This window comes from Typopeltis vanoorti, chromosome 5 (assembly GCF_054136105.1).
Source record: "Typopeltis vanoorti isolate ZY-2024b chromosome 5, IOZ_Tvanoo_1.0, whole genome shotgun sequence".
NCBI classification, from domain to species: domain Eukaryota; kingdom Metazoa; phylum Arthropoda; class Arachnida; order Uropygi; family Thelyphonidae; genus Typopeltis; species Typopeltis vanoorti.
In genome coordinates, this window is record NC_143553.1 from 154538099 (window position 1) to 154677247 (window position 139149).

The window sequence follows — 139149 nt, forward strand, 5'->3', positions numbered from 1 at the left end:
TTCTTTTGATATTCCTGTGCTCTTTCTATTATCCATCTCACATTGGAGATCTGATCTCTTGTTCTCTGCCTTTTCGAAATCCTATCTGTTGATCTAGCATTTCTCTCTTCATGAATGGTTCCGGTCCTTTATGAATGATCTTAAGTAAGACTTTACTTGCATGAGAAATCAGTGCTAGTTCTGTAATTTTCGCACTCTTGTGCATCGCCTTTCTTCAATAAAGGTATATAAACTGATATTTTCCATTCCCTAGGCCAGTGGTGTTCAACCTTTTTTACTACGCGAGCTACTTTTCTATAAAAAGTTATTCGGCGATCTACTCTCTTATATAAATCACGTTCCCCCACCCTGATATCTGATTACGTACAAATAAACAACTAAAAAAAAAAAAATACGCAACTAAAAACTTTATTTGTCTATTTAAAAATTTATTTATCACTTTTAATTATTTTAATACAACAACAACAACAACAAAAAAAAATATTGGAAAAAAATATTTATTTCTCTATTTTGGAAAACCAAAGTTAGAAAAAACAACAGATTGATTACAAACTCAAAAGTTACAGGAAATGCTGGTTGATTAAAAAAAAAAGTTAATGTGAAATTTGGCATTGTTTGGACCTCAGAATATTTTCATAGTTAGGTTGATATGAAGAAGTGGCCAATCGCAGACAATCATCCAAATGATCATTTGTAATTTGCTTTCTTAATTTTTTTTTTATGACGTTCATATTTGAAAAAGCGGATTCTGACAAGTATGTCGATCCGAAACACGACAGAATTTTTCGCGCAATATCAGTTAAGATTGGAAATTTTTCATGTATATACTTCCAAATGACTTCATTGTTTATTGATTTTAAATGTCCACTATTCTGCATGTTTATTATCTCAAGAACTACTTCAGTTTGGTTTATATCCAACAGCCGACTAATTTTATTTGAAATTTCTGTGATGTTCAAGTTTTCTTGAAATGGATTATTGATAAAAGATACAATCATTTCAGTTTTATTAAAATCTTTAAATCTTGAATTTATTTCTTCCTCAACTAATCTATTTCACGAATAAATTCTTTTAACTCACAACGAGGCATTTCTTGATTTTGTTCAAAAAATTTTAATAAATATTGGAGATGTTTAAATTCGCGGTCATTTATATTTTTCTTTAATAAAAGTAAGTATTGTTGGAAACTTTTATTGAACTTAACATGCCAATTAAATTTTTATCTCTATCTTGTAATTCTAAATTTAAATTGTTTAATTTCGTACAGAAATCTACTAAAAATGATAAGTGTAACAACCATCTTTTATCACTCAATTGTGGATAAATATCTCCTTTTTCATCAAGAAAGTTTTTTATATCGTTAATTAATACAAGAAATCTTTCTAAAAATTTGCTTCTGCTGAGTCACCGAACATTATTGTACAACAGAAGTTCCCTATCATCATCTACCTGTAATTTAAATAACCGCCATTGCAGGACTTTCCCTCGAACAGAATTTACAATTTTAAATGTAATATCCAAAACATCTTTTGCGTTTAATATTTTACTACACAGTACTTGTTGGTGGATAATACAATGGTACGTTAAAATAGCTGGATATTTGTCATCGTTTTTACATAATGAAATGAAGCCTTATTTATTACCTATCATTGCAGGAGCACCATCAGTAGTAATAGACACAAGTTTAAAAACCGGAAGTTTGTGTTGTTTCACAAATTCATGAAATGCCGAAAAAATGTCTTCTCCCCTAGTCCTTCCAAATAATGGTATAATTTTCAAAAAGTTCTTCTTTACTTGAATAATCTTGAAATACCATGCGAATAAATGCCATTAACTGAGCAGTATCAGTGAAGTCGTTTGATTCATCAAATTGTAATGAAAACGCAACACACTGGTGAATGTCTGACATTAACTGAGTATTCAGATCGGCACTTAAAATTTCAACTCTTCTCATAACCGTTGTTATGGAAAGTCGTAAATCTTTAATATTCGAAATGATTTCATTTTTATTTTTAAAATCAGAAAATAAAGGTTCTGCTGCTGCAAGAAGCGATTCTTTTATTAACTCACCATCAGTAAAAGGCTTTTTCGCTTTTGCTAATAAATGACATACTTTCAAAGTATGTCATTTATTAGCAATAAATGACAGTAGTAGCTGATATTGGTTTATTTATTACTTTCGAAATCATATTTTGTTGTCCTGCCTTTAAATTTATAATTTTTTATTCACGTATTTCGGAATTTTGGTGAAAATCTTCATCATATTTTGCATGTAGCGATCGAAAATGTCTCTCAATATTACATTTTTTTTTTGAAATTGCTACAGATGAATTACAAATCAAAATTTGTAATTCATCTTTCCATTTACCATTGTAAAGAAAAAATCCGTTTCCCATGCCTTGTGAAAATGATACGTCTTCGATTTCTTTGATACACTCATGATTATCCTCAAATTAAAAAAAAAAACTTTTAAATATTTTATTAAAATAAAAAATGTTTATAACTTATCAATTAGCGAACAAAATAATGGCAAATCCAACCATAAGTTTAGAGCAACTGATACACAACTGAAATTCTAACAGTGGGTAGTCGGAAGTGTGTGATGTAGTTACGAGTAAAAACGATTATAAACGAAATGCATACGATGTGCTTTGCTTATAATCGTATTCACTCGGCTTGCTGTTTGACGTCCACTGATCCAAATTAATTCATTTACCCGGACTTATAAGAAAATTACTGATTTGACAATTTTAACGAAAAATAAATAAACACTAGCAATAAAGAGAATTAAAAAATAATACAAAATAATGATAAATAAAATATTATGTTTTCAGTTAATTAAATTTGAAGTAAGGAGGAATAAACAAGAGATCGACCAAAAATCACTCCGCGATCGACCTGTCGATCACGATCGACGGGTTGAACACCACTGCTATATACTCTCGCTAGTGTGTTTGTATGTTGTACATGTTTATTTTAATTTCTCTATTGATATATTTTAAAAGTTTTTGGATGTAGTTTTAGAATTGTCCTACCAGATTCTATGCTCCGTTCATTCTCCGTAGTTATATGTTGCTATGTGAATCATCCTTTGAATTTCCCACCTACTTTTACTTCTACAATCAACTTCTGCTTCTTTGATATATATATATATATATATAGTTTGTCATTTTGATAGCATTTTTTTTTTTTAAATTTGATATTATGTTTCAAAATTCTACCGTCCTTCTCCTATGATTTTTGACTGTTCTATACGTATATTACCTGTTAGTTCAACTATTAGTTTTGATAGAGCCTATTTAATAATAACTACAGGTGGATACTACAAATACCCTTGATTTTCAATATGAAAAGATAATGAAAGGTAGGACTGAGTCTTTGGAAAGTCTTTAATTCAAGAAAGATAAGATTCAAAATTTTTGGTTAAGCAGTATTTCCGAATTTCTAAGAAAACGAGTATAAAAAAAACCACACAAACCCATTTTAGATAAAAAGTTGAAAGAGATGAATATAAATAAATAAATAAATAAATATATATATATAATTTTATTTTATTTATTTATTATTTTTTCAAATTTTGACTACCGATGTATCAGATTTGTATATTATAATTTCCTCATTTTTGAGCGAGATGAAAAGATATTTGACAATCTCGCAAAAAATCGTTAAGACACATTTTAAAAAGTCCACTCTGTCAACTTTCTTTAAAAAATACTTTCTCTTCTTCAGTTTGTTGGTTTTATTTTTTATGGCGTTGATATAGGTGATTGGTAATACAGGTTCTGTGTATCGGTGGAGACGGAGGATTGTACAGTAGGTGTCCTATCGCGATGAGTCTTCAGACTCCTTGGTGATGACACGAATAATAATAATAATAAGTTTATTGATATACATCTTCGTTTCAAATAGGCAGTAGCCCCTATATTCATAATACTTGCATAATATGCTTTTAATTTCTACCCATAAGGAACTGAATTGTTCACAGATATTCTTCTATTATTTACCTTCCTAGGACTTTTCAAAATTCTTTATTTCTTTTTTCTAATAATTCTTTGTTAATCGGAATTTCATATTCGAAGTCACCTAAGCATCCTTACTCAAGACAAGTTTTCTTGGCAACATTCAGCTGATGTTCTGCATTCTCTGACATTGAAAATGCAAATATAGAATTATTGATTTCTACAGAAATATCGGGATCTGTCGTATGCGATCGTCAACTGAATGCTGTGATCAATAAAAGAACAACGAGAGGATAATACGAACATAATTCATTTTAAGAATAAGAATGGTGATTGCCAACTTTACTCAGCATGTTTAAATGCATATGGGGATCACATTACAGCTTCCCCCCCATCTTTATTGGACACGCTTCATATTTAAGCCGATCATAATGTATAATATGATGTAAAGAAAAAAACCACAAAGTTTTTATTTTCATTATATTTTAATGTGCTATATTTTTTGGCTATCTTTGAAACTTGAAGATTGTAAATTGGGATGACTGAATGACATTACAGTATAAAGCATGATATGATTTTTACCTCTGTTGTATGTAGCAGTAAATGCTGAAATAAAATATAAAGTAATAAGAATACATATCGCGTATTTAGACAGGAATCTTCATAAAATAATTTCCTTTATTATATCAGTTAAAATATTGGCAAACGTCTTTATTGCAAGTCACTATGAGTAATGAGTTAATGCAAGTGATCGTTGACTTTTAGCGTTATCATTTGTAGTATGGATGGCCTTCAAATACCTGCAATATTCTACATTCTCGAGAGGGGAAAATGAATAAAAGAGAAACATATATACATGCATTACTTTTAAGTATGCTATCAAAAAGTAAACTCATCGGTAACTGTTGCTGAATGGAATGATTATGGAGATATTACAACTCAAGAGTTTAGCATTCTCTAATTTTGAATCGGATGAGAGTAGGTGATCATCACCCACTGCAATCAAATAGACTAATCTTTTTAGAAAAGTGAGCTTGCAAGTCACAACTCTTTCCTTTGCTGTGCCAGTCCTTGGTAACAACAGAACAAGGAGGAAGTGGCTTCTTCTTTGAAAGTAAAGGTAAAAATAATATATATATATATTTTAAAATAGTTGACTATATTTAATGTTTTTGTAATATGATGTTAAAGTGCATTCTCGGTATATTTCCCTTTCGTCTTTCACTGTTTAAAAATTAAAGGTTAAAATAAGAATTTTTTTTTTTTTTTTTGTAAAATGATCCATTTATATTGTTATAATTCATATTATTATTAGTCTGTTGAGTCAGAAGACTAATCGCAGGAGACCACACTAACTCTTATTCACCCAATATCTATCATGCCTCTCCACAAACTCATTCTTATTTTATAAAAGTGTTTTTTTAAAATTTCTTACAAAATAAAATATTTACAAATTTTACAAATATATAAATTCCAAATGCATATTTGTTTCTTTAAAAATAAGTCGAAGTGAATTTCACAAGTTAAGAATTGAATATTGCAAAGGGTAAAAAAAAAAAAGAAAAAAAAAAGTAATGATCCCTGGAAGCTCCGTAAGGATCATGTGAATAAGTCAATGTAAAGAGAAGATTTTTTGTTGTTTTTGTTTTGCATGGAAGGTGTTCAATTGAATGGAATGCATTGCCGATGAAGGTGGTAATTGTACTATCGTCAATTGAATTCAAAGCAAGGTATGATTGCTCATTGGGGTTTGTAGAGAGTCTGACTTTACATCATGAATCACATGATTTCATGGAGGCCTGAAAACAATATTAACACATACTACTGTTTCAGAAACAATTCTGTAAATTCTGAACTTCTTAATGTAATAAGACTGAAGCTGATTTAGACTGTATACAAGTCTACTGTTAATAGTGGCGGCTCATGGCTTGAAATCGTGGGGGTGCAACTTTCGAAATATACATACACACTGTAAGTACAGTGTATATGTGTTTGGATAAAATATCAAAATTATGGTAAAAATTTAAAAAAAAATTAAACATAAAAAATATTGTTTGTTATCGATAAAATTATACAGTTTAGTATAATTCAAAATTACTTAAAAATAAAATCCATTATCATAACTCCAATAATGTTCTAAAATAAAAACTATAACAAATGTTATGTCTTTAATTGTAATGTCCAAATATTTAAAGAGCCGGAATAGGACAGTGCCGCATTACGCTAATACTGGCATCTCACTTTGACGTGCATATGCTTGCGCGCGTAGCAATATGGCACTGTGGTAAACACAGGGCTGCTAGCGTCCTTCACCCTCCTAAGCGCTACAAAATGGATTTTTATTATTTTTTATACAAAATAAGAGAATTGTATAGGATTGTTGATGATAAAATTAAATATTACAAGCAAATATAAATAAATATATTTATGTATCGAGAAAAATTGGAGATGCTACAGTTTCGCAGTACCTATACACGAGCGGCCCCTGACTGTTAACCTCCCGAAAGTTCACAAAACTTCTGAGAGAACGAGATTATATTATTCTACGCTTTTCACAATAACAGCGATTATAATGCACATTCGCAGTGTGATTTAATGCTTTTTTTTTTTTTTTTTTAATATTGGGATCATGCATAACCAAATTTCGATGAATTCTGTTTTGTAATTATGATTAGAAATGATCATTATTTTATTAATAATTAACATATTATTATATCGTGGATAGGCTTATGTGTTCGTCAGACATGTTATGATAGGTTTCACGGTATAAAAGAACACAGATGGTTAAGAAAATAACTATTTATTAACTTAAAGGCTAATATTTCGCTGGTCTTATATCCATCATCTTCAGAGCACACAACACAAAGTTTGTTACAAAGGCAAGACAACCACAATTCGGTGTAACAGTGGGGACAGTATAAGTGATTGCAGCGTGCAACACAAGACTAAAGTCCTAATATGGCGCCATCTAGGTTTAAAAAAAAAAAAAAAAATGCATCATCTGTTCTTGCCATCAAGCCTACTACGGACAGACAGGAAGAAATGTGGACATCCGCCTCAGTGAACACAAAAAATATATCCGACACTTTCGCTATGGTAAGTCGGGTCTGGCAGACCATGCTCTGGATACCCCTGCACACAGGATCAATTCGAAAGAAACAAAAGTAATGCACAGAAGCTTCTACAAGTCAGAGAGGTTGTTCCTGGAATCAACAGAAGCCTTGAAACATACCCCAAAACTAAACAAGTATGGCTGTATAAATCTACCAAAGATTTGGGAGACAGTCATCCTAAGACCAAACTAATATTTATTACTTTTATTTATTTTTTATCATTTGGACTACTATTTCAAAACTTTGATTTTTTTTTTATTTTTTATTTTTTAACCTAGATGGCGCCATATTAGGACTAGTCTTGTGTTGCACGCTGCAATCACTTATACTGTCCCCACTGTTACACCGGATTGTGGTTGTCTTGCCTTTGTAACAAACTTTGTGTTGTGTGCTCTGAAGATGCTGGATATAAGACCAGCGAAATATTAGCCTTTAAGTTAATAAATAGTTATTTTCTTAACCATCTGTGTTCTTTTATACCGTGAAACCTATCATAACATATTATTATATCAATTTTCCTGGAATCAAAGACTCATCGAGGGAGTCAAAGAATCCATCAGTGTGTATATACAGTACACATAGGCTTGTCAGACTTCCCGTATTTTACATCCAATTTTGCTGTCCCGTATTGTACTTGTACCGACAGCCTACTGTCTTTTTAATGAAATTTTATTGAAAAGATAAAATTATAAATATCATGTTAAGCAATTATAATTTTCAATATTCTTTTCGAATAAGCCAACATAAATTGATTTGTAAGACATAAAAACTGACAATTGGAGGAAATTAATTGTGTTTACTGTTTATGGCGGCGACGGTCCCTTTCATTGGTCGCTTTTTATTTAGTATAAGCATTTTATTTATAATTCTGTATAGATGTATTGTATTTGCTTATTTCAAACAGTTCTTATTTGGACATTGTGCGGTTCGGTATCGGTACAATACGTGGATGTTATTTCAATAATTATTAAAAAATAATATCTGACCTTTTTCGAATGTGCGATATTTGGTTAATATATAAAATATACAATTAAAGGTAAATTAATTTTTGTTTCTTTCCTTAAGCCCTTAATAATGCCAAAATGAAAGGGCGTTTTTAACGATGATTAGTCCAAAGAATGGAATTTTATTGCAAAGTGTCATAACGACGAAGTTTGGAACAAATTGAGAGTACCTTACGTATTTAAAAACTAAGAACATCGACATCAACGAATTATTTGATCAGGTAATACTTCTCAGTAAAATTTTTGAAGAAGAAAACAAGAATGTGGAGTGGTACAAGAAATCTTGCCATGAACAATGGACGGCTATATTAAAACGAATTAAATTTAAAGATCAATATTCTGAGTTGCTCAAATTTTGCGAATACTTGTTCAGCATTCCTGCTCACAATGCTCATGTTGAAAGAGTTTTATCGCTAATGTCAATTCAATGGACAAATGAGAGAAGTAAGATGGACGTGAAAACAGTGGAAGCAATTTTACAGTGTTTAGTTAACATCAATGTCTCTTGTGAAGATTTATATAAACTTGTAATAGACGATCCAGATTTGTTAATGCTAAAATTTGAGAATGCTAAAAGGTGCTAAATATAAGGCCTTAACTGCACCTCATTATTATAATGTTCCTACATTATGTCATTTAATAAAATTTTAAGGTTCGGAATTTTTTTAATTTTTTTAAACACCCATGTCCATATTTGGTTTTCTGAAATCTGGCAACCCTAATATATATATATATATATATATATATATATATATATATATATACATATACATATATATGGGCTCTTTATGGATAAACGTGATTATCGGTCAAAAGTAGTTTGTGAGTGAAAGATAAATTTACTAAGAGATTGCGGGTTAAGCAACAACGAGATTAAAAGCCATTATCGTCTGTTTATTTAGACCGACGAATACATGTTAGTACTGTATTTAATAAAATTCACTTTCGAAGCTTATTACATGTTCATATTTTCATATTATTACTTGAATTTTATCTGAAGGCCACCAAATCAATAGAATGCAATTTGATTTCAAATTACATTCTATTGGATATCTTTTTCTAGTTATAAGTCATACTGGTAAGCAAAAAAAAAAAAAAAAAAAAAAAAACAACAACAAAAAAAAAAAACGTTAATACAGTTCCCTAACTTTTGTTTATTTCAAATTGAATTACGTTCATAAGATGACGTATCCTTGTTCGTTTCTGGCGAAGTGCCAGCATTATCGGTCATAAACACTAAGCCACCTAACGGTGTCCGTTCGGCAATCATTAGATAATATATTTTGAACTCTTAGTGGGAAGACAGGAAAAAAGCATGAAATAATAGCTCCGTATTTTTTTATATTTTTATTGCAGTATGAATTACTTTCATAGGATTTCAAGTCCATCTTTGTTTTTAGCTAAGAGCTAAAGTTATTACTCTTATTTGTTGTGTTGGTTCCACATGCGTCATGTAAACTGGTCATTGTGTGGATTAACCACAATAATTTATATATATTTTTTTCTTTATAAAGCTAAAGCTTGAATCTATCTTCATTGCGTGAACACAATCACCACCGGGTATTATTTAATTGTTTGTAGCAAGACTTCAGCACATAACAAACAGAGGTAAGACACTTTTATTTAAATTATTGGCGAGATAGTATCGGCAATGATTATTTGAAATCATTTGTATTAGAATATTGCTTCAACTATATTAATTTAGAGATAAAATAGGTTGAAACAAACCATTAGTTTTCTTTAAATCATCTGCAGTATTTCAATGATTTCGATGCATTTTATATTTTTCTGAGTATCAATTGTTAAAAGTGTTATACTGTGTGTGTGTGTGTGTGTGTGTGTTAAGGATTATTTTTACGTTTGCAACTGTAATATTTTTTTCTTCGTTATTACAGTTTCCTTATCCTCTACCCACTTATTTTCAGCCGATTTGAACAGAGAGAATCCCCCCCCCCCGTAATAGAAAATTTACTAAGCACTGTATTTCAATTTATTAGTTTATGTTCCCTGAGGGAGATCAGCACGTGCATCGAAAAGCTTTTGAATTTTATAGTGAAGCCCAAACATGAGATTTTCTCTATAAGCTGCCTATTTGAGCTCGTCATATCAATAACTGAGGATTCATATCGATGCCTAAAATAGCCTGTGCTTTATTGTGTAGTTTTGACAGATAAGTGTGCATAGCAGCAACACTTAGGTCAAAGGTTTTTTTCGGTATCAGAACAGACCTTTGAAATTTATGATAGAGAGAGAAGTAAACAAAACTAAGTTCGGTTCACTTCATTTTATTTCAGAAGGCCTTTTGAAAGGCTGTTGATTGTAAATGTTATTTAATATATTAGTGCAGTCTTTTAACAAAAGTAAAAGAGTCAGAGTTTTAATAAATTACTTAATAAATCTAAAAAAAAAAAGATCAGGGAATGGCTTAGTCTAATAAAATGGGCAAATTATCAAAATGCATGTTTAATGAGAATAGAGTCTTTAACCTTCCACAGATATAAATATAATACGTGGACGATTACATGAGACCAATTTACAGCAAACAGAGAAGTGGAAAGAATGCTCTGTAAGGAGAGACAGACTGGAATTTTATCGGCCGAGTTGTTTAGAGATCGTTTCATATTTCAAAAGTAGAAGCGGCGGTCGTAGACCGGGCGCCATCTCATGGTAAAATGTTTCATAAATCATAACAATGTGTGCAGGTAACTGGTGTAGAAGTAGTTACCGATTGACGAAAGAGAAAAGAAATAAATATGTTACACCAGACTATCGGTGTGTCATTACGATATGTGCTATATTAAAAATGAATGTGCTATATTAAAAATGAATTCGTGTGCAGCCACAATGGCCATTTCATAATCGAATGTACTTACTTTATGAAATGTCCTTTATTCAAGAAACAGTTACTTTTTCTTAAAGAGAATATTTCTGTCAGAGAGTATTTTTTTTTTTTTTTATCTGCCGACAACTGTAGTGGGATCAAGATTAGCAATTTTATTACGTTATCAGCTCTTGGCATAGCCAAAAGTGGATTGTTTTTTGTCTTCTTTTTTTTATCTATAAAGACATTCACTGCTCCTTATTTTAATCTATTCTCAGTGATTCGAAATGAACGAGACACGTGATTCCAGTGACTGATTCCACTATTAAAATGTCTCTATGAGTTTCGATGTCACGCATCATCCGTTCCGAAAAGATTGCAAACAGCAATGGTGATAACACACATCCCTTTCGGAGACAAATCTTTTTGTTTCTATCCATTTCAAAAGCGTACTGTTTATATTTATTACAGATTGTTGATTCTAGTATATGTTTTCTTTATTATCCTGAAATCTTCTGAGTCCAAACCAATGATTACTAATATTCCTATAAGTTTATCATGTGAGATAAACTTCGAATCCTTTTCCAAAATCTATGAAACAAAAGCAGACCTGTTTAATACAGCAATCGATCTTTCGCATATAATCTTGAGATTTGGTATTGTGTCGCTTGTTCTTTTTTCATATCTGAATCCATATTGTTCTTCAGCTATTATTTTATTTATCCTTTTGCCATCTGTCCAATATTATTCTAAAAAAATAATTTCAAGGAATTGCTCATTAAGTTTTCTGAAAATCGGCACATCTCAGTGAATTTGGGGTTTTGTTTTTGGGTGATTACTTAGTTTTCCATAGTTTTATGCACGATACCATAATCATATATTAAGTTACACATTTTTGTTAACTGGATGATATCGTTATATTCTAAATTTTACTATTTCATTGCTTTATTTTTATTTAATTTAAGTGCGTTTCTTACTTCTTTAGTTAGAATTAGAGAGCCATCTATTAAATTCTCATAATTAGATTTTGGATCTTTCTTGTTATCTGAATATAGGTCTTTAATATATTTCTACCCATGTTCTAGATTATCTGATTCTTCGAAAAGTATATCCCCCTTTTTATTTGTTATACATTTGAGTTTGTTCTTTTATCCTGTTGTATTTGGTAAATCATGACAACTGTCTAAGTCTTCAATTTCTTTACTATATTTCCTTTGCCTTCTAATATTTCTGAGTTATTTCTTTATGTAATTTCATAGATATACTTAGATCTTTGCCTTTATCTTTTGTTTTTTAATTCACTCCATAATTTCATCAGTCATCTATTCTTTTCTATCTTTTTATTTCTTCCCTTGTTCTTTACTTTACATTAGGTCTTCTGATGGTTTGGACATTATTTCCTTGAAAAGTTTTAAGGCTTCATCAGTAAACCTACTTCACCGTCCTCATTTTCTAATTACCCACATTCATTATGAAGTAATTCTTTAAACCGATTATCTGTTTCTTGTGCATATTTAACTGACGCCTTTTTAACATTCCAATTTGGTCTTTACTTGCTGCTCTTTGTTAACTTTTTCAGTTTTATTTCTGTGGTTATTAAAAGGTTATGATCAGCACTAACATAAGTTTTAAGTTCTCTTGCTGAGTTTCTAAACCATCTTTTAATTATTAGGAAATCAATGTCACCGCTTGTCAGATTCCCAGGCTCTTCCACGAACAGAGTAATCTTGGATGATTTTTTTATATATTTCTACCCATGGAAAAAATGATAGTAATGAGTAAGTTTTTTCCTTAAAAAAGTCAGTCAGTTTCCACCTCGGTCATTTCTTTCTTCCAGTCAAGATTTTCCCACTATATTTTCATATCTTATATTGCCAACATTGGCAATTCATGCTATCCATCATTATCAAGACCCATCTTTTTACTTGTTTTAAACCTTCCTGTATTTTTTCATACAACCTTTCAATTTCATCATCTCAATGATCTGAAGTAGTACATACATGTTTAATATGCATAAACCGATTGTTATAGCTTTCGGCTTCATCGTAATAATTCTGTTAGAGATGGGCATGAAGCAATTTAAATATTTTGAAGTGTAATTGTCCATTAAAATTCTTGTTCCATTTTCATGATTGCTTCCACCAGAGTAAACAAAATGTAGGTACCTTCTTTACCTCTTCAGATCCTGTCCACCTAACCTAACTCATTCCAAGGATGCTATCTTTCATTTCTTCCATTTCTTGTTTGTTATTTTGGAGTTTGGCTTTTTCAGTTAAGCTTCTTAGATTTCATGTTGCTATACATAATCTAAGTTTCTTCATTTCAAAGTGGCAACATCGGATGTTGAAGGGCTGAAGGATTTGCTCCGATCTCGTCATACTTATGACTTTTACTTCTGGAGGTAATTCCGACCTCTTCCCTATACTATAAAACAGATAAGGTCACAGAGGTTATAACCTGACTTGTATCTCGCTTTTCCCTTTTTTTGGGACCGTATTATAATGTAAATGAAGAGTTTAATAAAATTAAGCAACTATAACCTATTATAACAAGTTTCGTAACTCGTCAGACTTACATAATCAATGGTACTGGTGCAAAAAAGTTTTACACAACAAAAGAGTAGAAATAATTAATTACACATATTAGATGTTATCATAACTTCACAACAGGTACATACAAATAAGTAATCAGAATTAAAACGTTAAATTACTGTATTCGTGTTGGAACACTGCTAGTTGTTGCTGTCACGTTCTGTGACATCACTCGTGTCATATCGTAGGTCCGTGGCAGTTAGATTTTTAATGAAAGAACAAACTTGGTGTAAGATAAAACTTTGATTTTTTACATTGTCTTGGGGATCCTAAGCATTTGCGAGGCTTCCTTGAACTGTCTCGTGAAACAATTATGATCAATCTATGGCATTTTTGTTTGCAGTCCCCCCCCCCCCAGTACTTTGTTATCAATAAAACTGCCTCTTACTGTAAATTATCCTTTTTCAAGGTCTCCCTAGAGGGTAACTTGGGTAGTGTGAAGGTGAGATTTTAGATAAAACGATTTATCTCAATGTTTTTCTGAAATACTGTACCTGAGAGTTGGGCCAAAATCAAGGTTTAGAAAGATATCTAAAGAGAACATCAGTCATAGTCTTTCGTCCGCCATGTGTGATTGGCTAGCTCAAGCAGTCGTCAAAATTTGTTAGAGTCAATAAAATGAATTACTCAATAAATAAAATAAATACATTGACGCCTTTCGAGTAAACCAATAAAATGAGAGGGCAAGAAGGATGTTGGTATGTTTATTAAATAAATTAAAAAAAAAAAAAACGCATAATACGAGTAACGAAGTCACGCTATCTGATAACAACACGGTGTACGATTTCCATAATAGTCGTCAAAATAAAACTCATTATAAGTAAGTGGAGATCAATGAAATAACCCTTATACTTCTACTAAAAACAAAAACTTCTTCCAAACTTATTCTGTCAAAAAGTACTGCGAAAAGGGAACCTCAAAGAAAAAAAAAAGAAATAGAAATGAGTAACTAAAGACAATATTAGCAAAATATAATTTTTAGAATACAGAACATAAAAGAAATATTTGTGACGGTCAAGTGGAAACCGAATTTAAATCGTTTGACAAGCTTCTTAAAAGAAAAAAAAAACGAATACCTTCTTTATAAACAATGGTAACAATATGGAAGGTAATCTGATTGAACGGTTAAAATCGATGTTTCTATCAGAAATTTTGAAATCCAGTGTTCGAAATTCTTCAATACAAATTATTGTGGATTCCTGAAAAAAAAAAAAAAAAAAAGCAGTTTTTACAGGAACAGAATTTTGATTTTGATTCAGAATCAAAACATTCTGATTCTGAATCACAATTTTTTGATTCAGTCAATTCAAATATTTTCTGTGCAACGACAAAATGCCTTCGAGGCATTTTGTCGCCTATGAGGCAGGTCTGTTATGTCTGTAAATCGCAAGTTTTCTCTGCCCTGTTTGTTTGTTTGTTTTCGAAATAAAAAACCTTCCATCTCTGTTTAAAATGAAGATAAGTTTCAAAAGATGTTACAAAAAGTTCTCCGCATCATAGAAGAGGGTCTAATGCAGGCTGATAAAGAAAGGAAAACAAAGGAGGTGGGCTCATATAATAGTCACACTCAAAGTACGTCATGAGCATTTCATTTAAAACCATGATTTGGTTACTTTAATCATCTCCATCGAAGGATGGAGATGATTAAAGTAACAAAAACAAAGTTTTCAAAAATTAAAATACATCAAATTAATATTATATGTCCTCCACAACATTTTCTATCATTGTTCAAGATCTAATGACGAACGGTATATAGGACACGAAGAAATTGATGACTTTTTCAAATGGAAGTAAATTAACTATTTTCATATAGTAGTGGTATGAAATTTCCGTCTGCAACAGTGAAACAGGCCATATAACACCAATTAACAGGCGTTGCAGATTATTTAGGTAGCATTAATCGCCTTCTCAGAACATTACGTTAGAGAACTTAACAAAACGTCAAGTTCTTCAGATTTAGAACAAGTCAAGTTAACAGATTTAGTTAACTGGCCGCGAACAGATCAGATGCTAAAAATTAATGTTAATTTGGTCAAGTTACCGAGAGCTAGACGAAGTTCTAATAACATGGTGTACAAAAAGGGTGATATAGATGTGGGCAGTTTACGATGAACGAAAATACTTCACAACATTTGGTTAGTATTGATTGGAATTACGGAAGAGTTAAATGACTATAATATGCTTTTCAGCTGTTTGTATTCTTCGGACTTTTTTTTTTTTTTTGGTTTATGGGTGTAGAAGAAAACTCATTACCGACTGATTATATTAAGACAGTCCGTATACATCCTTAACTTTTAGACTAGATTGTAATTTACGTATTTTCCACCAAAAAAAGCAATGCCACGTTCTCCTCGAATGTGCTACGGAGATATGTATACCTACAAGGATCCATTAATAATGTTTGAAAAATACTCTCTAAGAAATCAAAATTACTGCTTTCTTTTAAGAACAGGATGCTTTTTAAAAATAGTTCTCCTTGGGTGTTCCCAGATATCTATTTATCTGTTCACACGATATGGAGAAACCTTCCCGGCTTCTGTTGGACATATACAGTAAGTGCCTGCTCATGTAGAAGATCTGATCGGCATTGTAGAGTATTGTGTGTCATCATGTCTTGGCAGGCCTTGTAGACAACCAGATTTGTGGGTAGGTATCTTGTAGAAAGCGGCTATTGCCGGATTACAGGATGGAGCATTGTAGATCATGTAAGAAATGCTGGTTCGAAACCGGTTACACAGCAAGAACTGAAAATATCTGCTAATACTATGAGGACAAATCCATCATCCTTTACAGAAAGGAATCTATCTTGATGGGAAAAATGTTTTGTTACGTGCAGAAAAGGAAGTACAATTCTTATTGTGGTTGCAACTAATGCATGCTTATTGGTTACTGCTACAATAGATGGTTGTCCACCGGTGGGAAAAAAACAGAATTGATGACTTAACTTTATGGGTGTAGAAGAAAACTCATTACCGACTGACTTATATTAAGACATTCCGTATACATCCTTAACTTTTAGACTAGATTGTAATTTACGTATTTTCCACCAAAAAAAGCAATGCCACGTTCTCCTCTTTGGGAGCATCTTCTAATTAGAAGATTCTCCCAGCTGAGCATCTTCTGATTCTGTGAAGACTATGGTTTGTCTCTGAGAGCATTATGCAAACAGCTACAGTTGTGCTCAAGAGAAGGGAGGTGAGAAGCACTTTTATTAGTGAGTTTTGTTTTTGCTTCATCTCCATTTCATACTCTAATTTTCTCAAGAAGTGCTTGTAAAGCATTTAGTCCACCTTTGAACCAGCGTTGTTTCCAAGTGACTTTTTTTTAATGTTTTGTTTCGCAATTTGCTGGGATACACACACACACACACACACACACACACACACACACACACACACACACACACACACACACACACACACACGCACGCACGCACGCACGCACGCACGCACGCACGCACGCACGCACGCACGCACACACACACACACACACACACACACACACACACACACACACACACACACACACACACACACACACACACACACACTCCGAAATATGCTTTAGCGAATTTCAGAGTTATGTTCAGCGAATATAATAATTTTTTTCAGGAATCTATCCTCATTTCCTCCTAATATTTCAGGAGTTGATTTGTTTTGCTTCGTCATGTGACTAGATGCCAAAGCCAATAAATGAACTCTGTCTTGTTACTTCCTCCAAAGGATGCCACCGTCATCTATTTATCGATCTTATTTTAATTTCAGCTTCCCATTTGATCATCTGTCTAACTCCTAAAACCACGCGTCTCCTAGGCCAAATATCCGCGATGAATGACAATCTGGTCACATATGACAGCGCATATGAAGACATCATAACTCCAAAATATGCTTTAAAGGCAGAAAATGAATTAGGAGAAACCCCGCCCAAGAGAGAAGAAGCTCTTGCCGAATTCAGGAAAATGGTGAGAAGTAAGTAGTATATCCACGAAACATTAATGAAAACTTAGAGTATATTATCGCTGTGTAGAGGTGAAGGATTTTTCTTTTATTATTTTTCTATTTTTATTTGTTTTAACGTAATCCAGAAATCTAGAATTCTAAAGAAAAAAAATGGAATTCTTTCAATCCGCTTCAGACCTCCAAATAAGGGGGTTGGTAGTCTCAAATTAGCGATAAAATACTTAATTACCTTTTCATTCCTATTCTATGAATAATTCCGTTCTTTTATTAGGTTGCGAAGAATCTTAATTAGTATTATTGTATACGATGTGCAGTGCGAACATCATCATCATCATATTATATTATCATCATAATATTGTAGTTTAGCCAAATCGCTTTTCGTCATTCCTTGAGAGATTTAGCCAAATTTTCCAAGGTGATTTTTTTAACCGGATTTTTCAAATTCAAGAAGCATACATTCGCTGCTTCCCCGCTTTTCCCACTCTCTGCAACTTTTTGGCCGGCAACATTTGCTGCATCATTTATATTAATAGCCAATACGATGTCAGATTTGACTTTTAGACAAAAGCAACTGCAGAAATCTTATAACATTATTAGATGATGGAAGTGCATTTCGAGCATTTGATAAATATCTATCTGCAAGTCACTGGAGTGATTACCGGTTCAGAATTTACTCGTCATTCCGTCTTGCAATTGTCCCCCCCCCCCCATCTCTCTTTTCATCTTATATGAATGCTCTTTCTTTCTACATTCCTTGATCTTCTTATTTAAGTTGAAATTATGTGATCCTTTTCTAATATCTTCATTTTTATATTTGGTCTAATATTTGTGCATCTATTAATTGTTCTTAAAAACCTCATTTTAGTATTTTACTTTCATCTTCTTTTTTAGAGGTACATATTTCTGAATGATATGGTATACAGGAAATAACCGTTAGTTTATAAAATTGAAGTCTTGTTTCTAATTCAATTGTTCCACACACTTTCCTAAATTTCTTTATTTTTTATATATACTCGTACACCTTTGCCTTTTAAATGAAAACAATCACTTTGGACTCTTAGTGAACAAAGGCTCTCCATTTCACTCGGCCTCTTGTCTTTTCTTTCAGCAATTGTAGGTCGAAGTTGGTAAGTTCCTTTTATGTTGTCCATCCAACTCTTTTGTGGTGTTCCTGTCCTTCTTATGCACTCGGTCTTCTCCCAACGTATCTGTCTTTTCTAATGATTCATCTTCTCGAATAATATGTCCAATGTATATTAACTTCTGCTTGTGATCTGCCTCGAAGGAGCATTCTGACTTTATACTCTCTAAAAAATTCTTATTGGTCATTCTTGCAGTCCATGAGATCCTTAATAGTCTACTCCATTCCTATAGCCCATAATTCAAATGAATTAGTTGGATTTCTGTCTTTCTTCTTAATAATGCAGCTTTCACATCTCTATCGAAATACCATTGTTTTGACAGGTTTAACATTACTTTTTCCCCATGGCTATCTTTCTTTTAATTTCATCTTCACATTTACCATCATTTCCGATTCTGTACCCCAGTAAATCATATCTCCTACTATTTTTAATTTGTTTGAATTGCCAGAACTCATCACTTTTGTTTCGCTGATGTTTAAATTAAGCCCGGATTTGTTAATTCCCCTCTTAATCAATAGAGTCAACCTTCCTTAGTTTCTACCATAATGGTTGTATCATCCGCATATCGTAAATTAATTATTTCTTTGCCAACAATCTTAATTCCATCTGTTTTTTTCTGTAAGTTAGCCATTATCGTGATGTATTCACTATAAATATTAAAAAGATAGGGCGACAGTATATAACCCTGCGAATCACATTTTCCGCTTGAACACTGTTTCTGCAAAATTGTTTCCATTGAAGCTTCTTTACTGGAGGTTATCATACAGCTCTCTTATCAAGAGAATTAGACTCGGATATTCCCATTGATGTCGTTACGATCCACAATCTGTTTGATCCACGCAATCAAAAGCTTTCTTATAATTAATAAAAACAGATGAATACTTCCTTCTGAACTTCTCTTGATCTTTCTCAATCCATCTCATTTTTGCTATTTGGTCTCTAGTTAGAATGCCACAAGAGAATGCCACAAAAACTGCCTGTTCTTGTGGCATTTCTCTATTCACACATGGCTCCACCCTTTGTTGGATCACTTTCAGCATAACTTGATTTGCATGTGAAATTAAAATGATGTTTTTGTAATTCTTACAGTTTCCGGGATTTGATTTTTTAAGAATTGGTATGAATATTGATGTTTTTCAATCTCTAGGCCAGTATATTTTCTTCCAAACCAGTTGACAAATTTCAGTTAATATATTCACTACTTCATCCCTGGCCCCTCTCAATAATTTCACTGACACTCCATCAGCTCCAGGAGTATTTCCTTTTGCAGCTGTTCCATTGCTGATATCAATTCACTTTTCATTATCATGGATTCCTCGACAAATTCTCTCATTTCAAATTCCCTTTCAATATTAATATATTTCTTGCATAAATATCATACATACTCTGCATACTCTTTCCATCTTTTTTTCACTGCGTCTTCTTCCATCAAATTTCCTGAATTACTTTTTTACGACTCGTAAACTAGGTACAAACGTTCCTGCAATTACTTATCTTTCCTGGCCTGTCCCTGGAACTCTGCACTTAGTTGTCTAACCTTTTTTTTTGCTTCTCTGAAGTTTCATTTTGTCTTCTTTCCTCAGCTATTTGAATAGCTTTTTCTGACAGCCATTTACAGTCTTTCTTCTATTATCGTACATTTTGTTCTTCCCACAGTTCTTCTAATTCTCAAACTTTTTAATTTCTTTTCGACTTCTACTTTAAATGCTTTATTTATATACTTCAGCTATTAATATAGCCGCCGTAGCGCAATTTGAAGAATAGCGGAACATTGCGCCCTTCTTTTGGAAAAGATCTGGGTTCGATTCTCGTCGTGACGAGTGGAATCCTTATAGGGTTTTTTCAGTTGAAGGCGAGTTAGCTGATCTCATACGGTGGTAGCAGGGTTTTTTTGATCCGGAAACTCGGGTTTTTCATCCCGCGTACAGACAAATCGATCTTCAGAACACACGCAATTTACAGACAAAAAATACTGTTGTTGGTGATGATGGGCGATAGTGGTAGTAGTGTCGTAGTTGGAGAATTAAGTGGTAGTGGAGAGGATGAGGTGTATTTAGCGAAGTAGAGTAGTGTGACCTCCCAGGACGAGTCTTTCCACTCCCTGGAGGTGTCACGTAGATAATGATAATAATAATAATAATAACAACTCAGATTTGATATTGTCATCATGAAATAATTTATAAATTATAATTATTTACAATTATATATAAATTAGATATTATTATGAAACCAAAATAATTAAACTATGTCACCTGTTATATTATTTAAATCGTCTGTGACTATTTTTGATCTTGATCTTTAAATCCATGATTTTTGTTTTCTTTTGCAAAATTTTGAAGTTGTGTTGTTGGCTTATTTTGTTTAATTCGTAAACTGATTTTTGAAGGTCATCTTCATTGGCTTGTAATATAATCTGATCATCAGTATACAGTATCGTATTGATAACAGTTCTGAATATAATTAGATATCTTGTTTTATAATTAACATTTATCATTAAATATTAATTAAATACAACTTTTTAAAATTATAATTATAACATAACCAGAATAATTAAAATTACATTTATTAAGATAATTATACAACAGATTTTTTTCTTATGGTTTAGGCGAACCAAATCTCCATTCTAGAACGGACGATAGTTTTCTTTTAAGATTTCTTAGAAGTAAGAAATTCAACTGCAAACTAGCCTTCGGCCAGCTGAAGAACTACTACGCTTACCGATCAAAGTATCCTGATATTTATGGTGACCTTTCTCCAAATATTGTAGAAGGCAATTTTAGGGATTCCCACGTGGTCATACTACCATACAGGGAGGCAGATGGAAGAATCATCCTCGTGGCAAGGATAGGTAAGCAGTTTAATTCATACCACGGAGTTTCCGTTGTTTACTGAATCGTTTAAATACTTTTTCGAATGTTTTTCTTTTCTTTGTAAATAGCAGAAATATTTTAAACATTACCTTGCAAAGAAGAATCTAGCTTGATTGCAGGAACGCATACATTAAAAAAAAAGACAAATTCTAAAACTAACAAAGGGGAAGGAATTTTTGTAACTCTGTCGGTTTTGACGGTTCCGAAAAGATCCGGGTTGGATTGTCTCATATAATTCTTCTTTTTCTTCTTCTTCTGCAGCTTCACCCACTTAAGTGGGGTCACTGTTGATGATGAGTCTCCTCCACATCCTCCTGTCTTGGGCTGTCACCACATCCAAGTTCTTCATCCTCAAGTCCTCTTCTATCAGCTCCCTCCATCTCTTCTTTGGCCGCTCATGCTTTCTCCTTCCTTGCAAATCCACCTGCATGACCCTTCTTCCCACATATTCGTTCTCCCTCCTCATTACATGACCAAACCATCTCAACCTTGACTCCTGTATCTTTGCTCCTAAGTTCGTAACTTTCACTGTTCCCCCTTACATAGTCATTTCTCTGACGATCCTTTCTGGTCACACCGCACATCCACCTAAGCATTCTCATCTCTGCTAGTTCCATCCTGCTAATGTTATTTTTCCTCAGGGCCACAGTTTCTTTGATCGGCACCCTCTTATCGCATAACACTCCAGCCATCTCCCTCCAGTTCCTCCAACCCGCATGTATCCTGCATCCCACTTCCTTCTCAGTTCCTCCATCTTCTTCCACTGTCGAACCTAAATGTCTAAAGTCCCTCACCTTCCTGATGACATTTCCTTCCAGCTCCAGATCTGTGTCCTGGCCGCCGCCCACTGTGCAACATATATATTTTGTCTTACTTCTGTTCATTCTCATACCTCTCTCTTCCAGTACTTTTCTCCATCTTTCCAGTTCAGTTCCCGCTTCTTCTCTTGAATCTGCACACAGCAAGATGTCATCTGCATACAATATTGTCCAAGGTGCATCTTCTCTCATCTCTTCCGTCACCACCTCCATCACAATGTTAAACAGAAACGGACTTAATGCTGACTCTTGATGCAAGCCAACTGTTACTTGAAAACTTTTTGTCTGCCCCAGACAGGTCCGAACACTTGTCTTTACATTTCTGTACATCTCCTGCACCAACCTGATATATTTCTCTGGAACCTTCTTCTCCCTCAGACATCTCCAGACTTCTTGCCTTAGCACTCTATCGTATGCTTTCTCCAGATCAATAAATGCCAGATGTAGCTCCTGTTGTTTCTCTCGAAACTTTTCCATCATCTGCCATAACCAAAAGATAGCATCTGTTGTTGATCTACCAGGCATGAAGCCAAATTGTTCCTTTGCAATCTCCACCTCCTTCCTCAATCTTCCATCAAGAATCCTTTCTAGGATGTGTGGGACATCAACTTTATTCCTCTGTAATTTTTACAGTCTTGTGTATCCCCTTTACCCTTGTAGATGGGGAAAAGAGTACTATCCCTCCATTCCTTGGGTATATTTTCCTGTTGGCAAACTTTCATGAACAGGTCCCACAACAGGTCAATTCCCCTTTTCCCCCAGTGCCTTCCATGCCTCCACTAAAATCCTGTTGGAGCCCACTGATTTTCCATTCCTCATCCTCTTCATGGCCTCTGTCACTTCCACTCTACTGATGTTCTGCACCAGCCCCTCAGAAGGCTGCCCATCTTCTCTGTGAGTCCTTGCATTTTCCTCATTCAAAAGTCCCTCAAAGTATATTCTCCATCTGTTTCTTATGTCCAAATCCCTCCATAATACTCTTCCTTCAGCGTCTTTGATCTGCCTCACATGTAAGATGTTTTTTGCTGCTTTATTTCTACATTTTGCTAGTTGGTAAATTTTTCTCTGTCCTTCCTTTGTTTATAATTGATCATACAGATCTTGATATGCCATGGCCTTCGCCTGTGCCACAACTCTCTTGGCTTCTTGCTTTCTCTCTCTGTACACCTCTCTATCCTCTTCCACACTTGACTCATCCCACTTCTGCTTTGTTTTCCTCTTAGCTGTCACTGCCACTTGTACATTATTATTCCACCACCAACTCTCCTTCTGCTCTCTAATCTTTCCAGATGTCTCACCAAGCACCTCGATTGCACAGCTGAGGATTACCGTCAGATTACCAACAGATCAAGATTGGCACAGCAACACAGATGCACAGCAGTCGGTGTTGCTGTGCCACTTGATCTGTTGGAATTACTTTACAATTTGTCACAAATTTAAGATGTTTTCTTCTAGTCAAAAGGTAGACAATTTGTGAACTGTTGTTACCACTCCTAAATGTTATCAAATGTTCTACCCTCTTGTAGAAAAACGAGTTTACAATTGCCAGATCAAAGGCTACTGCAAAGTTCACAACCCTCTCTCCTTCCTGGTTCATCATTCCCACTCTGTGGCCACCATGCACCCTTTCACAGTCTCTATTCTGTCTCCCTATGTGTCCGTTCAAGTCTCCTCTGACAATCACCATCTCATTTTCTTCCAGAACTTCCATCTAACACGATCCAGAACTCATCTTTCTCTTCTGCTGTACAGCCAACTTGCGGGACATATACACATTCTTCTCCAAGACCCAATTTCATTCCCATGATCCTGTCGTTCCTTCTACCCACTTCCAGTACTTCGCCTTTCATTCTGCCGCACACCACAATTCCTACACCATTTCTTCCCTCGTTATTCGCTCCAGAGTAGAACAATTTTTATCCATCTCCCTGTTCCTTTGCCTTTCCCCCATTGTACATCGTCTCCTGCACACATAAAATGTCCAACTTCCCCTTCCTCATCATGTCTGCCACCTCTCTTCCCCTTCCAGTAATGCTTCCAACATTTAGTGTTCCCACTCGCAACATCCTCTCCACCTGCTGGGCTCGCTTCTTTAACCGCATCCGCCCTTGATGCGGTAGTCCTCATCCACTTCTCGCAGCTGTAGAGCGATGTGGCTGCGCGTCGATTAAGGGGTACGCCCTAGCCCTTATATTATTTTCTCTTTGACTCATATGACTCATTTCATCTTTGACTCATAGCTAGAGCTGGCAGTGAAGTTTTACGACCGGATGCCCTTCCTGACATCAACCCTCGCCATTTATCCGGGCTTGGGACCGGCACCTATTGAGGCTAGCTTGCCTCCTTCGGTGGCTGCATAAGACGAAATGACTTAGCAAGATAGGAAAGATTCACCTCTAGCCCTCGAATTCTCTAATAGCATCATGGGGGAGGAGCAAGGAGAGGAGAAAGAAGCAAAGAAAGAAGGGGAGGGACCAGTCTACAGAATAATATAACAGATGTATATTACATGAAGTAAGGCATGGTCCAGCATCAGGTACCTCGGGTTTGCCATGCCGTACTCACTAAAGTGAGCCCTTGAGGTGGATTGTCTCATATAATACAGTATGCAAATAAACTTTGCAAAGGCTTTCAGTTGAAGGTCGGTTAGTCTGCCTCAAAAGGATATGACAAGGTTTTCCCTCCGAGGTTTTCCCGTATGGAATGCAAGAAAAGATGGATTGGATGGAAGCAGCAGGTTCAGTGAGTTAATAATTCAACTGCAATGATGTTGGACAGCTGTTGCTCGTATATTGGGATTCTTGAGTACTGTCTATTCATCATTTAACATAATATAACCTTTTGCCATGGTTTAAAGATGGAACGAGTATTCATTCTGCTTTTGTTTGATCACATGCTCATTTTGATTAGCGAGTTTGCATGCAAAGCTATGGGTTTATATGTCATGTGAGAGTTTAATAAATTGTTGAACTTCATTTTGTTTCATTGCTACATAGTGGTGCTCTGATGTAATAAGAAGTCGCTATTTCTCTATAGAGAAATAGTAGCATTATAGATGTCAGTTCTGCTGAACAGGGCCCATGGAAATACCTGAAAACTATGAGGAAATTGAACATTTGTGAGAAAGGGACTGTGAATAATTTTAAATGTCATCCTCTGGACAGCATCGAAGTTTTTGAGGGGTTTTAGCTGCACCACCGAAAATGTGAGAGCAGCATTTCAAAGTCGAACGGAGTTGGAATTTTTATGGTTAGTAACTGAACACATGAAGAATAACGTGTTCAGTGAAAAAGGATGCAAAATGCTTTGGAAAATGAGCATATACTATAGAAGTGATATGTTTATGTCAGAAAAGGACAGTGTTGTCCATCTGAAAGAGAGATCTGGTCTCAGCTATTGAGCTGAACATTGATAAAGATAAGGGGATAAGTAATTTCTTTTTGCGAGAAAAAACAACCGAAAACAGTGTTTTGCGAGCATCGACCATGACTAGGCTTTAATTGCACCATTACAGGATGATGTGGAGATCTCTGTTTAGGGCACGTATTATACGGTATCTTGAAGCTTGAGATGTTAGAGCACTACGAATTTTGTTCAATGAATAGGATGAGTGCAGTGCTGAGGCCTGAGGAAACACATGTATTAGTAGGTCAGGAAAACCCAAAGACAGAATAACTTCAAAATATCAATCGTTACATGCGGAGAAACGGCTGAGAGAAAACCAATCACAAAGGGTAGAAGGCAGATCATAAAATGCCAATTTGCCGAGAAGCTTTCGATGCCTACCCTATCCAATGCATTTGAAGTGTTCAATGCAGTAGCTCATGTTCCTCCAAGTCTTTTCGTGGCACATATCCAGAGCTGGGCCATATAGGCGATGGAGATCTGCTGGGAATCTTGGCTGGTGGAATCTTTATTTGTGGGAGTGGTCATTGATTAATTGACAGTTTTTCAGATGTTGAAGAAATTGGCTGTTGATGACTTTCGTCATTGCTCCAAATGGAACTAAGGTGATCGCAATAAGTCGATTGGTTGAGACAGACTTTGAAATCGGTTGAATATGGACTTTGTTTCATGCTGTTAGATGTAGAGATGAAAAACGACAGGTGTTAGGTTAGGAATACATCTGTGGAGCAGAACTGGTGGGATATCAAATCTTTTATTTATTGCTATCTAATTAATGACTTCCTCTAGTGCCTAATTTGTGGAAGTATGATCAGCTATTGCTACACTCCATTCTCAATGGAAAGGCCGCATAATTCATTCCCATTTCCATGACACTTGAGTTTCTAAGAGGTTCAAAAACATGTACTTTTTTGAAGCGAAAAGAACCTAATTTTACCCTTTCAAACAAATTCACAATGCAGAAATTTATGAATGTTAAGAAAAAAAAAATCAATCGCGTTCACTTTTGAAGTTGGAAAGTTTAATCCAGGACCAAACATGTAAAAGGGGGGGGGGTCTAATACAGAGCAATGAAAATCGTTTACCATCTGAAGAGGGGGGAATTCAAATCCATAACTCGGTAACAGGGAAAGACCTCTTGACCTGGACAATTAAATCAGCAGAAATGGTCTAAGAAGCATGTCATATACTGCTCGTATATATATATATATATATATGTATATATATATATACATATATAATGGGATTTTTTTTGGCGGGGAGAAAAAATGACCTTTAAATTTTCAACAATAGAGGACGCTGTACCAATTGCATCATTTGCGAATATGTGCAAATGAGAGTTCTATAAAAAGCAGGGTGTACTGCTGACAGCTCGTAATGAATGCATGCAAATTCCCAGTCACTGGGAGTGAAGAGAATTATTTTTATGAAAAGAAAAATGTATTGTTGTGATGCTTGCTTTGGTGGATAAGACATTGTTAGCGAAGTTGTTTTACGTAAGTGGGAATCGGTAGCGGAAGTTTTACGAAAGTTTCGAACGCAGAAAAGAATGAAGAAAAGTCGAGGTCCTATCACTCCTGCCAGAATACAGTCTCTAATACGACGTTTCCAGAAAACTGGAAATTTGAACAAGCGGTGCAAGCAGTGCACAGGAAGCTGCAAGAATCACAGTCATAGCGAAAATGTCACCATTCCGCATCCATTATTTTGCGTAATCATCACACCACCAAAGTAAGCATCGCAGCAACAAATTTTTCTTTTCACAAAAATATTTCTGTTCACCCTTAATGACTGGGAATTTGCACGCATTCATTACGGGCTGTCAGCGGTGCAGCCTACGTTTTATAGAACTCTAATTTGCACGTATTCGCAAATGATGCATGTGGTACAGCGCCCTCTATCAGTGAAAATACGAAGTACCCCCCCTTCCCCCATAGCGATTCACTTTCTGGCAAACCGAATTATAATGTGCCAATTTTTCTAATTTTTATAAATTATTGAAATATCTAGGGACACCCCCCACACACGCACACACTTATATATATTTGTTTAAAGATAGGTAGATAGGTATACCTTTTGGCACGTTCTACCAGTTTATGTTTACACACCTTTGTTAACTAATCCTCCAGAACTTTTAACAATCATAACAATAATGCCAATTGTAGCATTTTGAAACAAATCAATTTTTATTTGCAATCTCATATTCCAGGTCGTTGTAATCCTAGAGAATTCCCCTTTCCTTGTGGTTTACGAGCTACAATACTTACCGCAGAGAAGTACATTGAGAACGAAGTTAACCAGATCACTGGCGTGGTTGTTATTGCCGATTTTAATGGTCTAGGAATGGCTCATCTTGCCGACATTGGAACTCCTCGTGCGCTGTTCAGGACATTGCCTTTGATTCAGGTACTGGATTTATTTGTCACATGCATGTAGACATTTTTGAATTTTTGTTTGTTTGTTTGTTGTTAATCACGTCGCAAAATATTTTCGAGCTGGTAAACACCTAAACGTGATATCATTATAAACGAGGATTGTTTAACTATTTTTTTTATGGGGGGGGGAGTGGGGGTGCTATGGAGAGAACAAGGTTCAGAGAAGGAAACGCTGTACTAAAATGAAGAATATCAGTTACCTTTTCTATCCTTAGGTAGGGTGTAGTATTATATTCTTCATTCGCTACATATTTACTTATTTCTGAAGCAATTTACTTACATTTTCGCCACAGAAATAGGTGACAGATACTTGATAATTAAGGGGTTAGCTAGATGATTGTAGGTAGTTAGGGTTGAACATTTGATATTTTCGTGCTTATCTAAGCATAATTAGAAAAAATGAAAAGATAGAAAAAGCAGAAATAGTATGAGCTCGATAAAGCACAATACAACTGTTACCAGGCTTGGAGTTGTAGGTATATCAGTTTGGTTGCACAACAGTAATGCTAGTCAGTACATGGAGCTTACCTGCTACTGCTGATCGCATTAATTATTATTATTTTGATTTTTAGTAGTAAGTTAGTGAGTCTCAGCTGTGATCTTCTGGTTATTTTTGTTCAAGGTGCTTCGATTTTCTTCTCAATGACAAAAAAATTTGAACAACGAAGTCGGTTTATGCAGTTCATACCATTATTAACTGAGATGGACTAATGTGTCCTGGTAGAAAATTGAATAATAATAATAATAATAATAATAATAATAAAATTTAAATGAGAGAGAAAAAAGTGCTGAAATTGTTTATAGGCTAAAACATGCTTCTAGAGATCTCATTTTTTATAATGAGTTGAATGCTTTTATTAAAGACAGATAAATGTTAATGAAGATAATGTGAATTATTACAGCATTTGGTTGTCCAAGAGCAATGCACACCACACAGTCTACTATTTGTTGGAAGTTTTTCCCGCTTGGTTAGACTAGAATAAATTACTGAGATATTAAGATACTGAGACAAGGAGTGATGAGAGCTTGGTCACCTTTACCATGAGTTGCCTCAATCCTGAAGGTACTTCAGGCGCAAACTTTGTTTACTTGCATTTGGATAAAGGATTAAACTAAATTTATTATAGTCTACTATATACAGTGCTTAATCCATTATACAAGATTTACCAAACGTATTTTTGTCTGCTTCCTCTGTATCAGTTAACTCACATTTAGCTGAAAAATCCAATATAATGATAATAATAATAAATTCCTCTCACAATGAGAATCGTACTAGATCTTTTCCAGTCGAAGAAGACATTGCACTATCGTTCTTCCATTTGCTCTAAGGGAGGTATTTTGTCGTATATACGCCTTTTACCTTTGTATTTGAGTAACTTATGCCAAAATCCTATAAATAATTAGCCAAGATAAACTATCGCTGCGATAAAGTTGGTCTGTGATGAAAAAACTGAGTGCAGTGAATTTACGTTTCCAAATAGTATTATTTCACTGCCTGAAGTTTAGAAGATATATTCAAAGCCAGCCTGGTTGGCCAAGTGGTTAGCGTATCCACTCTCCAGCCAAAAGGCTACGGGTTCGAATCCTGCCGTGTGCATGGATGTTTGCGATTGTCTGTGAAAATACTGGCGGTAGTGGACAGTAGATGGCATTGGTATGGTTATGAATCGTTGTAATTGGAGGAGACAAAGAGTTGTAGATTAGGTGCCCTCCCTCGACGAGTCTTCGGACTCGCTGCAGGTGTCATGTAATAATAATAAAAGAGGTACATATTATAGGAAATCAATCTTTTTAACCAGATTCAGTAATTTTTTCCTCGTTTATTTTATTAAAACTGAAATAATAGTGCAAATGAAAACATAATACGACAGATGCAACAAGTATTTAGAACCATACATGTGATAATAACAAATTAGTAAAAAGTAATACTACTAAAAAAATTATCCTACAATTATTTTCCAGGTAGTAATATAGAGATTAATAGTTGAAGAAAAGACTTGGGAATAAAGAACAGAAAATAGAAATAGGTTAGAAGGAACTGTGCAATATGTAACCAAGGGCTGTAGCCATAAGGATTACTATAAAAATAGAAATATAAGCAACACAGTCACTAAAAAATTAAATGATTGTCATTGAGACATAATATATAACATTGAGAGTAATTTTCCATAATATACGTTTATAATAAAAGTTAACATTATTTAGTCCATGAGATAGTGTCTCAGTCTTTTTCTAAAAGTGTAACTTGATATTACACACGTTATTTCATCAGGCAATTTATTGTCTCTGTTTGTTGCTAAAGTGCTCAAATGATTTGTGAAAAATTTCTTTGTCTGCATTGGAAACTAACAGCAAGTTCCGATCACAACGTAAGTCATATTCTACGTTATATAAGCAAAATTTACAATGTTATTGCTTACATGTAGTATACAATTATATAGTTAAGTTTGTGTAATGGCAAAATGTTAAGAATGGCAAACAGATCGCTAGTTGAATATGCCAAGAAATTAGTAAAATTGCTGTGATTATTCTATTTTGTATTCGAATCGAAGGAAGCAGGTCGTTGTAGTAATCTCCACCCCACAGGTGATACCATACTTCAGCTTTAATATTTTTCCCTGATGATAGCGAGTGTAGTCAAAATAGATAGTTTATTTGCTTTAATTTTTATCATATTTCGTACAGGAGAGGAATTGGAATTAACCACCATTATTCTAAGCTACATACATAAACCTTGATAGGTATACACGCAATTGTATGTAATTTTTGAGATCTCCTTACTCCATCTACTCCGATTCATCTCATATCTTTTGTTATAAGAGAAATAACAAAGCAGACATCTTGTCTGATAAAGAGTGCTTAGTTTGCACTTTAAATAAATTGTTTTTGTTCAAAGCCAAACAAGATAATGCAATTCAAATAGAAGGCCATGACAAACGGAAATTGGAGAAGGGATTGTAACTTTTAATTTTTTTTTGAACGATATTTGTAATATTTTCATGTAGTGAAACATTGGAAAATGAACACACGATATCAACACTGCAATACACTTGTGAAGATACGTGGAAATGCGAGATGGCGCAAAATAAATCTGCAGTTAAACAGTGCATCTAGTTTGGAATTAAAAAGCTGTAGAAGCCAATTGAATTGGAATGAATGTAGTTAAAGAAAACCAGACAGCTGCATGAAATTCTCTTGCATAGTCAAGGCAACATTGTAATAACAACAGAAGTATGCTATTCCTGTATAGAATAGCACTTGTAACTCATTCAGCAAGATTCTAATATTCTATATTAGAATTGTATTTCTCTCTCTCTTCTTTTCCAGAACAGAAAATAACATTTGATGACAAGTTATCTTTAATTTCTAGGATTGCTTTCCCGTTAGAGTTAAGAAGGTTCACGTGCTGTATCACTCCCAAGCATACGAGATTTTATTTACGTTGGTGAAACCGTTTCTTAAGGAGAAAATTAAAAAAAGGGTAAGAACTTTGTTTCTGTTCCAATTTATACTTCAAGCCTAACTGCATGTTACGAAAATAAAGTTTTGAAAAAAAAATACAATCAAATTATATTGTTAGTTCAATAGTATATATATATATATATATATATATATATCCTATCTCTCCCATAGTCCTTAATGGGCCATTGGGTCACTCATGGCTAAGTCATGAATGTCTAATGGGCGGCGAATTAAGACAGATGGCGCTATATATATATATATATATATATATATATATATATATATATATATATATATATATATATATATGTGTCCTATGGCTATATCCTGTATGTTCACGGGTCCGGTTTACTGTTTGAGGGATGAAACCCCCAGGATAAACTGGGAAAAAACCATACTGTCCACGCCCAAGACCAGCTAACTTGGCTATGGCTGAGGAAGATCCTTCAGATCCTACACTCCTTCCCCAGGCATATGGTTGCGAAGCGCACAGCCACTGCTTTTTCTAAAAGTGTAACCTGATATTACACATGTTATTATATATTTTTTCACACGCTATTATGTATATATATATGTGTGTGTATGTATGTATATTTTATAACAAGCAGCTTGTTATAGAAATTATTCTCACTGACATGAAACTATTTCGTAACCCACAAAAACTCCTGTTCACTTTCTAAATCATGGATCAACACTGCATCATTTACCAAGGCAGTTGAAAAAAAAATTCTTGAACATACCACAAGTGACAGGAACTTAGCGTTCTACTCAATATATACTAAAACATGCAACACGTTCATTCCGTTTTCCATTGGGTTTGTGAAAACACGAGAAGCAGCAACAGCAGCTGCTCAACATCACCTTACAGTCCAGCTGCAAACACACCGAATCTACTTCTTTACTACTCTTATTCCATCCGTTTCTGCTCTCTAAAACAGCTTTCCCGATGAAACTATAACCTCCGACGTTTCAAGAAAAACGTCAAAAGATTTCTTCTCCTACACACACACACACACACACATGCGCGTCTGACAGTGGTGACAATTTATTTGTGCAATATACAGCAACACCATACAGAATTTAATTTGAATTGTCTAAATTGCTGAAATTGGTCGATGATACAACTTTGTGCCACTCATTGTCAGATGAGATCCATATATAATGTGAATGTCCAACGTATCTCTCTCTCTCTCTTTCTTTGTTTTTCTCTCTCTCCGTATAAAGGTTCCTTTGTCGTCAATCATATTACAATCTGATTTCCATGAAAATCAGATTATTTTAATCGAAAATATTTAGCGAAACAATTCAGACTTACAGAAAACATTAATTGCACTCCTGCAGCATGGAACTTAATGCCATTGCTAGTGACAAACTGAATTAAAAGAAGGCAAAATGGGATATTAGAAGTGACAAAATTTTTTTTGCAGCAATGGTAAACCAAAAGCAACTTCAGATTAATTGATTAGTCTGCTTTATTTGTATAAATAAATGTCAAATTCATATAATATATTGAATATTTTGTAGTTAGTTGAGCTTCGTTGAAGTATGCATTTCTAAAGGACTGAAACAGGAAAAATTGTTGACCTTCGATATTACTCCGTTAAGTGTACATAGCAACTCGAAAGTGCTTAAGCAAGCAAAGTATGCAATTGAGCTACAAGGTTAATATCTATTAGAAGTGTAATCAGGCGAATTATTATCTTACACAGATTATATAAGTGATTTAATAGCTATTTTTATCTCTTATATTCTTGTTTGTTTTTAATTCCGAGTACGAAATTAATTTCTCATGCATGCAAAGGAAAAAAAAAGTTTTTGAGTCTTTATCCGTATATGAAACCTATTGAAACAATGCATTGGCGAAAATATCGGTAAGACGATGGCTGAGTTCGAACTTTGAATTCCGAGAGTTACACGAAATATAACAAATATGTTACAAGTCTGAAGCTCAACTATTCCTCATAGTAATAGAATGTTATGGAGCAAATATAAGAATAATTCAGACTTTTACTAAACATCACCCAGAATTTCTCTTTCATATTATAAACAAATCCTTTTCTTTAGGTGAATTCAAAGCACACCTAAAAAGCAACAGTTGTACCTATTTTGAAAAAAAAGCAACATCAACAATTAAATGAATATATTGACCAATCTTAGTGATATTACTTATCTCAAAAATCCCTTCAATTGCAACAGAAAAGAGACATCAAATTTCTAAACTCTTTCACCAGAAGGAATCACATTATCTTCTAATCTTCTTCACTAGAAAAGTTCAGGCAAGCTTTTTCAGTGTTCCCTTTTTCGAGGATTACTTGGCAAACAAAGTACTGAAAAAAAATTACAAAAAATAGCAGCTATTATCTTATATGTACAGATGGTTTTTGACTCAATCGATCCTAACATATTATTAAGAAAAGTGCATACAATAAGAATTAAGGTAACTTATGATTTCAATCCTGTTTTGAAAATATGCAGTAAATAGTTCAAATAACACCCTGAGTGAATACCAAACTCATCAAAACTAGTGTTCCTAAAGGCTATGAGACTTATTTTATTTCTGATCTACATAAACGACTTCTTCTTCTTCTCAAATATGAAAGGAAATCCAACCAGCTATGTTGATGATGTAGCTCCGAGCAAGTTGCAAGGCATAAAACACAACTTCGAATCTGATTTATTAAACCTGCACAATAAAAACAAACTTAAAACGAACATATTTGGAAATTTGGAACAAACGAAAATTTCAGTTCAATTAGGAAAAACAAATTTTTTCCTAATTGAACTGAAAAGGAGAGAAGCATATTTGCTACTTCCTTGATCCACAATGACTGCAGGTCTGACACGATTTAGGGAGAACATACCTATCAGCATCTGGGTGTAAACGTAAACCGTAATCTGAAATCGAAAACACATATCCAATTGGTACAGATAAACTAAGGTATACATATTGTGTTGATTGCTTAACATTAAATTATTTGTATCACATAGTTACACAAACACTATATTATGCAATGGTATATTCGAACATTCCGTATGGAATTTGCAACTGGTGGGAACTCACAAAAATATCCTTGGTAAATATACAAGCTTGCACAACAGAATCAAAAAGCAAATATTCAATTATAATCAAATGAAAATTGCATTAGTGTGAATGATCAGCATCTTGGGCAAGATAGTATACTTTTACAGATAACACGGGTAAGAAAAACTATCTGGCAGCTATTCCATCATGGCACCAAGAATCGTTAACTCTCTTAATGAAAAGTTCAGAAATGAGAAATCAGAAACTATCTAAGAGGAGCACGAGTGTTTCTTGGAGCTATAACTGACGCTGAATCATTTTATAGAGTCATAATAATGCACATGCATTTAGTTTATCATGCTGTTACTCGTATTTACGTGCATTTATTTGACTGAAATTGTTATAATACCTAAAATGGGTGTTCAGTCACTGTTCATATAGTAAGTTGTCGTGAGAAGTCGTGAGAAGTTTGGTGTATATGTAATAACTCATGAATTTGATCGGATCGTATCTATCCCTTAAATGCAAATTGTAAAATTCTAGAGAAAACCACTGCCTGTATAATTCAAAAATTAAGAATTATAGTGCTATGCGTATATTATTAAATCGAGTATTAAGTACTGAAATGCTGAATTTTTGTATATATATATATATATCGCAAAAATATGACTTCTAGAATTTCTCATTCAAAATAAAATACAGCAAAATACAGCCTCGATGCTAAGAACGCCTAATCCACCTCTTCAGATGCAGGATTGTTTATACATTTTTTTTTCCTTTGCTCCGGTGGCATATTTTATATCTCACAGATAAATGAAAGAAGTATCATCATATACACATGAAAGAAGATTTATACGATTTCTGTATAATGAGATACGCATGAAGGAATAATTTGCACGATCTTACTTTCTTTCTTTTTCAAAATCCAGACTGACAACGTAATTAATCAAAGTTATTTGAGAAAGAAATAACATATGGATGAGATATGGCCTATCACATTACAAATGAAAAACAAAAGGTAATCTGGGAACAAAAGTACTGTAGATTGGTTATTCCTAAATTTAGTCCAATTTTATGAAAGGCCTGAAATTCACAGAATTTTTCAGTGGATTTCACCTTCAATATTTTCAATAACAGAAGTATCAACTTTAAAATAAATAACGAATAAAATATGAGTCTGCCCTACTGCATCTATACTAATTACAGTAGTGTCACCTGGCGGTCAGCATGAAAACGTTTCGATCATATTTCTTGCATAATATCACCAGCGTATGTTCTTCAAAAAAAAGTCACCTAACGCCTATTTGTTCCCATATAGGGAGTAGGCGAGGCCCTTATAGCCCTATCTAACTTTTGGAGAGTGAGTGGGCAGTTCAATCTCCACTGGTAGCCAATCAGAGATAGCCAGCCCAAGGCTATCACTAATTTATCGGTACGCAACGAAGAGGGCGGCTAGCAAGTGGTCCATAACCCAAACAATATTTTTAATGTCTGAAAATAGTGTGGGTTCGATGGGCGATTTTCTTCACTTTACGGAACGAAAAACCCGAGTTTCCAGGAGAAAAAAAAACAACCACTTCCCCGTGCCAGAGATCGACTACCTCGGGAACCGGTCTAGAAACGGCAAATGTTTCTCTAGTTGGCGACTAGATTTGAACCCCAAGTCTTTCTTCGTGCGGTCAAGCGGCATGGAGTGCAAACTAAACTTCTACTGAGCTGCACGTTTGAACTATGAATGTTGATTGTCATACACATATCTTAATGGTTTTGCTAACTGCTTCTCTGTTCATCGCATTTTTATATACACTTCTCAAAATTGTATATATCAAATAAATAAATAAATAAAAATAAAAAAAATCTTAAATGCTTAATCGAGTTGGATTTTTTCTCTCAACAGGTTATTTTCCACGGAAGTGACCTCAGTTCCTTGCATTCGCATATTTCTCCAGACATACTCCCAAAAGAATACGGAGGTCATTTAGGAGCATTGGATGGTAACCCACTCTACGACACATTGTGCGAATGGCAAGACACATTCGCACATGATCTGAAGACATACGGGTATGGACTGCACGCGAATCTTGATGTGGAAGAGGAGAAGGAAGAAAATACGAACTGAAAGAGAGTGTGATGAGAAAGAATTCAAAACATGTTTACTACATCTTGCTGCTACCTCTCCTAATACTGTACTATAAACATGCAAACTCATCTGAGAACAAACTGACGTATATAATAACACACTGACAGCAGTTGTATCGTTTCATATGATGCTCTATTTTTATACGAAGGCCTAACAAACATAACAGACATATATTTTCTTTTCGTAATTGTTCAGCCTTTGGTTACGTTTAAGAAGAAAAACTTCTAGATTTTAAACACTTTATTTCACTCATTTGGTATGCTCTGCCTTCGCAATGCCAAATATTGAACCGCTTGAGAGTGTAAAACAGTAAAATTCGAGGAAATAATTCCAATGGTTTCAGGGTTAAATAAAATAAAAAAAGCGAGGAAGGTGATACCAAAATAAAATGTCGTTCTGTGTCTCCAAATATTATGTTGAAACCTTCTTTCGAAGACTTTAAAATCGGATTTTACGTTACAGAAATCCAACAATTCCAACTATTGTCCTTGTTATACTTTTCATGTAGAAGTTGCCAAGTCATTCTCTCCAAAGCTTTAGAGATGCTGTTACAGCACGAAAATGTTCAATCACAAAAGTTATTATATGTATTATTGAACTTGGTCTAACAGTATTACATAATAAAATGATGTCATTCTCCACAACTGTTGTGGAAAAGTTTGTCTTCAACGTGTGCTTGCTTTTTTGAAAGGATGCAACAACAAACAGCACTCTAAGCGACCTTTATTGAAAGAGGAGAAAATATCATTGTGGATGAGGACTATTTTGATTTGCAAGAACAAAAAATTATATGTGTTGTCTTCAAGCTTTTTGATAGGCACGCGAATAATAAATATGATGCAGAAATGAATGTAAAAATGTGATGCAAAAAATAAATATGTTGTAAAATTAAAACTGTGTAGATAATTATTTACTTTTTAGCAAAACATATACAAAGTGAGTATAATTAAGGTTCTCATTTCAAAAGGCTGTAACTCAACGGAACCTTTAATATTTAACATGATGATGTGTACGGCAATGGAATTTTATTTTCCGGAAAAACCAACGTTGGTTCTAAAAGTTGCCGCTAGGGACGATAGATGGTGCTGCACTACCATAGTGCAGTGGTCGGCAACATTTTTAATATGAAGGAAGCAATACTGCGGCCTAACGATGCTCGCGCGCACTGCGTTGCCGACTCCTGATTTAAATAATTAAACTTAAAATTACAATTGGCATGAACGGTTTTGAAATGTCTTTCTATATTACTTTTTTTATAGAAATAGCCACACTGCATAATAAACAAATACATTTGCTATTATGATAAAGCAAGGCGCTCGCATCTGATCTGACAGATACATGCTAATTGTTAACATGAATATTCTTTTTGTATTCATTTTTTATTTTTATTTTTTTATGGTATTTTATATTCATTCATATGTGACAAAAATATGTTGTAAAAGCGAGGTAAATAAAATAAGGTTAAAATTTGAAATTTAATTTTTCTTAAAAACAACTAATCATAGAATTTCTAAGCCTGAAATGAGAGAAAAAATGCCTGTGTCATGAGCCCTCCGTAATTTTCAAATTTTGTATTGCGCTCTTCATATTAAAAAGGTTGCAGACCTCTGCAAGATGTGCTTTACATTTATGGAGAATACTAAGGAAAGAGGTCTGGAGCTTGCTCCACCTTTACTACGAGTTGCCCATAAGGCACTATTTACGCTTGCATCCGCCGAAACTTTTAGTTTCTATATATTCGGCACGAAACTCTTGTAGTTTCTATATTGGGCTATGAAATAATGCTGGATTCAATATTCACTTAATTATTACCATCATGTATTATATTTGCGGTGTTTTTTTTATATAATGTTTTCTTGCATTTTAGCTCATACTAGTAATGAATGTATCTCTCAGATATACTGCGATCTAGGCTGCAAAATTACCACTGCGAGCTGCAAAGCAGTTTACGATAATTTCTCTGAGGGCGGACTAAAAATTCACTGCGTTGCCGACCTCTGCCGTAGTGTGTAACACAACCACAGAATCCATTTTCCATGTTGTGGATATGGCATGTAATGCTGGTCCCGATGTCCACTAAGCTGGTTACGTATCCACGACGAACAAGTGTTTGAGATGTCCGCACAGCCAAAAATCTCAGGGGGGTTCAGATCTGGTGAGTGTGCTGCCCACGTTGGACGAATATGGGACTGATGATTCTGTACTCGGTGAAATGTGTCTGAAGCAACCGCTTAAAAGGGGTGGTGATGTGAGGAGGGGCATCATCCTGCATTAAATCAGTTGAATCCAGGCACTGACGCTGTTGAAGTGTTGTAATCACCTGACTGGTTAAGAGAGACGCATATCGCTGACATAACGAGACCAGCAGAATCAAGTTCCTCGAAAAAGAAAGGTTCGATAATGAATTCCACTGTAAAATCACACGGTTACTTCGAGGAATGAAGGGGGATCTGTGGCACGATGCATGAGTTTGCGGTTGCCCAAATTCTGCAATTTTGCATATTCAAAGCACCATCCAGTTGGAAGTGAGCTTCGTTATCCAGAAAATGTTTCATGTCAGTCCTTGTCCGGCTCAATTCAAACAAGAAACTGCAGGGAAAATGTGTTTCATGCATTGCATTGCTGAATTGATCAACAAATTTGCCTGCTTCATATAAAACTGATGGCGCTTCAAAAATCTCATGTAGAAATATATCGAGCTACGCACCGAGAATCTAGGAGGTTTAGAAACGTCATTTCGGTCAGGATTAAGGATTAAACTTCATGTTGCATATTACCCAGTTATATATATATCTATATATTTATCACGCAAAAAAGGAGGTAGAGGATTATTACAAGTAAAGCAAGTTATTGAAGGAAGAAAACGAAATTTGAATGATTATCTGCAGCAAACAACGGAGAATTTTCTAATTGAGGTAAGGAAAGAGCGTTTATTTCAACCCATGGAGACAAAATTGGAATTCAAAACCAACAAAATAAAAGTGAGAACTGAAAGATGGAAAAAATAAGGCATTGCATGGAAAATACCTTCACAGCGCTGACAGCAACTTGATCTGGCAATGGTTGAGAAATAAAGCACTAAAGAAAGAAACAGAATCGGTAATTTTTGCAGCACAAGAACAGGCAATTAAAACCAACGTTATTAAGGCAAAAATACAAAAAAATTCAAGAAGACAGTAAATGCAGATTGTGCAAAAAAAAAAAAAAAAAAAAGAAGGAAGAAATGGTAGACCACATTATAAGTGGGTGCAGCAAAATCACACAAATCGAGTACTTTAAAAGGCATGACAACGTAGCTAAGATAATTCACGGGCATTTATCTAAAAATTATGGGTTTAAAGTATCTAAAGACTATTGGAAGCATAAAGTTCACCGGAAAGTGGTTGAGAATGAAAAAGTTAAAATACTCTGGGATTTCAAAATCCAGACTGACAAAAGCTTGGAATGTAATACACCCATTATTACAGTGGTTGAAAAAAGTGAAAACGAGGGGGTTAGCTTTATCGAAATATCAGTTCCAGGAGATAGTCGGATTGACGACAAAGAAACTGAAAAATTTACAAAGTATCGCGATTTGCAAGTCGAAGTTGAACGAATCTGGCAAAAGAAAACGAAAGTTGTTCCTATAATAATAGGTGCTTTAGGCACCATCCCGAAAACATTGAAAAAGCATCTAGAAGACCTCTAGTTAGATGGATTAAAAATTGGGCAGCTGCAAAAGACCACTTTGTTCGGCACAGCATTCATATCCAGGAAATATTTCCAAAAATCATAGGCCCTTGGGTAGGGCTCGAATTATTGGAATATAACCAGCCTTTTATTTAAGACTGAGGAAGCAAATCAAGCTTGGATGAATACTAGATATAATTTCTTACATGCTTTTTTTAAAAAAAAATATTTTTTTTATGTGTTATTTACAGTCTCCGAACCTGGTATCTAAATGTATCCTTAGGTCAAGTACTGTAGGATCATTACTTCAATCACAGCTATCATTGGGATCAGAATCTGACCTAATATGCATGCCGAGACAAAGTTGAATATTATCTCTCCACCATTTCCTTCGAAGAAACCGCCAAAATGCAATTTTTCTTCTCCTCTACAGGTCACATTATTCAACTGTTCTTCATCAAATGCAGAACAAATTGGTTTTTCAGGTGTCTTGAATTTCCCTCCGAATTTATAAGCAGTTGGAAGGGGACATAGAATGCGATGGCCTAGAAGATGGACCGATTTCGAATGCTCACATTCGAAATCGGTCGGCAGGCAAACGAGTCGATCAACTGATCGACTCGTTTGCCTGCTTCATATAAAAACTAATGGTGCATAAAATCTCATATAGAAACATATTGAGCCACGCACTGTTACATCCTGAATGAAGCACTTTATTAAAGAAACAATTCATTCAGGATTTAACAAGTCAGAAAAATCAGCTGAGAGAAAAAACTTGTACTCGAACAGAAGAAATAAAGTACTAACTGTAAATAGAAATAGAATTACCTCCTTTTAGTAAAATTGTAATACCATATAAAGAACGAACTTCGTGTATAAATTAGTATTATATGAATGCATCATGAATACAATGAATGGGTAAATTTGATGTAAACATTAGTCCAAAGGTCATGGGCGGGCCTGAGGCATTGGCAATCTCGGAAAATGATGCAGTTTCATTTCCCGGAAGATGCTGCTATGATCTCGCGATGTGCCGAAGTTGCCGCGGACGAAGAAAGTAGTGGGCTGGAAAAGATCGCAGAAAGTAGTAAGAGGGCGCTATCGCAGCTAGTAAGAGGGTGCTAAAAAGGGGGGGAAGTGAAGAGAGAATAAAAAGGGTTTGCACCCCTTTCTCAAGGCTTTTTTTGCCTGTTTTGCTGGATGATGATTTGACTTCTTTCAGGGACCGGTGGTTCCTGATGGCGTTTCGTGGCGATAGTTCGATATCGGAGGGTGCGCCTTTCGATATCTGAATTTCTGCCGGTACTAAAGCGTGAGATGTTGGCACATGCTGCTTTGCTGAAAGTTTCGAAGAAATACTATCGCGGACGTATATTATGAACCGGCAGCTATAAACGAGGATGGCCCGAAACAGATCGAGAATAGACGAGACAAAAAAAACGCCTTCGCAGGCTTATGGAGGTATTGAAAGAGAATTCAAACAAAGAAGGACAGTTCAGATGGACCTGGAGACCCTGCCCCAAGAAATCGTAAAGTACAGATTTTGTTGTATAATAACCGATTCGGAAAAAGGGAAAGATCATTGTAGTGTATTAATCGAGTATGGGCAGTATCTGAGAACTTGAAGTGATTATTTAGCAGTGGCTAATGTCCATAAGACAAATTATTTGGAATGATTATAGATGATTGTGACCAGTTTAATATGCAAGACTAACATAGTAGGTAGAAAATTTGGTAGAAGTGTATAATGTGTATATTATGTGTGTTAAGTCTCTAACTCAAAAGAAGGATTTATTGTTCATGTATCAGAGTATTAATCAGTTTGAAAAAGTTTGATTTAGAATGTCATTGAACTAATTGAAAGTGAGAGTGGTCTAAGTGTATATTATGTTTTTAGATTCCAATAAATATGTTTTTTCTTTTATACCTGAGTTTTGCCTGAGATATGAACCAAAACTATCATTCATTAATCTGAACCATAGAGGGGGGGGGAATTGAAAGAAAGGTATATCATGTTGTTATAGGTTACGACTGCAAACCAGAATTTACTTAGCCAGAGTAAAGCATTTGATTTATGAATATAAGAACTAAATTCATTCACCTATGTGCACCAAGAGTGGAAAAGTCTCCCTGAATAAGAGTCCATTCTATTTTAAGATATTGGCTGGCAAAAAATAAATTTTTAAAAACAAACTTTTAAAAACAAATTTGTCAATATCTGAAGAGAAGACGGCCCCAGAAAGAAATTAGTGGATTCGTTTCTTTTAGCAAGGAATAACCTTTAACAGTCAGGGTAAGCACGTGAGTAAAATTAGGAATCGGCTAGAGATATAGAATTTACTTTCCTTATAAGAATGAACATGTAAGAAGTGATACAGATATTAGTCAGGGAAATCTTGTAAGTCTTGTAGTTATTGTAGAGAGGAAAAGTCATAAAGGGAAGTAAATTATTTTATTTTAGGAAGAGCAAATACATAACAATGGCGCAGACCCGGCAAATATATAATAACACTGAGAATCTAGGAGGTTTAGAAATTTAGAAGCAGTCACTTGACTGACATTACTGTTTTAGTTGTTGTGAGTTTAAACTTCCGTCTGAAATTACAATAATAGCAATTATATCACTAGCAAAAGTAATGTAAAAAAGCAAACAAACATGGACCTCTGAATTGCAGCTACCCAGTTAATTTTCAACACGTGGTTCATCTTACATAAGAGATGATTTTTAGGTAGCAACGATGAGCAACGTTCGAAATGCAGGGTTCGAATTCCGCCCCAGAATGTAAGAAATCTTTATTATAAAGATTCCTCAGCTGAATGCGAATTATACAGTCTTATACTAACCAAAGATTTTCCTCATGGAAACTTGGGTATGGAATCACGAACCACGCAAACCAGCCAGAGTACCTACGTTACAGAGATATTTTAATGTGAATTTCAGCTCAGAAAGGTTTTAAACCTACAGTACATTAGTACCGTGGGCTAAGAGTTAACTCCAGAAAGACCTGCTCTAGAGACCAAGTATGAAACTTTTTCAGCTTCATCAGCCCTCCTAATAATAATAATTTTAGATAACTTTGGGTAAATCTTCCCCCCGGTTTATAATCTTAACATTCAACTGCATATGTTGCTGTGTTCACTTGATAGATGGGGGATATAAAGTTCGTGATTTTCATCTACACAAGTCTCTTGAAAAAAAAGTGTTCTGAAGAGATTATATTCTTCATGTCTGTGATTACGTTGAGTTCCTGAGTGCACCAGAAATATTTCAAAAAGCATTCTGGTAATCTCACAATAAAATTCAGTGCAAGATTCAAAATAAGCTGTTTTTCTCTAGGATTGCTTTGATCCCCCCCCCCCCCATGATGTGATCGAAATCATTTTAATTTTATTTATTTCGAATACTGGTTGAAATTTCATTGTCTTCCACACCAAGTTTATGACTTCTCAGTGCTATCATTTTGTTTATTGCAATCTAAAACACCTTCGCATCACAAAAAAATTACAGTTAAGTCAAGAAAGCAATTACGATTTAACAGAATTCTCCATTTACGTCTTGCTCAGTCAAAATTATTTGTCCAAGGTTTACTCTGTTCAAGACGCTAAACCTGGAAATTTCAATTCATCCCGAAAAACCCGATCGCCTTTGCCAGACACTAACTCGGGAACCGGTTTAGTGTCTGGCAAAGAAAGGCTTAGAAAATGTTCTTCTATTCGACAACTAGATTTGCACCTAGGTCTTCCCTTGGGCGGTCAAGAGCCGTGGAGTGCAAACGCCAATTCCCCTGAGATACACAGGCGCAATAATTAAGAAATATATCCTATTAACATGCCATTACAGCACACGGAAAAGGACCTCCATTTAGCTTTAACCATTGGGAACCAACTGGAGCAACGGTTAGCTCTTACTGCTGCTGCAAATGAGGTGAATAAACACCAAACGTCTCAGCTACGGTGAACACGACATTTCTGATATATATATATATATATGTAAAAAGTTTTTTACCTTGGGTATAATATATGTTAAAGATACCAAGTTATTTTAAACCTGGTTTTTACTCCATTGTCAGGGCGGCGGAGCACCCCTGACAATGGAGTAAAATGGAGAAAAGACCTCCGCCCTGACGCCCCCCCCCCCAATTCAATTCTCTTTGAATTCCGATTACTCGAAATGGGGTTTCTCTCCCGGCGCCTACGGCGCCCAACCTTCCGAGTTCCGGAGAGGCAGGCCGATTCTCCTTGAATTCCGATGACTCGAAATGAGGTTCCTTACCCCTCCACCCGGCGCCCAACCCCCCGAGTTCCGGACTGGTAGGACGGTTCTCCTTGAATTCTGATAACTCGAATATTTTGAAGACTCGAGAAGGGCTCCCCTGGCGCCTACGGCGTCCAACCCAGACTGGTAAGCTGGTTATGCTTGAATTCTGACGACTCGAATTTTGAAAACTCGAAAGGGTGGGGTTCTCCCCCCCCCGAGTTCCGGACTGGTAGGCCAGTTCTCCTTGAATTCTGATGACTCGAATTTTGAAGACTCGACACTCAGAGTATAGCCCCTGAGTTTCAAAATGTTTCAAATAACTTGACAAAAAACGTGACACAAAAACGTTACAGAAAGAGGCTTATCATTTTGAATTATAGAGTATATATATATATATATATATATATATATATATATATATATATATATATATATATATATATACTTATATATATATATATATATATATATATATATATATATATATAAGGCTATTCTAATTCTGATACATAAAAAAAGGTGAGATAGAAGACGACGAACTACCGACCTATCAGTCTACAAAGTGTTTACAAAAGTCTTAGCTCATAGGCTTTGTGCGACTCTGGACCTAGCATAACCAAAAGAACAGGCAGGCTTTCGAAGGGGCTTTAGTACAATGGACCATATTCAAATTGTACAGCAGATTATTGAACGGTGTAATGAATATCAATTACCACTATGTCTTGGTTTTATTGACTGAGAAAGCCTTTGATTCACTTCAAACTTGTGCAATACTTGAAGCATTACGAAGGAGCCATACATCAGAACCATCAAATCAGCATACACCAATGCCACAGCAGCAATTCATTTCAATGGAAACATCTCTAGTAATGAATACAGAAAGGTATAAGACAAGGTGACACAATATCTCCAAAATTAATCACTGCGTGCCTAGAAGAAACTAAAAGAAATATTCAAACTTCTTGATTGGGAAGGGAAAGGCCTGAAGATAAATGGAAGATATTTAAGCCATGTATGCTTTGCAGATTACATAGTTATCTTTACTTCAACTGCACATGAATTACAGAACTCGTATCCATGAGCTCCAAATTGCTAGCAGAACAGCAGGCCTAAAGATAAACCTAAAGAAGACCCAAGTTATGTTCAATAGCTATGTCCAACCAGAAATAATAAAAATCAATAATGAGGAAATTAAACAAGTAGATCATTACTTACACTTAGGACAACAGATATCAATGGAACAAAATATCATGTATGAAATTAAAAGGCGCAAGATGCTTGTGTGGAAAGCATTTGGAAAATTATATTCAATATTCAAAAGCCAACTATCATTACGCCTGAAGAGAAAAGTGTTTATTCAGTGTATTCTTCCTACACTGACATATGGCTGTGAAACATGGACACTGAATGCAAAAAGGAAATTCAAAAATTAAGAACAACACAATTTAGTATGGAAAGAAGTATGCTTGGTATCACAAGACTGAATCACAAAAGGAATATGTGGATAACAAATCAAACTAAAGTCTCTGACATCATAGGAAGAGCGAAAAATCTGAAGTGGCAATGGACTAGGCATATTGCTCGCTCGAAGACAAGATCAGTGATGGACAAAAGAAGTATTGGATTGGATTCCACGAGAGAAAAAACGACCACGACCCCGACCTAAATCACGGTGGATTGACGATATCATCAGATTTGCAGGTGTGACATGGAAAAGGAGAGCCATGGACAGAGAGTTTTGGAATAATCTTGGAAAGGCCTTCATCCATCAGTGGATCGACAATGGCTGATGATGATATATATATATATATATAAGTAGTGAAAATGATAGGTATAAACAAAGTGGGGCACAATTTGTTGTACAAAAGGTGCAAGCAATTAGCATTGTCCTAAGTGCAATACTAGTTTCCTTCTAATAAGAAGGAAAACTTTTAAGAAGCAAAATTATTCCATTCTGAAGGTCTTCAAGCACAAACGATTCGGACTCACTCTAGGTCCATGAAAATAATGCATGGAAAGGATTAATCTCCTAAAATTGCTATCCAAGTCTCTAGTATAACATTACAGATTAAGTGCAATTTCACCTAAACAGGTTAGTGAAAGAAACTTAAGAATACAAATGGTAACTACGAGGATGGTCTAGAAAAGTTCTCAATATCGACCATAGATGGTAACACTATTGGCACTATTTTTTTCCTAAGTTGGTATACAGCAGTCATAAGCATGCGTTTGAAATTTCAAGTCATTCTATCAAGTAGTTTGTTTTATACAGCTATTTGAAACAAAAGTGTTGTCTGTATTTCTTGAAATGGATAAAAATCGAGCATTGTGCGGTTAAAATTCTTTGTAAAAGAAGGTTTAACGCCAAACGAAATTCATTCGAAGTTATAAAAGTTTAAGGGCACTCTTCTCCTTCGTTGTCGACAATTAAGAAATGGGCTCCGCATTTAAACGTACCAGCATTGCAGATAATCCAAGTGAAGAACGTCCAAAAAGTGTAACAACACCACAAATCATTGATCAAGTGCATGATATGGTATTGGATTACCAGCGATTCAAAGTTCGTCGATTTATTACTTAGACTATAGGCATTTCAAAAGAACGTGTAGGATATATTTTGCATGAAGAATTGCAAATGAAAAAGTTTTGCGCAAGTTGGGTGGCGCGCTTGCTCAAAGTAGATCAAATATGCACTTGCGTGGAAATCTCTGAACAGTGCTTGGAGAATAAAACTGATTTCGTGCGTCGATTTATTACTATGGATGTGACTTGGATTCACCATTGCACACCAGAATCCAAACAGCAGTTAAAACAATGGACAGAAGCCGGTTGTTCAGCGACAAAGAAGACAAAGTCGGTTCCATCAGCAGGAAAGTTCATGGCATCGGTGTTTTGGAATGCTTAATTATCATGAAAAGGGTAAAACAATAACCGGGAATATTATTCCGATCTCTTAACTATACTAGACGAAAACATTCGTGAGAAAAGACCAAGTTTGCAGGAGAAAAAAAATCATCTTTTATCAGGACAATACACCTGCCCACAAAGGTGCTTTGACAATGGGAAAATTAAAGGATCTGTACTATGAATTGTTGGAACATCAATCCTATTGCCTATATTTGTCTCCCTCTGACTTCTATCTCTTCCCAAAATTAAAACTCTTCCTCGCTGGTCAGCGTTTTTCTTCGAATTAAAGAGGTGATTGCAGCTGTAGACGGGGTATTTACAGATCTTACTGAGAACCACTACAGGAACGGAAAAATGGCGCTGGAGCATCGCTGGAATAAATGTATGTCTTAAGGGAGATTATGTTGAAAAATAAAAATAATTTTGAAATTATAAATTCGTTTTTTCGTTGTTAGGCCGAGAACTTTTCAGATCACGCTCGTAAAATGAGATTTCAACTATGTTGCAGAATTGATCAAATTACAGTATTACACTAAAAGAAATTGCTTTGAAAAGCAGGCTATTCTCCATTATGTGTATAATTCCAAGCACAGAATACGTGATATCGCAAAATCATTAATTTATTAACTACTTATACATTTGAATACAAACTTTTTTTCGTTGCTTTTATTGAATTTTTTAATTGACTCCCACAATGTTAGTTATTAAAGAAATGAATGTGCTGGTAACTTGTACAATAAGCATATTTGTGATTTTGTGCATCAGTGCATGATCATCCCATGATATGTTTGATCCTCATCATCATCATCCTCATCGCATCATCATTTTTCTTCCTGAATCACTTTTTAATAGTTTTATTATTCCTTTCATGTGACTTCATCAAATACCTTATGAAGAGTCTTTCATATTGACAGCTTCTTTTGTACATCGATTTTGTAAACTGGGGAGGGAAAGTACAAAGAAAATAATAATAATAACTGCCCTCATATTTTTAAGACAACTTTGCATTATCTTATTCTTGCAGGGTGCTTCCATAATACTATTGCAAAATTTCTTATTGGAATATTTGTTAACAGAATTATTGGCATTTTGACATTTTAACACGTGTAAAATATTAAGATATTATATTTAAAAATGTGCAATAGACTTCATGTGTAATACGTATAAAACTACAATATTCATGATAAGGATGATAATTTATTTGTGATAACAAGTTCTATATTTTTTGCTATGTGAAAAAAAAGAGAGAATAAATCAACTCAAAAAAATTGCACTTTACCAGCCATAATTACACATCTGAATCGGAATATTTGCAGTGTGCTTAGCATACAATATTTTGATATAAGTACATTAAAATTAAACTATAACAAAAATCCGGGAAAACCATTATTCAAACCATTTACTTTTTTTTTTTTTTGAACTTAAATAAATTAAAAAATACCTTGTTGAAGTTTCTTCACTTAAAAAAAAAACTTGTTTTAAATATGAACGTCGTATGATAATCAGTACATTTTAAAAACACCAAATAAGCCAGAAAATCCTCTCATAACACATATTTTTTAAATTTCTATATATGCTAGCTTTGAACATGTTCTCCATTTTTTATTTTTATATTTTCAGACATACCCTTTCTACTACTTCCTTTAGTATTTTTCATACATAATTAACACGGAAAATCATTTATAAGACATTTTCTGGGAATCACAAAATCAATACTAAATACAGAAGTAAAATTCTGCTATGCATTGCCTCATCCTTTGTATTTTTTTTTTGTCTGGACTTTTTGCAAATAAATCTGTTCTATTAAAATAACAATTGAGTTTCGTAATTTGATAACTTGTGATTAAGATTGTCATACAAATAATTTGGCTTTCATCACTAAAAACATATTTTGTTCCTGTGACAATGTCACGTGTCGCTCAATTGCACAAGAATTTAAGTTTGGAATGACAATATATTTTTTTTTTCTCATTTATATATAAGAAAATAATAATAAAAATTATAAGCTTTAAGCTAACTTCTTTTATTCTCTTTCATGAAGTAGGCGAGGCCTTTAAACCCTATCTAGTTTTTGGAGACTGAGTGGGCAGTTCAATTTCCAATGGGAACCAATCAGAGATAGTTGGCCCATGTCTATCATTAATGATAGGCAACCACTGATGAAGAGACAGCAAACAAATGCTGCCATCTCTTGGTATCTAACCCTAACAATATATGTTACTGTCTGAAATAATGTGGACTCTACAGTCAATTTTGTTGAGTTTACAGGATGAAAAATCCGATTTTCCAGAAGATAAAAGAGGTTTGTTCGTGTCAGAGATCGACTAACTCGGGAACCGATCGAAGAAAGGCTAAGAGAAAGTTCCTCCAGTCGCCGACTTGCGACTGGACTCAAAGTATAAATAACAAAATAACTAGATGGCAAATAACATTTTGTTATTTGCTGTCTCTAGTGCAGAGGATGCAAGTGTCACTTCCACTGAGCTACACAGGCCTAAATTAAAAGTTATTAATATTTTGGCACTAATGTTCTACAGGTTTACGACCTTTCTTCACTGAAATTCCTATGCCTATGAAAGCGTATAATCTAATTATAAATTATAATAGTACATTTCAAATATGTCAACATTTCACTCCGTAAAAGTTTTAATTGCAGAAAAACTTCAAAGGATTAGCAAAATGAATATCAATGTACGATGTCACTATTTACTGCGTTCAGTACACTAATCACGGTATAATATCCGGTTTCAGTGCGAGTTCAACGTCATCGAACAGGATCTAGGTTTTTTATTTCCCAGGCTAACCTACTCTAAAAATAATTTAAAAAAAAATATAGAAAGGAAAAACTCGCTCTATATTTTAAAAGCAGCAATTGCATTAGTAAAGGTTCAAACTTTAGAAATATTTATCCAATATTACAACACACACACACACACACACACACACACACACACACACACACACACACACACACACACACACCACATGTTTATAAACAATGCTATAACGCAATTGGGATAAATAAAAAATCCTTCCGGTTTGTAACAAAGTCGAGGAGAAATATGATAAAAAATACAGCATTTTGTAATTTATTTACTATTGTTAATTAATGGATTGATTTTCTTTGCTTATGCCATTATTTGTCAAATTGTACATGTCATTCAATCATATTTATTCTTATTTTATAACATAAAACAATTTTATATTAACTAGAAGAGAAAACAGAAAATTGCCATAGATCAATAAATGTGATATGAACTGTACTTAATGTTGATTAATCGGGTTTCCTCTCTGCTTAATAGTTACATGTAAGTACTTATTTATTTATTTATTTATTTTAATATTGAAAGAAGTGAAAGGAATATTTGTCTATGATTATACAGTATAAGAACTGAATGGATTTAATTTGGAAATGATGGAAACCCAGTAAGTTTATTTCGATTGGAAAGAATGGAAGGAGCATTAGCTCAATATTTCAGCTGTTTTTGACTAGTTATTTACTAGAGAAATTTTAGTAGATGCAACATTAATACATGAGGCCTTTAAACTAAAGACTCACAAAATCACGATGTCTGTGAGCAGCACGTTCTTTCACAGTTTATTTCTTGAAAATCCTTGTAAACATCTGATTGTGATTCTCAAAGATATCACAAACGAGGGGGTCTGAAAGTTCTCGGCCTAACAATGAAAAAACGAATTTATTATTCAAAATTATTTTCATTTTTCAACGTAATCTCCCTTAAGATTAATACATTTATTCCATCGATGCTACAACGCCATTATCCCGTCCCTGTAGTGGTTCTCAGTAAGATCTGCAAAATACCCGTCTACAGCTGCAATCACCTCTTGATTCGAAGAAAAACCCTGACCAGCGAGGAAGAGTTTTAGTTTTTGGAAGAAATAGAAGTCAGAAGGAGCCAAATGTGGGAAATAGGGTGGATGTTACAACAATTCTTAGCGCAGATCCTTTAATTTTCTCATTGCCAAAATACTTTTGTGGGCAGTTGCATTGTCCTGATGAAAGACGATTTTTTTCCTTCTGCAAACCGGGTCTTTTCTCACGAATTTTTTCGTCTAGTCTTGTTAAAAGATCGGAATAATATTTCCCGGTTATTATTTTACCCTTTCCAAGATAATTAATAAACAAAATGAAATGTATTATCATCCCAAAACACCGATGCCATGACCTTTCCTGCTGATGGAACCGACTTTATGTTCTTTGGCGCTGAACAACCGGCTTCTGTTCACTGTTTTGACTACTGTTTGGATTCTGGTGTGTAATGGTGAATTCAAGTATCATCCATAGTGATAAATCGAGCACAAAATCAGTTTTATGCTTGTTAAAACGCTCCAAGCACTGTTCAAAGATTTTCATGCGAGTGCGTTTTTGATCTGCTGTGGCACCCATCTTGCGCAAAACTATTCCATATGCAATTCTTCAGGCAACCTACACGTTCTTTTGAAATGCTATTGTCCCAGTAATTTCACTTTGACTTGCCGGTCATCCAATAGCATATCGTGCACTCGATTAATGATTTCTGGTGTTGTTACACTTTTTGGACGTCCTTCACTTGGATCACCTTTAAGGTTGGTACGGCCACGTTTAAACTCGGCAGCCCATTTCTTCATTGTCGGAAACGGTGCCCATAAACTTTTATGAACTTCGAAGAAATTTCTTTTGGCGTTAAACCTTCTTTTACAAAGAATTTTATAACCTCACGATTTTAAGGGATACAGACAACACTTTTGCTTCAGATAGCTGTATAAAAACAAACTACTTGATAGAATGACTTGCAATTTCACATGGATGCTTATCACAGATGTACCAACTTATCAAAAAAAAAATCTTGCTAATAGTATTGCCATCTATGGTCGAGGCCGAGAACCTTTCAGAACGCCCTCGTAGATGGCATTTCAGTCAGTACTAATGTAAAGAACGATTTTATTAGAGAACATTTCCTCTAAAAGGAACTGCTTGAGGTTACCAATAAGCATAAATGAATAAGAATTCATGATACTTGCTCTACTGAAAATAAAATTTTACTTAAAGAAAAACTGGCCTCCCTCAAGATGTGTTTACAAACCGATGTAATTGCAACTACTAGCGCAGTTATGAAAAAAATTTGGAAAATTATCGCCAATCTTTCAACATTTATGTTCCAACCACGTACCTCATCTTTCTGTGATAAAAGCGTTTTATATAACCGATCGAAAGATATGATGACGACGATGCTGTAAATGCAGCGATGAAGAAACACACGGATTAGATTTCGATACTCTAGAATATCCTTTACAGGATGATATTTCCTCTTCAATATCCAGCATAAGAAAATTTCTCAATCTCAATTTAACGCTATTAACAACACCAAGCAAAATAAATTTATAAAAAAAGATATTTATTACTGTATTGTATTTCTCTGGATTTCAAACCAACATCTTTAGAGCGCAAAGAAGCATGTTATAGTTGACACGCGACAATGAGCAAGGTCCTAATTTGGCGCCCTCTAACGTTGTAGAAAACATTGCAGCTATGTAGGAGTTGAACTTAAGATAACAGTCTCGCATATTTTTGACAAATTTTGGCAAACCATATTACTCACCTGCCTCTCAGGTGGTTCACTATTTTTATTCCATTTATAGAAATCCGAAACATAGGAAAATATCGACATAATCACATCATCATCCAGCTCAGCAGTTTGGTATTCTAAAAGCACTTACACACAGAGCCAGAGCGATTTGTTCTAAAGATACAACTCTTTCAACCGAACTTAAATATCTTCGTCATGCTTTCTTGACCAACGGCTACAATTCCTACAAAATAGATAAAATACTATATGGTCCCATTACTTCCCCTTCCTTGAACACACAAGAACAAAATGTAATTATTCCCATTCCCTATGTCAGAAGTACATCAGAAAATATAGCCAAAATATTAATAAAACATGGCCTTCGTACTACTTTCAAACCGAATGTTAAATCAGCAACTCTGCTCTGCTCTTCTAAGGATAAACTCCATTCCCTGGCATATCCTGGAGTATATGAAGTTCCTTGCGAGTGTGACTTGGCCTACTATGGGCAGACAGGAAGATCTGTTAACATTCGCCTTGGAGAGCATAAAAAATACATTCACTAACATTATTATGGTAAGTCAGGACTGGAAGACCATGCTTTGGACACTCCTTCACACAGGATTAGATGGAAGAAAACCAATATGCTATTTAGAAGTTGTTACAGATCAGAAAGATTATTTTTAGAGTCAACCATGGCTATGAAGAATTATCCTAACTAGAACTAGTATGGTTGGATTAATTTGCCAAAAATTTGGGAGATTGTTATCTTAATATCAATCCTACATAGCTGTAATGCTTTCTTTTTACATTAGAAGGAGTCAAATTAGGACAAGATCTTTTGTCGGTTATAACTTGAATTGTTTCACTTGCTCATTATCATATGTAACCTATAACATGCTGTTTTGTGCTGTGAAGATGCTGTTGGAAATCCAGCGAAATACAAGCCAGTTATTAAACATCTCTTTTTATAAATTAATTCGTTTAGGTTTGATAATACTGTTAAAATAAGTTATGAAAAATTATCAAATTATTTAAATATTCTCCAAGAAAAAAATATATTCTGCAAAAAAAAAAATAAATAAAAAAAAATAATAAAAACTAATCACAACAACAAAAAAAAGTTACATTTTTGACTGAAAATCACTGCGAATACATTATATTAGAAAACATTTTCATAAATAGTTAAGAAAAGCTTACCTATTCATGGAAGTACTATTCAAAAATTACTGAGAATTTATTAAATTATTTTAAAACGTGTAAGAGTTGTAGTTGAAGCACCAAACAACCATAACCAAAATCTACTAATGAATGGAGGAATTTGTAGATTCCTACTTTGTTAGTTGGGAAAACAAATTCGGTTTTGAGTAAGCGTTTGAAAGAAATAAAAGAGCAACTTTTCAAACGTAGAGATAAGTCATAATGATTTTTATGTTATGGCAATTGATGTTATACGATCTGCAAAGTCGGTAATGGAACAAATTTTCAAAGAAAAGTGTACTTTAGAAGTTGAAATAGAAAATGATATGAACAAAGAAATGGAAGGAGACTTGAAAACAGAAATAGCGAGAGATCTATTCATTTTGACGGGACAATCAAAGTCAACTGAATCAAACAAATAACGTATTTGATAATTAAAAAGTACAATGAATTTATAAGAAGCTACATGTATACCGACACCGAACTCAAACATTCTCTTATAAATGCAGTACTGAGAATTAGACTTACGTCAACCGAAAATAAATAAAAAAAATCTATTTATACTTTGGATTCATTTGTAATAACTAAAGAAACATCCAAACTTTCCTACCGAACAATTATGACCTTATGTTTTCAGAATTTTGCTCTATCAATAAATGTAAATGTTCTTCTATGTTAATCTTAAACTAAGTGTTCTTCAACAGATGTATAAGGTTGCCTATCTGGATGCTGTGCCAATGTCAATGATATCGCAAACTTATTCATTTATTAACAACTCTAATTTGAATACAAACTTTTTCATTGCTTTTATTGAGTATTTTAATTGACTTCCACAATGTTAGTTATTAAAGAAACAAATGTGCAATATGGTAACTTATACAACAAGCATTTGATTTGTGACTTTGCGTATCAATAAATGATCATCCCATGCTATTTTTGAACATCGTCATCTTCATCGCATCATCATTTTCCTTCTGAAGCGTTTGTTATTAGTAATTATTATTCATTTTCTGCGACTTTATAAAATACCTTATGAAGAATCCTTCATGTTGATAGTTTCTTTTATATCTAAGTTTTGTAAATTGGGGATAAAAAGTAAAAAAAAAAAATCAATAACTGCTCTCATATTTTAAGATATTTCTGCATTTTCTTATTCTTGCAGAGTGCTTTCATAATATTGCATATAATAATAATAATAATAATAATAATAATAATAATAATAATAATAATAATAATAATAATAATAATAATAATAATAATAATAATAATAATAATAAATAAAAATAATATTAAATAATAATAATATTAACAATGATAATATTGCAAAATTTCTAATTGGAATATTTGTTAACAGAATTATTGGCATTTTGAACATTTTAACACGTGTAAAATATTAAGCTATCATATTTAAAAAACCTGCAATAGAATTCATGTATAATACGTATAAAACCACAATATTCAATATCAGGATGATCATTTATTTGTGATAACAAGTTTTATATTTTTTGCTATGTGAAAAAAAAAGAGAGAATAAATCAACTCAAAATTGCACTTTACCAGCCATAATTACACATCTGAATCGGAATATTTGCAGTGTGCTTAGCATACAATATTTTGATATAAGTACATTAAAATTAAACTATAACAAAAATCCGAGAAAAAACCATTATTCAAACCATTTACCTTTTTTTTTGAACTTAAATAAATTAAAAAATACCTTGTTGAAGTTTCTTCACTTAAAAAAAAACCTTGTTTTAAATATGAACGTCGTATGATAATCAGTACATTTTAAAAACACTAAATAAGCCAGCAGATCCCCTTATAACACATATTTTTTAAATTTCTATATGTGCCTGCTTTGAAACATGTTCACCATTTTTTTATTTTCAGACATACCCTTTCTACTACTTCCTTTAGTATTTTTCATACATAATTAACACGGAAAATCATTTATAAGACATTTTCTGGGAATCACAAAATCAATAGTAAACAAGTAAAATTCTGCTATGCATTGCCTCATCTTTTCTATTTTGTGTTTGTACATCTTTCTTTTTTTTTTTAAATAAACCTGTTCTATAAAAATTACAATTGAGTTTCGTAATTTGATAACTGGTAATTAAAATTGTCATAAAAATAATTTGGCTATCATCGCTAAAAACCCATTTTTTTTTTCCTGTGACAGCGTCACGTGTCGCTCAATTGTACAAGAATTTACGTCCGCAGTGACAATATTTTTTTTTTCTCATTTATATATAAGAAAATAGTGCTGCCATCTCTTGGTATCTAACCCTAACAGGATATGTTACTATCTGAAATAAGGTGGGCTCTACGGTCGATTTTGTTGAGTTTACGGGATGAAAAATCCGATTTTCCAGAAGATAAAATCCCCTTGCCTGTGCCAGAGATCGACTAACTCGGGAACCGGTCGAAGAAAGACTTTGAAAAAGTTCCTTCCCTCGGCGACCAGACTCGAAGTCTATCTTCGTGCGGTGGATGCAAGCGTCACTTCTACTAAGCTACACGGACCGAATTTAAAAAGAAATATGTTGATGATGATACATGAGGTAGCGGGAAAATACTTGGTCTCTAGAGTAGGTCTTCCTGGATTATTTAACCCTTACACTACACGGTGGGAGTAATGTGCTATAGCTTTATAACCTTTGTTCACTGAAATTCATATATCTATGAAGGCTATACCCCTTATAATCTAAATTTCAAATATCTCAATATCTCACTCCGTAAACGTTTTAATGCAGAAACACTTAAAAGGATTAGCAAAATTAATATCAGTGTACGATGTCATTATCACTGCGTTCAGTACACTAATTACAATGCTTTCAATGCTAGTTCAACGTCATCAAAATTAGATATCAAAATTAGAGATGTTAAACTCAGTTCTTTATTTTATGCAGGTGATGTTATACTTCTAAATAAATCCAGTACCAGTTTGCAAGATTCCCCGACTAAACTGAATAACTATTGTAATTGATTTGATATGTAGGTCAGCACTAACAAGACGAAGAGAATGAAAATAGGCGGAATCATTGAAAATATTAAACTGTATTGTGAATGGAGAACCTGTAGAACAAGTAAAGCATTTCAGCTACTTAGGCACGATTTTTACTGAAGATGTAAATTAAATATGGAAATAGACAACGGAATGAACAATGATGGTATGGTAGGAAGTCAAGTGAATACATTTACGTGGAATAAGAGAGAAATTAGTCGGAACACTAAATTAGCTGTATACAAGACAGTGTTCAAACCAGTTTTAACTTATGGATCTGAGAGCTGGGTCAGAAGTAAAACACTTGACCAAACACTAGAGACTATAGATATGAGAGTCCTGAGAAAGATTAGAGGCGTGAACAGATGGCATCAATGGTAATATCATATTAAAAACGAGGATATTAGGAAAGAACTTGACATTGTCAGCATCCAGGAATGCGGTAGCAGAGCTAATCTCAGGTGGTATGGTCACTTAAATAGAAAACGACCCAGAGAAAGACCAAGATATAGGTGGATTGATACGGTACAAAGTGCCTTAAATGATAGAAATATAAGATCTGATAATGGTGGAGTGTTGACAAGTAACAGATTGATTTAGAGGAAAGTTGTAGATAAGAAGTCAGTAATGGTGTAAGTTTTTCATGTAGTACTAACATATCCTCTACACCCCTTAAGGGTACATATCAGGAATTTGATGATGAAGATGATGATGATGAAAAAGTGCAATGAATTTATAAGAAGCTACATGTTTATCGGCACCGAACCTAAACATTCTGTTAAATGCACTTCTAAGAATTAGACTTACGTCAACCCAAAATAAATTTAAAAAAATGTATATATACTTTAGATTAATTTGTAACTAAAGAAGCATCCAGACTTTCTGACCTAACGGCTATGGCCTTGTGTTTTTAGAATTTTACATTAACAATAAACGTAAATGTTTCTATGTTAATCTCAAACTCAATGTGTTTTTCAACAAATGTCTAAGGTTGCCTATCTGGATGTTGTATAAATGTAATTTTGTTTTTCATTCACCCAGTTTTGAGTCTTATTTTTTAATATTTAATATTAATTGAATTTTTCTTGTTTCAGTTGTACTTAAAGTGAACAGTTCATTATTATTTTTTATACTGGAATAAACATAAAAATTTTTATTCACTGCGTATATTAAATCAACAAAATAAAAATTTCCTGAAATCTACGGAAATGCCAGTTCCTATTCCAGAAGATTAAAAAATTTCGGGAATTTAAAACCCTAGATTTGAATAAGTTGGAAAGATGGACAGATTAATAGGATTACCAGTTTGTTAGCTAAGTGTAAGGTTTTGAAATAAGATCTGAAGATGGGGTACTGTATACTCTACATGTGGAAGTATACTGGAGGAAATGGATGAAGCACAGGAACTTGGGGTTATGGCGAATCCAAATTTAATATTTAATGGGCATGTTTCAACGGTTGTAAAGAAACTTAGGGGGACTGGTGCAATATCAACAACATTAATTCACAGAGATAAAATAGTAATGATTCTATTATATAAAGTTCATATCAGGCCACATGTGGTCTACTGTGTTCAAATATGGTCACCAGGGTTTTGAGGAGGATGAAGACGCTTTGGAGAAGGTAGTGAGGCGGTTGACAAAAGTGATTCAGGACTGTGGCATGTTCGCTCTGAGATCTGCAGAGTTTGGTAGATAGAAAGCGAAGGGGTGATATGATTGAGACGTTTAAGCTGTTGAGCGGTATTTACTGAATGGATACGAGAGATTTTCCAGATAGTAGAACAAAAGGAAGGAGTACGAAGTAGAGGCCATCCTTGAATACTGCGCAAGAAAGTGGTGAATAAGATTGTGAAGAGTTATTTATTTAATTTTATTTTTTACGTGTAAAATGGTGAGTGAATAGAATGCAATGTTGTAATAACAGTTCAGCCTATAACTGGCTGTACTGTTATTGCAAATTTTCTTTAAGCAATTTACTGTCCACATTTCAGATATCGCAAGGTGAGGAGATATTTGTTACATATATACACGTACATTACCATCTGTACTCAAAAATCAACTCTGATCAGGTTCGATTGGATATGATTGAAATTGAAAATCTTTACTAAACCTCGTCGAGTCATCACAGTTGCAGCTTAATAGGACCGACTTCGGACACAACTGGGCAAGTCATTTCGAAATCAGTGAAAAGGTTGAATTACAATGCTATGTACGGACGGAATACGTATAATGACATTTGATAATAAATCATATCTTGATTTAAATCGATTCAAAATAGCACAATATTACGACGCCTACTAACAATATCCTGCATGTATTTTATTTATCATATCTCGTATTTTCAAATGAACTTAAAGCAGTAATATGATCCTCGGTGTCAATTCGAATCCCGTTCAGATTTCAAGGCTTTTCAAATGTGAGTTAACTATTCCCATACGGAGGAGGAGGTTTCCTAAAAAAAAGGTAAATAAAATCTTAAGGATTTCATTCTAGAATACACCAGTCTCATAGCTTTAATTGCTTAATACATATTTCATTTATGGATTATACTTTATCTTCTTATTTTAGTCCTATTTTTTTTATCAGGTTGCGATTAAAATAATAAGCCACATCTTTTCATCGATCTTTCATTACTTGATCACGACGATAAAACCCTTTTAAAAGAAACAAGCATCAAAATATTCATTTTGTTTCTTCCTTTTCAGTTCACTCCCGACGTCTGTTATTATATTTAAATTCACATAATGGGTGTTGTTATCTTGATGAGGTCTGACATATCAAGTGAAGTTTTCAAAAGAAGCCAAATGTGAATACTCAATGATGAAGCAAGCTAGATGACCTTCGTATTCCATTTCACACAGACGATTGTATCAACAGTTGCCACGTGTAGTGGGCTTTTCCTGTTACGCCATTCTCAGTGAGGAAACTCTGGTGAAAATTGAAAGATAATCACAGTAGTTTTCAAAAATTATGTAACTATCATTAATATAACTGAACAAACTAATAATATTATTCTCAGAACTTAAAACAGAAAACCCATTCGTTTGAAAAGCAAGGAAACATATTTCGACATCGGTTTCACTTTTGAACTAGCCAATCGTCATTGAAGAAACAGGTTTGAAGAAGGAAGTGTTGTGCTTGATTCAGGTCATGGTTACCGTTTTCTGAAAATCTGATTGCAACCGCTCTCATATGTATAAAAAAATTAAGCTAAATTTTGAAGAAGCGCGCATTCAGCTGCCATTTAGAATTTGCTACATCACTTTTATTTATTTATTCTTTATGGAATTTCCTCCCTTTTTCTCCCCCGTCCCTATTGGGGCGAGTTGAGCCCCCTCATGGGGGGGTTAAGTATTTATGACTAGATCCGTGTGTGTTCACGGGGCCGGTTTGCCTGCTTGCGTGACGAAAAACACCAGATAAACTGGCGGAAAAAACCTTACTGCCCGCACCCAAGACCGGCTAACTTGGCTATGGCAGATCCTCAAATTCCTCATGTCTTCGACGGGAATCGAACCTGGGACACTCCTTCCCCAGGCATATGTTTGCGAACCGCACAGCCAATAGGCTAACCGCCCGGACTGCTGCATCCCTGATATTGTGAATAACTAGTGAATAACACTCTGATAGTTACACAGCCAAATAGCCCCTTTTAAATTGCAGTCAGACTCCTTTTCCCCAGTGGTATTTGGCTCACTTTTTTACAAATACGTTTGTTTTGCTATATTACATATTTGTTTAGATGAGGTAGATAAAACAATGATGAGGATTGCAAAAATATTCTTCGGGAGACAGTAAACAATCTAAGAAAGATGATATTCTTAAATGGGTCGAAAGTGTTGCAGTATATGATTCATACAGGTGTCTGTGGAAGAAATCCACAGACACCTGTTTTATTTACCAATTCCCACAATCACTCCTTTTGTTTTAGTCCGAGTGGATTTTAGTCCGAGAGAGAGAGAGAGAGAGAGAGAGAGAGAAGGAGGAGGGAGGGTACACACATTGTTTCTTACCTTGCTTACAAGAAATTTTCAGGGGATCTTATGCAACGTATGAAGCAATTGTATTTGTTATTTGGTTCAAAATAGTTGCAATTGTAGATTAATTTTGTGTTGGAAATGCTTCACTGAAATCTGACTTTTCATTCTGCGAAACAGTGAAAGCTATAAAGAGTGATGCTCAGAGGAAAAGAAAGGATACTGCAAATCATATTCATTTCTATCTGTTCATTTCTAAAGGCTTCAAGAATGGCTTTATTCTACAAAAAGTAATACAGAAAACTCGTATCACTTTCTGTATTGTCTTGGGCTAACATGATTCATGTATTCCAGGAATATCTCCATGTTTTTTTCTCTTTGGAAGCTTAATTCACAGATGGTGCCAAAGGGAGCAACAGCAGAACTCTGTATTGACAGTTGTTGCATCCGGAGGTGGTGCAGCATGACAACAACAACGAAAACAACAACAAAAATAAATAAATAAAATAATAAAAATTAAAATAAATAAATAACAATAAAAAAAATAACATAATAATATAATAACACTGTCCCAGTCATTGGCAATAACCATGTGTTCCGCACTTCTCATTAATTCAACTTTAATATTTTCTTGGGTCTGGCTCCCAATGATGAAACGTCATTAATCTTTGCATCTGGAAAACATGATTTCGTTATTGCCTTACAAAGCACTTCTCTGATCACAGAATATCCATACAAAATTCTCATTCTACTCTCATTTTCTTTTTTATGACGAGCATTCCTTTTTCTTTCTTTACTCAGCAGCACCATTTGTCAGACGTTCATTCAGTCTCTCAAGCTTACGGTTCATCCTATGAAAATCTACACGTAAGCAACTGTCTCTCATTATATTTAACTCTTTATTCTCTACACCATCCATGTTTTATTTGCACCTACACTAGCATACTTTCCTCTCATCCCTGATACTCTCACATGTTGTTCTCATATCATCATGTCTCCCTTTAATCGCTTCTTCATATACTCTTATATTTTCTCGGAACCTTCTCATTTTCTCTCTTACCATTATACTTCTCCTGTCCAAGTTTTCATTTGTTTTTCATTCTCTTGATTCTCTGTCACATTTCCTCTTGAACTTTTTATGTTAGCTAATCTTCTCTGAAGTGTCCAATTTCTCCATTTGCTGTTTTAATTCGAGTCCACAAATCTTCTTTCTTTCTGAATACTTGTATATTTCTTTTTCCAACCAATGAACAGTGGACAATGAAAGGTCAAGAAAGCGATAGGAAATCTTTACGGGTCATAGAATCCACAGTAAAATTGTGTGGGTTTACAACTGTCGATACAGAATCAACTGGCAACCACTGTAGATTTCTCCAAACACCTTTCGGTAGGCAAAGACTGATTTCTGTCTTCCCAGCTTCTCCGATTGCTTTCAGTCTATTCTAAGAGGTAAAGGAAATGACAATCCCAACTGAAGGCGTTGTCTTGATATGTAGATTGATAGAAAAAATATACACATTAGGTATCTAATTGTCACTTGCACGGGATTAGCAACCACTTAAGAAAAATCCTTCTTATTACTTTTAGCTATTATCTTGGTATAAAGCATCAACAAAAGATGAAAAAGGAGGGTTTCAGATAAAGTCTTAAAAATTATATCATGAGCAATCTGAGTGGACGTGAAAAAACTCAGTGCGTAGAGAACAATGCACTAGTGCTTGATGATCTTCACATACATCTGATAATTTAAGTTGAGGTTGAGTGTCAACTAATCAACTGTGGTAAGTGCGAGATGCTTGTTATCTGGAATTAATGTGTCCTCTTAATGCCATATATCTGAAGATACACTATTTGTTGTCAATGGTGGGAATTCTATTTCGATTACTGTATCTTTTCCAAGTGGTCATCCATTCACAAGTACAGAACTCTGACCATTCGAAAATGATTTATGAATCACGCTGCTATTTATATATGAATAAAGAACGTAAAGTTGAACTGATAGATGGTTAAGCAGTGAGAAATCAGATATTTGTTCTGTTACGATCAATATTTCCTGCTAATTACTATCCTCAAGCTGTTCTGATTATACCAGCTCTATGGTTCTTGACCTATTCCTTTGTACATTTATTGGAAGCATGAAGAAGTCTTCTCCAAGATCATTTTCTTTTCCCTCTATCTAACATGGCAATTCTGCCTCAAGTTGTTTCTGTTGGAGGCAAGTTCTGTACTCCTAAGTAAGGATCACATTCCTCCTAAAGATGAGAAACACTGTCATCTAATTCAGAACCGCTAAGATTGGATAATTCATTTTTAACTGAGATTAATATAGTATCTTGGTGCAAACTCGGAAGATAAGGAAATGCGATTTGAAGTATCCAGAAGCTTAACTGCAGCCAATTTATAACTGAATATTTGAACTTTCATAGACAGCTAGCCCTGAAAGATGCTCACTTCACCCTTATACATGAAATTCGCCATCCCTTTGAGATATGTGTATTTTATGTCCCTGAGGATTGCAATGCGATGATTACAAGAATTTTCAGTCAATGTATTGAAAACAAATATACTGAATGCAGATAAAACTACTTTGTGAGTAGTGTTATCTGCTACTTTACACTACTTTAGGCTCTTACCTTCACACACTAAAGTTACATTTACGTAGAAAGTAACTGATCAAACAGAGGTGAAGTATTGCTGTGGCGATTGTTCCATTTCAAACAAATAATCCGAGTTTCCATCCTTATGAAAATTATAATTATTCATTAAATTTACAGTAGCAATCGCAGGGTCATGTTTACAGTGGCAGTCAGTTTAATCAACATGCATGTGTTGAGTTAGGCTTATATCCACAAGATCAAAATTTCCAAAACTTCTATTAGGTTGTTCCTTAAACCAAATAGATCTTCATACTGCCATCGACAGAATTTCTTTAGCAGTTACGTCTAACCTAAATACGTCTAACCTTCATACGTCTAACCTTCATACTGCCATCGACAGAATTTCTTTAGCAGTTACGTCTAACCTACATACACTTACCTCACTGCTTATGCCTACAGAATAGACTTTTTCAATGGGATGTAAAAAGTAAAAATAAGCTTGGCTGCTTGCACATACGTTGCTACTACATTTTCGTAAAATACATTCACCAATTTACTCAAAATCCCAATATAACCAATCAAAATTCACAAAAGTGTGCGTATGATATTGAAACTAAAACACACGCAGGCAAATTCAATGGATGCTTTCAACAATACTTAAGCCTCATGAGAAACTATTTGGAGTAAACATCCTTGGACAAGATTTAGAATACGGAAAATTCCGTTAAAAGCTGTTATTTTGGAGGATCATCATCATCATCATCATCATTTATTCATAATTTTACAATTATAAATAGGAAACTAATCAAAACAAATAAGTAGTCTGTGTACACTAAGATAGGACTCGGAGGTTGTTATGACGTGAAGAAAAACAAGGTTTTATCTGTCATATGCTAATTGACGTATCTCTGATGCAGAGAGTTGGGGAGAATATTGCTGATGTATTTCCAATATGGATTTCGAGGTCTGCTTCTTTTTCCATCTGTAGGGGCGTAGAAGATCAGAGGATGGATGTCTAAGTTGGTGGCCGAGCCATTTTGTTTGGTTTCTTTCAACAGTGCTGACTAGAGGATCTTGCTGGGTTTCATCTAATATAGTAGAGTTGGGAACGTGGTCTTCCCAGGAGTAATCCAGGATATTTCTTAGACAAGTAGTTCCAAAGCAATTTATAATATTGGTCGCTGCTTTTGTTGAGATGTTCCAGGTCTGGGAGCCGTACAGAAAGCCAGACTGGCTGGTGCACTTGTAAAGACGAATCTTCGTCTACTTTGAGATCAGGCTCGACTTCCATACTTTATTAAGACTTCCGTGGAACTGCAGTGCTTTCTTTTTTTTGTTTTGATATCTGTTAAGGAATCTGAGACGTGTGATCCAAGGTATACAAAGTCCTCTACTTCTTCAAGGTGATCATTTTGATATATATAGATGTGCCCATCTATCTAATGTTTTAATATTTTTGCTTTTTGGGAGTTTATTTTTAGTCCAAATATTTCTGCGGTGTTCCTAAGGCTGTTGACGTGGTTTTGGGCATATGTAATGTTGGAGTCAGTGAGGTCTATATCATTTGCAAAGTTCAAGTCTTCAAGGTGCATCTGTATACATGGATCTTTGATAAGGATTCCAGATTTAACTTGCATTAATTTAAAAATATAGTCAATCACTGTGATTAAGAGATATGGGGACAGAGTATCTCCCTGTAGGACTCCTGTAGTGATGGGAAAACTTTCTGTTTTTTCTCTGTTAACTAATATTGATATCCCTGGTAAGGTGCCTTGATTTCCCTGATAAGTTTAGGTGGAATGCCATAAAGTTCGAGAGTTCCCCATAGTCGTTCCCTGTCAACAGAATCAAATGCTTTAGTAAAGACAATAAAGTTCAAGAGCAATGGTAGATTCTTGTCCTTTGAACTTTCTATTAGCCTTCTGATGTAGTGAATGTGTTCTAGAGTACCACGGGTTTCGAAGAATCCAGCCAGGTTTGTACGAAGTAATGGAGTTATATGTGGTTCAATTCTATTTAATATCATTCTATTGTAGATTGTTAGTGGAGTAGAGAGGAGTGTGATTCCTCTGTAGTTTTCAAGTTTGTTCAGGTTACCCATTTTTGGAATTGGTATTATTAGACCCTCTTTCCACTGTTCAGGAACTTTCCTGGAGAAAAGTGCAAAGTTATATATGTGTAGAAGTTGTTCTTTGATATCTGTAGAGCAGTAAAGAGCTTTAAAGCCCCAACTGTGATGCCATCTGCTCCTGGTGATTTTCCTGCTTTTTGATGTTGAAGGGCCATTGTGAACTCCCACATGGTGAAATCGTCGTAGTTGATGCTAATAGTTTCCGGCACTATGGTTTTCGAGATGTTTGGGGTTGGTGTGTTTGGAAGTGTGCCTCCCATTCATCAAGTTCTTCGGTCTTGTTTTCAAACGAGGTTCCATCTTTTTTCTTGATTCTCAATACTCTGGGTTTTCTTTCTGCTGTGCTCAGGGACTTCGCCAATTTGTTTCTCTTGTTTTGTGCGATTTTTGACAGTTTTCTAGCTCTTGACAGACTTTCTGGATGTAGGTTTCTTTATCTTTTGAGAGAGCTTCATATACCTCTGTGTTTAATTGCTTTAGTTCATTTTTATATTGAAGACAATCTTGGATTTTTACTTTGCGTTTTATTTTATTTCGCTTCTCAATCAGTTACCCAGTATTTATCTACACTTTTTATATTTGATTGAAAAAAATGTTTGGGAGGCTGCTTGATGAATGACGCTAGCTACTGCTTTAAATATGTTGTCTGCGTTATCATCCGATACTGCTTATGGGTGGTTGTAATTTGTGAGTTGCTGGAATTGATTTGCCTTGTTAGAGTCATATAATTCTTCCCAATTGTATCTGAGGTGTTCTTTCTGTGAATTTGATGCTCTTAGTCGTAGCTTAAATCGTGCACTTACAATTCTGTGATCAAAGTTTAATTCTATGCTGCTGCATGTTCTACAGTTTTGAGCTGATCTTATCCATTTGCTATTTATTAAGATATGATCAATTTGAGCCTTAGTTCCATTGGGATGTTGCCAGGTCCATTTTCTTTCTAATTTATTTGAGAAGTTTGATTGAAGAGATATCAAGTTCTGAGAATTGCAAAACTCCACAATAAGGTGGCCGTTTTCATTGGTTGAGTCATGATAGGTATATTGTCCTATTTTTTTATTTTTTATTTTTTATGTTTCCAGCTACATTTTTTCTGATTTGTGCATTGAAGTCCCTTCCAACTATGTGCATATTTTGATAATGTAGTCGGCTAGGTTTTGATAGAAGGTTTCTTTGTCTTTATCCTCTGCTGTTTCTGTAGGTGCATATTCAGATGTAATTGTTATTTTTGGTTTGCATTTATTATAATAACTATTATTCTTTTAGAAACACTTTCTATTGATAGAATATTTTTGTAGACTCTGTTGTTTACCAGGATTCCGACTCCGCCATTTCCAGATTGATCTGAAGATGAGTACACAAAGGTCCATTTATGATTATGGGACCTGATTTCATTGAATGCCAGGTGGGTTTTCCATCGATGCTCCTGTATGCAGATTGCGTCCGCGTGTTCTGCCTCTGCCCCCCTGCAAAGTTCATAAAAGTTTTCCCATTTTAGGAGGGTGGGAACATTACATGTTGAGATAATTATGGATTTCTTCTTGAAACAGTGTTTAGAGCGCTTCTTTCCTTCATCAGGCTGAAGGCTTCCATTTGACCTCCAGCCACCATAGGGGGAGGAATGAAGTGTGGTTTCGTTTTGGACTGTTGTTTCCTTTCGTAATCTAAAGTTATCGGGTGATTGGCCCTAATATGCTTCACCAGCCACGTTCGCCTACCGGTGAGGGGTGGCCTACTAGCGTTTCCCAGGGGGCACCGCATGGAGGTATGGCTTGGATCCCCCCCCCCCTTGGAGGATAATACCTGATTATTAGTAAGTCACTGTGAATGACAGATTACAAACAGTCATTTAATCATCTTACCGGCCATTATGGATCAAATACGCATCCGCATACGCTTCGTATCCATCATACATTTCAATGTAATATGGTATTACAATTTTAATATGCACTTCGCATCCATGATAACTTGAACGTCTATAGACGTCTTGGCCGGTAGCGTGGTTAAGTATGTTTTTGTTCAGTCATTTCCTTCTTACTCATACGAAGTTTTAGAATGGTGTTACATTTCGAAGTACATTTTCCCAAGTTCTAGAAGAAGGTTTTTGTTTTTTATTATTTCTAAACGAATTTTCCTGTATTTTCTTTTAAAATTATAGTATGTCAGTGCAAAGTTTAAGATGAAAATCGTCTTGTCATTTTCAGAAGCTTTATAATTTCCTCTTAGTAACTATTACTTTTTGATAGTCACTATGGCGAAGTGACTACATTACACAGAGCTCAATGGTTTCTCATCGTACAAAATTATAATTCTAGCAGGGTCCACAGGACTTATCTGTAAGCTCCAGTTTTATTATCCTCTTAATAACACTGGAACTTGTTTTATTAAGTGTTTTAAATTGGAGATGTAATTATATATAATCATTATAAAGACCTTTATATTGGTAATTGTAAAAGTTGGCTTTGAAATTCGTCGTTTGTCCTTGAATACATTTTATGGATTTCAAGTCCCATTGTTTTGAAAATTTGCAGATAATAATCGTGTCTTAATAATTTCGCTTAAAATGACTGATTTAATAAATTTTCTTATCAGACTAAGTTTAATATTAAGTATAATGCTTCTGTAATTACCATAGAAAAATTCATTTGGTGGTAAAATTAAAAAAAAAAAAAGTTCGATATAGTCTTCCTTTCCACTGTCATTTAGTTTATAGAGCCATCTCAAGGTGAAGGAAGTATTGACTTAATTATTCAGTATTCAGAACATTTACTACTCCTACTGGAGATTTTCTACCCCGTATCGACCCATTCATCTGTTTCTGCAGGTATATTGATACGATCGTATCAGCAAAAACACCATTTTCAAGATGTTTTCGATAAGACTTTGAATAATGCTAACTCTCTGAAACTCCTAATTGTCTGGAAAAAAATCTCAAACACGAACACGTTAGATATTCCTTCAAGTCTCTTCTAGGATCACACTAGCATCTTTCCGTGTAATTTTAGCAGCAGAAGCAGTCTCTTCAAGATTAAATGGAGCCATTATTGAAAATAATGAGACACTGTATAATGTATGTTCCTTTATGTGCAGGTAAAAATGCACATAAAGGGATGTCTAGCCACTCTTGAATCACTAACTATACTATAATGTCATGTATTCATGCCACATTGAAAAAAATAGTTCCACAAATGAGTTTTGAAACTGAACATTAATTATTATATCACATAATTGATTAGAATTGCTTTACAACACTTCTTTCTGTCAGAGGATGACAGAATTTAAATTTATATTTACTAATAATGAAATGTTTCATATTTCTTCCAAAATCTACTTAGGTGTCACAAATCTATTAGCACAAACAACAGTTGTGATTATCTTCTTATTTAAATAAAAACCACTACAGAACAATTTTATTGGCACCTACAGCTAAAACTGTTGGACAAATAACTTCTTGAAGGAACCTTTTCATATGGTTTGTTAAGGCGACAATTCAAGCTCTTCATACAATGTATTGAAAATCCTGTGCTTCTTGTAGTGGACCATCATTTAACCGTAACCTATCATGAAAATATCATCATAAGTTATCATGACGTACTTTGAAATTGAGTAGCTGTTATTGAGGAAATAAAGCTTCCTCAATTTTTTTAATCACCGAAGATATCGTTATTGGCATTCTTACAGACTGCTTTCCTGTAAACTACTTACACAAAACGTATCTGACATGGAACTTAAGGCTTTTCCTTGTTTATACCTTTAAGGCGAGCTTTACATCGGTAGCAACTGATCTAACCACAGATTGACTCAGTTGATATTTTATTTCTCAATATCATTAATATTTACAATCTGATGATGAACTCTGATGATAATAATTCATTATTATCACCAGAGTTCGCAGAGAAAAAATAATGCTAAAAATCACATTACTTCAGCTTAGTAATTCTCAATTTCTGATGTATTGTGATTTTTAGCATTATTTTTTCTCTCCTCATATTATGTCATTTTGTATTTTTATGTGAATGATGGAATGGAACATTAAAAAGAAATCAAGTAAAGGGTATTAGTTCGAGTATTATATCCTCTATCATGACTGATAAAAAAAATATTTGTAATCGTAATATATTTTAATATATCGTTGGCCTGATTCACCGACTGGTTGTCGCAGACGCTTTAACTGTTGGAACCAACAGCTTTTTCTGGAAGAGAGCGGATGCTCTCCATCCATAAAGTTCGAATCCTACTCAGGGCATGGATGTTGGTGAATGTGCTTAAGTGGGAGATGAATTTCCTCGACTCGCGTGTGAAACCAAACATGCTTATTAGAGGTTGGAGGAGCACAGTGGTTTGAAAAAGTTCTGTTTGGTCTCTGAATTTGTATTAACGTAATAATACAAATGTATTTTAGGTTTCATAATCGTCATACATGCACATATCTCCCTTTCTTTCTTAGGACTTTGCTTTCTAGTGTACACAAGTAGCCGAGACAATTTTCGTATTATCCTTATAAAATTGTAAGCATATCAACATGTGATCATTACGTCTTCAAAACATCTTTCGGCAAACTGTCGTGGTTCAGCAAATTGTCACCAGAGCGCATGTGCGTGCATGGCTCTGCATAAAGTTTCTGTGAATAATGAAAGCATCCCATATAGAAAGATAAGCGACAAATAGATGTACATGGGGAAATGAAATGGCAGTCCTGTGGAAGGAACAATCCACATGGTTAAAACTTTAGTTTATGAGAGAACTGCTAGCTCTTAACTGCGTTGGATGTTTAGGGGAATCAGGTTGAAATAGGTTTCTGGCCTAGGAGGGTCGCAAGGTGGTGTGTTTCACCAATTCAGTAGCACTTATTTGGGTGGGTGTGAGTGTCAAAGAGTACGTGACTTAAGTTTCGACACTTTTACTATAAAATAGAACATCCAAGTGGTTAGGAAGGCCTGATCTAGGCATTGGAAAACTCCATAATGTTCCAACTAGTGAATGATTTTCTCTTTCACAGATAATAACGTGGAGAAATGCAAAAACATCGAATATGCATTTTTGGCGTGCAATTAATGATTCAGGATGTATTATTAATGGGAAAGGCCACCTTGGATTTATTATACGTTAAAGATACCAAGAAATTAAATACTTGGTTTTAATCCTTTTCCCCAAGGAAGCAAAACAATGTTTTGCGCGAGAAGTATATTCACTTATGAGCTACTTGTATATAGAGACTAATGACTTCATATCACTTGCCTTAGTATGTATACCATAATGAAAAGTACACCCCTTTCAGACGTGTATAATATTATACTTTTTGCATTACTTCAACCTTGGTATCTCTCCCGGTTCTGACTGCCACTGATGAGACCTCAATAAAGGTTGAAGCCAGTCTGGGTAGTGGCCCTTACCATTATGCATAGCCTTTCTGTAGATTAAAACCTTTCTACACACACACACACACACACACACACACACACACACACACACACACACACACACACACACACACACACACACACACACACACACACACACACACACACACACACACACACACACACACACACACACACACACACACATGTGTGCCCAGAAAAGAAATCTGGTAATAAGCATTTGCTACACCTGATCAAATACCCTAAAGAAATAACTATATAATATTGTCCAAACTTTATGCATTTGCCGAAATGTGGGCAACACAAACAAAGAATATCCCTGTTGATTGTTGACTGGCATTGGCGAAATCTGCAGACATTATTTATAAGTTAAGAGGATTATAGACAGCAAAGAAGTAGCATGTTAAAATGGTTTTCTTAATTACTTTAAATATCAATATTTGATACAAAAATAGTATTTTTATATGCTAATATGCGAGTAATGTTGAGAACATCTACATAGTCTGAACAGTGGAATGCGTCCTTTGAAGAAAGATTAGCACGTCAAGGAGATCATTTCGTATGCAAGAGTTGCCAGAGAATATGATGTGTTATGGCTTGTCATAGGCTACTTACAGGACAAGGTCCAATCTGAAATTTACACTGTCGATATAGCATATGCAGAATCTAAACGAAACTGATCCATTGAATGGACACAACAGAACAGTTCGAAAGGAAATAAGCTACGAAAACGGATGATTCAAATTTTGTTTTTATTCACGAAAAAGGGGATTACTTAAAAGTTCATTCGGAAACTTTTCAAGAACCTTATGGGAGAAAGAGAGAGAGAGAGAGAGAGAGAGAGAGAGAGAGAGAGAGAGAGAGAGAGAGAGAGGATATGAGTTGTAAATAGCATTCTGAATAAATTGTATTAATTTTGTTTTTATTTTATCAACTTTTATTAAATCTTTTTTTTTTTATTTCGCATTTTGCATTTTTGATATTTTTATTCTTGTTTCATGTGCGTAAGTCATTGGTCACGGTACCGATTAATATATTCATACTTTTGTTTAGATCATTATTTTCCCATATAGTTGAATTTAAACATCCAGATGTTTTATTAGCGTTCAAGGATTGTTCTTTTATTTCACTCACTCTTCACGGTTATTTCTAAATATTTAAATTTCATTGCTCCCTCCGTTATTTCTCCATTTATTTTATATATTTATAATTTTACATCTTGGTTATTTCACAGTTACCATTTATCGTTGCGTTTGACTTCTCTGTTGATGTTTACCTGTTAAAACTGCTGTTGGAATTTAAATAAATGGTTTTTTGAGGCCATGTTCATGCTCTACAAGTAACTCTACACCATAAGCATATCTAACCAAATTTACATTTTCTTGTTTGATTTTTCTTCCATTTGCTTTCTGTTTCTTAAACACTGTTACTATTTTGTCCATAATTATGCTAAATAAACATGGACTTAAACAATAGTCTCATGTGAACACTTTCCTGATAGGAATTTTTTCGTGTATTTTTGTTGTGATATCTTATTAGTCATTCCTTTCTTGAATGTATATATATCTTTGATCGTTTCAGCAATTTACGGTGGTATCTTTATTGATGCTATAACTTTCAGGACATCCTCTAATCTGATTCTGTTAAGAACCTTCTCTGAGTCGGTGAAACATATAAACATTCATTTGTTAAATTCCGTAGATTTCTGTTATTTGCTTTATAACAAATATATCATCATAACATGACCTTTCCTTAAGGAACATTTGTCGTTCATCGTTATAATTTAGTATTGCTTCTCTAATTGTTGTTTGTTAATTTCTGATTATTATTATTATTAAAATAAATAACTTTTATTATTAAAAGACCAGAAGATAAATGATAAAATATATATACAAAGAGCCAACAAGTTTCGCTAGTCACTGTCTAGCATTTTCAAGGCTGAACTGGTGTGAAAACAAATGCATTGAGTTACATTTCAAAAAACATACACTTTAGTAACTGTTAGGCCGTTACATTTGATTATTCTGTTGGAAGGCGCGCATGTGTTCGAAAACTTCAGTCAGATACCGATACATGACCACGTGTTTTATAGTTGTTTGCATATTGTAATTCTATTGAACTGAGAGAGATGATGAGTCTCATCATCTCTCTCAGTTTTTTTGAAATGTAACTCAATGCATTTGTTTTCACACCAGTTCAGCCTTGAAAATGCTAGACAGTGGCTAGCGAAACTTGTTGGCTCTTTGTATATATATTTTATCATTTATCTTCTGGTCTTTTAATAATAAAAGTTATTTATTGTAATACATCAGACCAAATATGTACAAGTTATTATTATTATTATTATTATTATTATTATTATTATTATTATTTATTTGTTTATTTTTTTACGTGACACCTCCAGGGAGTTCAAGGACTCATCATAAGAGGGCACACTACTCTACTTCGCTAAATACATCTCATCCTCTCCACTACTACTTAATTCTCCAACTACGACACTACTACCATCAACACCATTTACCCTGTCATGATCAACAACAATATTTTTTGTCTGTAAATTGCGTGTGTTCTGAAGGCCGATTTGTCTGTATGCAGGATGAAAAACCCGAGTATCTGGGAGATAAAACCCTGCTACCACCGTATGAGATAGACTAACTTACTTTCAACTGAGAAAGCCGATATAAGGATTCCCCTCGTTACAACCCAGGTCTTTTCCAATCGATTTATAGTGGTGCACATTAAGTGTATTCCTCGATAGAGTTTGGGTTCCAAATTTTTTAGTTTGTTTTTGTCCTACTGCTTCACATGCTTGTTTAATGATCGCTTTGATTTTTTTTCCCATTGATAATCTATATTTTACCTATTACTGATAGCATTTTTTGAAATTGTTGTTTTGATCTATTTTGGTAAAATATTCTTACGATGACTTCTTGCAATAATTCCACCTTAAATTTATTATCTTGTATTTCTTTATTTTGATTATTCCCTTTATTTATAAATTGTGGAATCGAAAATTTCTTATCAGTGGTCCATGATCATTTCCGATGTTATCAGAAACGAATATTCCAACTTCCAATCCTTAATATGGTCCTTTTCAAATACCTTTTCTGTTGAGGCTCCCTTCTCAAATCCCTTTGGAAACTCTGGCTACAATTTGTGTAGTTTCTTTGCGCGTTTAATTTTACATCATAGAAGCTGATAGCTAGTGCCGATATTCAAATTCAAGGTTCAAACCTGCAGATCGTTAATTAATAAATTCAGAAATCCTTTTATTAATAATTTTGTATAAATAAAAGACAACCAACCTTGATATCTCTTAGCTGAGAGAAACAGTTTACCACAGCGAGAAAATTGTATGGCTTTCCCATCAGTCATAATGGAAGAAATGGCGTTGGGAACTCATGACAATTTATAACTATACCTAAAAAGACTGATGAATTCATACCGGAAACTCGTGTTTTAACTTTCCAAAAGAGTTTCAATTATCGCACAATTATGAGAGCGAATATACAATCATTTTTTTTTTATCTGTACTATCTTATCATACGTTTATCTAACAACTTATCACGCCATAACTAGTGATAATTATTAACTGAAAATAATTGATTTCATTGGTTATGATTCATCTGAATTTGCATTGGTAGGTAGTTCCTTGAATAATCTGTTAAAATGCGTGCATCATGTACTCATCACACCACTTCACAGTTGAACTTCAAACTCATAGTACAATTTTTTCTTCCACTCGCTTCGTTCATTCACGCTTGTTTATTCTCTAAAGAGTACGATCATCAGTTATTCAAATCCAGTTCTTTAATTAAAAAGGCTCTTCTTTCTTTCAACTTTCTGTTCATTAGTGGCAGTAAAGTCCTACAGACGAAGTATGTTATACTTCATCCAGGGCCGACTCTACCGACGGTGCAAGACGTGCATTTGCACGGGGTGGCAAGTTTTTTGGGGCGGCAAAGTTGGCATAAACTATACAAGAAATAAGGGAGAAGGGGCGGCAAAATATGCTACTGCACGGGGCGACAAAATTCCTGGGGGCGGCCCTGATTTCATCTATGGGACTAACATAAAAAAATAATTGTATCTTAGTATATTCTTTTTAATCTTTCCTTGTTTTTGTAAATTGCTTTTAAACATTTTGATTCATTTTGTCATTTGTCTTGTTATCAGTTCCCTTCCAAAAAGAAAAGAAAAGAAAAAAAAAAAAAACGTCACGGGATCATACTTGATACACAACATTCATTTTATTGCTTCCGCTGAAATCTTTCCTTGATATGTGTCCATGAATAAACTCAATGATTCATTATAAGGAGGTATGCGGCAATTTTTTTTTTTTGAACTTTCGTTTCCTTCTGTTTCTATCTATTATTCCCTGTTATAAGGTACTTTAAAGAAGGCGAAATAAGCACATTTATTAACAAGCATTGCCATAATTCATCGAATTTTTCATTAAAAATAAAAATAAAAAGAACAACATATGTTTCAATAACTCTTTGCTGCGATTTGAAATCGTAGCAAATGCATTAGTAGAAACGTAATACTCTACTAGAAAAAAAAAAACAGTCATATGATACTACAAATGTTACTTGGCAACCGACACTTATTTTTATACAGATCAAATAAATGCACAGTATCACGAATCTAATGTAGAAGTTATTTCAACATTCGCTAGTTATCTCACTTATCTCGATTTTTATCTCTGTCTTTATCTCGATTTAATATAAACTAGCTCAGCGTTTAGAGAAGATAAGCAAGTCAATAGTCCACTAATCATTATTAATATGATAATTATTTGTCAAATCCAGGTTAATCGTAGCTCAAGGTAGGTATAGTTAAAAAGGTCTTTTGTTACTTTGTTACTGTTTGTCTAAAATATCTTTAAAATGATCGGAACAGCGATTAATACCCATCCTGTAATGTGTTTTTAACCGCAAAACAGAATATCATATCGTTTTATATTTTTATTTACGACTATCTGTTTTTAACGCTAGAGGTCACTACTGCTCTTTTTTTAATGAAACATTTCGTGTGTTGGTTTCGATAGCTAGAAGAAGCCTTTGTTGGTGAAAGGTCGTTTTCTTTTATTTCGTAATAGATTTGTCTTCAATGTGGGTAGGTTTATTCGAATAATTGATAATAAGCATTCAGTCCAAACTAATAATAAAGGGGGTCGAAAAGATTAACGTATTGAGGTTCGCCTTAATCGCTTCCCAAAATTATGAAAAACAAATCTGAGGCCCAATGCTTGATTATTGCGGCCAAATTTGGTTGATAGAACGTTGAAAAATCGTAAAATAAAAATTAGTAAGCGTCATCTTATGTTATTGATGCTGGTAATTTAATGAATAACACTAGCTAAAGTGAGTTTATGGGAATAAAGATCTTTATGCTAAAATGTTTAACAGTGACTTCAATCAATCTAACTTTCCTCATTCAGATTGTCTGTACTGCATACGAAAGACTAAACTTAAATCACGCACGTTAGTAACAATGAAATTATCTTAGAAATAACTTATCAAGTATATTAGGAAGCAGAATGTGCTGATAACATTTACGAAGAGAATAGTAGAATTACTTATCCCCCCCCCTTAAACATAGCTGGTTTCATGCTACAAAGGGTGTTTGAATTGATTTCCTTTTATTATTCGCTTCTGTAAGAAAAAAAACAAACTATGTTTTACTTGATTATATTGAAATTTATTTTGGATTTAGTTACTTTGCTGACTTCAAGAACGATCCGAGCCGTTTGACTTATTAGTTGTCTGTGAGCAGTTAGCATCGATTAGTGAAGTTATCGGTTAGTGTTTCCAGTTGTATTGCATTGTGGGCGAGGTTTTCATGGTTACGAAGTTTCGTCGCGAAGAACGAATAGTTATAATGCGTGTGATGGAATTGCCTTTTCTTTTGTTCGTGCAACATGGATGTTGGTCTTCGCTAGGTTCAGGCTAAATTGTCTTCGAGTGCGCAGAGCGAAGAGCTGTTCATATAATTATATTTGTAGGCATTTTATTGAATGGAATTTTGAGGAGTGCGGTGGTTGTGGAAAGGAGCGGATTTTTTTTTTTTTTTTTTGAGGAAAATGTTTATTTCGTGCTGGATTACATTATCTTAATGATAGTGTCTGTCGCCTATATGCTGCGATTTAAGACCACAGCTCGGCAGAGTTTATCCGACTTATTTTCTACTTTATGCGAGTATTAGACGCTAAGGGCATTACAAATAAAATACAATGGAATGAAGCTTGCTTCTCACCCAATCCCTTAACTTTCGTCTTCATTCAAAATGTGTGGGGGCGGGGAAGTCAGCGATTGACTTATGGCTCAACGAAAGGTTATTGTAAAACTGTTATGCATTCATACTGAGGATAAGCTAAGATTTTTTTAAATTAATTTTTGTATTTTTTATGTAACCAGGAAACCCTGCCCTAGAGACCAAACGTTGAAATATTTCTTGAATTTCACTCTTTTCTGTAGAAAAGGGTTGTATTGGTTTAATCTTATTTTATTGTTAGGGAATAGTTCATTAATTACTTGATGCTATATTTGGATTTTAAATCCCTGTGACAGTCGCAGAATGCAGTTGGTTAGCTTTAATCCTTCCTAACGCTTCATATATAGATAAGCTCTGGTATAAAAAGAAACCCTGTGAATTAAAATCAGTTGCAAATTCATGACTGTTAGGTTACATTAAAGTAAAAATGAATGTTTTTATTTTATTTCTTATGTAGTTTAATGCCCTAAAACTCGAATTAGCAGTTGCTCTGGTCCCCATTCTAGTGCCTAATAACAATTGTGGCGAAATTGCGATAATCGATCTAGCATCTTTGTTTTTCCAAAGATGACAAACGTTCGTGAGGATCGACAGTACGGTTGATGACACGAACGTTAAGAGTTCTCGAAGAGCTGATTTTGACAATGATTTGCTTACTGTTTGGTACTTGAATTATCAATTTATATCCATTGTCTAGGGTTGTTCAGGGAAAAATTAGGCAAAATGATTCAAAGTAAATTACATGTAATTATAATTTCATAATAATCCAACCCAGAACATTTCTAAAATGTCACTGTACAATGCCCAAGAAAAACCTTTTTAGGTGTGCGTTTCACAAAATGCACACAGCATCCACGAGAAACTACTCCATACAAGTTTCTCATTTATCTGGGAGGGAATTCATTAAAATTATGGGTTCCTTACTAAAACTTACCTACATTTTTCACTTCGAATAGTTGCAGACACAGATATAGAGAAGGATTTCTAGACATCAAAATCCATCTAATTAGATGGAGTTTAAAGAAACTTGGAATTAAGTCCGAGTTAAATATTAACTTCAAGTGGACTATTTTTGGATTTTCAGTTTAGAACGATTTGAAATAACTCGCTCTTACTGAAAATTTGCTTTAATAGATCTTGTAATGGGCCTTTCAGTGCAAAACTAAGCTGTCTACAGTGCGTAAGCGGGAAATGGCTGCCGTTTCAGTTGTGTGTGTGTGTGTATATATATATATATATATATATATATATATATATATATACACACACACACACACACACACACACAAGAATGCTGTTAAGGAAATTTGTATTTCGAGTGATATCCTTATTTCCAATTACTTTCATATGGAATTTTGTGCGATGTACTTCCGATGTGTTACAAACTTCAGGGTAGGAGTGGTTGTACACTTTGCTCGTGTCGATTTATACAATGGGAGATATCTTTTCAGAGAAAACCATAATCATACAGATAGTGAGATAAATGACTGGTTAATTGCAGGACTTTGATATGTGCGCAGCACTTCTTGACTATATCTTCATCTTGACACATGAATTTTTATAGTTCAGACTATAAAAATAAGCCGTATCACCTCAAAGGCCTCGCAGTATTTTTTAGTTCTTTAATGTAGTTTTCGTAGTTGGGTTATTTTTCGTACGTGAACAAAGATAATTTGCGTGATAGCTATTGCAGAGGTATACGGGTGGGGGGGGGGCAATCTGGAAAGTTTCAAATGAACACCTAGAACAAAAATTTTGTGTTATATAAGATGTTCTTTCTTGCTAGTTGCTTTAATATTTTTGTTCTAGGTGTTTATCAGAACTTTCGAAACCCCCTCGTAATCGCCTCTGGCAATGAGTTCTTAGACTACAATAATTAACTACATGATGGAAAAGTCCAGTAATATTAAGTGATACTAGTTTTAAATTAGGCATATTTCCATATTAGCGTTTTTATTTCTTGCATTAGGAAACTTAATTCTCTCACTACAGGCTTAGTTTTAAATTGCATCTGAAATTGAAAAAAAAAATCGTTGCACTTGAGGAAACTTTGTGCATAGCAGTCTTTGCTGCTATAGAAATTGTGACTCATTTTATTCCCTAAATGGAGTTGAAGTCCTAGACCTATATTTTGTTGGAAATGGTTAGACATCCACTGTTCTATTGTCTCATTAGTCGTGGAGTCCATAGTTATCCAGAATTTTGTATTCCTCGAGTGACGAGTACTGCAGATACACGCTATTTGTTCCTGACGTACAGTGGCTGCTCGTGGCTTGAAATCGTGGGTGGTGGTGCTGCAACTTTCGAAATATACATACACACTGTAAGTACAGTGTATATGCGTTTGGATAAAATATCAAAATTATGGTAAAAATTAAAAAAACATGAAAAAATATTGTTTATTACCGATAAAATTATACAAGAAAATATATCCTCGTTTTGTTTCATGAAAAAATATTGTTTATCGATAAAATTATACGGTTTAGTATAATTCAAAATTATTTAAAAATAAAATCCATTCTTGTTTTGAGCGAAAATGTCAACTTTTTTCTTGATGTTTGTGTGACTGTTGCGATGATTTCAACGGAGAAAAAAAAAATCTTCATGTGCATTTAACCTATCCTGATTCATAGTGCTCCTCAAAGATATTTTTTATTCTCTTTGTTGGAAAACAGCGTTCGGGCTCCGATGTAGTCATGGGAATTGTCAAGAGAATTTTTATCAATACAGTAATTTCACTAAGAACACAATCTAAATTTAGTTCACTTAGTCACTACTGTCACAGAACTTATTTCTTGAGGTTGCATTTCTGAGGTCATAATTGTCAATAACCCCAATAATGTTCTAAAATAAAAACTATAACAAATGTTATGTCTTGAATTGTAATCTTCAAATATTTAAAGAGACGGAGTAAACACGATAAGCACTACGAACTCTCTACTACTGACGCAAAATGCATACAAACAGGGGAACTGCGCGACGGACAGTACGCTAATAGCTCGCGTCTCACTATGACGTGCATATGCTTGCGCGCGTAGCAATATGGCACTGTGGTAAATACAGTGCTGCTAGCGTCCTTCGCCCTCCTAAGTGCTACAAAATGGAATTTTATTATTTTTTTATACAAAATAAGAGAATTGTATAGAATTGTTGATGGTAAAATTAAATATTACAAGCAAATATAAATATGTTTATATCGAGAAAAATTGGGAGTGCTGTAGTTCCACAGTGCCCATGCACGAGCCGCTGCTGTTGACTTGTAATGTGAGTTTCCTACGATCGATATTTTCTGAGTTGTGGGTATAAATGTTAGTTTGAGAAAAGCTACTTGTGCTAGATGAGTAATTCGGTGACAAGTGGAAGAACGCCTAAGGAAAGTCTCTAGTTGAAGACTAGAACTCAACCTACATTGCCATACACATTAGTAAATTTATCAAATGTAGCCTGTTAAAATTCTAATTGCATAATGAGCACTTGCTAACTTTCACTTTAAAAAAATAAACTAAGATTAGTTGCACGAGAAGTTGGAAAGGTGCCAATGTTTGAAGTCTGCTGCACTTTTTTAAAGTTAAGGAATGCGGTTTTGTAATATTCCTGAAGCCAATATCTTTAATTTATGCAGTGTAGTTAAGTCGCATTGCATTATTACGCAAGCTTGTACCGCATTATATTGCCTATTTAGTGTTTTGACCATTAATGAATCGGTAACGCATTGCCTGGTGGATACTGTTTTGCGATACCGCTTATCACACGACGCCCTTCGGACTTTCTCTTCAGAGTAGCGAATGTCATATACTGAGCATAGGTCTCAAGAGTCGATGATATAGGCCAATTCCTAGTTTAATTTAAAACGAATAGCATAATTCTTATAGAAGAATTAAAGCCCAGTGTAATGGAACACTTAACAAACAACTGAGTGGCGTGTTGTATTTCCTTGAAACTAACCAAGGCCACGTTTTCTACAACAGTCGTAGAACGCGCAACTCGTCACGTGATTTCTCCAATGTTAGCTGATTACGAAAGCTTTCTCAGGAGAAATATCATTCACCGTAATTCCTAGGTACTAAAAATCATTGTAATCAGTACGGATAGAACTTACCATAACATTGCAATTCATTTGCCGAACTTCCAACTACGGTAGTACTGTGCTGTTCATTCTTCATTAGTGCATATTTACTTTTTTTTTTCTTTCTATCGCAGAACTAATGCTTTTTGAAAGTAGTGTTGAGTCGATCTGTAAATTCAGTATCACGAAGAAAATTGTTTTTAAACAGCTGAATTCAAGCTGCATCAGGTATGTACGAATTTGTATCAGTCTTAAATTATCAGGTAGTCATGTAAATCGTGATGTTCCTGACAGAACACCACTCTTAATGCCGTAAGTAGCCTTGAGCTTCATTTTAGGTGCAAACTTTTTGTCTGGTTAGCCGAGTAGATGGTGTACCTGCCATCCTACCAATTTTTGCATTCTAGTTTTGTGGGAGGCAATTTTCGAATCCCAATCTGAGACCTACAACCATCCAGCTTGTTGGAGGGCTGATAGGAGTAAATTTCGTCTCTAGAGCAGTTCCTAGATACATACTTTACCTTTTAATAGATAGGTTTCATATAAGTCTTTAGGAAGTCCTTATTTTGGTGGTCTTACGGGCTCCCCTCTTTGGTTTCGTTTGCTACGTTCATTTGGGAATATCTTTCGTCGTGAATCTATGGTAAATCAGTGAATAAATGAATTTCCCGATTTTGTCACCGCATAAGTAAAAACTTAGAATAATTAGCTAGCGTGACCTCGTTTTGTGTTTTAGAACAGTGATTGTATAAAAATCTGAAATGATCTTATTCTATCTTTTCGCAGCACTTTGATACATCGGAAATGTGTTCGCTTGGTGGACTGTACAGGACTCAGGAGGGGGAAGTAACCGATGAGGATATACTCAAGGCATTATGGGAACTGAACGAAGATCCAAATACTGCACATGAAGATCTTAATACTCTTAGGAAGATGCTAGAAGGTAGGTCATCGTAAGTTAAGGTGGCTTGTAGCTTGTTTTTGAGATAATGTATCAAAACTCCAGACAATTTTCTAAGTTACATCAGAAAGTGGAGGCTCGCGTTCGTCTAGAAGTGCTGTTTCTAGTTATCTCTGAACTTCAAAGCAGTTTTAGTATTGATTTTATTGCTAAATTAAACTATTTGTATTACATTAGTTATCGAGGTATATGGACGTGAATTCCATTTATCGAAGGTATCTCACAAAAGCCATACACGGAATTTTGGCACGCCAGACTACGTAAAATCGCTAAAATAAAACGACGTAAACACCTTAATGTTTGCGACTCAAAGTTTACAGCATGGGTCGCAAACTGGCGGCCCGCGACCTTAATGATTTATTTTCTAAAAATCAGTATTTCTAACATCCTGCGGGGATTAAAACAGAAAAAAATTCGAACTTCTAAATGTTTTATGACGGCTTTAAACAAAAGTAAAACTTGTTACTACAATTCTTTGTACCATGTTTCTATCATCAAATGCTGGCAACACTGAATGGAAGTTACTTGTCACTCAGCCATTTTAAGCCACGTGATACAATGTCAATAAGTTAAAGGTTACCACTGTAATATGATAGTACGTTAATAAAAAGTTACTTCAACTTTTTTCTTGTCCATAACAATGTCTGAATTTAAAGTTAAAAAAAAAGAAATAGATCAGCAGGCAGAACTTTTCAAGAAAAATGGGAGAAGGCATATTTCTTTGTGGAAGTAAAAAAAAAAAAATATTCCAACATGTTTGATATGTAGACAAAGTGTCTCTTGTTAAAGAATATAACCTAAAACGCCATTATGAAATAAACCATTAGAACTGTGATAAATCTTATAGAAAAGATGCGTGATGCCAAACTTAAAGATTTAAAAAATGAACTTGAAGTTTCAACAGAGGATATTTTCGAATGTAATCACAAGTGATGCTGCTGTTAAATGTAGTTATGTCATAAGTGAAAAAAATTGCTCGGGCTTCGAAAACTTTTACTGATGAAAATTTATTAAAACTTTTATTTTAAGTGCAGTCGAAATCATGTCCGGAGGAAAAAAAGCAATCATTTCAAAGTATAAGCCTATCAGGAAATACAGTTGCGGAACGTGTTGAAGGATATAGAAGAGAACTTCCAAGATATATTGCATGAAAAAATAGTTTTGTAGCGGTTTCCATTGCAGTTGACGAATGTAGACATTTATACTTCCTTAGCAATATTTATTCGTGGCTTTGACGATATGAATGTGACTGAAGAACTATTGGATATAGTGCCTATGTCAGGAACAACGACAGGAAATGAATTATATTTGTGTATTGAGAAGTCTTTGAAAATGCTCACGTGGACTGGTCAAAATTAGTGCGACTGTAGATTGGGCTCCTATGGTTGGTGTTAACGTCGCACTTGTTACAAAACTTCAAATGAAAAAGGAAATGTTGTGCAAGGACAAACTTAAATCTTTTCATTGCATAATACACCAGGAGTCACTTTGTGCTAAAAATACTAAACATGGAACACATGAGTGTAGTAATTAACACAGTAAACTGGATACGCTCTCACGCCTTGAATCATCAGCAATTCAATGCTTTGTTGGATGAATTGGATTCACAATACAGTTCGCTGTATTATGCGGAGGTTAGTTAGCTTAGTCGTGGCGTCGTTTTAATAAGTTTTTGAACTCTTAAAGAAATTGACATGTTTACTTCATCCAAAGGAAAATAGATTCCTCAGCTCACCGATGAAGATTGGTGCAAAAACTTGGCCTTTTTAGTTGACATAACAAGCCACTTAAACACTTTGAATACTGCACTGCAAGAACGTGAACAGTTTGTTTGTCATATTAAGTCATTTCTGGCAAAACTATCTTTGGCAAACCCAGTTGGCAAGGAATAATTTAGCCTACTTTCATACACTTAAATCGATTTCTCGAAATGATGCTGAAAAGTACATTATTCAAATTGAAGAATTGAATTTGAAAAAAGATTTTCTGATTTCAACCAGTTTGAACTGAATAATTATTCATTTTTATCCTTTTTAATCAATATTGAAAATGTTGACGAAGAATTACAAATGGAAGTAATTGAACTCCAGTACAATACTCAATTAAAATTAAATATAACGAAGTTGGCATACCAAATTTTATAAATACCTCGGTAGTAAATATCCCAAATATAAAATTGTGCAAAAATGTTGTCAATCTTTGGCAGCACCAGTGTATGAGAGCAATTATTTTAAATTATGAAACTTAAGTCAAAGTTCCGCTCACGGCTAAAAGATTCTAGATCAAATGCAATACTTCATATTGCAATACGAAAAAGCAGATATTGACATCTTTGTACAGAGGAAAAGATGTCAGGTTTCAGGATAAAAATCAAATTAAAAAAGGACTCGTATTCCAAAAATAAAGATTTTTTTAAGTCAAAATTATATATTTAAATTTTATTAAAGTATGAATAAAATGTGATTGAACTTATATTTTCTAAACTTTTATTTTTAAAATAAAAATGGTTATAAAATTTAAATGGTGGTGTAAAGACCCGGCAACACAAGGCCTTTTTTTTAGTTTGTTTTGGTTCACATAATATTTAATACGGCTGCGCCTGATATACATCTAATTGACTGGCCTTTGCTGCGTTTGAGACCCCTGGTTTAGAGTAATACCGGTGGAAGTTCTACAGGTATTATTCTAAACCTTATTTCAAACTGTTCTACAGTGGAACAGTTTGAAACAAATCGTAAGAATCATACAATAAGTTAAGATTGCTATGGAATGCACAATACTGAATGCATAGTCATTTAAATTTTTGCATCTATTCAAGAATTCAATATGGAGTTTGCAGCTGGGGACATGCCATAATCTTCGTGGGAATTGTAATTTGTACAATAAAATTTTAAATCGACTAACGCCTTTTATTTTTAGAGGCCGTTTAATGCAATCTTAAATTTCGAGACAGTGGGCAGGTCAGTCTCCATCAATGAATTCTCACTGCAGTAGTTAATAATTTTAATCCTTCTCTATAATGAGAAGTACAAAAATTATGTTCAAGTTCATTACTGTCCAGTTAAATGAGCAATGTTTCTCATTTATAGCTGTGAAAGAATTGTAGTCTTAATCCTAAAGTTATTTCTAATCTCATTTCCTATAATTTCATTAGACTTAGAAATGGTGCTAGGAATGTGAATGAAATTTGCAATAATGTCGTTGATGAGATTAATTCGCTGTGTATTTGGACTTAGATTCTTTACATGTTTCCTTCACGTCGAATCAGGCTAATCAACAGCACAGCTTCAGGCAAGATGGCTAATTTCATTTACGAAATGAGATCGGAAACTGACGCTGAAACATTGCTCATTTAATTAAACTGATACACTCAACATAAATTTTTCTACTGATTTTGTTTCGTATCAACGTAAATTTTTGATGCATGTTTTCGTATAAATTTGAAATGTAAATGTTTTTCATTTGTTGGCATACCAAGTTTAACTGAACCGCTCAATTTGACTAATGTTTCAGATTCAAATCTGAAACATTCTACAACGTACTCCTATGTAACTGATATTATCTAAGACCTCCAGGGAGTCAAGGGCTCATCAAGGGAGGCTATAAATTCATTCACACTAGATGCACTTACTACTCCTAAAGGCAAACAGTTCCACTCACAGCTCTGAGAGAAAAACCTATTCTTGGCTGAACAAACTTTCATAGATGCCCCGCTGTTTTCTCTCCCCACTTCCATATAATGACAGATTTCATCAGTTGATATCCTATGACATCCATTCAAAAGTTTATAGACCTCTATCATATCGCCTCTTTCTCCTATTAACTAGTTATCATCGACATACTAGCGATCTGTCCTGATAATCATCCCATAACCCGGATATAATCTTTAACTTTGCACCCTTTCCACAACTTTCTTATCCCCTTGGAATCCGGGAAATCAAATCTGCGCACAATAATCCAGCTGTGGTCATATCAAAGCCTTATAAAGAAGCACAATGGCTTTATCCTTGCATATCAAGGTAAGCTTCAACATCGCAATTATCCTCTGAGTTGGCAACTTTTATTATGTGATCTTTGAACATAAAGTTCCTATCCACCAATACGTCATGATCCCTTGCTTCAGTTTCTTGTAGCAAAAGTCCTAATGTAATATGCCTCTGGAAATCTAATCACGCCAAAGTGCCTAATTTTATATTTACTAACATTAAATCCATAGTCATTTTCGTTTACCCAATTTTCCAGGCTATTCAAATCATTTAATTCTTTGTCCCCTGCAGCTGAGTCGCCAGGTCTGTAGCAACACCACACCATATATTTCATACTCTTAACCTCCACACCGGATAGTCTCAAACCCACCCCTACGTGAGACATTGTTACCATTCTTTTCTTACGCTTCTACCCTAACTGTACTTGAGTGATCTGATATCATTAGTACTATCTCTTCTGTTATTCCTAAAAATAGTATACCCATTACTCGATCCCACTTACGATATCGGATTCTGATAGCCAGGTTTCACTAACGCCAAGTCTTAGGGCGCATAGCATAAAGCAACTAACTCGACTCCTTCGTTTCTAATGCTCCTAGCATTTGTGTATAGACATAAGAAATTACCTCCTAACCTATTCTTATAATTCGATATGCAATCTATTTGGTCTTGTTCTAGAATTTTTTTTCTTTTCCCTCCACATAAAAGGTCCGAATCCAAAGCATATTTTTCCACCACCTTCGCCACATACATAACCATGTTCGAAGACATTCATCTTTGTCACGTTTGCATACCATAGCTAAACTTACACATTTTTCCCATTCCTTCATTGATCTAGTTTCCCTGACTCTCTGTATTAGATTTCATACAAAAGTAATTTTTCCAAACTCCTGATGCCAAATGATTCAAGTGCCGACCATCCCTCTTATACAAGTCTTTTCTGCCATCAAACTCGCTCCACACATCTAAACTCGCATCGATTTCTTCTGCACAGCCTGCATGTGAAATCATTTGCTATCACTATCACCGTCCTTAATTCGATTCTATCATAACTGGGAGTCATCTCAAATTTTTACTTATTTCTTTCTCGCTTCTACCAACAGACCTTTCATTTCTTCTCTCGTACTGTATTTGTCACAACTTAAATTATTAGTACCTATCAGAACTAACATCTCCTCTTACTATTCTTTTTTTTTGTTTTCGATTATGTTTACCATATTTAATTTTCGCCATCCGGAAACTAGAAGTGGTGACTCCCTCGGCAAGCGCAAATGTTAAGATTTGAATCACCATACCATATCACCTCTTCTTAGATTTTAACCGACTTACATTGTTAATAATATTAGGATTACCAAATTCAGTGCATTCCTTACTATTCTGATCCTTTTTCTTATCCTGTAAGTTTAGTTAAACATTTTCCCATTTTTTTCCCTCTGGTTGATTTTCTAATTTCTTTTAATCTAGATATTTTTAATCTTTTCCTTTCAAATTATCTCTCCTCAGTAGTAACAACTTGAGCTTTAGACTGCTCTGTTGTGACGACCTTCGGCGCCATTCTTAAGTAGTAAAAACCTAATATTTCTGCAATTATGTTAAAATGCTATAGTTCAATTACATTAAAATACACCATTAAATCTAAAGCACTTAAATCAACAAAAATAGAAAATCTTTCAGCATTTTCTAACATCGCGTTTTTTCACCAGATAGCCTCGAACCAAGGTCAGATTTCTCTGTTCTGTTGTCACGAATTTCGCTACACATGCAATTATGAACCGTACCTTATAATTACAGTTTAAGATTAATATCTGAGGAAGTACTGGATCCACTGACGCAGCTTTATTTCTAGGCGACTTCTTGCTCAATATCATTCATGCATTTGACGTTGAAGAAAATATGGTTCTGGTGTTTTCAAGGTATTTTAGTAATACGCTGATATGGGTTAACTGATCATCCATGTACTTGTGGAAGCAACAATAGATTGCATTATCGTAATTACACTAATTCATTTTCAGTTATGAAATAATAGCTTGTCCATAAGCAAACTTCGCTAATGCTTCCAAGCGATGTCTTTTTTTTTACACTGTACTGCCCTTCATTTAGGAAATCTGATATCCTGCACCGCTACTTTCCTGTCACGTGATTTTTCTCGTTCATATCTATTAGCAGTCACTTAGTCTACACAACTGTTCCTAAGTTTTGATGACGCGTGTTCACAGAAGCGTAAATATTTTACGTAATAAGATAATAAATGACCACGCGCGCGTGCACACATCGCGTCGTATCAACTTTCTAATATAGGTTAAAATATTTAATGATTATTACGTTACTGAGCCTCTGTAACTCGGTCAGTATAGACGAAGCCCTTTGGTCGGAAAGACCTGGGTTCGATTCCCGTCAGTGACGTGAGGAACTTTTATCTGGTCTTTTAATCAAAGATGTGTTAACTGGTCTCATGTGGAAAGTTTTCTCCTGGTAACTCGGGTTTTTCAAGCCTCAAAACAGGCATACCGGTCCCGTGAACACGCACGGCTACAGTCATAAAAAATATTATTATTACGGACAACTCCAAGGAGTCGATGGACTCATCGAGGGAGGCCCTAACATGTCAAGAACAACTATTCGACATTCACACATCTATCATACCTCGCCTTGAACTCATTCAGTCATGGCATCCACAACAGACTCTGGCAGCTTATTCCACTCATTCACCACTCTCCAATTAAAAAAAAAACCGAGATCTAATACCCTTGCTAACCACACTCTTGCCCAGCTTCCATGTATATCCCCTAGTCCTCCCACCACCAGTCCTTTTCTCAAAAATATCTTCTGAATTAATCTTATAGAAACCCTTCAGTAATTTGAATGTCTCAATCATATCACCCCTTTTGCGCCTATCAACCAATTTCTGCAACCCACATACCTTCAACCTGTTCTCATAAAGTTCATTCCATAGACCTGCTATCATCTTGGTCACTTGTCTCTGGATCCTCTCCACCTCCTCCCCCATCAAGAAGAAACCCTGGCGCCCATATCTGGACACAGTAGTCTAGATGGGGTCTTATCAAGGCTCGATAGAGAGGAACAATAACCTGTTTGTCTCTGCTTGTTCAAGTATTTTTCAGCAACCAAGTGATTTGATGAGCTGATTTAGCCACTTTTGCAATGTTCTCCCTAAACTTCAACTCCCTATCCACCAACACTCCCAAATCCCTAGCCTCTTCAATCTCCTGGAGTACGGTTCTACCAATGTGATATACCGCTGCTAATCTTTTCACCTCAAAATGCAAACCCTTACACTTTGCCACATTAAATTGACATCCATTCTCCTTAGCCAAGTCCTCCAAACTATCCAAATCATCCTGCAAAATTTTGATATCCTGTGCACTCACTATCGCTCTACCCAGCTTTGCATCATCAGCAAACAAATGAACATTTCCTCTCAGATCTTTTCCTATATCGTTAACACGTTCGCTGCCAACTACGAGTATACTCGTAGTTCGTATATGAGCTTCACAAGCCAACTACGAGTATACGCGTATGTCGATTTATCGACCTCCTATGCCAAACACGAGTTATCCCTTTGTATAATTACCTTAATTTGGACCCTTGGATTCTGAATAAAGCGGAGCGCATGTCTGGGGGCTTGGTAGAAGGGAAATAATTTCAACGAAAATATAGTATATTGTGTATGTGCCTCAGATGCCAACTACGAGTATACTCGTATGTCGATTACCAACCTCCTATGCCAAGCGCGAGTTAATCCGTAGTATAACACGTAATTTGTAAATCAATTTAAAACTAATAAAATCAATAAAAAATAAAAACCAATCAATGAAATAAAGCACTCAGTAAAATAAAAAAAAAACAATTTATTCAAATTAAGAATGGTACATCTTAAAACAATTTTCCACGCATAATGGTGGTTTTTCCTGGCAAACAGAACAATAACGTGTTTCCCGTCTACGTTTGTTTCTTGTACAGACACAGCATGGCTTTGTCGGGTGATTCTTTTTTCTGTTGGCGGTAAAATTTCCAAATAATGAAAATCCCGATTCCTCCTGATATTCTCTGATGCTGTAAGTTCATCCATTCCAACAAAAATTGAAATAAATTGATCTCTAAATTTTAATGCAGACATTGCATTTCCAGTAATCATGTTATAAATTTTATAACATATTTCATATAATGTTACATTTACATAAACATATAACATTTTCATACGCCAACTACGAGTAATCTCGTAGTTGACGTATGAAACAAAATTCTATCTGATAAGCCAGCTACGAGATTACTTGTAGTGACCTTGAAGACGCGAAAGCGCTTGGCGTGCGGGAACAAACTCAGAGTAGCGTGGCAGCGAACATGTTAATGAACAAATTGAACAGTAGTGGTCCAAAACAGAACCCTGCGGCACACCACTAGTCACAGGCCGTCTTTTGGACTCTACTCCTTAATAAACCACTCTGATATCTCTCCAACCACCCTCCTATCCATCTCACCAACCCTATATCCATCCCCATATGCTGCAGTTTACTGATTAGAATTCCATGTGGTATCTTGTCAAAGGCCTTGGCAAGGTCCAGTAGAATCACTGTAAACCCATTACCCTTATCCAGTTCAGCCGTCACTGTGTTATAAAACGTGAGCAAGTTACTGAGGCATGATCTACCCTTCAGAAAACCATGCTGTCCCATTTTCATCTGTCCAATCCTGTATTTTTCCTCTTGACTATTTTCTCCAAGTTAGCCTCTAAGTGTTTAAGAATTGGACTGATTGGATAATTTGAAACTGATGTGAAAGCAATTCGAAGATAGTTTCTCAATCACCTCTTTGCTTTCATGCTATAGGAAATGCCGCCGCTTAAGTAGGAAAGAGTAATAGTAATCAAATTATTCAAATTTCTTTTAGAAAGACTAGAGGCACGGCATAAGATGCTGTGGATAACGTGGAGCTAACTTTCCGTCTTTATATAAAACTTAGAGGATAATGCAGTTCTTAAGATCACATTGCGATCATTGCCAGTGTGAATTTGGCAAGATTTCTGCACTTGTCCGTTTTTTAACTTGGTTTATTGCAGTTGTTGCAAGCTGCATTATCGGTGAAGCGCTAAGTTGTTTCTGGCTTCTTGCTGCGTTTTTCTTGGACTGTCTCCAACACTTATCGGAGAGCGAAAACCTGGATATCAATCGAGGATTTTTAGAAAGAATTTTTGGAATTCTTTCTAAATTCATTCACTAAGTGACTTTATTTGTAAGAGCAGAACTTTTAAGAGAAAAACAGTAAATAGACTGGGGACAAACTCGAAGGTCATCTCATTAAAACATTGCAATGCCACGAAAGAGGTCCACATTCAGAGTAAGATACCTAATGGATACATGGGCAAATTGGGTCAGTGTTTAAGCGCAAATGTCTCGCCGCTTGCTACCAGCCTGTTCAGTGGAATTAGAGAAGGAAAATTAGTTTGAATTGTGAAGTCTCCAAGGAAAACGATCTCTTTACTATTTTGGGTATTCGGACTGTAAAAACTGAATCTCCAGTGATAGTCCAGAATGGTTATCGGAATTTAGTGTGACACGAAATTGAATGTGACAAAATATGGCAAAGAAATTGAGCAGGAGCAGATCATTTCAAGATTTTGCATTGATATGCTGTAGCTGATCTGAGGAGTGCACACATGCTAACCTTAAAGAAAATTGTGTGAAGTATAGCTTGGACAGTTGAACTGTATGTCAACCTCGTTAGTTCAGGTTGTGCTGGGATAAACGTTATCTTGACTATCAGTGAACATAGTATTGCTGTTAAGGTTACGAATTTAGCAGTGGATATGGGAACACCTTTTTTTGGAAAGTGTTTTATTGGCTTTTGTCACTTCGGTTTTCGTGGATTGTTACTACTCTGCTTCGAAGATTCATTATTTATAACTACTGTAAAGAATATTCTTAATCGTAGAAGAATTAGACTACTAACTTGTAAAAGTGCTAATATTTCGTATTACGAGGCATTAAACAATCTTGATTCTTATGCCTGAATTTTATGGGGCCATTATGCCTTTTTATATTACAAATGGTGGTTTCAGATGGCTCTTTTGAATAAGATTAGCGAAACATTGTTCATTGTCAAACGCTTCTAGTAAGTTCTGAATGTAGAAGCTTTTGACATTCCGTTCTGAAATGGCTGCACAAGATTTGGATTGAAGAATGCACGTTGGTGTGGACATCCTTTGACTTATGTACAGTAGACATTTATTTTGCTTCATATTTCTACTAAAATTGAGACAATTTTATTATTATATGCATCTCGGCTTTCACTAAATTCTACCGATCAGCAATTATTGCAGTTAGATTTTAAAAGTTCTTCTGAAATGATCTGATTTGAAAGCAACTGAGATAGGCCGACAATTTTTGATGATTCCAAGTACTGAATTTCAGTGAAATTGGTTTATCCCTTCCAAGAATATTTTTCTATAGAAGAAAAGAATTTTATGCTTTTTCGTGTCGTCCAGCATTTTCTAAAACCTGAAATGTTTTAATTGCATTTAACATTTCATTTATTTATTTGGTCGAATGCTTGCGATCAATTCAGCTTCAGTTTTAAAACAGTAAAATGTTCCCGTGATAATTATTGTAATTATTCATAACATGGCTTAGCGATCTAATTACGTGTTTAGTTGCTTTGTAACCTTTGCATCACCGTAATGTAACCTTAAGTTGTCCTCCTTGCGCCAATAACCACCAAACCTATCTACTTCATTACAAACTAAGCACATGAAATAAGCGTAATAACTACCGGTGAATATCTATAGCATATAAACTGAAATTGATAAATCATCGGTAAGGCTATCTCCAGGATTATCGACGTTTCGATGAGTACCATGTTATCGGTGCATGCCCTTATTTCGACTGAGGTTGAAGAGCAAAACAAAAGGATTTCTGGATTAGGTTTTTTCTGAATAAATTGATTCTAAATTAGAGCATAAATTTTTATGCATATTGAGATTGATCTTTTATCAGAGGTATCGAATGCTTTTCTATATTATTAGTCATTCATAACATTGATATAATAATTATATCGATGTTATGAATGACATCCCCAGATGTATATAAACTGCGCATTTTGTCGATGTTTCACGTTGGAGCGGAAATGGGGGGGGTAGCATTCAGTACAGCTAGAAAGCAGCAACTGGTAGTTCAAGAAATTCAGTTGAAGTTTAATAGATATGAGTAAGGCTATCGGACCACATGGAACATAGTTTGCTTGAAAGGAATGTGAACCGCAGGATTTTGTTGGGCCCTTTGATAGGCCTGGGTTTGTAAGAATAAATGATTTGAAGGTAAGTTTTGACTAATGACCGGCTTCGGTTTGCTTTTGCTACAAGGTTTGAATAGGAGAGGTTGACGCTGTCTGTATTAGGATGGGAATCGTATTTCAAAGTGGCCGGGCGTGAGGTCATGCACTTTGGATCAGAGAAGGTAGCACGGAGTGAATTGTTTTGAAATTTCATGTGGAAGGAGGCGAAGCACTAGAGTATTGGACAGGACGCTGATTTTTCAGGGAGGGCAATGCCATGACATGTTATCCAGAAAATTTCTGCCATGATTACAAAGAAAAGCTTCCTTATCCCTACTACTTAGCACCACTATAAGGCACTTATGTCCCATTTGGATTTGTATTAATCTACATAAGGAAAGCAGTTGAATGATGCATCAGAAGGTTCAGATTGAGGGAATGTGCACCAGAGCTTTGCAGGTAGTGATAAATGCGACAAATTGAGAGGAAATTATTACATACGATGGGAGAACTAGGAATTATTCCTAAAAGCTGTAAGGATCTTACAAAAGTGAGGTGTTGGATGGGGAGTAGAATGCTTTCCTCGAGGGTGCCATTGAGAACACCAACGATAAATGAATTAAGCAGGATATGATACGCATTGTGATGAATCATCCTACGAAGTCTTGACTCCCCAGAAGCCTGCAAATCTTAAGTCTAGGTCCACAAGCCCTATCACTTTTGATATACTCATTGACAACCGGAAAATTAAGAAGCTTGTCTGATTAATCAAAACAAGAAGTATCTTTATCCAGTTCATTGAAAACGGTAAATTTAATGCATTGACATGTTGGTAATTCTGGAGGATGAACATGAAGGTAATGGTATATGTGTAAAGCGAGCGGAGTTCTGAGAAACGCAGGCGTCCGGTTACAATTTAAACCGCTACTTTGACAGTTATTAGTGATTTTTTTTTATGTTTAGATGAGGATTATTGTAATTCTCAATTACAACGTTAAGCAGCTGTTTCCCGAATTCTACCAATCAACTGCTTTTCTCAGTATACTTGGCTCGTTTTTTTTTTTTTACAAATTAGATTTATCGCTGTCTCAAATCGGACTCATATGTGTTATGACTTCTAATACTTATTTATTTCATATCTCAGGTGTTCCGGATTTCGTTTCTAGAACAGACAATTCCTTTTTGTACAGATTTCTCCGAGCACGGAAGTTCAATTGCAATAAGGCTGCAAAACTCATAACAAATTACTACAAGTACCGATCGAAACATTCGGACATCTATGGCGACCTTTCACCTCATGCAGTACGTGATGTGTTCGATGAAAATTTAGTTACGGTGTTGCCATACAGGGATTCAAAAGGACGGACCATCGTGGTGATGCGAGTTGGTAAGGTAATTTCAGTATTTTTCGGAATGTGCATGCTCTGTACCTTTTTTATTTTTTTTATTCATACTAGTTTTCATTACCATTTATATTCCACTAACAAGGACAGCTAAGATATCTTTGCAGTTGATCTCGGTTATTAAGAAAAAAATCTTTAATTATTCAGAAAAATATTTTTTGAGAAAAATATGGAGTAACAAAGTTCTACACAAGTGTATTGTAACCGTCGTTATCCCACCAGTGACCTAAGTAGTTGAAGCGTAGACAATGAACAGAAAAGGAGAAACTTACGGTTTTCATTACGCTCGACGCAAATAAGACCAATTTATACCACATTGACAGCCACAAAAGACTCGTACAGCCGTTCAATATATCCTTGGAAAGAGTTTAATGGCAAGCTTGAAAGCAGACCAAGTAAATACAATTTGCATTATATCCTTTTTAAAGGATAATACCAGATTTAAGTTTCTGTGAAAAGAAAACAAGGATGTAAAACTTCTTTGTTCAGTGGGGACTGGTCTATCAGGGGATAGATAATGATTTTAAACTGTTTGGATTTGTGCTATCGAATCCACGATGGAAAAAAGTTTTACGGATGGTACTATATTTCTTCACGGAATGGTATTAGCATTTCTGCGGATATCAGCTTGCGTCCGTTTTGGCTGCATAATCCATTGGTGTCTACCAATAAACTAGTACAATTCTAGTTTATTAGTACAATTGTCTACGGATCCAGAACTGAATTTCACTCAGTGAATTTTTTGCTCTCCATTTATAGATTGGAAATTGAATTAAGTACACCTTAATCAGCATCAGTTGGATCTTGAAATTCATCTCATGATTATTGTATACTTTTATAAATCTTTTTTGTAGTTGGATTTTTCTTCCAGGTTGCGTAATTTGAGATGAATTTCATTCATTTGACGTTAATTTATATCCCGCTTCCGAAATCCTTGTTTGGCCCATTTCCTTTTTTTTTCCCCAAAGGAATTGCGTTCTCACAAAGCAATGATATCACCTCTCTCCACCCAATAACCGAAATCCATAATTAATACATGACTTATCTGAAGTTTTTTTTTTTCCTGCAGGACAGTTTACCTATTGTAATCTGTAAATAAATAAACATGAAGACGGATACTTGGCATTCGCCATCTGAAAATCCCTCATAAGTTGCGAAATTGACCATTTGTTAGCTTATGAGTTTGAGAAATGATCACCTCATGAAAGAGCAGCACTGCGAACTTCATGTAATCACAAACTCCGGAATGGAAGGTTTTGTAAAATTAAACGTTGATATTAAATTTTAGCTCGGTTTTAATGATGGTTCCATCATAGTTGTCCGTTTAACATTCTGTCGTACGTTTGGTTTTAATCGCAAATAAATTCTTTAGATCGAAGTATATGAAATCTACCAAGGAAAATACCCTATAAATGGAATTCACTGCCGCAGGTTAAGAATACAAAGACTGGTCTAAAAAAATTTATTTCTGGAAAGTTTAGTGTATTGTCAGGCTCAGCACGATCTGTGTAGTTTCTCGTTTGTCAGCATTCTTTCCTGCCCATCTTCCGTGTAGCTAAATAAAACCTTGTAACGATTGAACATAAGTTTCAACAGGAAATTGTTTTTAGGAAAATATCTTATTGACATTCACCTACACATCTCAAAGCGGTTGGTTATGTTTTATTGCAAGATGCTGCAAACTACTTCGAAGTTCTTTCGTAATTTCAACATCAAAATTCGCTTAGTAAGTTCAGATATAAAGTTCCAATTTAGTCTGTGCAGTTTTCTACGGAAAGAGATTTATTTCTGAACGCATAAAACATTAGTTTTCGGATTGTTTTAAATTGAGCTGCGATTTTCTTAATTTTTATGATAATCGGTAAAATTTGTTAAATTGCAGCTTCGGTAGTCTCACTGGAATTGGCTCGAAAAAGTTCGATGTTTAGTTTTCACAACAGTATTCCGATTACCTAACTTATCTCGGGATGGAAGATTGTCAAAATATGAGTCCGTTACTGAATGTGAATGTCATTGGATCCTTTCTATTAATATTTCAGTAATTTCAGTCCTATCTTTTCCTTTCCACATTGTGCTCCAAACCGAGTATATTGCTATATAGGTGAACAACCCAACAATTCATTACTACGGTATCGTAATTAATGGCCACACTACTGACATTAATGAAATGCCCGGATCTTTTCACCCCCCCCCCTTCCAAGTCGACATACATAAGCTCTGAGTTGTGAATTCGAACACTAAATAACTAGGCACGCATTTACATTTTTGGTTCTTAACATTAAGAAATAAAACTTTCAACGTGATCACTTTTAGGGCTCACATCGAACTCTGACGAATCCATATGGAGCAAGTATGGAGATAGTGAGTTATACCAGAGTATCACACCTCGACACTTCAGAAATGTTATTTTGGTCTTGCGAAAACATCTTTCTTTTGAGCAACTGCCATCACTCAATGAAGTGGACGGAGTAAAAGTTACAGGGCACGAACAACTGAAGCATATGTTATAGGTATAGTTTCCCCATAAGATATTACGTATCACCAACGGGCAGTGAGTATGGTTAGTTACGCAAACGCATTTCTGGAAACTTAACGGGCAGTGTATATTTGTTGCACTATGAATCTTATTTCATTTGTCAGTGACTGTTTGCTGTGTGCCCACGGTGTTTTTCTTCCACTTCTAAAAAATACCTGCTTGTCAATGTAATGTTCGAAGTTGGTTAATGGTATCGTTGCTTTCCTTAATCTTTAGTTTTGGAAGATCTGTCTTCACCGATTTAAAAGTTCAGGTAAATGTTCGAGGCCTTCCTCTGTTTACTCGTAATAGTTATTTGTGGATGAAGTGAATGGATAAAAAATTTGTAGGTGACACCTTATTTTCTTCACCCAGATCAAGAATTCATCATATGGTAATCTGATTTGAGTGAAAGCGTTCATAATAAATTATTTCTTAAACTATTGGCTTCCAGGATTAGCCATCAACCGTCTATCTCTTTGGTTTGCCTCTAGTTCTTGCTTCCAACCATGGAATAGGCTAATATTAACTCGATATAGTGCATGAGTTAACGTAAACTACTTGAAACATCTTGTCGCTTCAGGACTACAGAAAATGTTTGCAAATATACAAAGTGTAAAAAGCCAGCAAACAGAATATTACCATTACTGCCAGTAGTCGTTTGTCTGACGCAAAAACCTAAAGATTTCTAGTATTAACTTAAATTCTGGCAAAATCGATACAAAGACTAGTAACACAACACCAGCATTACTCTTCCGGATGGACAAACTTGAATAATAAAAAAAAAAACTTACAGTAGTTTGTCCTTTCCGTCGCTCATGGTGCTACTGAAAATTATTGAATTGTTTTGACTCAGTTCTCATTTAGTATGAGTTAACGAGGCTCTTATTTGAAGCAACTGTTACACAACCCTTAATAGCCAAATTTAGGAAACTTTAAAAATCTAAAAACATATCTAGCTAAAAGGTGATCTTGAAAAACCTTCAATGTGCGAAACTTTCTTTAAACACTTTCAAAAAATGGAAAGCGAGTTAATTGGACGACTTTTGCATAGAACTAAAACTTCACAGGGGGAAGTAGGCCAAAAGTAATTGGTATTTGTCAAATATCCGCATTGGTGAATACCAATGTGGATATTTGACAGAAAACAGTGGCCCCAAAAATTAAAACCCTATTGAATAGTATTCTGAACTTTAAGTTCATCTTTCTCCTTAAGTTTATAGAATAAAAAGCTTCTTTATAAGGAAGCTTTCCTTATAAAGAATATAACATATTTCTGGTTACGTTGTTTTGTGATGGACACAATATTAGCGAAAAGACGTCTGTCAATAAGTGGGTGGTGGCAGATCTACTTTGATAGCGTTAACTTCTATATATATGGAAGCGGTATTAAAACTAAACGAAGTGTAACACAAATTACCATTAAAAATCAAACACGAGATAAGTGCCGTGCTAATTTAAAATTAAAAGCAATGTTTAATGTGTGTAAATGATGAAATAAGAATACCTTTTTTTGAACCAACTGGACGACCGATATGAAATTATAAAGTAATTTAAGGAAAGAAAATTTCTAATATAACCGATCTCGGAAGTGTGGAAGAACGATAGTATTCCCTATACATCAGTGAACATCAAGTATCCTGATTTGTAAGTTAGCATTAATTTTTATTTGATAGAACTGTTTCCCTTAAATGTAAGGGCGGCGAATATTAAGGGTTGTTACAATTTGTCCTGATAGCTACTGATTCGGATATCTTTATCGTGTTGGAATTCAACGATGCTAACTGTTTCAGTTTGTGGGACATGATTATGTTCAATGGCGTGAGCAGAAACTTGTATTGTGGCTTTGGATTTTTTCTTTATTTATGCAACAGTCTCAAAAATTTTCATATAGATGAAAAGTAAACATTTAAGTTTAAAATTTGACATGATTGTTTCGATAAGTATTTCGAAACAGCCATTGCTTTCAAAAGGAGCGTTGTTCATTCCTCTTATTTTTATAATTCAAATTTACATATTTTAATGTCTGGCCTTTCCACTGCTTTATTTTGACCTCGCTCTCCACCTTTGCGAAGTCTCGTACCTGTATCAAAACTATCATTTTGATAGTTCAAACAAATCGAACAATTACCTAGGTAATTCTTTTGTATCTTTGTATGGAATTCGCACCAGCAGCTCAATTACGTATATAAATAAGTCGGTAAATTTGATAAGTTTCTTCCTTGACAGGAGGAGAGAAAATGGTATTCCATTCCAATTTCCGTAGTTATCCTAACCTGAAATTTGAAGAAACTGGCAGTATTATTGCTGGAAGATGCATTTGACAACTCCTTTTTCACCATTAATATTTAACCATTGTTATATTCATTCTAATTTGTCTCCTATCTTAGGTGAACCCGAAAGATTTCCGTTTCTTGTGGGGATGCGTGCTTCTGTGCTCACTCTGGAGAAGGTAATCGAGAATGAAATTACTCAAATCAATGGGGTCGTCATTATCGTAGATCTGCAAGGATTCAAGTGGGCTCATGTCCGACAGATGAGTAGCCCTACTGCCATCAACAAGATCCTATGTTTAATTCAGGTAGTTTTCATTGATTTTAAGAACTTATTCATTCTTTGTTCCGTGTAAATCTTATACTGTCATAATCATTTTTGAATTCATCTGTAGTCTGCTTAATTTGAAAAGTTTCACTGTAATGCTGTCTCCATTTTCTCCTAAATTGCTTGGTTCCACAAGCAGATGCTTCACTGGTTCTTCTAGTAAGATGCAGCGAATAAAAATGCAGAAGCTACCTCATAAAACTGCCTATTTATACGCTACTGTAACTATTTTAAAACTCGCCGGCGCACTTTTGGACAACACTGGAGTATCTTGCGTATTACATCGATTTTTTATTTCGACTTCAGTTGCACGGTATGTTAGAAATAAAAATATAGCACACTTTTATTTTGCAAAACTTGGGTGTCTAGTGGTTCTTACTATTAATCTGAAATTGTTCAAATTATGAACATATACGTATTGATTTGATTATCAAAGCGACTAATTGGCCTTAATGCACCTAGGTGAAACTTAGTCGCGGCAAATATGGACTAAAGAAATCGCTGAAACTAGTAACAAAATGGGTATTATTAGATATCAAATGAAGCCAACTGAAATTGGGCAAAAAACTAAATTTTTTTGCAGTCAAGATTAATGATTCGTGCAAATCTCGTTCAAAACGCTGGTATGAAATTCATTCTTTTCATCACAACACTGAACGCCTCATGCTTAGTGGTATATGGTAGGTTTTATAGTAACCAGATCTTTTGCTTATCCCTGCACACCCAATGACTCGTTATTGGCCTTGGATGTCTCCTAGCCTTCAGGTAAACCATTGGATCAGAACAACAGCAAGTGTGAATTAAAGACGTAGTTGAGGCGTAGCTTTCGCACTCCTCAGCAGAAAGGCCAAACTGCTGTAGTACTTCCCATTGATATAACTTTCATCCATTAGAAATATCACGACTTGATAAGTTCAACTCCTTGAAACAGTATCTTTGAACTGCAGACCGAAACGAATTGGCTTATTTGTTCCACATTTCTTCACACAGGAAATATTTTAGTTACGTCCAACATCATAGATCCATCTTTTGTTTTGTGAGGGTTGCCGCATTAAAAACGCGATTTCCGTAGATAGCCGCGAGACAGTATTTTGCTTGTCTGATGGAAGACACGGTTGTGATCACAACTTGCCAACCACTTAGCCGATTCGTTTTTGGCTTAATAAAGAATCCATTATTGTATATTTGTTTCCCAATTTCATCCCAACTGCCTAAAATTAAACTGAAAAATTGAAGCGTAAAGAAAAGTTTCCCCCTCTCCCCAAATCTAGATTGTTAAAATATCTGGTCTAAATTCCAACCTCGATGTTCCTTTCCGTCCCCAATCGGCAAAATCACTTCCTAATGAACTCGGTCTGGAGAAATGTTTCTGATTAGGTTGGATGGAAGCCACTAATCCCGGAAGCTATTCCGATTGCGTACAGTCAGGCAGAATAATTCAGGACCAAATCGTTTCTAGAAAGGTATTGAGATGTTTTTTCTGGAAAGCATACACGGTACAATTTCCACCTATTAGCGGAAACGAGGGAACTTAAATGATAAATCATCCTAGTCTCATTTACTTTAAATCTTTGAAACAATTTTCTGCTAATCTCCCTCATACGCCCAAGAAAAAATCTCCACACACACCCTACGTGGGCTTAAGTTTTGTTTTTTGTTACGTAATCGAGGAACCCTACTCGTGAAACTAGACATTTCATGCCTACGATAAGCGAAGAAGCTGTCTTGTCAGATGAGGAAATTCATCTTTCAACTGTTGAGGGAAAATAATTCACAAATCCATCTCCCTTTCCTATTAACAAATATCTCTCAGAATTCGAACCCACGCTCAAAAGGAATAAGTCGGCAATGATGGGAATCGCCTCAGAAGCATAAAATATCAGAACAATTGGAGAAATGTCATCAGGATAGTTCTTGTATCCAAGTTTGGACAAGATCTCTTCACGCTGGAAAATCAAACTGTTCATTGTGCATTTGCATTAAGAGCAAATTCACAAGATCACCAGTGCAATAACGTGGGGAAAATAAAATAGGACACTGGCGTTTTTCGTGATTAGACGATGGAGTAATACTATTCGAGTGCGAAAGAACTTGAGCACAGTTAGACAAGTTACAGCCAATAGAATTTGGCTAAACTACCAATCATGACGCTTTTTTCAGAATCAGTTCTGCAAAGGCTTATAATATGCAGCTATTGAACTTTGTATTAACAGAAAAGGAATAGATTGAAGGCATTCGCGATATTTTCGATTCTTATGTACAGTCCTTGCACACTTTTTGGAATTGTGAACGAGTCATAATTTTTATTATCTTTAGCGTGGGTAGGGAACATAATGAAAAAGGAAGCAATTTGAAGAAAGTTCGTCCGGTGAGGTTCGACTGCATATGAATTTTGTCTAAAATTGAGGGGGATTATGCCGACTACGTGAAGTACGAAGATAGAATCGCATCACTCGTAAGTTTATAATCACTTATATAAACAGCGGAATTCAGAAAAATAGCGCGAATAGGAATAAATCTTAGTGCGGTGTATATGGGTTAAACGTTGGGGAAGTCAGTGAACATTATCCAGGTGGTTAGTTGACGGAATATCGTTTAAATGGGGGAAATTATCACTGCAAAAAATGAGGAAAAAAGCGGCTGAATCACGTGAAAATAGTTGGCTGAATAGTTAGTGGATGAATAAGATTTGGAGGATAGACGCAATTCCGATTATTTGCGAGCATAAAAATCCATCACAATTTTATTGCGGAAGTGACGCGGGCATAGCTGCATTTCACTTCATGCAGCTGTTTAAATATTTGTTGAAGGATAATAGCAAGTTCAGATGTATCTATTAGTGGAATAACTATCTAAACCTGGAAATATCAAAAAAAACATTCTCGAGAGCTAAAAATTTCATTTGTCGGGTAGGGCAGAGTAGTCAATTGATCGGATAACTCAAACTCTTTAGGGGATGATTTTGAGACTTCACATTAAATTAAACTTGATCCTTACAAAGGCAAACATATCCGACGAGGGAAGGTAGATGGATACGAGTTGAATAAACGGACTTCAGAAAAAGTTAATCAAAGCCGAAGATTTGTTTGTGTGCCCACGGAAGCATTCCTTGTATCCTTAATGGCAAACAGTTATTTCTATTGTGGTAATCGGTTATAGAAACTAGACTAGGGAAGACCAACCTGTGACGCATGCGCCAAACGTGGCGCATTGGACCACAATGATAATAAAATAAGCCTATTTAAGCAAATTGTATTAACCAAAAATCGATTTGTAGGAAATAAAGATAAAACTTAGTAATTATTTTCTTTATCGATTTTGTTTTGTGCACATTCACTTGTTTGATCCTGAGGCGTCAAGCGTTAGCGACGGCAGTGAGTCCCAGGTTTGTCAGCCAGTTTACAATTGATACTCGAGCTACGGAGTTGTCCTTTGTTCGTGCTTTGAACATTTGTACTTTTTCGAAAATTAACCCTTGTTTTTACATTCAGTTACCCATCTCAGTGCAAAAAAAATAAAAAAAAGTGGATTCAATGTCAGTGGGAAAATGAGTTATTTATAGCGAATTCGTCAGGAAAACCATTGTGCATTGTTTGTGAAAATTCTCACATAAGACATTTTAATACACTACAAAACAGGCTGAAATAGGAAAACAAACTAGTGCTTAGGTCTGAGTTACGGACAGAATGTGATTGAAAAATGAAGACGTCAAAAGAAGGCGAAATACGTTTGTTTAAAAAAAGTTATGAAAATTTGGCGATGACAGAAGGGTCCTACGAAACTGCTTTAGCGTTGGCTAAAAAGCGAAAGTTTTTCTGATTGAGAAGAAATTATGCCTTGCGTACGAATATTTGCAAGATGTCTTGGTGATAAACATCGAAAGGAAAGTAGACAAAATTGCTCTGTCAAAGCAAACCGTTACTAGAAACCGAATAGCTTATGATGTATCTGAGCAACTGAAAGAACGTTATCCATGCTTGTACTTTCTTTTCTTTAGTTTTGGACGAATCTGCTGACATGTGATGTAGCCAAGTTAAGTACTTTTATAAGTGGAATTGATAATTTTAACGTTTTGAAGAACTTATAGGTCTTGAATAGCTTAATGGAAAAATAAGGGGACCAGATATATTTTGAGAAAGTATAATCATGCCTAGAAAATCTACAGGTTGATTCTACCAAACTCGGTGTTTGAACTGACGGAGCGCTGTCAATGATAAATGAAGCCATTGGAATAAAACTTTATTTGAAAACTTTTGCTGTCATCCTTTACTGAAATATCACTGCATTATACACATGCTACAGCATTTTGATGTCAAAAAATACATCTACACAGTAGATTCGGAGAAGGGCGTGTCTAAGACTAACGTGAGTTGATATCTGGTAGGTTAGAATTTTATGAATTAATGTAAGATGGAGATTGAATTGTAGTTTATAAGTTGCACTTGGTCGAACTGCGTTCTAGAATACAGTGACAGAGAATGTGATTTTTTTTTAGATTAGAGGAAATAAGTGAAATAGCCTTCAATGGGTTGAGCGGTGAACTTATGTAACTAAGATTGAATTGGTTGTAATGGCTTGGGGATAAGTCAATTAAAATTCATTTAATTATTTTGGCCGTTGAACATGGTATGCTTGTACGCGTGTTTGAGATTGAAGGGATGTAAGCTGAATATACGTAAGCCATCCTGGATACGCAAGTAGTGAATTGTGATAGTACCGGTTTGGCTACAATGGAGATTAGGATGATTCATCTCCTGTTTTTCGGGTATTGAGCTCACTTAGTGTGGGATTGGATAATTCGAAAGGACACCAAAACACGACCATTACACTACCCCCTCTGTGGTAGTTTATTTTTTTGTTGGGGGGGAAGCCTGTACATTCTGGTAGGGTCATACGCTTTTTTCGCAACCTCAGAAGGCCAAGAACTAACCTTTTCAGAAATAGTTTGGTTTTGTTTCTGATCACTTTTTGTGAGTGTAAATCTTAAAACAAGATCCATGTGGCGCCATCTATCGTCTAGATCATTAGCCTATAAGTGTCGGATACCAGTAAGTTCATATTTTAAGTAATCACGGTATTCAACAAAACTATTTGCGTTTCCTTCTGTAACTTGTAATTCCTTATAAGGTTTGAGCAGATTTTATGGCTGCTTTTCTTCCTTGATTATGTTCCTGGAAGTTTCAATGTAAATAATAGTTTTTTCCTATTTATCTTTTTTAACTAAGATGTCGGGCTAGGCAGATTTTAGACATTTTGTAACTTGAAATAGTATGGTGCTACTTCAGTTGTGCATATACACATTCCTGAAGATGGCCTTAATGTAAATGTTGAAAGTAGAAATTTAATGTTACTTTTTTTTTTTCAAACGGTAAGTTCTCTATAAAGTTGAGTACAAATTTCTACAAAAGGGTATTGGAGTTTTTTCTAAATATGGGATAAATGTAAAAATGTTTTCTATGGCTTCTGTGTTTAGATCGAGAGTCCTTTTTTTGAAATTTCTTTTCAGCATTCCTTCTCATCAAAGCAAGATTAATGTGGCGCCATCTATCGTCTAGTTCATTAAGCGATCAACTAGACGTTTTCGACGGTGCAAGAATAATTAATTTGTAATGTAATTACGGAATTACATTTGTAATGTAATTACAAATTAGCCAGCCTGCTTTACCCACACGCGTGTACATCGAATTCATTGGAACAAAACTAAAGTCCTACATGTTATTTTTTTGGAATACTATACAGTTCTGAAGCTCGCCTTCACAGTCCGATACTTAAAACGATTGGTTTAAACTTTGCAGCTTTGGGAAGTCATTCTAAGTAATACTGCTCATTCTTGTGTTTCTTGATTGCAATTATGTAAATTGTTTTCTGAATTCTAATAGTTTGTAGAGGGAGTTACTCTTCTTTAGTTTTAGTATATATTGTTACGCAGTTACCATTTTAAGTGTTCTTATTGGTTATCTTTGACTGTATTAACAATGGCTAGAAAAACCTAGCCGAAAATTCTACAAATACAGGGTGTCTCATAAATTTGTAATTCGGAAAAATTGGTATATTAGAGTGCGGTTTGTAGAAATGAATCTTAATCAGGGGATTTTTTTTTTGGACGGAAAATTTAGCTCAAATTTTCAGCAATAGACGGTACCGCGTGCCTCGTTTGTGAGATACATGCAAATGAGATCCTGTAAAATGCAGGCTGTCGGCTCAATGAATGCATGAGAATTCTCAATTGGTGTACAGAAATCATAGTGAAAAGTTTATTGCTGTGATGCCGACATTGGTGGATAAGATAAGTTGTTTCACGTAAGCTGGGAATCGGCAGCGGAAGCTTTACGAAAGTTTCAAACGTAGAAAAGAACGAAGAAAGGTCGAGGCCCTATCAGTCCTTTCGGACTACAGCCTAATACATTTCGAGGAAAAAAAGATCGCTCTCACACCGGCAAACTAGTGTGATCCGAAGCTCGTACCAGCGCTGTGGTATCTCAAACGAATGCCCTAGCGGCAGAATCAGCGAGCAACGTAAGCAGTGCATAGAAAGCTGCAAGAATGATGGGTATAGCGAAAACGTCCGTATCCCACATCCTTCATGGTGTTAAACTTGTATCCATACAAGCTGCAATCTCTTCACCAGCTGTTACCAAGTGATACACTAAGCTGGAGGAATACTTGCAGGGAAAAACGTTCTTCAGTCCAGTTCATGTAGGACGGGACACAATACAAAATACATCGCATCTTTTATGAAGCAGTTTCTCATTAGCACATTTGGTCAAGAACGACTCATCATCCGTAATTGCAACTCCGCATGGTTCCCTAAGTCTCTGGACTTGAGACCAGTAGATTTTTGATATTTGAAGTCCCGAGTGTACCTGAGCAGCTCATCTTCCTTAGAGGATTTACGATTCCATTTGTCTCGAAGTTGTTTGCATCCACCCAGATATGCTCCACCCATTCTGTAAATGGGCTTCACCCCCTTGCAGCATGTAATTGCTTGTGTCAGCAGACACGTTGAACAATTACTGTAGTGATATGTAACGGGTTTCCTGCATATGAATAAATTTTCAATACCATTCTGTTATCACTGGGTTCGCCCTCTATCGGTGAAACTTTGAACGGAATTTATCCTCACAAAATCCCCTCGCGATGCACTTTCGTGCAAACCCCACTCCATATACAGGGTGTTCGGGATAAATTTGACAGTTTCGTAAGGAAAAAGAAAATCTTCTTTGTATCTATTAAATTTAATGAATTGACAAAAAAACATTGCAGGCAGAGTTAATTACAATACTATCAACAAGATTTACTCAAAATAACCACCATTAGCATCGATCACAGCTTCAATTCTGCTTCGGAACCTCGAACAAGCTGATGCTACAGTCTCCCTGGGAAGGGCCGCAAAAACTGTTTTAATTTTATCCATTAACTGGGCTTTTGTATTACTGGAAGTGCGATTGGTGTCTTTTTCAACTGTGCCCCATACAAAATAATCCATGGGGTTAATGTCTGGGGAGTTTGGAGGCCAAACATTTGGACTGGTGAAGTCGTAGAAATTTTCAGACAACCATTTTTTGACTTTTCCCAGAGGTGTGGCAAGGGGCCGAATCCTGCTGCCATACATACGGCCTACCATTGCCTACCCTTGTTATCCAGGGCTTGACTACAGTTAGCAACTCCACGAACAAAGCCCGAATTCCAATGCCAGGGTTCTTCAACACCTGTTCCTGCAGATTTGCGAGGAATTCTGCTGTACGAACGCAATCAGATCGTCTGCTAGGGATCTTTCTTCTTGCTACATCCTCGTAGTCACCATTGCAAGTCTCTAGTTCATGCCTGATTGTTTTTACTGTATTCAGGGAGCATTGGGCAGCAGTCGTAATATCCTTATTTTGATGGCGGGCACGAATCATCATGATACAAGTTATTCTCTTCCATGATTCAGGTGGGTTCCAGCTATCCATCCTTTCTGACATCTTGTATGTGAATGAAGAAGGGTCCAAACTTTTAAATGAAGAGAAGTGTGTGTTAATACATGTAACTTACGGAAAAATATAATTAATTATAAATATGTCAAATTTATCCCGAACACCCTGTATACCAATTTTATTACATGACACCTCCAGGGAGTCAAAGAACTCATTGTGGGGCACACTACTTTTCGCTATTACATCTCATCCTCTCCACTAATTCTTCAACTACGAACTACTACCGTCAACACGTCTATCGTCCATCATCAACAGTATTTTTGTCTGTAAATTGCGTGTGTACTGAAGGCCGATTTGTCTGTACGCGGAATGAAAAACCCGAGTTTCCGGGAGAAAAAACTCTAAGGTATTTTCCTGAGGTGTAATTCCGTTATTATATAATTTTGTCCTCTGCTTACCTTTCGATATTTAGACCTTCTGATCTTACAAGACATGGCGTACTGCATTTCTCTATTGTTTGCCAAAGTTAATTGTTTTCTGTTTAATGTGAATTAAATCAATTATTCACAGCACCTCTCTTACCATACCTATGCTTTTTGTATGAGCAGATAATGGGCACAATTCAAATTCACTCAAATATACACGAAATTTGTACTGGAACTACACAAAGGCCTCTACAGTTGCTATACCTCCCGGTATATACGCATACACAAGGTATAGCAATCGTAGAGCTGATATGGCATGTTTTGTTGTATCAAGCGCTTTTTTCATCTTGTAATATTTTTCTTCGTGGTTAGGAAAAAAAAATAGCCTTGCACTTATTTTGTAGTTAAACGAAATGTTAACTATCGCACGACATTGGCCACCAGGTGACCAGAAATTTGAGTAATTGTCATTATAAAAATTACATTTCAACTTTATTTCCGATTATTTGACTTCCTGGTAGGATTAAATCATTTCTAGGATTTTATGAACTTGAGTATTGAAAGGAGTATTAATATTATTCCATTTCATTTCTATAAAAGCAATTAACTTGTTCATTCTTTCAATTTCAGGATTCCTTCCCACTGCGTATAAAAGGAGTTCATATAGTAAACCATCCCTATATATTCGAAGCTGTGTACTCCATTCTAAAACCTTTCCTGAAGGAAAAATTGAAGGAAAGGGTAAGTATGGTTAAACTCAAAGGATAGAATTACATGCGTTAGCTTTTGAAATCATAGGTCTAAATTCTCGTCACGTTAATAGCAAACTTTCTGCTAAGAATTTTGTTGCTCCATTCTGCGTAGAATAAAATGCTACACTACATGCGCCCTTCAGTTGTTAGACTTCAGATTCATGACATAACTGTTCATGGATGTAAGCACTACATGGCAGTATATTATAGATGAGGATACTAGGGATGCTGCGAAGGACCGGAAAATTTGTTTACAGTGGTTTTAGGAATATTGTGACTGGATACTGGAAGACTGGAAAAAAATTAATGTGATCCAAGTCACAGTAGACCTTGTTCTGTACCATCCATAGGCAGTTTCGTGGGAGCTTCATGAAGCAATGAACCCAACTTGCCTAGTAAGCACAACGCAAGGTTCTGGGGTGGTGTCATAGTGTGGGACATGTTAAAGCTGCTGAATATTGCGCAGGAGTTGTTCAGCAATAGGTTGAACCCTAATTCAACATCTTGTGAAATCTATGCCAAACCGCATATGTGCTGTTACCCGGACTAAAGGAGGTTCAACACGGTACTAAATAAGTTTCGAATTCATTAATGGATGTGCACATACTTGACTATCTCTTAAAGAGGGTGGTTGGATACTCATCGAGCTTGTACTCGAGTGTCTCAGACGATTTTTGCATTAGCGTCTTTTTTTGGAGTTACAGCCATACACCATTCTAGACCTTGCATCCGTTTTCTGACGCTACAAACATAGCTTCTGAAAAAATACGTGCTGCAGTAATAGTTTCTTGCAATGCAGAAGACGTTTGAAAGTAAGTTTAATCCTCCCTCCATCACGTTCAGATGGTATTGTGATATCATTGCAATGCTTTATATTACCTGGATGTAATTACACCAGTCATTCCCGTTGGGCTAAGGGTTAGATAATCTTGAAACTTGTAGTGCTATTTTTCACTTAAAGCCTCCAATAAGCATGATGTTGCTCCTCATCTGTTTACCAAAGCCATTCAAATACTCGTGCTTGCAGTGGAATTCGACGCCACCGCTTGTTGCTTAGCATGGGAGCGTTATCCGTTAAGCCAAACCATCCGGCTTTCTTTAATTGAAAAATTTGATTGTTTGATAACATTGATAATCTCTAAGCTGACTTTTCCTCCCTCCGACTTCAAACAGTAGTTAATGAGCAGTGCGATATTAAAGGTTTTGACCAAGTTTGAAATACTAGAAACAGGTCAGAGTAGAAGAGATGCTATCTGAATCATTTTCAGCTGCATTGTCGCCATACCACGGGTAAAGGAGTAGATAGAAAACTCATTAATTTTCTAGAGACGTGAAATAAATAACGTCATTATAAAAACTTCTTAGCCTTCGATGTTAATGCGTAATTATTTTAAATGTACAATGTCGTAATTTCAGAAACGTAAAGAGGATACCAGTTTGGAAATGTCAAATACCACTTGTAAAACTTGTTATACAACTTGGATTTAAGTTGTATAACATTAATCTTGTAAAACTGGAAATTTGCTTCTGAAAAACAATTTTTGTTTATAACATAATTGACTCGCTGTTCCCATCTCCGAATAATCTGTATTCAGAGGAGCACGTGAATTTTCTGAATACCCAGAATAACAAGTGTAATTTATCTAATAGCTTTGATTGTTTCAGCCGTAATTTCAAACACAGCCATTAGATTAGCATAAGCAAATTCCCTGACTATCTGTTAGTAATTGTTTTTTCTTGCAGTTCCATTTCCATAATGAAGATATGAGTTCTCTGCACGATTTTCTTCCACCTCTGATTTTGCCTGAAGATTACAAGGGTTCAATGGGACCATTAAACTCTACAGAGTGGTTTGAGTCTCTTCTCGTATGGAACGACACCTGGCAACATCGCCTAAATAAATTTGGCTTTCGTGTGTTGTCCGCAGATTCAGAGGATGCGTTGACTTAATTCCCCCGCTTCGGAATGACAAAGGCATATGCTATTGCGATTCTCATCATGGCTCTTATTTCGTTTCGTTAACAGTCACTGGCAGGCCATGGAAATCTATCGATTTAAATGTTTTTACATCTCACGCCGACTGGAATTTCTTATTCCACACAAATGACATCTTGAAGAATCAAATTCATATCGATGCAGATATTTTTATAACGTTATATTTGAGAAACTGGTGAAAAGACCTGGTGTCTGCTGTTTACTGACGAGTGCTTTATTCAAAATTCTCTTAGTTGCAATACGGACTATGCATTTTTGAGATTTGAACACAGAAAACTTGGAGAAATGTCTCGGGAAGAATAACTCAATTCTCCATTACATCCAACTGTGATAGTCTATCGCTGTAATAACGAATTTAACAAAAGATTGTTTAATCTAGATTTGTCTGTTGTGAATGTAATTGGTCAACCTGATATGTATTGAACTTTGTATTGTTATAGTGAAAGTTTTTAATAAAGTGCTATATTTTATTTACAAATCTTCCGTTTTTTTTTAATTATACATACAGATCTTCTGAGGCTGGATTAACTCCTACAGAATTATACAATTCGATTGCACCAATTATTTCTATCAAAACGTAGCTTTCGAAATCCTTTTAGTATCACTTAGAATAACTAAATGCAAAATGATACTTCATTTTTACTTATTTCATACTGATATTTCATTTGGAATTATCCATTTAAGTAATTTGCGTAAACTAAGCTATCTGCAAAACTGAAGTTTCGAAAATTTCGTGAGTTCAGTATATTCAGTAGATATGTACATATCTACATGAAATTTTCTTCTAGTGGAAAGTCCGATAATATGGGAAATACGTTTTCAGTATAAACCCTGTACATCGGCTTATACTGAAACTTGTCTATGGGGTAAGCCGAAGTGGATTTTTTACTTCTATAAACCTGTAGTACATTCATACCGTGAGTGGATTAAAATTTTTCCCGTTTACACACACACACACACACACACACACACAAGGTGTCCCAAAATTCACGAAAGATTTAAATTTAGCGCCATTTGTGCGGTAAAGTGTTAGCAACGAGAAAAAAAGACAGCGTGATAGTTGACAATTCAGGGTTATTAAAAATGGAGCGCTACACGAAAGAACAACGCATTTTCATTGTTGAGCAATATTTTAAAAATAATGAAGGTTTGGCAACTGAAATTCGCAATTTTCGTACAAAATATGGTCGGAATAGTGATTTAACTTCAACTGTGAAAAGATTAATTTAAAAACTCAAGGAAACTGGATCAATTAGTGATCTTATACACTCTGGCCATCCTTCAACAAGTCGTTCAACAGAAAACATCGAAGAAGTTCGTGAGTGTTGCTGAGAGTCCAGTAACATCAATTCGGCACCGTGGTCTTGAATTGGGCATTTCGAGAAGCTCTGTACAGCGTATTTCCACGAAAGATCTGCATCTTTATGCTTACAAAGTTCAATTGACTCAAGAACTGAAGCCTACTGACCACACACAGCGAAGAGAGTTCGTTGAATGGATTATGGAACAAGTGGATGCTTATTTTTTGAACAAAATCATCTTCAGCGATGAGGCTCATTTTCATCTTGATGGCCTCGTTAATCAACAAAACTGTCGCATTTGGGGTTCAGAAAATCCACCAGTGATTGTTGAGGAACAAATGCATCCACAACGTGTCACTGTTTAATGCGGATTTTGGGCTGGAGGCATCATCGGTCCATTCTTCGAAAATGCAGCTGGTAAGTCAATAACAGTTAATGGTGCTTCTAGTGGAAAGTCCGATAATATGGGAAATACGTTTTCAGTATAAACCCTGTACATCGGCTTATACTGAAACTTGTCTATGGGGTAAGCCGAAGTGGTTTTTTTTTACTTCTATAAACCTGTAGTACATTCATACCGTGAGTGGATTAAAATTTTTCCCGTTTACACACACACACACACACATTTTGGCACAAAAAACTGGATTATCAGACATGATAATCCAGTTTTTTTTGTGCCAAAATTGCAAGATATGGATGTGGACGACACGTGGTTTCAACAAGACGATTCCACATGCCATACAGCCCGAGAAACAATTCAATTACTGCATGAATCATTTCCTGGTCGTGTAATTTCCCGTTTTGGTGATCAGAATTGGCAGCCCAGATCATGTGACTTAACGCCGTTGGACTTTTTTCTTTGGTGTTTTTTGAAGTCTAAGGTTAATGCCAACAAGCCCACGACCACCCACGCCTTGAAGGAGGAAATTGAGCGCTGTATCAACGAAATTCAGCCACATTTATGCAAAACGGTCATGGAAAATTTCGACAAAAGAGTGCGTATGTGCCCGCAAAGCCATGGAGGCCATTTACCCGATATGCTATTCCATGCATAACCGTATACTTTATGAATCAATAAGAAATTACAATTTTTTAATTCAAATCCTATTTTCTATCAAAATTACTTCTTGCGTGAATTTTGGGACACCCTGTGTGTGTATAATTATAACTGCCATTTATTTTTCTACAGTCCAGAAACCCTGCTTTGGCAACTAGACAGGGAACTTTCTCATTCCACTTCAAGGCGATAAAATTATTCTTGCACCTACAGACTGCCCAAATATTTACGTGCACAGTGAGATTCAAATGAACATCAGAGTTTTTTCACTTTGAGACATACCTTTTTTGTATTCGTAGTTCTCTACAGCATTCGGATGGTAGTTTCATATCGATTAAAAATGATCACTTGAGTTCAAGTACAGGAAAGATATTTGTAGCTGGGTCTCCAGCAGTGGCGTAGCTAGAGCTGTTGTCGCCGGGGGAGGTACCTAAGTTTGCCGCCTCTGTCAATACACACAAAAAATACTACAAAAATTCAAAACGACGTATAGGGAAAGAAATTAAAACAGTTTATTTTTGAAGTAAAACTTTAATTTCAACATTATAAAATGTTATTTTTCTTGCTTTTCTGTTAGCAAAATCGTCGGTGACATTGGCGAAGTCTATTTCATAGTAATGTAGGAAATTCTTAATCAAATTTTATTTAGAAAAACTCCTCTCACAACTAGCAATACTTACAGCAGTTGAGGAAAATTCGCAGTAGTATTACAATATTTGGAACTGAGTTCTCGAGACTGTATTTTAGAATTAACTACAAAAGTTCAAAAAGGTTCAAAGTGCCGCCCGGGGAGGACCGCCCCGTCGGCACCCCACTAGCTACGCCACTGGTCCCCAGTTATCAGGAGAAAGTGCAAAAAGTTGAATATCTGTTCGTTAAGTAGCATAATCCTTGGAGACAAATGGCCGCACGCTTTGCATAACCACAAATCAATGTGCTTGATGCTGGGATATTTTCCCCTGAATAATACCTTAATTTCTGAGTGTAGAATATGTTTTAATTTAGTGTATCTAGTATCCATCCACGGAAGTATTAGAAGCGTACAAAAATTCGTACTCATTACTCTATATTCGGCTGATAACAGATTAAGGTTAAAGATGCCAAGAAATTTTATACTTTGTTTTAATCCTTTTCCCAAGCAAGCAAAACAAATTTTGGCGTTTGAAATATATTCACGTCTAAGCTACTTGCATATACAAGTCATCCTCTATATACAAGTAGCTCAGACGTGAATATATTTCACGCGCAAAACTGTTTTTCTTACTTGGGAAAAGAATTAAAACCAAGTATAAAATTTCTTTTAGCGTATAATACAAACAAGGTAACTTTCTACAAGAGATGAAGATTTTCAGGGAAAATGTTGCATTTCTATCAACTTGCAACACTCAAAATCGACTAGAACCGACATTATTTTCAGACATTAAATATATTGTGTTAGGGTTAGGGACCACGAGATGGCGGCACATTTGAGCCGTCTCTCTTCACTATGTACCACTTAATTAGCCTTGGGCCATCTATCTCTGATTGGTACCAGTGGAGATTGAACTGCCCCACTCAGTCTCCAAAAGTTAGATAGGGCTAAATGGCCTAGCTTACGGGAATAAAAAGGCGTTAGCTGATTTTTTTTTGATTTTTTGATCATTCCTAGTGAAATCATCAGACTGAAGAAGCTTTAATTTTTGATTAAAGCGATTGTAACCTATTCCTCAGATGGGAAAAAATCCTGATTCCTCTGGCGTACTATTAGTTATTGTGGCCATTTTGTTGGAATCCTCCGAATTTTCCCAATTTCGGAAGATTTAAAAGTAATGGCGGCTTTTTTAAATTGCTAAATTTCTAATCTTTTACTGCTACTTAAATGCAAATGTGTACTTTGATTTTATATTTGTATTTTCAAATAATTTTACTTAAGATAATAGCCAGCTGCTTTACGTATTCCAGTGTTCTTTCCCGCCCCCCCCCCCCCCCATTTTGTACTCTACTTTGCAAAACCTTCAGTTGCTTCCACATCCTGATTCACCTTCACCGAAGCATATTTTGTATGAAAATTGCCTCAGTTTATAAAACAAATTTTTCCTGGGGGCTTAAAAATCAGCAATATGAAAAACCAAATAATTTGACTCTTGATAGGATGTTTTTCTAAAGCAAAATTAGCCCCATTCTGTCGTTGTCTATCTCCTAATGTTTCGAAATTCTGTGAAGGACGTTTGAAAGTAAACTGCATTTTTGAATCCTACAGCATACGTATCACAACCTAGTTAAGAAAAAAATTTTTGATCCTCCTGATTTTGTGAAACAGATTACGTTTTAAATGTTATCACCATCAATATGAAAGTAGGATAAAACTTTTTGTCGGTAACTTGTGCGCGCAAATTAACTTCATTGTCGATGTTGGCTTTATGTACATTCTTTGAAGCAATATTTGCTTAGAAACACTTAAGTGATTTTGGACAGTCTAATTCTACGTATAAATGAAATACTAAAAATCTCTTGTGGATTCAACCTGAGGCCTACTTGGTAGTCTTAGTACAAGATGCGGGAGAGCATCCGGAACAGCTAAAGCGGGTCTAACTTAGTTTGAAAATAACTAATTGGATACTTTGAGCATTAAAATGCAGTAAAATATGAAATTGGTCAGTCTGGAAAAATCTTAATTTTAAAGCCCTCTAAAATGTAATTCAGTGGATCTGTCAAGAACTGTGGCCCCAATTAAGAAAATGCAAGGGAAAAAAGAGCATCTGAAGGACACGGCAATCAAATAACTTGGCACTTCACGTGCAATTACAATAAGGAATTTTCTTTCATAAGAAGGCAAAGTGAACAACTCATTTACAATTTCTTCTCAAAGTTTATCTGAACAGGCGCAATTGTAGAAATGAAATTAGGTAAGGATAGAAACCTGTCAAAACATTTTGACATTAACCATCAAACTAGAGTAGTGCCAGTTCGCATACATTAAATCTTTGAGAGAACTTTAGTGAAGGAAAGAAAATAGTTCCATTGTTAATGAGTAGGGTATTGATTTAGAAGGATCAACTACTTCATTCTGTTGCCTTTACCTACATAACATCTCGTATTTCGGTAGATCACCTTTTACGGATAAAATTTATTTACCACTCTCTACAAAAAAAAAGCATCGGTACCTCCCCCCCCCCCATCCTGAGCATTATAGTTGCTTTTAGACATTATTGCTGCTTTGTGAATAGTTAATTTGCATCTCACAAACAGTTTCGAATAACTCATCTGTGATGGTACACAAACTACATAATCTGATTGCGTATATTTTAGAAGTAGACTAACTTACGAAGAAAGTAATTAGCCATTTTCAAGATCTCGGAACATGATTTGTCCCATATGATTTGAAATCTTCCTTAGTATTCACCAAAGAGTATCTTTAAGTATATTAGCTGGCGGTTGCTGTCGAAAAATCGGTTCCTCATGCTAATCATGGAACAATCTTTCGTATTCCAAAGCCTGTAAAAGTGTGCTGTTATCATTCTTAAAAAAAATTAATGCTAATCATGTACTCAAATCAAATGTAACGTTCTGATAGCCCAGTGAGTCAGTTTTACTAATCCGACTTTAAAGGAATTGCGTTCATGTGCCATGCAGTTTAGGCTTAATTCTTAAAGCTCGAATGTATCTCCTTTCTATTCCTTACAATAGTGTTCTCCTGTGTAGAACCAAAATTCTAATGTTCTAGGTATAGTCGATTTTATTTGAATATTAAGTTATGGCGTCTCTCCTCCTCAACCGAGCTCGAATTCCACTGGCATGAACGTTGGTCAATCTTTAGGCGGAAGTGGAATTCCATTGACCACTGAGAGGATATTGGTTGGTTGAGGCGTAAAAAAGCTTAACGTTTTATGTGTAGGGTAGCATTACCCGTTTATCTCGTCTCAATCATGTAATATTCTGTATGTACAGTATGTCTTGTGTTCGTGGGATGCACTTAAGTACGTCATTTCCTTGTCAGTAAACCAGTCCGTTAGCACGGTTGCTGACAGGGATCATAGCGTTGTTAGACTTTGGAAATTCACACTTCAAGTGCCAGAATTCGCGCAATAAAACTTTTTTTCAATAGTTTATTCTAGAATACAATAAAACGATTACATTGATCTGCGTTTACAACAATTTCTTCCCGATTATCTAAAGTTCTTTGAAAAGAGTGTTCATTAACGTTGCATTACCCATAACATGACACACGGAGTTCGTGTAACAGCAATAAGCTGAGCGTTAAGTAGGGAGAAGTCTCTTCATACTTATAGTAATTTTAAGCCCCTTGGAAATTTACACATTAAGTGTATTTGTCATGGCTTTGAAGGTTACCAGTCGCACTGCACGGAGATGAAGGTGGAACACAACGGAATGCCTGTCCTGGAGACCAAACAGCATTTGCCACTTCATACCTCCAATAAGCCGTGCTGTGGTATTTCAGTGGGCGATGAACATATAACACTTAGTGTTTAGTTGGCATTTCTCCCAAATAGGAAAATATCCCTTTTGTAGCCGGCATACTACTCGCTGGAATTGCCAGAGCCTCTTTTGTGGAAACGGGTCACACAGTGGGAAGGCTGGGTTGACTTGATAGGGAGTGTGTATATTTTTCATCTCTGCTCATTAGTGGCTCAATTACTGATCAACAATATTGTAATCATTCTCGATCTGTATCAGATTGAGAATGATGACAATAGTGAAGATAATTTTACTGCTAGGAAAGTGGAACTGGAGAAAATCAACGTTGAAGTTAGTTCAATAAATGCAGATTTTCTGATAGAAAATCACGAAGTGTTCTATTTGAGCTTCTTCAAGAGTATCCTCTGTGAAAAGTATAACATGGAGGTGGATTCCCTGTCTTTACTTAGAAGCTATGAAAAGTAGCATATACCTTTCATTAACAGAAAATTTGACGATTGATTATTGCTGCTCTTGATCTATGAATAGTACAAAATGTTTTCATTTAAAATAAGCTACGACTCGATGTTTCGATGTACTCAGATTGGCAAGAAACTACATTAAAAGACTACTTAAATTTTTTTTTCTTGAAACATTAAGGCAGAGATTTTCATTCATCCTGGCTTCGAGATCAAGCAGTGGGCCATTCTTGCACTCTTATGGAGTGTATGCCCAATGTCTAATTTCTTTAATATTTTGAAAAAAAAAAACTGATTCTATCCTCTGCGAAAACACTTAAAGAATAGGTTTCAAAATCTACACCTTCGGTGGACATGTTTCAATTCTGCAATAGAAATACTTGCATTAACTATCATTTCTTCCAGGTGAGACTTGAGAAATTATTTGCATTACTAGAGCGTTGCGAAGGGGAGGTAAAATTTTCGCTGGTCATCTCCTGTTGAGGGGATATCAATTTGGCAAAATTTTCAAAAGTGCGTTTTCTTTCGTATCCTCCATTGTTTGATCAGCTCTTTAATTTCTCATTTCTAAAGTTTTACGAAGAGGACAGACCATATGGAATGTCAGAGATACACTTCTGAAAGAAGAAACATTCAAGTGATTAAGCTGGGTGTAGTATTGCACAAAGACCACGCAGACATTTAGATGGTTAGTGAGCGAATGAAACGAAAGCAGTACATTCATGTCTTTGGATAAGAATGCGAAAATGAGAGCTGATCTGGGTCTCTTTCCCATATCCCATGTGAACTTAAGCATTGAATGTACATTTCTACTTTTCGACTTGTAGCTAGTGTGTGTGTATAGTGGTCCTATAATTTATAACACCATTCTATCTGAATAGTACTTAGACTTAAGTAAATCAGTTCAATGGTAAAGTTATTGACAAGACAACTGCGCCTATAAATAACGATCTTCACTATTTTCAGTTAAGTGGATATCATTCTGCAAAAACTGCTTTATTTATATTTATATAGACTGTAGAATTTCGATTCTTCAGCTAAACGATCTCATTTTACAGCTGTGATTTTTTTGAAAATGACGTCATTGTAGACGCTGAAATGTCTCAAAAACCAAGAACGGTGCTAGAAAATGCCAAATTTAAAATTTTGATATTTGAGACGTGGTAGAATCGAGTGATATTTTCCATCAGGACATATCTTTTGAATAACATTTCAAGAACATACACGACTCTTCCAGTTCTCCAGAATTCTGCTGGTTAGATTGTTCAAAGGGTACTAAGATTAAGTTAACAGAACCTACTTTATAAGTAAAAAAACTCGTAGACGTGTTACAAACCCACGGCAAACAACCTCAGGTTGTATACAATGTATTTTATTTTGTGACACTAATAGGAGACCACTTCATAGCAATGGTCTCATTTTTTTTTTTAAATTCCTTCTATAAGGTCGATGCTAGCACAGATATAAATCGGATTTTATATCAAAGAATGACTGGATTTGTGACTAGCAAGACACTTGCCGGTGCTTATAGTCGTAAGCCTTTCAACTTTGATTTAAAACTAAATTATTTAGTTTCAAGCAATGCAGCTGCTCACTCCTAATTTTAAAGACTCCATACTGAATGAAACCTCCCTTACGTTTTTGCCATTTTAATAATTTAATATGTAATCAAGACTGCGGAAATGATTTGTCCTCTTCTTACTATATACACCTGATCATGTACTGTATGCTTTTGACTTATCCCTGCAGATCATAATGATAGTTCCCGTAGCAATATTCCCAGGACAGGGATTGATCTAGGTGAGTTGAAAATTGCACTACCAGAAAACTACCGTTTTTTTATTCGTTGAGTTTGGATCAACACTGTGTTAATAGTTCAATTTTTCGTACGAATAACAGTCGTTCGTGTCTTAAGCAAGAAACTGACTCAGCACATTTGGAATGTATTTTTACCAGTCATTAAGTTACCAAAAAAGGGTTTTTTTCTAGGAAAGAGACAAGCAGAGTTCTTTAATTCATATATATCAACCTGAAGATATGAAGAAATTTTTGTATCATCAATATGATGAAATATTTTAATTCCTTTGTGATTCAAGCTAGTGATACTGCTGTCTGTAGACTACAATGTTTTTTTTAATGATGTCATGGGTTTTCTTTTCATCAAATTATACAGAATAGTTATACAACTGATCCATAATTCAATGTTATGGTTATAACTTGGAATTTAACTCATGATTCTTTGAAAACAATAGATTTACAGGTAAAAAGTTGTCATTTATCCAAAATCAAAATGATTTCCAAAAGTCCATCTGGTCGATAATATTACCATTCTGCCCAGTGCTGATTTTCATTTTTGGAGGTGATAATAACGAATATTTCTTAGGATTATTCTGTCGCTGGTGTATAGTTGGGGGTTGGGGGGGTATGTGGTCCGATTTTTCTCTTAATAAAGAATTAATATTTGGTCTCTTAAGGGTTGGAAGTGGACGAATATTGAAGGAGTGATGATGGTAGTGCTCTTCGTCAGAACTTCATGTTGAATTTGTGAATTCATTAATAGATAATTCTGAAGCGCAAATAGGTTAAGTAGATTTTCACTTTATTAGTTTTTCTGCAAACTTTGCATCGATTGCTCTTCCAGTTTGAGCAACGTTTACTGCTCTACCGGCTGTAACAGGTATATTTATGAAAACTTGGTTTTATTTCAGCAATCCAGAGAGGAGGGCTGATAATATACTTGCTAAAAGTGGGAATACTAATGAAAAATACAAAATGAACCTACCACATTGAATCAGAGGGGTTTGTCGTCTTCCTGATTTTTTTAAAACTGCCTTTTTATAAGTCAGCATGTATTTTCTTAAAATTCAACTTGCGATAATATTGCAGTGCCTTTTAGATTTCACAAAGCATTGTGATATGAGTTGGGGAGCACGATTTCAGAACAGCGCAAGACTGAACTCTGACAGAATTCTGGAAAAGTCCCAAGAAGTGCCAATTTTGTTTGTCTTTTTGAGCGATGTGTGGATGAACACAACTGTTGGACTTTCTTCATTAATATATATATATATATATATAAGATTACAACCTTAGAAAATCCGTTTTCTTCCGAACAATGGATAGGTATGAGGAAGAGTATCACTTCCCTATAAATATCAAGTGCTTGTAAATTTTCCAGGATATATTTTAGTTGCGAAATGGTGAATTTCAGAATTCCTGTGCAAGTTTTTAACGACTATTTCATACTGGCATTGATACTTATTATACAGTAATGCTGATTATTAAAAAAAATAAATTTTTGATTTAATAATAAATATTAAAGACAGTAAATGCGAAGTCATGCACTTTGGGGTGATTAGATATCCAATTTCGTATTATATTATATACATTGGTGGGATGACAGAAGCAGCTGATCATACTAGGGCTCTTGGAATGTTTAGATAGAAAGTTGAAGTTCATGGGCCATGTAGTAAAGATAAGGATATCATTTTGCCTCTTTACAAGGCCTTGATAAGCCCTCACTTGGAATATTGTGTGCAGGTCTGGTCTGCTGGTTTCCTTTGTGATTATGATATATTGGAGAGTGTGTGTGTGTGTGTGTGTGTGTGTGCAAAGGATAGTCTTAAAAATGATATCAGAATTGTGGAATACTGATTATGAAGACAGATTGAGAATTTGTAGACTGCCGACACTAGCAAACAAGAAAAAGAAGGGTAATATGATTGAGACTTAAAAACTTCTGCAAGGGTCATACAGGATTTCAGTTGATGGAATTTTTCATTTTATGGAGTGTGAGAAAAGGAGAAGAGGGCATCCTTGGAAGCCGAGAATGAATGTGCTAAGAAGGGAGTGTGGGCTAGATTTTTCTCTCAGAGGGTGGTGCGTGGTTGGAATGGATTGCCATTAGATGTTGTGACAGTGCAAGCAGTGGAATGAATTCAAGAATAATATGATAGCTAGTGCTTGTAGTATGTGGCCTACTTCTATGAGTCCCTGACTCCTTGGAGGTTTATCTTAATAATAACAGCAACATATTTTGGCAATGAGATACCTTAATCAGCAGGTATGAAATTTTAGTATTGTTTCACTTCTTGAGATTATCGATTATTAAAAGATTAGTCAGTCACTTATTTACCAATCAGAGGAAGAAATAAACTGAAAATTCAATGTTTTCAAATCCTTTAATTTTTTTTTCTTGATATTTCCTTTAACAACAAATTATGCACTGAGGGGTTAGTCTCAATTCTCTGCATTTTCTTATTCCTAAAACAAACTGTTTTTCATGAAAAAGGCTGAATTATAATTATCATAAATGGATGTTTGAAAACCGTAATTCCTCCTTTTTAAGCTATTATTAACAAATACACAAATATTGCAGACGTGAATATTTATGTGACCATGACTATTCTGACCGTAAATTTTATCGACTATCAAATACGACCAGCAGATGGTGCCACTTGTTCGTGAAGATGAAGATTTTAAAATACTCTGTTGGTACAGAAAAGAGAAGGGCTGATATTGCATTTTATTCTTCGTGTGAGGGTATCAAATATCGAGTTTGTAAGTATCAGGTGTTTGAAGTGTCGTCTTCGTTTACCTTGAAGAAACCATAGTTAATAATTTGTGTATTTTGTGAAGTCACCTATTTTGTATAGGTAAAAAAGAGTGATTTTTGTACAGAAACATCATGGAGTGCAGGTGTGTGTGTGTGTATACCGAAAATCAAACGGGAATGTTTCGTAGTTGATTGGAGCTGCAATAATTGTTTCGAATTTGGAATCTGTGACTGATGTTTTAATGTCTAATCCTTGCATTTTGTAACCAGTTGTCTTCCAGAAGATCTCAGAAACTGTAGAACTTGGATTCGGTGGGCAAAACAAAATCGAATATGTAACCTTTCGTCTGTAAGCTCACCAAGTGAAGCATCTGTAGCTGCAGTTAATAAGGGGAACTATCGACGTCCGTGCAGTCTTTCAAACGGCAGTCTTGTTCTTTACTAGGAGCCACCGTAGGTCTGTTGGTATAGACCAGTGATGGCGAACCTTTTTACCCAGGTGTGTCAAACTTTTTTTTTTTAAATTTAAATATTGACGTTGCTGATGTGCCACTTGCATACATGCATTATAAATGTAACTACATAATCACAGATGGTGACTTATACATATCATATTAGGCTATTTATTTAATAGGACATTGATATAAAATCTATGAATTCATATTATACAATTAATTTAATAAACTGAAATTACAAACTTACATTACATTTAATGACTTTTCTGTTGCTGACTACCGGTAGAAAGTTCATTCAATGAACAAACCTACCTTCGCCTTAACTGAGAGCGATCTTACACGATTTATCGCAGTTTTTTCACCAGAATACCAACATTTTTCAACATCCAATGTGACCCCTGAAACCCTCAAGTGTATCAGTGCTGACACGCGTGTCATAGGTCCGCCATCACTGGTATAGACGAAGCCCTTTGGTCGGAAAGACCTGTGAAAAACCTTCGTCTTTCGTCACGTGAAGAACCTTTATGTGGTCTCTTTCGACTAAAGGTGAGTTAGCCGACCTCATATGGAGGTGGAAGGCTTTTCAGCCGGTAACTTGGGTTTTTCATCCCTCAAAATAATCCTGCCCTGTGCCCACACGCACATCTACAGACATAAACAAATTTCACCCCAACGTAGAGCTCTGCGACAAGACTGTTGGGATCGCTTAAAGTCGCATTATGTAAAAGGCACAACAAGAAGAAGGTCTTCTTATTTTCTAATTTCGGGTAGATATGCAGCCACCGAAACTTCTCACTTAAAATGTAAGTATTTTAAGTCAGGTGTTTTGGAAAATTTTATAATTATCCAGAAAGAACTCAGCCAATTTATTCATAAGATGAAATAATGGCGTTTGAACTCGCAAGTTCATATGCAAAATTCCCGCAATAAATTTAAACTTTGTTTAGCCAAGCAATGTTTTGCAGAGTTGTCTTCAGTTGATCTTGGATCTAACTGTATGCTTCTGTTTCCAACATTTCATCTAGAAGGCTCTGGTGATCTTAATCCTCGATCCATCCCGAACCTTCTGGTTTTAATTAAATTTTAGGATGTATTTGCATACGTAGAAAATAAATTCTCTCGCCTCTCAAATTTGTCTGCAAAATACCATATCTCAGACATCTTTAAAACCTTATACGCTTGCAGCATAGCTTGACTGAGTTCAGGTGTACACTTTCCCGAGGTCTCTTTCCAATGTCACATATGCCAAAGAGGAGAAAATAATTTGTCACGTACTATTATTGGCAAAACAAGATGAAACAAGTTAAAGAATGCTTCCACACTAGCATGGCAGATTCTAAAATAAATTCTAGGTCAATACTGAATAAAATCTTGCAAGATCAAAGTAGGATGTTTCCGCAGAGTAGCTTTGCCATTTACACACCGCTTTGGATTACACACTAAAACTATAAGTATATTAGAACTTCTTATTCATGGGTGTTTTCTTCACAAATTAGTTTAATGCAATGTGTCCTCTTTTTCAATCCACTTCGAGGTTGAATGGCCATTCCAAAATCGATTGCAGCGATGAATACTTTCATGGCAGCATGCCTTTCTAATACCAGTATGTATACACTTTCCCAGATTGAGACAACACTAATTCTGTTCTCTAAAGTAAAACCCTTGCCATTTTGTAGCCTGAAAAAGGGAAATCATCTCTCTCTCTCTAAGGTCAACAGGTCCGTCCGTATTGTCTGCAGCACTTCTGATAAAACCGCTATAAAATTCATAAATGGTGTTTTCGTTTATTCCGTCTACAAAACAAGGACATATTCTAACTTTTCCCCAACCAACTAACCACGTGTGATAATTACTCGTTTTTTCATTCCAGCCACGAAAAGTATGTGACGGTTTTTCTGTCCCATCCCGTATATCATTTGGATAAAATAACCATTGCATTTTTGGGTAAAAAGGTTTGTAAGGAAAACATGGCTACACACATCTTGGTCGAAAGGGTTTTTTTCCTCTCTTCTCGAATGAGGTGACAGTCCCGCAAATCTCTTACAAAACCCTCGTGTCATCCATGTTTATTGTATTCCAGAAGTTCTAATCTCACATAATAGAATTCTCGAAATGATTTTCTCCAAACTTTAATAAAATAAATATAAATAAATTATTCCTGCGCCATTTATTCCCTCATAAAGAATAAGTGAGGTTTATCCCTATGTAACGTTTGGAGACTGAGGGGCAGTTTAATCTCTACCAGAAATCACTCAAGATAACTGGCCCAAGACTATCACTAATTTTAAGGATCACTGAGGAGACAGCAAACAGGTGCCGCATTTCTTAGTCTCTAATCCTAACACAATACTGTCTAAAATAATGTGGGATGGTTCTACTGTCGATTTTGTTGAGTTTACGGGAGAAAAGAAATCAAACTTGCTTTCCCTTGCCAGAGATCGATTAACTCTGGAACGGTTGAAAAAAGCCATAGAAAAAGTTCCTCTGGTCGGCGTCTAGAATTGAGCTTGGTCTTTCTTCAGGAGGGCCTGGCACTATGGGTGCAAACGCCATCTCCCCCAATGTTTTCATGCTGAAAATATGATTAATCTGGGATTACTCATCGATAATATAAAGCAGCGCTGGCCAAACTTAGGCAATCCGAGGGCCGCCTTAAACAAAAGAATATCCGAGGACCGCATCATATTGTGTATCTAGTAATTTGGTGAGCAGAAGCGACACAACTTCGAAAGCTGAACAAACGAACAATATTAATTGCGCACTAATCGCGCGCTCACGTTCCCCGTGAGCGCCCTGAGCATGCGTGTTTGAACAAAACGGTGTAAGAACGCTTCTTTGAAACATCTAATATTTTAAAACACGTGAGTATATAGTGATGTAAAAACACGAAATAAAATTACCAACATCGAGATTATCGATTAGTGATAGAATTAAAATATCTAATACGCATTCGATTCAAATTATTTTATTTTTTCGCTCATGAAAATCAAAACCCACAGGCGGGCCACACAAAATCGCGCCTCGGGCAGTCCTTTGAACAGTCCTTATATAAAGTATCTTCAGTCACGAATTTATAGGGAATATAACCTTTCGCACTCTTTTTTTTTAAGGTCAAAAGGCACTCTTTTGCACCTTCTAGGTCAAATAAATGAGGCATTTAAAATTCCAGATCGCTGAAATTATCAAGAAATGCTATACTCAGATTATTATGAACTTGAAATATGTTCATAGTAATCTGAACATATTTCAAGCTTGAAATATGTTCAGATTACTATGAACTTGAAATTGATGTTTGCTTGAAAATGATGGGCAAACATCATTTCAAAGAGTTATTTCAGAATGAAATAACTCTTTGAAATTGTGGTCTATCACTTTGACAGTCCTGTATTTGAGCATGCACACAGGATCAATTGGAAAAAAACAAAAGTGCTGACCAGAAGCTTTTACAAGTCAGAGAGGTTGTTCTTGGAATCAACAGAAGCCGTGAAACATACTCCAAACCTCAACAGGTATGACTGTATAAATCTACCAAAGATTTGGGAGACAGTCATCTTAAGACCTATTTAATTCCTGCTTTTTCTCTCTTTTTTTTTTTTTTTCCAACTTAGATGGCACCTAATTAGTACTTTAGTCTTTGTGTTACACGCTACAATTACTCATACTAGTCCCACTGTTACACCGGATTGCGGTTGTCTCGCTACTGTAACAAACTTTGTTTGTGTGCTCTGAAGATGCTGGATAGAATACCTGCGAAATATTAGCAATTAAGTCAATAAATAGTTATTTTGTTATCAATCTGTGTTCGCATCTATACCGATAAAATCCAATCAACATGTGCGACGAACACATAAGCCCTTCCACACTACTCTGAAATCCATGTACTTATCTTGCGCTAGATGTCTTAGACACACACTGTTTTTTTTTTTTTTTTTTCAACTTAGATGGCGTCTAATTAGGACTTTAGTCTTTGTTTGCGTTGCACGCTACAATTACTCATACTAGTCCGTTAAGAAGTCGTCAAAACGTAGAAATGGTTTACGTTTAATATATTTTTTTTCCTCCATGCGCATCATAGCCAGAACATTAATTCGAAATTTGGCGATTTTGGCTTTCGCCTGCGAAAGCCAAAAACTTGCTCTGAACGAACTTGTGCTTTTAATAATAAAAAAGGGCTAATGCTCATAAGCCAGCCTGGTTGGCCGAGAGGATAGTGTATCCGCTCTCCTACCAGGAGGCTGCGGGTTCGAATCCCGCCTAGGCATGGATGTTTGTGATTGTCTTCCACCTTTATACATTAATTCATACAAGATGGACTGGATTACCATGTAGTTAGTAGACCCAACCCTCCCTCAATGGGAGAGGCCTTCACCCCTGTAGTGGGTAGAATATCATGATCAATGTTCATAAACCGTAAGTTCGCATTAGTTTCTAGTATACCTATTGACATCGAAATGAACATAAGAGACATCACCGTCAGAGCAAACACAGTCGACCTCTTCTTGAAGAATTTCATCAAATATAGAAACACATAATCGGGTAGAAGTGCTAGGTCTGAATATCTGATTAAACCTAATCAGATATTCAGACTGTCAGAGTGAGAATTTTTTTTCGCAAAACCGAAGTCAGATTCTCAGGGATAAAAAACAAATGACAAGACAGAGGACAAGAAGTAGTCGGTGGCGGTGCGAGTTCACATGAAAGCATGGCACTAGAATTCTTAAGAGGGAAATACGATTTCTGGGGAGGTCATGACTTCCTCCTGTTTGTGGTAATAATTCCAAATCACAACACTTATTAGAAAAATTTTTTCCATTCTTTCTTGCTCCAATGTGAAGAAAAGTCTTGATCGCTTTTTCTTGTCGTTATCATAATCAGAATCTGCTCTTTTCCTAAGAAAGATGTCATCAATTTATATAATGAATTCGCTGAAGTCCACAAGTTTACATCTCATATTTTATTTACCATAAATTAATTGTATCACGTATTCTTCAAATTTAAAAGTAATAAATTACAATAAAAATATAAAACTTGCCATAGATTTATTTCTTTATGGCCTGTCCATTGGAATTATTATTACTTTATTCACTTGCCATAGATTTATTTCTTTATGGCCTGTCCATTAGAATTATTATTACTTTATTCACATATTTGATACACAGTCAAAACAAGATATCATTTAAACAGCGATTTGACTGGTGATACAGAGCAATTCAGATTCTACCCAAGAATCTGAATATGGATATGAATATGAATATGGTAAAATATGGACTGTTCCAAGTAATGCCGTTTTTTTGTAGGTCATATTGGGTCACTCCGTTGATGTTTAATTGCTGTAGATAGTTGTATAGCTTCTTTGCAGTTGCACCAAGTGCACCGATAACTATTGGGATGACTTTGGTGTGTTTAAGCCACAGTCGGCCAACTTCGATTGACAGATCTCGATATTTAGTAATTTTTTCCAGTTCTTTGTTATTAACGTTGCTATCACTGGGTACTGAGATATCGATAATACAAACCTGTCGATGTTCGATAATTGTGATGTCAGGTATATTGTGTTCCGAATACCGATAAGTTTGTATTCTAAAATTCCAGTGAATTTTTGCTGTTTCGTTTTCCAATACAGTCTCTATTTTATGCAGCCACCAGTTATCAGATGCAGGAAAGCCATATTTTTTTCATACATGCCAATGAATTATTTTAGCCACTTGATCATAGCAGTATATTTATAATAAGTTTGAGCTATCTCGTTGCAACTACTGATTAGATGTCCTACAGTCTCATTTTTCTGATCGCATAACCTGCATTTGCTGTTATTATTGACGTTCAAAATTTTTGCTTTCATTGCATTAGTTTGTAATGCCTGTTCTTGAGCTGCTAGAATAAATCACTTTTTAAAATATAATATATCAATGTTATAGCCATTGCCACGTGTTATTCAAGTCAATTTTTTCCTCAATATCTCGAAGGCATGCAACGGTTTAATTTTCCATCGCACATATCGGTTATTTTCTTGTTCCTTTTTGTGATCGGATTTGTTTCCTATTGCTTTTAGAAGACCCTCTTATGAATGGCGTGAAGCATTTGCTCAGAGTTATTGTCAATGCAACTTTTTAAACTAATTTCTTCTTCCTCCACAGTTTGTTTCACTTGCAGGAGACCCTATCCACCTATTTTTCGTGATAGGTACAGTCGGTCAACATCACTTCGTGGGTGTAATGCATGATACATAGTCATTAATTTTCTAGTTTTGCAGTCCAATATATCCAGGTCTTTTTTGGTATAGCCAAAAGTATATTTGCCATTTAGTATATATTATCTGGTATAGCCTAAGGGTTCATTGTTCTAATTATGCTTAATCCATTTATTTTTGTTTTCAGAATATTTCTAACACTTTGGTGTATCTGCTGCTGCTGCCTGTTTAACTTTCGAGTGAAGAATATCACTGGCTTCTAATATTCCTAGGTATTTATAGCACGTTAGCTGAAATTGCTTTTATATATTTCTCTTGATCAAAATTAAAATTGCTAGTGACATTAATTTTTTCTCGTTTAATACATACAATTGCGCATTTACCTAAACTAAATTATATTTTGATGTCCTGACTGAAAACACGAACTGGGTTCAGTAAAGATTGTTTGCTGTGCGAATATCCTTATAACTTATTTATATTTATTTATAATACAAGTTATTTAGATTATATTCCATATTATTATTCTTATTAGTAGTAGTAGTAATAATAGTAGTATTGTGTAACACCTCCAGGAAGTTTAACTTAATTCGCTATTTCCGTTAAAACCGGCATTGCGATAAGCTGTCTAAATTTACTTATTATTTTTATTCAGATCCGCATAAAATCACACTATCACCTTGAGTGTAAGATTCGCGAAAATCTTATTTTTTTTTATCGAGCCACATGGTCAGTTGTCTTTCTTGGTGCTCTGCAGTAAACAAAGGGAAATTTGCGAATCAAATTGATTATGTTTTACAATAACCGTTAGGTAAAACATGTTTGAATGTGTAAACACTTCAGAAGATTTTACCTAATAACAAATACACAGGTTATTTAATTACTGGGAAGCAGGTTATAGTTCTAAAATTAACACATTGAAACCTAAATGGACTGACCCAGATAATAAGCGTTATTTGTAAATGGTTTCACGAGTGCACCCGCAGTTCGTTTACGGGTGAATTGTTACAGTAATTATCGATAAGGAATACACCAGAGAATGAGAAAATATTGATATAAAGTTAAATATGTTTACGTCTATATACAGGGTGTCCCAAAATTCACGCAAGATTTAAATTTAGCGCCATTTGTGCGGTAAAGTGTTGCCAACGAGAAACAAAAGACAGCGTGACAGCTGACAGTTCAGTGTTATTAAAAATAAACATATTAAACATACAGCGAAGAGAGTTCGGTGAATGGATTATGGAACAACAACAAGTGGATGCTTATTTTTCGAACAAAATCATCTTCAGCGATGAGGCTCATTTTCATCTTAATGGCTTCGTTAATCGACAAAATTGTCGCATTTCGGGTTCAGAAAATCCACGAGTGATTGTTGAGAAACAAATGCATCCACAACGTGTCACTGTTTGGTGCGGATTTTGGGCTGGAGGCATCATCGGTCCATTCTTCTTCGAAAATGCGGCTGGTAAGGCAATAACAGTTAATGGTGCTCGCCATCGTGACATGATAATCCAGTTTTTTGTGCCTAAATTGCAAGATATGGATGTGGACGACATGTGGTTTCAACAAGACGGTGCCACATGCCATACAGCCCGAGAAACAATTCAATTACTGCATGAGTCATTTCCTGGTCGTGTAATTTCCCGTTTTGGTGATCAGAATTGGCAGCCCAGATCATGTGACTTAACGCCGTTGGACTTTTTTCTTTGGTGTTTTTTGAAGTCTAAGGTTTATGCCAACAAGCCCAGGACCACCCACGCCTTGAAGGAGGAAATTGAGCGTTGTATCAACGAAATTCAGCCACATTTATGCAAAACGGTCATGGAAAATTTCGACAAAAGAGTGCGTATGTGCCAGCAAAGCCATGGAGGCCATTTACCTGATATGCTATTCCATGCATAACCCTATACTGCATACTTTATGAATCAATAAAAAATTACAATTTTTAATTAAAAACCTGTGTTTTCTATCAATATTACTTCTTGCGTGAATTTTGGGACACCCTGTACATATTTAATATACATATTTAAGTTTATATACTGTTATAATCCCGAATTAACAAAATCCAGGTACAATGAAATGCTGTGGATGGAATGATCATAAAAGCACCTCACGTCCATGAGTCTGGTAGTTACGGGATCGGTCTCGCACTCTGACCTAGACGTGCAGGGCTTTCTTCTTCCAGGAAAATCTGTATTCAAGATCATTTATCTCAAAGAACAGACGCAAGCTGTTAAGACACTACAGCTCTGCGATGACTGTTTTTTTAATCCTAGAATCTCATCGTTTAATAAAATTAAATAACAATACTAAAATAAAGTATCAGGAAACACTTATCCTGATACTTTATCTGTTTTATGCTTATATTTTTATATGCATTCTACCCCTTCTAAGTTTTCTACTCTGTACAGATCGGCTGATGATCTTCACGGCAAGATGAAATAAATGGCAATACTTTGACTAACGTCTGTGCTACAGAGAGATTTGATTTGCCATCTGCTGGTAGGAGTAGTGAAACGCACTCCTTTCTGTCTCTCAATCCGGTCTAACAAAGGGCCACCCATAGTATCTAAGTAGTAACCGGCACCAAGGTCCGATTGCACCAGAGACCAAACGGCACACCTTAGTCTCTCGTGTGATCTTGAGTGCAGGGTTTTCCGATTATGTAAAAATAGAATAATAAAATCAAAACTTAGCTCACCCCCCTTCTAGAAATGTGTAGAAATTTACACACCCTCGTATGCGTGAGTCAAAAAAATCTTGTAAACAGTGTTTCCAATACGAAATTACATTTTCGGTTGTTTTATCATTTGATTGCCAAATTAATTTCCACTTTCGCGTGCAGAAACGGTGCAATATTTGTATGTTATTAAATTGCTAACATCCGGGATTGTTTTCTGTCATTTTAAGAAATGATTTTGTCCTGAATTAATTTTGTTCTATGGTTCTAAAGTCGAAACGAGCTTTGGCCTACTGGTTTCTCGCTTCCATCCCCTCCAGTCCAGTCCATAACTGTAATTCTCCAGTTTGGCTTTGCGATATGAATCAGTCGTTTCGGGTTTTAGTACTGAATATTCTAGACTAGACTGATATCCCTGCAACACAGTAATCGAAATTTGCATAACCGATGCATGTAATTATGATTCTCGTAGCAGTTTATTGCCACAAACTAAAATCATTTTAGGTTATTATATGGCCGATTATCCAATCACTGGAAATTAGAACTCCAAAACTTTTCTCCGGAATAAAAATTATCATAAACTAATACCAGAAATATCTACGGATATATAAAGAATACTTATTCTATAAGATTTATATAACAAAGCTATATAAATGAACGCCTTCATTCCCCATTACATTTAAAATTTGCTTTCAGTGTCCAGGTTTTAGGTTTACTAAAAGTGCACCAAGCGAGTACAAGAAAAATTACATTGCAATAGCTTAAGACAAATTCCAGTTTCGGTCAATCGCAACATACGCTGATTCCTGTAACAACAGCAAAAACTAAAATCCAAATTTGACTGAAGGATCTAAATGCAGAACACTTCCCATCGTGAAAGCAAGAGCATATTAGCTCGTTCAAAAAGTTCTTTCAATCTGTTCTTACCTGTCTACTCTAAAACAATGATAAACGTAATGTGAAACACTACCAGTAGTAGTTGATTGCTAGTCGACAGTCAATACGGATTCTACAAGTTTTCTTTGATTTCCTTCCCTCTTCTGTTACCCATCATTGGACGTGTGCCATGGAAGTAGTTTGGAGAATCCTGAGCTGTATTTTATTTCCATTCAAGGTATTTGATATCAACTGTCAAAGAATGCTCTCTGCTATCTCTTATTTCTAATTTGGTAGCTAGTTTCTTCTCTCTCTCTCTCTCTCTCTAACTTCAAATCCTATCCATGGCTTTGCTTAGTAAAGCACGCTAATTTCTTTCTTCTACGACATATCTTTCTGCTTTTGATAATTTAAACTTCAACATATACAGCCTATGTCCAAAAACTAGTCATTGCTTTTCCTTGTTCAAGTAACACTCTACAAATCCCCAGCCCTCTGAAACTTATTCACTTCATTTAAGTTGACTTACCAACATCCTTCCTAAACAATCTTTATCCCGTACAAAATATGCTAGTTGGGACAATCAACAATCTTTACACTCATGAGTCGCAGACTGTTTTTGTCTTAATACCTTTTTGAACTTGCAGCCAAGGACTTGTTCCACACAAATGATATCCGTTTTGCTAAACCTACAACACAGGCACTAAAAATAACAAACATTGCACTAAGAGAAATATTTCTTGTTATCATGTATTCAATGTTTCAGCTGCTGATAGCAATTTGGGTGTATGATAAGGTTTATTGCTTAGTAAAGATTTCAAAATACATAGCGCATTTAGCTGTTTTTTTTCCCGCTGTTGACAAGTACGTTTACTTACTTCAGTAATGATACTCCAAACTTATACTTGAAGTTTATAAACATGCAGTGAAAACAAAAGGTGAAACTCATTTCCAAAAGTGAAATCTGCTCTATTTTATTAATTGTTAGCTACGAGTAAGATTATCTGGAAATTTATTATAATGACCCAATAGGTTGTCACTTCAAGCATTAAATAAGCAGGCTGATAGCCTTATCCTGCTTGTGAATTCATTCACTCTTTTAAAGCATTCAAATATCCATACAGCAGTGGGATTCGAACTCGCAACCTACTTCTAGGAGCGGAAGCGATTTCCACAAGCCAACAAAGCAAGTTTCTTAAAAGCTAAGATTATTTTTGATAATAACTTTGCTAACCCCCTCTTTTATAAGTTGGTACTCTTCTCCCTTTGGCTTTAAAAAGTACTGGTGAATAGTGTAGAATAGTGTAGAATAGTTGCTGTCATAGTTCTAAAACTTGCTAACCTTGAACTTGGAGTGTCGTAATTTCTAAAAAAAAAAACTACCTACAGGCCATTTTAATACACTAATGGAAGACGTGAATTGTTGAATTAGAATTTAATTTTATAAATCTAAAACAGGACATTTGCTCTTGAATACAACTTAGAGGTTATCTTTTTTTAATACATCGGAATCACTGTTTATTTCTTGCATAGCGTAATTAAATTCTTTCAGTGATGTGAAGTACAATTAGGATTTTTTTTTTCAGCGAAGATCAATTAAAGACATTTTTCCCATCTAAACCGGTCTCTAACGGGTGTGGTCAGATTATTTCATACGACATAAAAAAGCAAACAGGCGAGAATGATGAACGTGCAGTTTACAGGCATAACACTAGTCTCATAACTTTGGATGCGTCAGGCCGAATTCCAAACACATCCCATAAAGAGATAAATAGAAGCAAATCCTCTGATTACATCTAAAAGGTAAGAGCTACTTTCTCTCGTAGTTCCACTTCTGTAGCGACGCCATGAGTTCCTTGAACAATTGCCTTCCATCTTCAGTTTTGTTTGAAGAGTGCAAGGGTTTATAGGGTCCATTGAACTATACTGCGTGGTGTGAGTCTCTTCCCAACGTCTAACTGCCTAGGACATAAATGTGCTGTAGGATTACCACTCTTATGTGAGTCAGTCAATTGATTCCATCAACAAAGTAAAGGCATTTATTCTGTTCATGGATTCAATATTCTTAACTTTGAAATTTCCCACCAGTCAAACGCTAAGAATTGAATTAATTAATTAAAGGGGATATACGGATTTTTGCGATATTTATTCGCTCTCGAATAAGATTTAGTTCTTAAGATATGTATACCATATTAATATTTTATCATTCTTTTCACTTTTTTGATCTGTTTTGTGATAATCATTAGCTATCGGTATTTTCATTTATGGCCTGTTATACATTTTTGTATAGAATATACACTTCTGCATAGTTATTCAAAATAATTTAAGTTATGTGCACTATCTTTTGATGTCATCATCATCGTTATCATCCTTTCAGGGATTTAGAGCCAATGGCCTGTTCCGGTCTTTTTCCATCTTTTACTTGGTTGTAACTGACTTCTATATCTCCAACTGGGTGGTACGGAGTTTTTTTTTTTTTTTAGTCTTGGATTGTCTATTCTTTCGATATTCTCGATTAGTCAATACTGAGTCTATTTTTAGTTCTTCACGTATTGCCCTGCTTCTTTTGTGTCCCAGAAAGTATAGCCTGCTGCCCTTCGCAGGAATGTTATTTCTCCAGTTTTCATTCGTGTTTTTCTTCTGCAGTTTTTATGATCGATAATTCACTTTCGTATAGTAGAGGTCTTGTCTAAACTTTACAAACTCTTATTCTTGTATGTTTTTGAACTTGGTTAGGTTTGAAAATATTATTGTTCATTCCTGTTATCCTTAGAAAATTTGAAATTTTGATGTTCACTTCAGTTTCTTTTGTATATCATAATGCACATCCAAGGTATTTGAAGCAGATAATTTGTTCTAAAATGTTATTTTCGATCATAATTTTACTTCTGACTGGAAATGGTCTTTAAAAAGCCATGATCTTTTGACGTTTTTCATGAAATAGCGTAAAAATATCCGGGAAATATTGTTGAGATGCTTAAATACAAAACAACGTTAAACATGAAGAGAGACGAGTATGAAGTGGTTTATTGGGAATGGCTTCTAAAGGAATGGTTAGTCCATTTCAGATAAAAAATGCAAAACAGAATACCTACGAAATATGATCGAATATACATCATAATCAATCATCATCATCATCATCATCAAATTTCTGATATATACCTTCATTTTTTTAGGATAAGTACTACATGAAAACGTTACATCGTTACTATCTTCCTGTCTACAATTTTCCTCCAAACCAATCTATTACCTGAAGGGACTCCAACATTATCAGATCTCATATTTCCATCTTCTAAGGCAATTTTTACCCATATCAATCCACCTATATCTTGGACATCCTCAGGGTATTATTCCTGTCAACCTGGCAGGGGTCACTTGTTTTGCTAATATTGTCTCTCCCATTCTGTTTAAGTGAAGATACCACCAGAGATTAGCTCTGCTAACACACTCCTGGATGCTAACAATGTTACGATCTTTCCTAACATCCTCGTTTTTAATATGATATTGCAAACTGATGCTGTCTGTTCACGCTTCTGATCGTTCTGAGACTCTCATATCTGAAGTCTCTAGTCTTTGGTCCAATATTTTACTTCTAACACAGTTCTCAGATTCATAAGTTAAAATGGGTTCGAACACCGTCTTGTATAATTAATTTAGTGTTTTGACTAATTTCTCTCTTATTCCATATAAATTATTCAGTAGACTTCCCACCATACCAGCTTTGTTCATTCCGTTGTCTATTTCTATATTTAATTTACCAACTTCACTAAAAATCGTGCCTAAGTAGAGATGAAATGTTTTACTTATTCTACAGGTTCTCCATTCACAATGCAATTGATATTTTCAATGCTTCTGCCTATTGTATTTGTTTGTGATTGCTGACCTTCATACCATATCTATTACAACAGTTATTCAATTTAGTGAGGGAACATCATCCGCATAAAGCAAAGAGCTGACATTAACATCTCCAATTTTGATATCAGATTTAATACTACTTTCCTTCATAATGTGATCCATAGAGATAATGAATAAGAGAGAGATCGCAAAGTACATCCTTGTAAGAGAGGGAATAATGTACATCCTTGTTTGACACCAGATTTAACATTAAACCATCTTCCTGTACTTCCTGCAATTTTGAATAGCGTTTTGAATAGCTTCTCTCTTGGCACCTTGTCATATACCTTTTCCAGATCTATAAAACATAAATACAGATCTTCTTTATATTCTTATGATTTCTCAACAATTTGTCGCAACGTGAATATATGAACCTGATAGTCTCTATTTGGCCTGAATTCAGCTTGTTCTTCACCAAACATCCCTTCCACAATCCTTCTCAACCATTTCTCAAGTATTCTTGCGTAAATCCTACCAGGATCACTCAGTAGGGAAATACTTATGTAATTATGACATTCAGTTTTATTTCCCTTTTTGTATATGAGTACTACCACAGCTCTATTTCAATCATCTAGAATTCGTCCCTTTTTCCAGGCCTTCTGAATTATGCAGTGCAGCCACTGTAAGACTTTTATTCCACCATACTTCAGCATTTCTGGTCGAATATCATCTACTCCTGCTGCCTTTCCACATTTCAAGCCTTTGATGGCTTTTTCTATTTGAAATGTGGTTATGTATTCCGGCCTGTATGCCTGATCAGTGTTTTTTACAACTGTGATGTCATTATTTGTTTCATTTAGCAATTTTTCGAAGTAATTATTCCATACTTCGAGGTTACCTTTTTCTTCAGTATTAATATTACCTTAATCACCTGTAATTCCTTTTACAACTCTCTTTCCTCCATTTCTGAGAATCTTCAATAACCTCCAGAATATCTTGCCACCTTCTTGATATTTATTTTCTGTGTTCTTACCAAAGTCTTTCCATTATTTTGTTTAGCTTTCTTAGATTTGTCTCTGTATTCTCTAAGAGCACAAGCTGACTTAGTTGCGAGGAACTTTTGATATGCTTTCTTCTTTTCCTTCACTACCTCTTTACCTTCCTGTGTCCACCAGGGAGTTCTAATTTTTCTATCCTTGCAAACAACCTCACCACCTGCCTCTCTGGCTGAATCAGTCAATGTTTTCTTCAGGGTTTGCCACTGCATATCTAAGGTTTGTTTCCTGTTCTCAATATCTTTCATTTTTTCTTGAATAATATTTGTGTGCTTTAGTTTACCGTTCACATCTGAGAGCTGCTCAACTTTTATTCTCTTAAAACCTTTTCACATGTTCTTATTTTCAATACGAAATTCGTTATCCTGCTGAATGCTAAATGATGATCATTTCCAATTTCAAATCCTCTGTACACTCTGCTTTCCTGCACTAGGGAGAAAATATCATTATCAACAATGAAATAGTCAATAGGACTTTTCTTATTCCTTCCCTCTTCTCTCCATGTGAATTTGTGCACATTTTCATGTTGGGACATCGTGTTAGTAATATCCAGTTCATGTCCTGAGCAGACATCCAGCAGGTATTTGCCATTATTATTAACTTTGCTCTTTTCTCCAAATTTTCCCGAAGTATTTTTGTATGTCTGACAATCATT

At 35.2% G+C, this 139149-nt stretch overlaps 1 protein-coding gene across 1 annotated transcript; it reads left to right on the forward strand.

Moving 5' to 3' along the window:
- The first annotated feature begins 9379 nt into the window (after window positions 1–9379).
- LOC150106958 (uncharacterized) lies at window positions 9380–112089 on the forward strand. The gene is made up of 12 exons (XM_090393515.1): window positions 9380–9684; window positions 17253–17456; window positions 21195–21437; window positions 27892–28088; window positions 31488–31598; window positions 36499–36719; window positions 79889–80036; window positions 82566–82722; window positions 95158–95400; window positions 100322–100512; window positions 109504–109614; window positions 111369–112089. Exons 2-12 carry the CDS (start codon window positions 17315–17317, stop codon window positions 111573–111575), a joined length of 1971 nt encoding a protein of 656 aa, XP_090249641.1. The 5' UTR covers window positions 9380–9684; window positions 17253–17314; the 3' UTR covers window positions 111576–112089.
- The last annotated feature ends 27060 nt before the right edge of the window (window positions 112090–139149 follow it).

Bases quoted from the DNA above. Each gene is read 5' to 3' on its own strand.
- LOC150106958 (XM_090393515.1), top strand. From the start codon at position 17,315: ATGAATGACAATCTGGTCACATATGACAGCGCATATGAAGACATCATA. The intron at 17,457-21,194 runs GTAAGTAGTATA...CTTATGGTTTAG, and splicing joins ATTCAGGAAAATGGTGAGAA to GCGAACCAAATCTCCATTCT. The intron at 36,720-79,888 runs AAAGAGAGTGTG...TTGTCTCATTAG, and splicing joins AAGGAAGAAAATACGAACTG to TCGTGGAGTCCATAGTTATC.